The sequence below is a fragment of the Thalassophryne amazonica genome, chromosome 15 (assembly GCF_902500255.1).
Source record: "Thalassophryne amazonica chromosome 15, fThaAma1.1, whole genome shotgun sequence".
In the NCBI taxonomy this organism is placed as follows: Eukaryota; Metazoa; Chordata; class Actinopteri; order Batrachoidiformes; family Batrachoididae; genus Thalassophryne; species Thalassophryne amazonica.
In genome coordinates, this window is record NC_047117.1 from 36,481,510 (window position 1) to 36,625,688 (window position 144,179).

Below are 144,179 nucleotides of genomic sequence, written 5' to 3' on the forward strand. Positions count from 1 at the left end.
GGAACACCTCCGTTTTGGTCTCACAGGACGGCTTTGAGATGGCATTCAGACAGCTGTCAGTGGTTTTTCCATTGAGTGATTATCCGAGAAATTGTGGATGTGCCTGGACATGCCAGAACATGTCCCGTGAGGCTTCATCACGGCGTTGCTGTGCGGCATGCGGCACCGCCGCTACGCTTGAGCCTCCGCTCCTCTTTCCATGATAAAAACTCCTGTAACAGTGGAATGTGCCATTCATTTCCAAACTGGATACTGTGTTTTATCCGGGACATCGTCTGACTAGCACAGGAATTGTGAAAAGATGTGGACATCAGCACTTTTTCGGCACATTGAGACAGACGTGCGGAGAAATTCTGCGCGTCGCGGCGGTGCCGCATGGCGCAAAGCTACGCCGTGATGAAGCCTCACGGGACATGTTCTGGCATGTCCAGGCACATCCACAATTTCTCGGATAATCACTCAATGGAAAAACCACCGACAGCTGTCTGAACGCCATCTCAAAGCCGTCCTGTGAGACCAAAACAGAGGTGTTCCTTTGTCTCGCTCCATCAGCAAATCGGTCGTGACACGCGAAGCCTCCGCTCGGCTTTCCATGACAAAATCTCTTGTTAAAAGTGAAATCTGCCGGAAAATGGTTAATGTCCAGCTCTTGTGATAACCAGAGAAAGTGCACACGGCGGTCTCGGATCCACAGAGCCATCCGTTTAGAAATGATCCAGTGGTTTGTGGCTCTCGATGGCGGCATGGAGCGCGGCGCGCCGAGCGTCCTTAAAGCCGTTTTATTATTTCTTATTATTATTCTATTATTACTATTTTAAAATTCCCCTAATGCATTCAGACTCCAAGTTAGTTGTGGGCATGTTTTGAACATATCATGAAACAAACCAAACATACTGTCTTTTGTCACTCCCCTTAAAGACACAACTACATGCCAACAACTACATACATGCCATGCCAATGTAGTGAGTGCTATGAGACTGAGATTTTCACTTGGTGCAGCTAATGCTATATATGTAGAATCATTCTCAAGGGCCTGTCACAGTGGCGTATTCGTAGAGCTGCTCATTACAGCGTATTATCTATGCTGTAATGAGCAGCTCTCCGCCCACTTCACGAGGAGTTTTTTTCTCAATACACAGCAGTATGTTGAGGGCTACGCACGTAGGACGATAGAAATTAAACCTGTTTAATTTTCTTCGGCGTACAGCGCAGCATGGAGCCTTCACGCGAGTACATGCAGCGCCATGCTACTGTCCGCTATTGTGAGCCCGCCCACTCTTCAACACGGTACTGTGCGCCATTTCACATCTCCCTGTTGTTCTTCAGGAGCTATAAATACTGCAAGATCGTTGCTTCACTTTATCATACAGGACTAATTATATGAGGACTGTTTCACTGTCTCGCATCATTTCATAAAAGCGCTCTCTCACGCACGCTCTCTCTCTCTCTCTCTCTCTCTCTCTGAACGGTTTTATTTTGAGGAGTCTGAGTCTCCTTAAAATAAAACCGCTCTCTCTCCTCTATCAGACTCCTTAAAATAAAATTAAATAAAAGCACTCTCTCGCGTGCGCGCTCTCCCTCCCTCACTCTCTCTCTTTGTGTGTGTGTCTAATCAGAGCAGTGACTCTTTAAAACAAACGCGCACTCGCTGCATGTCGGTGCACTCATCAAACACCCTGATCGATCAGTCTGATCAAAGCTGAAAAGTGCAGTGACTCTAAAATAAACACACATTCACTGTATAAATAATAATAATAATAATAATAATAATAATAATAATAATAATAATAATGTTAAATGACTGTTTTTGAGCCGCACCACACCATGCAGTAGAGAACAGAGCGCACTTCCACAAAGGCAGAAAATAGCATTGAAACTGGTGCAGCATGGCACACGCGACTGTGTGCACACATTAAAACGCGAACACACGCAGCTGAAAGTATGAACGAACACTGTTAAAGTCTTAGTACATGCGTATTTCGGGCGTGTTTAAATGAAACAACGCTGCAATGAGAAGCTCTACGAATACGCCACTGTGACAGGCCCTTCAGTCCCATAAAACCTCTTTGCTGTACATAAGGCACATCTGGTTCAGCAGGCTTTTGAGTGGGATCTCACATTCAAATTCCTGAATGAACTGAAATGCAAGGTCCTCATGAGAGTCCACTCAGGTGTGTCAGCTGCAGCACATTTAAAGATAAGATAAAAACTGAGATGAAACTACTGTGCACTCTGCAGTGCACTCTTTTTTTTCTTTTTCTGATTAGTTTAAATCTGTGTTTCATATTATCAAGCGTAGGATGTTCTGCATGTTATGGGGCTATTTCACAGAGAGCGGTTCCTTCTCATTTAACCCCAAATACAACCCCAATTTCAGTGAAGTTGGGACGTTGTGCTTATTTCAGCAAGACAATGCCAAGCCACATTCTGCACGTGTTACTACAGCATGGCTTTGTCGTAAAAGAGTGTGGGTACTAGACTGGCCTGCCTGCAGTCCAGGCCTGTCGCTCATTGAAAATGTTATGAAGCGCAAAATACGACAACAGAGACCCCGGACTGTTGAACAACTGAAGTCATACATCAAGCAAGAATGGGAAAGAATTGCACCTACAAAGCTTAAACAATTAGTATACTCAGTTCCCAAATGCTTATTGAGTGTTGTTAGGAAAGGTGATGTAACACTGGTAAACATACCACTGTCCCAGCTTTTTTGAAACGTGTTGCAGGCATCCATTTCAAAATGAGCAAATATTTGCACAAAAACAATAAATTTTATGAGTTTGAATATTAAATATCTTGTCTTTGTGGTGTATTCAACTGAATATAGGTTGAAGAGGATTTGCAAATCGTATTCTGTTTTCATTTACATTTTACACAATATCCCAACTTCATTGGAATCGGGGTTGTACAAAGTATTGATCCTCGCCCCATCTATGCTTGTGAATGGCTGAGCCTTTTGGGGATGCACCTTTTATACCTAATCATGACACTCAGAATTAGTGTCCTCAGTTCCCAACATCCCAAATTCATTGGAAATGGGGTTGTAGCAGATTGGAGCATCATAGTAACTTCTTGATCCATCTTTGTCAATCTTGAACAAACTTTGTATGTGTAGTAGTGACAGCCATCATCAGCACCAGATTTGAAATCAGGATGCAGTTTTTTAACTGTTTAAAAATTTCATCCGAATTCTCAAAATTGTTGTTCGTATGCCATACCTTCCAGGTAGTTGTAGTCTTAACGACTTTAATCATGTTCAAACATCTTACTATCTTCCACAATCCAGAAAAAGTGCAAAAACGGAATGAAACAGCATACTCCGGCTTGCCTCCTGTCAGGCTGGCTTATAAAGCGAATACCTGACAACCCGCTCAAAAAACAAAAGTGAAGCTGCACCCAGCTGCATTCTCGGCCTGAATTGCAACAAATGCTGCTTTTGCTTCAAATTTTTTACCACGATAGAGCACGATCAAACAAGTTTCAAGTTATACTCACTAGGACTACCCCGGCTAGGCCCTCTTCATGTTTAACACGATTGAAGCTGACTAGCACATGAAGGAGGAATTGTATACCAGTCATGAAAAATCTGAGCCACCTCCAAGGCCTTGCACACCTGTCTCTACAACTATTCACACACACCAGTGGCTGAAAGACAGAGAGTGTCCTGTGAGAGCCCATTTGATCCCTCTCACGGCAGGTGTCGGCCAAATTCCAGGTGTCACACACAAACATCCAACACCGCTCGCCTGGCACTTAGAAAATGTGGTGCTGTTCGTGCTGTCAGCATGAAAATAGTCAGCAGACAATCACTTTCGAGCTGGAAGTGAAATTTGCATAAGTGCCCCCACAAGTGTCGTGTTGCAAAGCAACACACATGGCATTTGAGTGTGTCGCCCCCCAAACACACATGTGGTGTGCAGGGGGAGAGCACACTTGCATGACATGCTGATATGTATTTACAAACATGACCACATGGGAGCTGGACAGCCACGTCTGAGCGCACACAGTTGGGTTGCAGTGGCCACACACAACACACAACAGCAGGCTGCTTCATGTGAAACGGACCATCAGATCACACAGCAGGTGATCTGAATGTCATGTGTCTGGCCTGACGCATGTCCAGCAGAACACGCACACCGCAGGACAATGACAACATGACAAACCAACAGCGCCACAAATGCCACTTTCACTCACGTATCACCATAAATACGCCATAACAAGCACAGTTTTGCCAGTTATTATGGCACTTTTTTCTCTTTTTTTTTAAATACATTTATTTCCTGATTTTAGTCATTTTATGCTCCTGCTATAAGACAGTGATTGTAGCGCACTGGTAAAGTTTCCATGTGTCACTGAGAGTTTTTGTAAATTGCAGGTTTGAATGCCGTGAGTGGCATTTATTTTAAGATTTTTTTACTGGATAAGTGATTCTTGGTTTGAAAAAGTGTGAAAAACACTGCTGTAAAGGATCCCATGTAAGGACTTTATGTGCATAAATTCCAAGGGCGATAGGGAGTTGAACACCCCCCTGCCCCCCCAATAATCTAAGACTCCCTATATAACCCCTCAACCTCCACTGTGGCCACCACAACTCCCTGAGGTGAGAATGTGCAACAGAAAGAAGAAATAAAAACAACATTTAAATGTCATAACTGTTTGCTGTTTGGATTCATGATTGCTTTCAGTTCAATTTTATTATGTATGTTACACATAAAATGTTGCCTGTCCTTGAGTTTTTTTTGACTCCTCTCCCTTTTTTTCTTTGCTTGCAGTGGCCATAAGTCATATTAATATTATTATACCATTGCAGGTGACTGCAGTCTTTGTACACCAATAGACCACGCTGGCATTTAGACCCCCGTTGGCCATTGCAGCACTGGATCGCACCTAAATTTTAGACCGACACACCCACATGACCCCAGTACTGTCATTTTGACGATACGGTTGATGGCCACAAAATTTCCCCTTCTTAGAATGTAACCACTGTGAAACACTTAGAAAGCAACAAATTTTTTCTCTGAGTTCATAAAGCATGTGGCTCTGTGGGAGAAGTGTTGGACTACCGATATATAAAGTGGGATTCAATTCCAAGTATGTGCTTCCGGCTATCTGTCTGTGACCTTGGACAAGATACTTCATCTGCGATATCCCAGTCCACCCACCTCTAAATAGGTATTAGACGTCGCTGAAGAATCGTGTAAATGGACAGCATTTATAGAGCACTTTTATGGTTTACAGTGATGCCTCACATTCAACCATTCACTCACACACCGATGTCAGGGTGCTGCGATGCAAGGCAGGCACGCACACACATGCACACACCATGTTAAGGTTTGCAGTAATTGTAGAACCCAAAAATACAGACAGGGATGTTCTGAAGGTGTGACCAAAACCCGGTGATTTATTTACAGTGTCCAATGCATTCAGTTCAGCAAACAGTCTAATTAGCTCAGTTTACAGAAAGTATCCAGACAAAGGGAGAAGAAAGAAAATAACCATAACAATGGAAATACTCAGTGGTCACAAAAACACAAACTCACAGAGGCACGGAGCTGGCCAATAGAGCACAGGGCCAGGACACATGGCAAGAGAAGAACAATATGACAAACAATGAACCGCCAAAGAGCAACAGAACTGGTGACAGCCAAGGGTGAGTGGAAAATAAATACAAAACCCAAACAGAACCATCATAAGAGAAATAACCACACAAAATATCAATATTGACTAAGATGTGAGTGCAGCAGAAATAAACATGAATAAGAATTACTAAGAAACCAGTGACACAGTGATCAGACCTAAATGACAATCAGTACAACATAGTAACCAAAACCAAAATCCAGAAAGCAAGAAACCACAAGTGGAACTACCAATAATAACCATGCATACATAATGACACCGATACACTAACCAGACTAAAACTGAATACATAACCACATGCATGCGACTGAACAAACACAAGACATTGCGGGAGGCAGAACACATCCACAAGCCAAAGAGGAGCACCCACGCGCCGGACGGAGGGGGTCGATTTGGGACACACTCATACACACACATCCACACACTGGAGGAAGGACAAGATAGACATACACACATCCACAAGACAGAAAAAGAGGAAACCATACACGCAGATGCACACAACAGACAAGAGGAGACACACCAACATACAGGGAGCGAGGACCAAGGCACATCTGACAAACCCACACCACAGAACAGCCTGTTCTGTGGTGTGGGTATGGTTTCTAAAATAATGACAAATTATAAACCCCAAAATAAGACACAAACTCAAAAACACAGCCAAATGGGTGGGATGTCACACACCAGACACAAATTGGCAATTAAGGACCTTTCTGATGGGGATTTGAAAAGAGGATCCTCTGGTCACAAGCCCACAGCTTTACCCACTTGACATTCACTTCCACTTTGAAAGGTGGGGAGATCCAGGAACAAGGCACTCAGTTTAGAAATAACATGATGGACTGATGTCCCATCCAGGGATAGTTGTTGATGCACATCCTCTTCATGTTACTGAACTCCTTATATTTAGAATATAATCCATTGTCCAATTACTTTTCCCTTCTGGAAATGGAGAGAACACATATATGTTTATAATTTCTTCATGTTCAGATTAGTGTATTCTTGCTGTTACGTGCACTTCTGTGCCGTCACAAATGACAAATTTGCCTCTTATGCTACAAGCACACCTTGATTACTTAACTTTTAATACACCGAGGTGGTGTAGAGAAGCAACTGACCAAATACGTTCTTACAGATGACTGTAAATGGACTGCATTTATATAGCGCTTTTCAATCTGCATCAGACGCTCAAAGCGCTTTACAATTATGCCTCACATTCACCCTGATGTCAGGGTGCTGCCATACAAGGCGCTCACTACACTACAAGGGCCCTTAGTGATTTTCCAGTCAGGCGGGGATTTGAACCCATGATCTTCTAGACTCAAGCCCAACACCTTAACCACTAGACCATCACCTCCCCGTGTACTGTGCAATACTTGGTTGACTGTCCAATGCACTTAAAAACTATGTACATGTTTCTATTAAAAATGTAACCACGCAGTGCCAGCATGTGCTTTAGCAGCATGACAAGAAAATAACAAATTAAAGCAAATGAATGGGTAAAATATAAGAACACTTAGGGCTGTCTCACATTCAAATTACAGATGTACTGATTACACTGAGGCAACAAAAGCTCCATCTCCTTTGTACTTCTAACTGTAGCCTATTATTTTACCTTTATGTTATGATTACTTTGCCAGTGAGGTTAATGTGGTTGTAAGTTTGACAATAAAAAAACACCCAAAAAACAAATATGAAGCAAATAAATGTTCCCAAATAAATGTAGCTATTTATTAAGGTACCAGCAAAAAGACTACGAAAAACTTGTTCAGAAGTAAAATGCAAAGGTTATCTGCTATTTATACAGCAAAATATTTAGTCACACCTTACACAGGGTTTACAACCAGCAGGTGAGGTATGGACAGTGGTGGGCACAGATAACCAAAAAAATTAACTTCGATAACTGAAAAGTTGTCTTTGATAAAGATAAAACAATAAACCACCCAAAAACATATCAGAAGTTACAGATAACCAACAAATTCCAATATTGTTTCCGGTATAGTTGCAACTGCTAACAAGCTGATTTTGAGTTTTAACACTGCGATCGCTTTTGGAAGCATTAAAAGCAACAACAGACCCAAACAATGAGTCAGCACTTTTGTCTTTCAGCATCCTGCCCTCTGCTGGAAGCTCCAATTTACTACATGGCTTCCAGCACAGACGCAACTGCAAGGAACCACAAAGCTCAACTCTGCCTAATCACAGTGCTGCCATCAGGCCGAGGTCTTGGAAAATAAAGCCCTGCTGAGTTATGGTTTGGTGTATAAATAAAATGAATACTGATAGAATAACTCCATTAATGTCAATTCTGTCATTTGTGCAAAGTTAAGATATAACATATATCTTTTAATGGTGAATAATGCACTAATTCTGAAGTTTTGTAACAAACACAGACAGATTGTTATGTGTCGGACGCAGTCGGAGTACCGACCAGCGTTTGAAGTAGGACCCAGCATAAAGGAAACAGAGCACGGTTCAAAGGATAACAGAATTTAATAACATAACAGTGAGTGCTTAATTAATAACAAATAAGTGCGCGGTCTGGCGAGGTGGAAGAACAGTGCGCTCCCAGCAGCACAAACGGTCCGGAGCCAGAACAGTTCGGACCAAAGGACCCCGCCGACACCCCCCAGGTGGCCGCGACCAACCGAGTCTGTGAAAGAAGAAACCATCATGTGAGTCCACCACTCCACACACAGAGAGACCACTCAAAGGTGTACATAAACAGCAAACACTTCCTGGCTTAATCACCAATCAGCTTCCCACCCTGCAGGCATGGAACACTCGGTTCAATTCTCCACTGCAGTGGTAGCTGATTAAACGACTAACATAACAGCTCAATATAATAAAGTGTGAGGGACACCACATTTACTGACTGTACTCATGTTAGTCACAAAACCTAAAGTACCTCAGGAAGTGTGCTGACGAGCGTGAGACCTCACCCCCTCCTCTTTCACAGACCATGGCATCAAACCTGGTATGGTCTCTGCGTCCATGATGATGAGATGGTTCTCTAAACGTCGATCTCACCCGTCTGGTCACAAGGTCGAGTCTCTGGCAAATACACACTGTGTACTCCAGACTTAAATGCAACCATGTTCCAATCCATAAAGATGTACCACAGCTGTGAGTCCTGACGAGCTGCACATGACAAGCTTCAGGTGATCAGGGTGAGGTCCTGATAACTCAGCCACACAGCCACTCAGTCCTGAACGCATGCCACCTGGAAGGAAAAACAAAAGACAGAAAACACAAGACAGAAACAAAAGCCAGCCAGGCACCCCAGCCACAACACAGATGGCATTCTGGGTAAAAAGTGCCTCCACAACACTGATTGGTTGATTAATTCTATATAAACCAACACGTTAATGTGAGGTGTGTCGTGTGTTGGTGCTTAAGGATGAATGCACTTTTGTAAAATATGCCATTTTTTATTTGTAAAAAAAAAAGGCATTTTCAAAAAAAAAAAACAAAAAAAAAAAAAACAAGTTGTAATTAGATAACCGTCTGATATAACCGGTGTCAAAATAAATAGGATACTGCCAACTACTGGTGCCAGTGCGGGTTTTGGCCCTTTTTCAGTTGATTTTTCATTCATGTGAGAATTTTTTGGATTGCACTGAGTTTCACGTTAACCGCGCATCCTGCATTGTTTAGTATACATGGAGTAATGAGCTGCATTTAACATCTCATGACCACCTCCTGATCAGCAATCGTATGCTCAGGTGAAAATCAAACCTGTTTGATAGTCTTGTGCCTGTGCAAACACCGCAGACTTGTCTTGTAATTTTTTTTTTTTAAACTTTGGTGTCTCCCATCGAGAGTTTTTGTAAATTAGGTTTGAAAACGAAAGCTTCTGTTTACATTTTGCTTCTGGAGACACGAGTCCGACGTGTGGGTTTTGAACGTACATTGTGTGTGAGAACATAAATCGGGCGCTCTGAACTTTTACACCGTGCAGTTCTGTGGTACAGTGTCTGCCCAGCTTCAGTCTGAGCACTGCCATGAACACTACTGGCCAGTAGATGGCAGTAAAGACCTTGCCAAAACAAAATTCCAGATAATCTGTGTTGCTCCTTGCTACATTTAAAATGCGTGGAATTTAATAAAAGCAAACACAAAAACAATGTCTATAAACCCAGAGAATCACGAGAGTTTTAGGCACTAGAGTTTAATGCTGTTGTCCTGATCAGAGTGTATGCATTTTCCTGTCGTGAACATACTGAGATTACCGTACTGAGATTACCCTATCACCCATAATGCACCTGGACAAAGCATGCCCACATTAAAACCTTAAAAATTAGCGCATTACTTTAAAACTAAAACATATCTGATATTTTCACTTTATAAAACTTCAGAAGTGATGTTAATTTAAATACCTTGTCTGAAATAAGTTTGGTTAAAATTTGAACCATAAGTTAAAAATGTATGCCTCTGGATGACTTGGGTAATACTGGCTGCATATCAGTATGGGATTAAAAGAAATGTTTTTTTTTTGTGATCACTTTTTCTGGGCCTGCAGAGGATACAGCGGTTTATTCTAGAAGCAATTCACCTCTGTTTGCAAAGGGTAGAATTACACATCTGTTCACCTTTGTTTACCAAGTTAACGGTCTAAAAATTATCGGACAAAAATTTATCGGAAGATAAGTAGTCCAATAATGGTTTTCAAAGTTATCTAAAAAGATAATCCAATAATGAATCGGAAGTGTGCCCACGACTGGGTATGGAGTTGAGCGAGGGGTGGTGTTAAATGAAACAAAGTGAATAAACCAAAAAAAACTGTCAAAAGCGACAGTGAGATAAACACTTACATGGTGAAGGTGACAGGGGCAGATGAACAGAACGCATGATGAACAGCAGGGACAGAAAGTAATCGACCGGCAGTGAGGAAACAGACTGGTGTGACTTCAATACAACCCCAGTTCCAATGAAGTTGGGACATTGTGTAAAATGTAAATAAAGATGATGATTTGCAATGATTTGCAAATACTCTTCAAGCTATATTCAATTGAATACACCACAAAGACAAGATATTTAATGTTCAATCTGATAAACTTTATTGTTTTGTGCAAATATTTTCTCATTTTGAAATGGATGTCTGTAACATGTTTCAAAAAAGTTGGGACAAAAGACTAGGAAAGTTGATGAATGTGTGGTGAAGTGGAGTCTGGCTTGGGTTAGGGTTATTTATTTATCCTAATTATAAAGAAACTATAATTTAATTTCAATTTTGAAGAAAAGGACCAACAACACCACCCAGGGATGCGCCCTGGGACCAATCAAAGCCCAATTTGTAACAAAAGGCTGCGCAAAGTACAGGAAACAGAGAGCTGTGTTTATCACATGGTAGATTTATTCTGTCCAATTAATTGAAAAATATAAATAAAACATCACAAATTTCACATTTCATGGCACTGCTTTTCACATCCATCCATCCATCCATCCATTTTCTTCCGCTTTATCCGGAGTCAGATCGCGGGGGCAGCAGCTCAAGCAAAGCTGCCCAGACCTCCCGATCCACACACACCTCCCCCAGCTCCTCCGGGGGAACCCCAAGGCGTTCGTAAGCCAGCCGAGAGATGTAGTCCCTCCAGCATGTCCTGGGTCTTCCCTGGGTTCTCCTCCCAATGGGACATGCCCGGAACACCTCTCCAGCGAGGCGTCCAGGCGGCATCCCGAAAAGATGCCCGACCCACCTCAACTGACTCCTTCCGACATGGAGGAGCAGCGGCTCGACTCCGAGCTCCTCCCAAGTGACCGAGCTCCTCACCCTATCTCTAAGGGAGTGCCCAGCCACCCTGTGGAGGAAACTCATCTTGGCCGCTTGTACTCGCGATTACATTCTTTCGGTCATGAGCCAAATCTCATGACCATAGGTGAGGATTCGAACGTAGATCGATCGGTAAATCGAGAGCTTTGCCCCCCTACTCAGCTCTCTCTTCACCACGACGGTCCGATACAGCGACCGCATCACTGCAGATGCTGCACCGATCCGTCTATCGATCTCACGCTCCATCCGTCCCTCACTCGTGAACAAGACCCCGAGATCCTTAAACTCCTCCACTTGAGGCAAGGACACTCCACCACCAGCTTTTCACATTCAACTTATATTGCACAGAATTAAACTGTTCAGTTTTCAACCAGATCTTGTATTGCACTTAACAGAGTTAAATTATTTACCTTCAACCAGATTTTATATTGGGTGAGCAAGGGTCCAGCTCAGACAAAAAACAACATAAACCACAAACCAACAACAACAACAAAAAAAGCAACCAAAACATACAGAAAATTAAGCAAAACTCAGCTGAGGAGGAATAAATCCCTCACCCCACCATATCAATCACAGCAGGTGATCAATCCCGTGTAGTGCACCAACAGTACCAGCAGAGGGTACCCTCTGCAAATCAATGTACACAGCTGTTGACGGCCAGCGAAACGTGGACGAAGCAACGGCCCTTTAATAGGAGGTGGCGACTTGAGCGTGCGTTCCGCGCACCATGGTTCCTCGTGCCTAAATGGGAGACATGAGGATAATTAACTACATTAACTCAACCTGTGTGGTTGAGATCTTACCTGCCGGTAGAGGCGAGCGCACCCGCAGACAGCAGGAGGAGGGGGAGAGAGAGCCGTGACGGACTTAACCACAAGGTCCCGTAACCCAGAGTCTAAAGCAGAACTTAACATCAGCCATAACCAGCACCCAAAGCCAATGCCACAATGAATGGACTTAACACAATAGAGAGCCCTGGACCCACAGCGCATGTCCGACCTCACGCACTCAACCATGAAGGAATCCCCCACAGACCAGACCTCTGTTCTGGAATGTGCAGTGTTTAGCGTAGCACCTGCCCAAACAGAATCGCACACAAGCGTACCGCCACCTGGATCCCACTCCAGGTGTTGTGTGTATGACGCGCAATGTGCACTGGCTTTCAAGGCCATGTTAGTGCTGCCCACCATCTACCTTAAAGGTAGACCACACAACAACATACCACAAATGCTCAAAGAACGCCTCGTTTGGAACATTCCACAGGTGAACAGGTTAAGTGGAAACAGGAGTGTAGGATTGGGTATAAAAGGACAATCCACAAAAGGCTCAGCCATTCACAAGCAAAGGTGGGGTAAGGTTCACCACTTTGTGAATAACTAAGTGAAAAAAAAATAATCCAACAGTTTAAGAACAATGTTTCTCAATGTTTAATTACAAGGAATTTAGGGATTCCATCATCTACAGTCCATAATATAATCAGAAGATTCAGAGAATCTGGAAAACCTTCGACACATAAGCGGTAAGACCGAAAACCAACATTGAATCAATCAATCAATCAATCAATCAATTTTTTTTATATAGCGCCAAATCACAACAAACAGTTGCCCCAAGGCACATTGAATGCCCGTGACCTTCGATCCCTCAGGTGGCACTGCATTAAAACTGACATCATTGTGTAAAGGATCTTACCATGTGGGCTCAGGAACACTTCAGAAAACCATTGTCAGTTAACACAGTTCGTCGCTACATCTACAAGTGCAAGTTAAAACTCAACCATGCAAAACGAAAGTCATACATCAACAACATGCAGAAACGCTGCCGCCTTCTCTGGGCACAAGCTCATTTGAAATAGACAGACGCAAAGTGGTGTGCTGTGGTGTGATGAGTCCAAATTTCAAGTTGTTTTTGGAAATCATGGATGTCGTGTCCTCTGGACAAAAGAGGAAAAAGACCATCCAAATAGTGAGCAGCGCAAATTTCAAAAGCCAGCATCTGTGATGGTATGGGGGTGTGTTCATGTCCATGGCATGGGCAACTTACACGTCTGTGATGGCACCATCAATGCTGAAAGGTACATTCAGGTTTTGGAGCAACACATGCTGCCATCCAAGCAACATCTTTTTCACGGACGTCCTTTCTTATTTCAGCAAGACAGTGCCAAGAAGGCACATTCTGCACATGTTACAACAGCATGGCTTTGTAGTAAAAGAGTGCGGGTACTAAACTGGCCTGCCTGCAGCCCAGACTCGTAGCCCATTGAAATGTGTGGCACATTATGAAGCACAAAATACAACAACAGAGACCCCGGACTGTTGAACAACTGAAGTCGTACATCAAGCAAGAATGGGAAAGAATTCCACCTAACAAGTTTCAACAATTTGTGTCCTCAGTTCCTAAACGCTTATTGAGTGTTGTTAGAAGGAAAGGTGATGTAACACCGTGGTAAACATACCACTGTCCCAGCTTTTTTGAAACATGTTGCAGGCATCCATTTCAAAATGAGCAAATATTTGCACAAAAACAATAAAGTTTATGAACATTAGATATCTTGTCTTTGTGGTGTATTCAACTGAATATGGGTTGAAGAGGATTTGCAAATCATTGTATTCTGTTTTTATTTACATTTTACATAATGTCCCAACTTCATTGGAACTGGGGTTGTACAACTCATCTGATTACAAACAGGCGTGAGGATTGCATGAGTGTGGGGAGCATGAGGGAACTTAAAGTAACACAAGGAAACAACAAGTGAAACAACCATAATGATAACCATGGAAATCAAACCAGAACTATGACATGAACTGAACTTGGCACAGTGGTGAACAACGGGAAAGTGTCATGCCGGCCCTGATCCAGGCTTTGATCCCTACTTTGCCCCTTTCTTTGCCTCATCTTCTGTTCCCGCTTTGATTTATTCATTGTTTATTTTCATCATGTGTTTATTCTATGTTCTATTTTACTTTGCCACTTTGTTTCTTTCTTACTTTTATACTTTGGCCATAGTTCAGTTTTGTTCTGTCAGTTGTGTTTTCATTTATTGTTCATTAGTTTCTTACTTGTTTATTTTGCTCATCTCATTTGTGTTATCAGTTATGCACTAGTATCGGGTTTTGTTTTCTGTTTATTATTAGTCTTTGTTTGTTTTGTCATCTGGCTGTATTCTTCAATCCAGTTCCAGTTCAGTTTTGTCTTAGTGTTTATTTTCCGAGTCAGTTCTTATGTAATTTGTCTTCTATGTTTATTATCTGATGGTTCAGTTTTTATTCTCATATTCATGCTTAGTTCAGGTCTTGTTCATTGTAGTATTTTATTCTGTTCTTAGTTGCTGTTCATGCTCTGTTCATAGTCCCCTGTTTCTGTTTGACCTTTGTTCTCAGTTTGCCCTCATGCCCATCTGATTGTGTTCACTTCACATCACTGCACCTGCCTCGTATCTTTCATTCACACTCTTGGCACCAGCTCACGTGTCTTTGTCTATTACATCACTTCACTCTGTGTTTCCCTTCCTTCACTATCTTACACTGTTTAATCTTTGCCCACTAGCCATGCCCCCTTTCTAGATTGCTCCACACGTGCACCTCATTAACACCACCTGTTCCTCCTTTCACACCGATTAGTCCACCAGCATTTAAACCCTCACAGTCTCACAGTCCCTTGCCAGATCGTTGTCACATTTGCACACTTTCCAGCCTTTTGTATCCAGTCCTGTTTTTGCCAAATTGTGTACTGATTGTGGCCTTGTTGTCCTTGACCATGCCTCTTGCCTCACCTCTGAACTCTGTGTTTGCTCGTGCCTCCAACCCCTGCTCATCCTTGACTGCGCCTCTGCGTAATCCTGATTGTACCGCTGCTCCACTGCTTGATTACCTGCGTACCAAACCTAAGCCTAGAATAAAGACCATGTTTTTTCTCACACCTAAGCCAAGTCTGGGAGTCTGCATTTGCGGGTCCAGCCGCTACGGTTGCTGGGCAGCCGCCCGCCCTGACAGTAAGGAACAGAAATACCACAAACACAGGGCGGAAATAAAGAACATCGGAGAAACACAACAGATCACAAGGAGTGGGACCCTCGGGCAACAAGGAGCTGACGAATGCCATGCACAGCTGTCAGGTGTAACCATGACAACTGCACCCAGCCGAGGAACAGGAAGACAAAAGAGACACATACACACTCACTCACACCATGGAGGTGTCGACACCCAAGTGACAAAAGGGGGACAGACGTGTGCATCCACTTGTTACATGACAGACACGTGACACTAATGTAAGATACAGACAGAACCACACCTACACATAACTCGGGAGGGGCACAGAGAGGATAGCCATGATCCCACATACACACACTGAACATGGGGAGACAGGACAGGTGAAAGGGAGTCACATGAAGCACACAGGGACAACTCAAAAACTCGCCATCAGAGCAAACCCCAACAGAGCACCTCCTGATGGAGTGAGTGGTTACCAGCTGCATTTTGGACCAGAGGCAGTGTACTGGGGCTGTAGGTGGACCAGGTCATGGTCAGACTTCCCTAGAGGGGGAGGGGTTTGACTCTGTACGCATCCCTCACATTAACATACAGCAAATCAATTGTCCTGTTGTTTCTTGTTGGACAGTCCAAAACCTGGTGAAAAGCAGCCAAAGTTGCACGGATGAAATCCACAGAAATTATCATCACTGCCTCACGGTGCTGCGGATAGGGAAGGGTGGTTTAAGCTGCGTGTTATAATGGCACTGTGACCTGGACCCAGATAAGTGGCTGAAAATGAATGATTATTTTTAGTTTTTGTTTAATTACCCGGTGTCAAAATATGGCCATCGGGTGTTGCAAGACGTTGCATCCATCCTTCTGTCTGAACTCAGCATAGGTCCATTGCTATTACTGCCAGGGTCTTCAAATTCACAGGGAGCATTCTTGGGACACAGATCTTGGACAGCTTCAAAGATGGCTAATCTTGACCTATTTTTAGAGGTCAAAAGGTCACATTTAGAGTGCTGCATTGGGACTGGGTCCTGCAGGACCCAATACAAATCTTGCAAGCATTCAGAACCTCACTGCAGGCGGGAGCGGGTGGCTAAAAATAAACACTGTGGGAACAAAAGCAACAAGATGACTCAGTCAACAAAGGAGAATAGTGTGAAGTAAGTGTTTTCACATGCTACTTTCATCTTAAATAATTTAAGAGGAGCACAGGACATTACAGGAGCAAAGAGAGAGACACACAAATAGTGCAGCATCTCTGTCGCTCTCTCTCTGTGTCACAGTGCAGCGAGTTGCTGCGTGCCATTATAAGGGCTGTACTGAACCAGGCCAGGTATTCAAAGAAACAAACAATTCCATTAATTTCTTTAATAGCCTAAATGGCGTGTTTTCTCCCACAGGACAGGACAACGCACAGAATCAATGCATCTCTATTATTGTGCACTTAGCATTTTGTGGGCAGGACTGGACACACCCATTGCGGGAGCAGGTGGGACTGTAACACACACACTGCAGGTGCAGGTGGGAATGGTCAGAATTTCAGTGGGAGTAGAAAGAAGAATATAGACCTGTGCAGGGCTCTATTCACATTCTTTCTACACACATTCATTACATCCATTGTCGCTGTTGTCGCAACATTACATTTCCAGGGTGAAATTTCAGGATAATGACTTGCAGGACATTGAAGGTAGCTGACCTTGGCCTACTGCATCAAAAGGTCACATTTTCGGTTGGGGTTTGTCCACCAGGGCACTATATTGGCGCTACTGCATGAGATGGCCAACTGAAACTATATGTTGCCTTTCCTTTTTTTTTTGCTCATACGGCCAAGGGTACTTTAGCATTGCGTTGTTTTTTTTTTTCATTTTACTTTGAGGAGTGAAGATAAGGAAGTACCAATGTGGACCCCATCCATTTAAAAGCAGAATGCCCATCCATCATGAGCCTTTCTATGTGTGGCACATCTGAATATTGTGGTATATACAGAGCACAGAACCACTGCACTCACTTTTGCACCAGGATTTTGATGGTCTGTGTTCATCATCATCACTCGCCAAGTTATTATGGCCATAACATTCTTTGTCCAGGCTTCTATGTCTTTGACTGCTGTTCTGTTAACACCCCAGTTGCAACATTGTGCTTTATTTCTTTCTAAATCCTGTTACCAGTTTATTTTCATCTCCGTACTGCTCTCTTTGTGGTGTTGAACACAGTGACTGTATGGTGGTGAGATGACAGCCAGAGGGACAGAGAACATGCAATCTAGTTCCATCAGTGTCTTCTGTTGACTTATGTCCTATCCATAATCTGTATGTTTGGGCAGACCAGTACATTTATTAAATTAATGAAGTGGATAAAATCTCCCAAATAACAGTAGCTAACTATTTCAGTCAGTTTCTTTAGTCACAGTATTTATGAAACATGAGTGAATATTAAATCAGTCTCAAAGCAGTTAATGGGTAATACTGAGAAACACGTTCCGAAATCCTTCAAAAATATTTACAGGTGCAGCTCAGAAAATGAGAAAATTTCAATATTTTTTGTCAGGGATATCAGTAAGTGCAATTTTTATAACTTTTAGATCAATGCATATAAACTAAAATGTTTCAAGCATTTTTAAAATTTTGATAATTATGACCTACATCCCCCTGCAACAGACTGGCGTCCTATTCAGAGTGTACCCTGTTGCATGCCCTATGACTGCTGGGATAAGCTCCAGCCCCCATGACCTAATCTTGGATAAGCGGTTGAAAATGAGTGTGTGTGTGTGTGTGTGTGTGTGTGTGTGTGTGTGTGTGTGTGTGTGTGTGTGTGTGTGTGTGTGTGTGTGTGTGTGTGAGGTCCCACTCCCAAAAATCTCAAAATATTAGAATATTTAATTTCAAGTTTGAATAACTGACTATTTATGTTGTATGAATACCAGGAATATCCCAGTATGGTTCGTCTGCACAACCACAGTGATGGGAAGACTGCTGACTTGAAGACATTAATTGACACACACATTTTCTGTTGTTGAAGCTGTGGCCCATAATAATCAAAATGAAAATTAAAAAAAAGACTTGAAACATTTTAATTTGTCTAGAATATATACATTTTCACTTTCTGAACTATGTTACAAAAATATTGATGTTTTTCACATTATTCTATTTTTTTTTTTTTGACAGTCAATTAATCCAGTTGCAGTTCACAACTGGTAAATGCTGTGACTTATTTTATCTTAAAGTTACACTCTTTATAATATGTTGTATAATTGGTATGTCTGTCAAAATAACATTTATTTAGATTAATTAATAACAGCACCTATAATGTGTTGTTTTAAAAATCTTGATTAATTGCAGTGTCATCCTTTTTGTTTTGATACCACAGACTGTAAATAAATGTCTTCTTGAGAGCAATAACTGGTTTTGAATGTCTGTGCCTTTGGACTCTTTTTGTACGGTTTAAACAGCACCAGAACAGACGTATTTTTAAAATAGTAACAAGGAAAAACAACGCTATTAGCACATCTACAGGGCACGAATTTGCTTTATGTTGTTGTCCAACGTGAGGCATAAAAGAGCCTCCGTAATGTTTCCTGCTGTTCAGCAACACACCTACGACAAATACTTGTTAAATACTTTACATACCAAAACAACTTGCTTTAATATCGGATGCAGGGAAAGATTATTTTAGGGCACAGGTACGAGAGCTAATACCGGTCCACAACACAGACAGGGAGACACAAAGCAACTTTGTTCAGTATGATTAGCGCATTAAATGACAAAACCTGCATTGTGAATGTGGTAAATGTCGCTAAGATTCTTAATAATTATTGTACAGTGCTAAATGTTGTATCAAAGGAGCGGTTACAAAGACAGACTAGGATGAGGAGTATCTTGAGCATTGTGAGGGTGTGTCAGCTACGACATTTGTGGCCCGTTTCTCTGTGCGTGATCCAGCATGCAGCTGCCTGAATCTTGAGGCCCACTGTAGCTGGTGAAGGTCACGGGGAAGCCCACGTTTCACAGGTAGATGCTGATTTTTGAGATGTGAGAATGGGAACGGTTGTCTGCTTGGGTGGTTGCCATCCAAGACCCAAGGCGGTTCTGTGGTGTTGTGGATGCGGCAAAGCTCGGCTCCAGTGCACACTCCCAGACTTGATTAAATACAGCAGGAGGAAATGCATTTAAGTGATTGGCCCACAGCCACACCTTAATGATGGTAGGCTATCTCCTCATGTATAACAAACACATGGAGTATCCTGTGTATATGTAGATTCCTTGGCTGTATACGAGGTCTATTAGAAAAGTATCCGACCTTATTATTTTTTTCAAAAACCATATGGATTTGAATCACGTGTGATTGTGTCAGACAAGCTTGAACCCTCGTGCGCATGCGTGAGTTTTTCCACGCCTGTTGGTTGCGTCATTCGCCTGTGAGCAGGCTTTGAGTGAGGAGTGGTCCACCCCCTCGGCGGATTTTCATTGTCAGGAAATGGCAGAATGATTTGGGCTTTTTTTCCATCAAAATTTTTTCAGAAACTGTTAGAGACTGGCAGCTGGAAACCACTGGAAAAATTTATTTAGCTTTCGGTGAAAATTTTACGGGCTTCACAGAGAATAAGGAGTGTTACTACAGCTTTAAGGACAGCTTTAAGGATGCTCGGCGCGCCATGCCAGAACATGTCCCGTGAGGCTTCATCACGGCGTTGCTTTGCGCCATGCGGCATTGCCGCGACACGCGGAATTCCTCCGCATGTCTGTCTCAATGTGCCAAAAAAGTGCTGTCCACATCTTTTCACAATTCCTGTGCTAGTCAGACGGCGTCCCGGATAAAACACAGCGTCCAGTTTGGAAATGAATGGCACATTCCACTGTTGCAGGAGTTTTTGTCATGGAAAGAGGAGCGGAGGCTTCGCGCGTTGTGGCAGTGCCGCATGGCGCAAAGCAACGCCATGATGAAGCCTCATGGGACATGTTCTGGCATGTCCAGGCACATCCACAATTTCTTGGATAATCACTCGATGGAAAAACCACCGACAGCTGTCTGAACACCATCTCAAAGCCGTCCTGTGAGACCAAAACGGAGGTGTTCCTTTGTCTCGCTCCATCAGCAAATCGGTTGTGACGCGCGAAGCCTCCGCTTGGCTTTCCATGACAAAATCTCTTGTTAAAAGTGAAATCTGCCAGAAAATGTTTGATGTCCAGCTCTTGTGATAACCAGAGAAAGTGCACATGACGGTCTCGGCTCCACAGAGCCATCCGTTTAGAAATGATCCGGTGGTTTGTGGCTCTCGATGGCGGCACGGAGCGCGGCGCGCCGAGCATCCTTAAAGCCGTCCTTAAAGCTGTAGTAACACTCCTTATTCTCTGTGAAGCCCGTAAAATTTTCACCGAAAGCCAGATAAATTTTTCGAATGGTTTCCAGCTGCCAGTCTCTAACAGTTTCTGAAAAAATTCTGATGGAAAAAAAGTCCAAATCATTCCGCCATTTCCTGACAATGAAAATCCACCGAAGGAGTGGACCACTCCTCACTCAAAGCCTGCTCACAGGCGAATGACGCAACCGACAGGCATGGAAAAACTCACACATGCGCACAAGGGTTCAAGCTTGTCTGACGCAGTCACACGTGATTCAAATCCATATGGTTTTTGAAAAAAATAATAAGGTTGGATACTTTTCTAACAGACCACGTAATTAATTGTATTTTAATTCATTTACAACCTCCAATCACCTGCTGATAGGGTTGGGAAAGGCATTTGCGGGGAGATAGTTTTTTGTAAGTGTGCCACAGAGATTTTATTGACGCTTGTTTTAAGAGATTTTAATGCATTTTCTTTTGTTTGTAAAGTAGGGTGACTGTAGTGCACTGTACACTCTGTTTTCTTCCCTCTTCATTACCATTTAGTGAGGTTGGGCCACGTTAGTGGAAATTCTTTTTTTTTCTTTTGTTTCTTTTCATGTTTAGTTTAATCTTGACATGTGTAATATTAACAGGCACCAGTGTTAATATTGTAATGTATAGAACTGCAGTGTTTGCAGGCATGGATTTTTATGCAGTTTGATTCTTGCAGTGTGCAGAGCAATTTTGCCTAATGTCACTGAGTCTCTTCAATTTGTGTGCAGGGTTTCTGATTAACAGCTTAGCAGCTGAAATGGTTTTACTGTGTTCCAGTGCTATAAAATGAAATTGTACTTATCTTGACTTATTGCACTGTTTTATGGTGGCACTGTTAATGCCAGAGCAATTAAATGCTTTCTCTTATTTTGATTTGTTAATAAATGCTTTTTTATAGTTTGAGATGTCTGCATCTTATTTTGTTCACTTTGGACACTTACCTGCACTGGGTGTGAAGTGAGTCAGGTGTGAATTTAAAGATTGATTAAGATGACATCAATCAGCACTGATGTCTAACAGACCTCAGTGCTGCTTTTGATACTGTTGACCATAAAATTTTATTACAGAGATTAGAGCATGCCATAAGTATTAAAGGCACTACACTGCAGTGGTTTGAATCATATTTATCTAATAGATTACAATTTGTTCATGTAAATGGGGAATCTTCTTCACAGACTAAAGTTAATTATGGAGTTCCACAAGGTTCTGTGCTAGGACCAATTTTATTCACTTTATACATGCTTCCCTTAGGCAGTATTATTAGACAGCATTGCTTAAATTTTCATTGTTACGCAGATGATACCCAGCTTTATCTATCCATGAAGCCAGAGGACACACACCAATTAGCTAAACTGCAGGATTGTCTTACATGACAATGACCTCTAAATTAGATGACCTCTAATTTCCTGCTTTTAAACTCAGATAAAACTGAAGTTATTGTACTTGGCCCCACAAATCTTAGAAACATGGTGTCTAACCAGATCCTTACTCTGGATGGCATTACCCTGACCTCTAGTAATACTGTGAGAAATCTTGGAGTCATTTTTGATCAGGATATGTCATTCAAAGCGCATATTAAACAAATATGTAAGACTGCTTTTTTGCATTTACGCAATATCTCTAAAATTAGAAAGGTCTTGTCTCAGAGTGATGCTGAAAAACTAATTCATGCATTTATTTCCTCTAGGCTGGACTATTGTAATTCATTATTATCAGGTTGTCCTAAAAGTTCCCTGAAAATCCTTCAGTTAATTCAAAATGCTGCAGCTAGAGTACTAACGGGGACTAGAAGGAGAGAGCATATCTCACCCATATTGGCCTCTCTTCATTGGCTTCCTGTTAATTCTAGAATAGAATTTAAAATTCTTCTTCTTACTTATAAGGTTTTGAATAATCAGGTCCCATCTTATCTTAGGGACCTCATAGTACCATATCACCCCAATAGAGCGCTTCGCTCTCAGAATGCAGGCTTACTTGTAGTTCCTAGGGTTTGTAAGAGTAGAATGGGAGGCAGAGCCTTCAGCTTTCAGGCTCCTCTCCTGTGGAACCAGCTCCCAATTCAGATCAGGGAGACAGACACCCTCTCTACTTTTAAGATTAGGCTTAAAACTTTCCTTTTTGCTAAAGCTTATAGTTAGGGCTGGATCAGGTGACCCTGAACCATCCCTTAGTTATGCTGCTATAGACTTAGACTGCTGGGGGGTTCCCATGATGCACTGAGTGTTTCTTTCTCTTTTTGCTCTGTATGCACCACTCTGCATTTAATCATTAGTGATCGATCTCTGCTCCCCTCCACAGCATGTCTTTTTCCTGGTTCTCTCCCTCAGCCCCAACCAGTCCCAGCAGAAGACTGCCCCTCCCTGAGCCTGGTTCTGCTGGAGGTTTCTTCCTGTTAAAAGGGAGTTTTTCCTTCCCACTGTCACCAAGTGCTTGCTCACAGGGGGTAGTTTTGACCGTTGGGGTTTTTACGTAATTATTGTATGGCCTTGCCTTACAATATAAAGCGCCTTGGGGCAACTGTTTGTTGTGATTTGGCGCTATATAAATAAAACTGATTGAATTGATTGATTGATGAGTAGAGAGACAAACCTTCTTGCATGAAAACTTGTCGGCACAATGGAATTCATAATGTTCTCAAAAAACAAACTTAAGAGTTGCATATAATTTTATTGTGCACCTTCAGAGAATTTTATATACTTCATGACAAAAATGTGACAGTCTGTTTTATGCATTTTTTTCAGTCCAACAGTCCAACTAACTAACATATATGTATGATGAGGCATAAGTATTTGATCCACTGCCGATTTTGCAAGTTTTCCCACCTACAAAGAATGAAGAGGTCTGTAATTTTTATCATTGGTACACTTCAGCTGTGAGAGACAGAATCTACAAAAGAAACTCACATTGTATGATTTTTATATAATTAATTTTCATTGTATTGCATGAAATAAGGATTTGATACAATAGAAAAACAGACCTTAATATTTGGTACAGAAACCTTTATTTGCAATTACAGAGGTCAGATGTTTCCTCAAGTTCTTGACCAAGTTACACACTGCAGCAGGGATTTTGGTCCACTCATCCATACAGATCTTCTCCAGATCGTTCAGCTTTCGAGTTTCAGCTGCCACCAAAGATTTTCTATTGAGTTCAGGTCTGGAGATTGGCTGGGCCACTCCAGGACCTTTAAATTCTTCTTATGCAGCCACTCCTTAGTTGTCCTTGCTGTGTGTTTTGGGTCATTGTCATGCTGGAAGACCCAGCCATGACCCATCTTCAATGCTCTTACTTAATGCTCAATCTCACGATACATGACTCCATCCATCCTCCCTTCAATATGGCGTAGTCGTCCTGTCCCCTTTGCAGAAAAGGACCCCCCAAAATTGTGTTTCCACCCCCATCCTTAACGGTTGGGATGGTGTTCTTGGGGTTGTTCTAATCCTCCAAGCATGGCAAGTGGACTTGATACCAAAAAGCTCCATTTTGGTCTCATCTGACCATATGACCTTCTCCCATTCCTCTTCTGGATCATCCAGATGGTCACTGGTGAACTTCAAATGGGCCTTCACGTGTGCTGGCTTGGGCAGGGGGCTGGGTTTCTGGGCTTTCTCAGAATCATCCATGCCCCATGAGGTGAGATCTTGCATGGATCCCAAGACTGAGGAAGACTGACAGTCATCTTGTGGTTCTTCTATTTTCTAATAATTACACCAACAGTTGTTGCCTTTTCACCAAGCTGCTTGCCTATTGTCCTGTAGCCCATCCTAGCCTTGTGCAGGTTTCTAATTTTGTCCCTGGTGTCCATAGACAGCTCTTTGGTCTTGGCCCTGGTGGACAGGTTGGAGTGTGGTTGATTGAATGCAGAATAGTAGGGCTTCTTAAAGAAAAACTAACAGGTCTGAGAGACAGAATAATTAATTATTTAAAAATCATACTAAAGGATTATCAACAGAGTGTGAGGTCTGTAGGGGAAAATATCAGTCCGAGGTGTACGCACCGAGCGCCAACGAGGTCCGTGCAAAAATCACCAAAATCTGATATCCCTGTACAGACCAAGCAAACAAGGTCAATAATTTCTTTATTATATGGCTATTATATATATATATGAACACACAAACTTACAGTATCTCCTGAATATGCTGCTGACTGTGTTGCGCTTGTTCACTTTCTTCACCTATATGAAGAACTTGCGAACAAGTGGTCCAGTCGTTAGCTGGTACATTTTCAATCCGTGTGTTTTTTCCGATGCTGTTTAGATATCTATGGAGTACGTTCATGTCCGACTTGGGTCTTCTAATCGTGTTTTTAGCTTCCTGTTTTGTAATGAAAATATGTGTTGCTGACAGACTGCCATGGTAACCGGACTGGATATGGGAAAACATCCAATCGGTAATCAGCCAATCAGAGTGTGCGTAGCATCACAGCCAGATAATAAAATGTGATATTCTAGATTAATTTTTTTAGTTGCTGTCTCTCACGGTTGAAGTGTACCTATGATAAAAATTACAGACCTCTCTATTCTTTGTAGGTTGGAAAACTTGTGACAGTGGATCAAATATTTATTTGCCTCACTGTAATTAACAGACAAACAGATTTGTCTTTCAGAGTTATGGCATAAATTTGTTATGTGACAGTGACACTTGATATTTGTTGGGCCTTTCTCTCTATACTCTAGTAACAATACTGAAATGACAGATGTGCTTGTCTCAACCGGTTACACTTAATGGGAAAGCAGCACAGCCGCAGATTATTATCACAATAATAAGGATCATAAAACATTTTCTACCCCTTTGGTTTTCCTCTCATCTCATTCTCGAAGGGCTGGTAACGTTTCATGCTGGATCTTAAAATAGAATCATAATCTGGCACACATCTCCTTATCTCTTTTCCTTAATTTCTGCTTTTTAACTAATCTTTTATTAAACCGTTCTAAATTATCTCCATAATTTCTCTTCATTGTGCCAATGGAGTGCAGCTGTGCCAGTAATCCAACTGATTTTACTTAATTAAGGGGAATCAGTCTGCCGTTCCACTGAGAGTTACCACAATAGCTCTTTTGTACTTGCTCTGCACAGTTTTACCTGAAATGTCAGGACCTTTCTCCTGAAAACAACACTCTTTATGACTTCTGTTTTAAAAATTGTAGTAATGGGCAATGGTAACATACACAAATTATTCATATTAGGTTTTGATAGTAAATGCATTCATGCAAACTATGTGAATAAAAATATATGAACATTTTTGTGGCCTTTTACTTCAACAGTGTAAGCATGATCGTAATTAATATCAGTGAGTATGAATTTATATGGCTGTAATTTGAAATTTTCTTCATTTTTATAAGTTTCCCATGCTTTGGACTAATGAACAGGTTGTTTAAAAGAAAGTACTTGGAATCTGCTGCGTAGCCACAGTATTACCACTAGGTGGTAGACTGCAATCATGAACATGAATTGCACATTGAACATCATCTGACATGAGTGTTAACTGTAAAGATTTAATCATTTATTGCAATGTTCTAAAATACGTTTCTCAATCGGAGGCTGGTATATTTTGCATTACAAAGACTAATCTGTTTAACTTGCATTTATCACAGTGAATGTTATTTCAATCTATTTGTCTGGAGCTGATGACAACATTCTTTTAAAAATTCCAGTCTTTTGGTATGATGGGAAGGGGTGCATGTAACAATATTTCAGGACTGGTCTCCAACATAAAATGGAGTATTGATTATTTGAATGGAGTACAGGAAGTAGTATTATATAACTGAAGATTTTTAAGTATTCATTATTTAATTATATTCTGTATGGCATTTTATCCTCAACCTCAAGAAAAAAGTAAAATAATTGACAGACAACAATGGCAAAAATAACAAGACAAAGCAGGCTGTTGTGAGAAAGGAATACATGACATCACACAAGGGGGCAGAAGAGCCACACCAATGTCTAGTATGTCATTAAGGTTGATGTGTTTCAGGAAGATGGAGATGTGAGTGGGGAATAGAATTTGTGAGTAAATTGTGTTTTACACTGCAAAGGCATGACTTCAACTCCGTGTGTGAGCTGCATGTTTTGATAGCAAACATACAGTATATTCATGCAAAGTATGTGAATAAGTATGTAAACATTTTTTGTGGCTGTTTAGGTTGGAAATGGATTCAGAAATACAAAAGCTCGGTCATTTTAAACAATCAAGCTCTTCTGAGATTCCATTTCATTAATGAAGGAGATAGAAAATTGAGTGAAATTTGATGGGAATTTCAGGCAACCTCGTCTCTGGTTTCACACCTTGCATATCTCCCTCACTGCATTCTGGGATGGAATGAATATTTTCAAACCGGTGCCTCATACTTTTCTTTCTGCCGTATTTTTCCTTCCCCAACACGCATTTTGTGCCTAAGTTGGAAAGTTGAGCATGTTATACAATTTTTCACAGTGGTTACATTCTAAGGGGAAATTTTTTGCCCATCAACCGTATCATCAAAATGACAGCATTACTTGGGGTCATGTGGGTGTGTGCAATTTTCAAAAGCTCTGACTCCCAGCCTGAAACTTTACCGCTGAGCTACCATCACTGTCCTGTAAAAGGTGCGGGAAAATGCCTGATATCAAGAAGGACATGGGCATATTTTCACTGTTCCTGCACTTTGTGTGAAATCATAGTATATCGCATATCCAGCACAGTCTCATGGCAAGTCATGATTCAGCAGCACGAAATATACACTCATCTAATGGTTAGTGATATTGTGACGAAAAGCGCCTCATTTTCGTCACGGCAGCACAAATTCATTCTAATTCATTCCATGATGGCTGCACGAAATTAAAAGTGAAGCAGGGGAGTCGGGGGTGGTTATGGTTAAGGTGGGGGGAAGGAGTAAAATTAGGTTATGGTTAAGGTTAGGGTTGGGGTAGGAGTGGGGTTAGGAATAGTGAATAAAAAAAACCCTGTCAAGAAAATTTGACTCATTTCTTAACGGGAGCATGAAAAAAAAAAAAAAAAAACGGGAGACTGGGCTGCGTTATCATATTGATATGACAATATTGAGATACAATAATTTGGCCATATTGTACAGCCCTACTGTCAATTAGCTGAAAAGTTTGAATATTAATTTACATCTACATTTTTAAAAAATGCTTAAAGTGGCAGGGGGTTAAGAGGACTATAATTTGGGGGAGTATGTGGGGTGAAGCTAAAAGGTAAAAAAAGAAAAATGCTTATAAAGCTAAGGGGGGGGGGTTGGAGCACCCACAGAAGCTATAAGGCAAAAAAAAGAAAAATGTTTAAAAAGGCGGGGAAAAGGTTTTAGCCATGCTCATGCTCCCAAGAACCATTTTACTTAAAAAAAAAAAAAAAAAAAAAAAAGTCTGAAGGACCTACATGACATGGTTAGATGGTGAGGTGCTCCCAGGGATGTGAGAGGTAAATAAAGAAAAATGCTTAAAATGGTGGGAGGTCTGGGGGTCCCCCCTAGAAGCTGAAAGGTTTTAGTCATGCTAATGCTCCCTGAAGCATTTACTCAAAAAACAGCGTGAAGGACCTAAATGTCATGGTGAGATACTGAAGAGCTTTGCTCGTTCATATCCGTGACATATACATATTAATTATATCATAAAATTTTCTCTCTTCTGTTGAGCGGCAGGAGGTGGAATGGCCGGTGTGTTTGTGTCAGTGGATTTATCAAATGTCCTATAAACACTATGGGATATCTGTTAATCCTTGTTAGATGGCTGTTTTCAGATAAAAACTTCAGTGCCTGCCTCACTGAAAGGCAAGAACAGTGCTGTAGTTCCCTTTGTTGAATGACTCAGAACAAAACGCGTGCCAGGGAAAGAAAAATACATGACACCGGCTTTGGTGAATCAGCATTGCAACCTGACACACAGTGACAATATGCCAGTGTGCGAGGAGTGGCTAATCAGGAGGACTGGGACAATTCCCGGTGGGCTGGTCTGATGTTTGGGCTGCGAAGGCCAGTGTTCACTTATTTTATTTATATTTTCCTGCCCGTGTTCAGTCATAGCACTTGGTTGATCACATATGCTGCTACCGCAACCCTGGGCCGGCCACCTCTGTGTCTACTGGCAGCTTTTTTTTTTAGACACACCCTCATGTAACATGTCAGTGCACTCGGTCAGTACATTTGAAAGATAGAGAAGATAGAGAAAAGAGAAAGATAGCACGGAGAAGGCCAGGATTAAAAAGCGAAAGCTTTGGAAACAGATGCAGGCAAATGCACTAAAATTGGCACACTTTTCAATAAAACTTGCTCACAAACAAATGAGGATGAGGAAACTGGTGAGGCAAGATGCTGAACTTTGCCTGCAAACCACCGTTCAAGTTAATTAATTTTCAAGTTAATGAATCATGTGGTGCTGTGTCATGTAACATAACATTATTTCATGTAAATTATCAATTTAATGACTTGTGTGGCATGTAACGTAAAGTTTTATGTAAATTATCTAGAATGAATTGCGTGGTGTTGTGTCATGTAACATAACATTATTTCATGTAAATTATCAATTTAATGACTTGTGTGGCATGTAACGTAAAGTTTTATGTAAATTATCAAGTTAATGAATTGTGTGGTGTTGTGTCATGTAACATAACATTATTTCATGTAAATTATTAATTTAATGACTTGTGTGGCATGTAATGTAAAGTTTTATGTAAATTATCAAGTTAATGAATTGTGTGGTGTTGTGTCATGTAACATAATGTTATTTCATGTAAATTACCAATTTAATGAATTGTGTAGCATGCAATGTAAAGTTTTATGTAAATTATCAAGTTAATGAATCATGTGGTGTTGTGTCATGTAACATATCGTTATTTCATGTAAATTACGAATTTAATGAATTGTGTGGGATGTAACATAGTTTTATGTAAATTATCAAGTTATTGAATTGTGTGGTGTTGTGTCATGTAACATAATGCTATTTCATGTAAATTATCAATTTAATGAATTGTGTGGCATGTAACAAAGTTTTATGTAAATTATCAAGTTAATGAATTGTGTGGTGTTGTGTCATGTAACATAATGTTATTTCATGTAAATGATCAATTTAATGAATTGTGTGGCATGTAACATAAAGTTTTATGTAAATTATCAAGTTAATGAATCGTGTGGTGTTGTGTCATGTAACATATCGTTATTTCATGTAAATTTACCTTGTGTGTCCTTTTTATATGTGTTCATGTACTGGGCCGGCTTATGTGTGTTGTTTGTGTGTGTCGTCTGTCGTCATGAGGTCGGTCATGGTTTGCTCAGCCCTGCTGTTGACCTAAGGCAGGACATACATCTGGAGCTGGTCCCCGGGCGCCTAAAGGCGACATCTGCTCCTAAATGGCAATTAGGATGGGTTAAATGCAGTAAACACATTTCATTGTGCAGGGAACATGTTCCTTTGTGCATATGACAATAAAATTCTTTTGAATCCTTTGAAATTACCAATTTAATGAATTATGTGGTGTTGTGTCATGTAACATAATGTTATTTCATGTAAATTATCAATTTAATGAATTGTGTGGCATGTAACATAAAGTTTTATGTAAATTATCAAGTTAATGAATTGTGTGGTGTTGTGTCATGTAACATAATGTTATTTCATGTAAATGATCAATTTAATGAATTGTGTGGCATGTAACATAAAGTTTTATGTAAATTATCAAGTTAATGAATTGTATGGTGTTGTGTCATGTAACATAACATTATTTCATGTAAATGATCAATTTAATGACTTGTGTGGCATGTAACGTAAAGTTTTATGTAAATTATCAAGTTAATGAATTGTGTGGTGTTGTGTCATGTAACATAACATTATTTCATGTAAATTATCAATTTAATGATTTGTGTGGCATGTAACGTAACGTTTTATGTAAATTATCAAGTTAATGAATTGTGTGGTGTTGTGTCATGTAACACAACATTATTTCATGTAAATGATCAATTTAATGACTTTTGTGGCATGTAATGTAAAGTTTTAGGTAAATTATCAAGTTAATGAATTGTGTGGTGTTGTGTCATGTAACAACGTTAATTCATGTACATTACCAATTTAATGAATTGTGTGGCATGTAACATAAAGTTTTATGTAAATTATCAAGTTAATGAATCGTGTGGTGTTGTGTCATGTAACATAACATTATTTCATGTAAATTATCAATTTAATGACTTGTGTGGCATGTAACGTAACGTTTTATGTAAATTATCAAGTTAATGAATTGTGTGGTGTTGTGTCATGTAACATAATGTTATTTCATGTAAATGATCAATTTAATGAATTGTGTGGCATGTAACAAAAAGTTTTATGTAAATTATCAAGTTAATGAATTGTGTGGTGTTGTGTCATGTAACATAATGTTATTTCATGTAAATTATCAATTTAATGACTTGTGTGGCATGTAACGTAACGTTTTATGTAAATTATCAAGTTAATGAATTGTGTGGTGTTGTGTCATGTAACATAACATTATTTCATGTAAATTATCAATTTAATGAATTGTGTGGCATGTAACATAAAGTTTTATGTAAATTATCAAGTTAATGAATTGTGTGGTGTTGTGTCATGTAACATATCGTTATTTCATGTAAATTACCAATTTAATGAATTGTGTGGCATGTAACATAGTTTTATGTAAATTATCAAGGTAATGAATCATGTGGTGTTGTGTCATGTAACATATCGTTATTTCATGTAAATTACCAATTTAATGAATTGTGTGGTATGTAACAGTTTTATGTAAATTATCAAGATATTGAATTGTGTGGTGTTTTGTCATGTAACTTAATGCTATTTCATGAAAATTATCAATTTAATGAATTGTGTGGCATGTAACAAAGTTTTATGTACATTATCAAGTTAATGAATCGTGTGGTGTTGTGTCATGTAACATATTGTTATTTCATGTAAATTTACCTTGTGTGTCCTTTTTATATGTGTTCATGTACCGGGCCAGCTTATGTGTGTTGTTTGTGTGTGTCGTCTGTCGTCATGAGGCCGGTCATGGTTTGCTCAGCCCTGCTGTTGACCTAAGGCAGGACATACATCTGGAGCTGGTCCCCGGGCGCCTAAAGGTGACTTCTGCTCATAAATGGCAATTAGGATGGGTTAAATGCAGTAAACACATTTCATTGTGCAGGTACCGTGTTCCTTTGGGCATATGACAATAAAATTCTTTTGAATCCTTTGAATTTGAATCCTTTCAAATTACCAATTTAATGAATTGTGTGGTGTTGTGTCATGTAACATAATGTTATTTCATGTAAATTATCAATTTAATGAATTGTGTGGCATGTAAGAAAGTTTTATGTAAATTATCAAGTTAATGAATTGTGTGGTGTTGTGTCTTGTAACAACGTTATTTCATGTAAATTACCAATTTAATGAATTGTGTGGCATGTAACATAAAGTTTTATGTAAATTATCAAGTTAATGAATCCTGTGGTGTTGTGTCATGTAACATAATGTTATTTCATGTAAATGATCAATTTAATGAATTGTGTGGCATATAACAAAGTTTTATGTAAATTATCAAGTTAATGAATTGTGTGGTGTTGTGTCATGTAACATAACATTATTTCATGTAACTGATCAATTTAATGAATTGTGTGGCATGTAACAAAAAGTTTTATGTAAGTTATCAAGTTAATGAATTGTGTGGTGTTGTGTCATGTAACATAATGTTATTTCATGTAAATTATCAATTTAATGACTTGTGTGGCATGTAACGTAACGTTTTATGTAAATTATCAAGTTAATGAATTGTGTGGTGTTGTGTCATGTAACATAACATTATTTCATGTAAATGATCAATTTAATGAATTGTGTGACATGTAACATAATGTTTTATGTAAATTATCAAGTTAATGAATTGTGTGGTGTTGTGTCATGTAACATAACATTATTTCATGTAAATTATCAATTTAATGACTTGTGTGGCATGTAACGTAAAGTTTTATGTAAATTATCAAGTTAATGAATTGTGTGGTGTTGTGTCACATAACATAACATTATTTCATGTAAATTATTAATTTAATGACTTGTGTGGCATGTAACGTAAAGTTTTATGTAAATTATCAAGTTAATGAATTGTGTGGTGTTGTGTCATGTAACATATCGTTATTTCATGTAAATTACCAATTTAATGAATTGTGTGGCATGTAACATAGTTTTATGTAAATTATCAAGGTAATGAATCATGTGGTGTTGTGTCATGTAACATATCGTTATTTCATGTAAATTACCAATTTAATGAATTGTGTGGTATGTATCAGTTTTATGTAAATTATCAAGTTATTGAATTGTGTGGTGTTTGTCATGTAACTTAATGCTATTTCATGTAAATTATCAATTTAATGAATTGTGTGCCATGTAACAAAGTTTTATGTACATTATCAAGTTAATGAATCGTGTGGTGTTGTGTCATGTAACATATCATTATTTCATGTAAATTACCAATTTAATGAATTGTGTGGCATGTAACAGTTTTATGTAAATTATCAAGTTATTGAATTGTGTGGTGTTTTGTCATGTAACTTAACATTATTTCATGTAACTGATCAATTTAATGAATTGTGTGGCATGTAACAAAAAGTTTTATGTAAGTTATCAAGTTAATGAATTGTGTGGTGTTGTGTCATGTAACATAATGTTATTTCATGTAAATTATCAATTTAATGACTTGTGTGGCATGTAACGTAACGTTTTATGTAAATTATCAAGTTAATGAATTGTGTGGTGTTGTGTCATGTAACATAACATTATTTCATGTAAATGATCAATTTAATGAATTGTGTGGCATGTAACATAATGTTTTATGTAAATTATCAAGTTAATGAATTGTGTGGTGTTGTGTCATGTAACATAACATTATTTCATGTAAATTATCAATTTAATGACTTGTGTGGCATGTAATGTAAAGTTTTATGTAAATTATCAAGTTAATGAATTGTGTGGTGTTGTGTCACGTAACATAACATTATTTCATGTAAATTATTAATTTAATGACTTGTGTGGCATGTAACGTAAAGTTTTATGTAAATTATCAAGTTAATGAATTGTGTGGTGTTGTGTCATGTAACATATCGTTATTTCATGTAAATTACCAATTTAATGAATTGTGTGGCATGTAACATAGTTTTATGTAAATTATCAAGGTAATGAATCATGTGGTGTTGTGTCATGTAACATATCGTTATTTCATGTAAATTACCAATTTAATGAATTGTGTGGTATGTATCAGTTTTATGTAAATTATCAAGTTATTGAATTGTGTGGTGTTTGTCATGTAACTTAATGCTATTTCATGTAAATTATCAATTTAATGAATTGTGTGCCATGTAACAAAGTTTTATGTACATTATCAAGTTAATGAATCGTGTGGTGTTGTGTCATGTAACATATCGTTATTTCATGTAAATTACCAATTTAATGAATTGTGTGGCATGTAACAGTTTTATGTAAATTATCAAGTTATTGAATTGTGTGGTGTTTTGTCATGTAACTTAACGCTATTTCATGTAAATTATCAATTTAATGAATTGTGTGGCATGTAACAAAGTTTTATGTACATTATCAAGTTAATGAATCGTGTGGTGTTGTGTCATGTAACATATTGTTATTTCATGTAAATTTACCTTGTGTGTCCTTTTTATATGTGTTCATGTACCGGGCCGGCTTATGTGTGTTGTTTGTGTGTGTCGTCTGTCGTCATGAGGCCGGTCATGGTTTGTCCAGCCCTGCTGTTGACCTAAGGCAGGACATACATCTGGAGCTGGTCCCCGGGCGCCTAAAGGCGACTTCTGCTCCTAAATGGCAATTAGGATGGGTTAAATGCAGTAAACACATTTCATTGTGCAGGGAACGTGTTCCTTTGTGCATATGACAATAAAATTCTTTTGAATCCTTTGAATTTGAATCCTTTCAAATTACCAATTTAATGAATTGTGTGGTGTTGTGTCATGTAACATAATGTTATTTCATGTAAATTATCAATTTAATGAATTGTGTGGCATGTAAGAAAGTTTTATGTAAATTATCAAGTTAATGAATTGTGTGGTGTTGTGTCATGTAACACAACATTATTTCATGTAAATTATCAATTTAATGACTTTTGTGGCATGTAACGTAAAGTTTTATGTAAATTATCAAGTTAATGAATTGTGTGGTGTTGTGTCATGTAACAACGTTATTTCATGTAAATTACCAATTTAATGAATTGTGTGGCATGTAACATAAAGTTTTATGTAAATTATCAAGTTAATGAATCGTGTGGTGTTGTGTCATGTAACATAACATTATTTCATGTAAATTATCAATTTAATGAATTGTGTGGTGTTGTGTCATGTAACATAACATTATTTCATGTAAATGATCAATTTAATGACTTGTGTGGCATGTAACGTAACGTTTTATGTAAATTATCAATTTAATGAATTGTGTGGTGTTGTGTCATGTAACATAATGTTATTTCATGTAAATGATCAATTTAATGAATTGTGTGGCATATAACAAAGTTTTATGTAAATTATCAAGTTAATGAATTGTGTGGTGTTGTGTCATGTAACATAACATTATTTCATGTAACTGATCAATTTAATGAATTGTGTGGCATGTAACATAAAGTTTTATGTAAATTATCAAGTTAATGAATTGTGTGGTGTTGTGTCATGTAACATAACATTATTTCATGTAAATTATCAATTTAATGAATTGTGTGGCATGTAACATAAAGTTTTATGTAAATTATCAAGTTAATGAATCGTGTGGTGTTGTGTCATGTAACATATCGTTATTTCATGTAAATTTACCTTGTGTGTCCTTCTTATATGTGTTCATGTACCGGGCTGGCTTATGTGTGTTGTTTGTGTGTGTCGTCTGTCGTCATGAGGCCGGTCATGGTTTGCTCAGCCCTGCTGTTGACCTAAGGCAGGACATACATCTGGAGCTGGTCCCCGGGCGCCTAAAGGTGACTTCTGCTCCTAATGGCAATTAGGATGGGTTAAATGCAGTAAACACATTTCATTGTGCAGGGAAGATGTTCCTTTGTGCATATTACAATAAAATTCTTTTGAATCCTTTGAATTTGAATCCTTTGAAATTACCAGTTTAATGAATTGTGTGGTGTTGTGTCATGTAACATAGTGTTATTTCATGTAAATTATCAATTTAATGAATTGTGTGGCATGTAACAAAGTTTTATGTAAATTATCAAGTTAATGAATTGTGTGGTGTTGTGTCATGTAACATAACGTTATTTCATGTAAATTATCAATTTAATGAATTGTGTGGCATGTAACGTAAAGTTTTATGTAAATTATCAAGTTAATGAATTGTGTGGTGTTGTGTCATGTAACATAACATTATTTCATGTAAATTATCAATTTAATGACTTGTGTGGTATGTAATGTAATGTTTTATGTAAATTATCAAGTTATTGAATTGTGTGGTGTTGTGTCATGTAACAACATTATTTCATGTAAATTATCAATTTAATGACTTGTGTGGCATGTAACATAACATCATTTCATGTAAATTATCAATTTAATGACTTGTGTGGCATGTAACATAACGTTTTATGTAAATTATCAAGTTAATGAATTGTGTGGTGTTGTGTCATGTAACATAACATTATTTCATGTAAATTATCAATTTAATGAATTGTGTGGCATGTAACTTAAAGTTTTATGTAAATTATCAAGTTAATGAATTGTGTGGTGTTGTGTCATGTAACATAACATTATTTCATGTAAATGATCAATTTAATGACTTGTGTGGCATGTAACGTAAAATTTTATGTAAATTATCAAGTTAATGAATTGTGTGGTGTTGTGTCATGTAACAACGTTATTTCATGTAAATTACCAATTTAATGAATTGTGTGGCATGTAACATAAAGTTTTATGTAAATTATCAAGTTAATGAATCGTGTGGTGTTGTGTCATGTAACATAACATTATTTCAAGTAAATTATCAATTTAATGAATTGTGTGGCATATAACAAAGTTTTATGTAAATTATCAAGTTAATGAATTGTGTGGTGTTGTGTCATGTAACATAACATTATTTCATGTAACTGATCAATTTAATGAATTGTGTGGCATGTAACATAAAGTTTTATGTAAATTATCAAGTTAATGAATTGTGTGGTGTTGTGTCATGTAACATAACGTTATTTCATGTAAATTATCAATTTAATGAATTGTGTGGCATGTAACATAACGTTTTATGTAAATTATCAAGTTAATGAATCGTGTGGTGTTGTGTCATGTAACATATCGTTATTTCATGTAAATTTACCTTGTGTGTCCTTTTTATATGTGTTCATGTACCGGGCCGGCTTATGTGTGTTGTTTGTGTGTGTCGTCTGTCGTCATGAGGCCGGTCATGGTTTGCTCAGCCCTGCTGTTGACCTAAGGCAGGACATACATCTGGAGCTGGTCCCCGGGCGCCTAAAGGTGACTTCTGCTCCTAATGGCAATTAGGATGGGTTAAATGCAGTAAACACATTTCATTGTGCAGGGAACATGTTCCTTTGTGCATATGACAATAAAATTCTTTTGAATCCTTTGAATTTGAATCCTTTGAAATTACCAATTTAATGAATTGTGTGGTGTTGTGTCATGTAACATAGTGTTATTTCATGTAAATTATCAATTTAATGAATTGTGTGGCATGTAACAAAGTTTTATGTAAATTATCAAGTTAATGAATTGTGTGGTGTTGTGTCATGTAACATAACGTTATTTCATGTAAATTATCAATTTAATGAATTGTGTGGCATGTAATGTAAAGTTTTATGTAAATTATCAAGTTAATGAATTGTGTGGTTTTGTGTCATGTAACATAACAATATTTCATGTAAATTATCAATTTAATGACTTGTGTGGCATGTAACGTAATGTTTTATGTAAATTATCAAGTTAATGAATTGTGTGGTGTTGTGTCATGTAACATAACATTATTTCATGTAAATTATCAATTTAATGACTTGTGTGGCATGTAACGTAAAGGTTTATGTAAATTATCAAGTTAATGAATTGTGTGGTGTTGTGTCATGTAACATAACATTATTTCATGTAAATTATCAATTTAATGACTTGTGTGGCATGTAATGTAACGTTTTATGTAAATTATCAAGTTATTGAATTGTGTGGTGTTGTGTCATGTAACAACATTATTTCATGTAAATTATCAATTTAATGACTTGTGTGGCATGTAACATAACATTATTTCATGTAAATTATCAATTTAATGACTTGTGTGGCATGTAACGTAACGTTTTATGTAAATTATCAAGTTAATGAATTGTGTGGTGTTGTGTCATGTAACATAACATTATTTCATGTAAATTATCAATTTAATGAATTGTGTGGCATGTAACTTAAAGTTTTATGTAAATTATCAAGTTAATGAATTGTGTGGTGTTGTGTCATGTAACGTAACATTATTTCATGTAAATTATCAATTTAATGACTTTTGTGGCATGTATTGTAAAGTTTTATGTAAATTATCAAGTTAATGAATTGTGTGGTGTTGTGTCATGTAACATAACGTTATTTCATGTAAATTATCAATTTAATGAATTGTGTGGCATATAACAAAGTTTTATGTAAATTATCAAGTTAATGAATCGTGTTGTGTTGTGTCATGTAACATAGCGTTATTTCATGTAATTTTACCTTGTGTGTCCTTTTTATATGTATTCATGTAGCTGGCCGGCTTATGTGTGTTGTTTGTGTGTGTCGTCTGTCGTCATGAGGCTGGTCATGGTTTGCTCAGCCCTGCTGTTGACCTAAGGCAGGACATACATCTGGAGCTGGTCCCCGGGTGCCTAAAGGCGACTTCTGCTCCTAAATGGCAATTAGGATGGGTTAAATGCACATTTCATTGTGCAGGGAACATGTTCCTTTGTGCATATGACAATAAAATTCTTTTGAATCCTTTGAATTTGAATCCTTTGAATTTACCAATTTAATGAATTGTGTGGTGTTGTGTCATGTAACATAATGTTATTTCATGTAAATTATCAATTTAATGAATTGTATGGCATGTAAGAAAGTTTTATGTAAATTATCAAGTTAATGAATTGTGTGGTGTTGTGTCATGTAACATAACATTATTTCATGTAAATTATCAATTTAATGACTTGTGTGGCATGTAACGTAAAGTTTTATGTAAATTATCAAGTTAATGAATTGTGTGGTGTTGTGTCATGTAACATAACATTATTTCATGTAAATTATCAATTTAATGACGTGTGGCATGTAACGTAAAGTTTTATGTAAATTATCAAGTTAATGAATTGTGTGGTGTTGTGTCATGTAACATAACATTATTTCATGTAAATTATCAATTTAATGACTTGTGTGGCATGTAACAAAGTTTTATGTAAATTATCAAGTTAATGAATTGTGTGGTGTTGTGTCATGTAACATAACATTATTTCATGTAAATTATCAATTTAATGACTTGTGTGGCATGTAACGTAAAGTTTTATGTAAATTATCAAGTTAATGAATTGTGTGGTGTTGTGTCATGTAACATAACATTATTTCATGTAAATTATCAATTTAATGACGTTTGGCATGTAACGTAAAGTTTTATGTAAATTATCAAGTTAATGAATTGTGTGGTGTTGTGTCATGTAACATAACATTATTTCATGTAAATTATCAATTTATTGACTTGTGTGGCATGTAATGTAATGTTTTATGTAAATTATCAAGTTATTGAATTGTGTGGTGTTGTGTCATGTAACAACATTATTTCATGTAAATTATTAATTTAATGACTTGTGTGGCATGTAACATAACATCATTTCATGTAAATTATCAATTTAATGACTTGTGTGGCATGTAACGTAACGTTTTATGTAAATTATCAAGTTAATGAATTGTGTGGTGTTGTGTCATGTAACATAACATTATTTCATGTAAATTATCAATTTAATGAATTGTGTGGCATGTAACTTAAAGTTTTATGTAAATTATCAAGTTAATGAATTGTGTGGTGTTGTGTCATGTAACATAACATTATTTCATGTAAATGATCAATTTAATGACTTGTGTGGCATGTAACGTAAAATTTTATGTAAATTATCAAGTTAATGAATTGTGTGGTGTTGTGTCATGTAACAACGTTATTTCATGTAAATTACCAATTTAATGAATTGTGTGGCATGTAACATAGATTTATGTAAATTATCAAGTTAATGAATCGTGTGGTGTTGTGTCATGTAACATAACATTATTTCATGTAAATTATCAATTTAATGACTTGTGTGGCATGTAACGTAACGTTTTATGTAAATTATGAAGTTAATGAATTGTGTGGTGTTGTGTCATGTAACATAATGTTATTTCATGTAAATGATCAATTTAATGAATTGTGTGGCATATAACAAAGTTTTATGTAAATTATCAAGTTAATGAATTGTGTGGTGTTGTGTCATGTAACATAACATTATTTCATGTAACTGATCAATTTAATGAATTGTGTGGCATGTAACATAAAGTTTTATGTAAATTATCAAGTTAATGAATTGTGTGGTGTTGTGTCATGTAACATAACGTTATTTCATGTAAATTATCAATTTAATGAATTGTGTGGCATGTAACATAACGTTTTATGTAAATTATCAAGTTAATGAATCGTGTGGTGTTGTGTCATGTAACATATCGTTATTTCATGTAAATTTACCTTGTGTGTCCTTTTTATATGTGTTCATGTACCGGGCCGGCTTATGTGTGTTGTTTGTGTGTGTCGTCTGTCGTCATGAGGCCGGTCATGGTTTGCTCAGCCCTGCTGTTGACCTAAGGCAGGACATACATCTGGAGCTGGTCCCCGGGTGCCTAAAGGTGACTTCTGCTCCTAATGGCAATTAGGATGGGTTAAATGCAGTAAACACATTTCATTGTGCAGGGAACATGTTCCTTTGTGCATATGACAATAAAATTCTTTTGAATCCTTTGAATTTGAATCCTTTGAAATTACCAATTTAATGAATTGTGTGGTGTTGTGTCATGTAACATAGTGTTATTTCATGTAAATTATCAATTTAATGAATTGTGTGGCATGTAACAAAGTTTTATGTAAATTATCAAGTTAATGAATTGTGTGGTGTTGTGTCATGTAACATAACGTTATTTCATGTAAATTATCAATTTAATGAATTGTGTGGCATGTAATGTAAAGTTTTATGTAAATTATCAAGTTAATGAATTGTGTGGTTTTGTGTCATGTAACATAACGTTATTTCATGTAAATTATCAATTTAATGAATTGTGTGGCATGTAACATAACGTTTTATGTAAATTATCAAGTTAATGAATCGTGTGGTGTTGTGTCATGTAACATATCGTTATTTCATGTAAATTTACCTTGTGTGTCCTTTTTATATGTGTTCATGTACCGGGCCGGCTTATGTGTGTTGTTTGTGTGTGTCGTCTGTCGTCATGAGGCCGGTCATGGTTTGCTCAGCCCTGCTGTTGACCTAAGGCAGGACATACATCTGGAGCTGGTCCCCGGGCGCCTAAAGGTGACTTCTGCTCCTAATGGCAATTAGGATGGGTTAAATGCAGTAAACACATTTCATTGTGCAGGGAACATGCTCCTTTGTGCATATGACAATAAAATTCTTTTGAATCCTTTGAAATTACCAATTTAATGAATTGTGTGGTGTTGTGTCATGTAACATAGTGTTATTTCATGTAAATTATCAATTTAATGAATTGTGTGGCATGTAACAAAGTTTTATGTAAATTATCAAGTTAATGAATTGTGTGGTGTTGTGTCATGTAACATAACGATATTTCATGTAAATTATCAATTTAATGAATTGTGTGGCATGTAACAAAGTTTTATGTAAATTATCAAGTTAATGAATTGTGTGGTGTTGTGTCATGTAACATAACGTTATTTCATGTAAATTATCAATTTAATGAATTGTGTGGCATGTAACGTAAAGTTTTATGTAAATTATCAAGTTAATGAATTGTGTGGTTTTGTGTCATGTAACATAACAATATTTCATGTAAATTATCAATTTAATGACTTGTGTGGCATGTAACGTAATGTTTTATGTAAATTATCAAGTTAATGAATTGTGTGGTGTTGTGTCATGTAACATAACATTATTTCATGTAAATTATCAATTTAATGACTTGTGTGGCATGTAACGTAAAGTTTTATGTAAATTATCAAGTTAATGAATTGTGTGGTGTTGTGTCATGTAACATAACATTATTTCATGTAAATTATCAATTTAATGACTTGTGTGGTATGTAATGTAATGTTTTATGTAAATTATCAAGTTATTGAATTGTGTGGTGTTGTGTCATGTAACAACATTATTTCATGTAAATTATCAATTTAATGACTTGTGTGGCATGTAACATAACGTTTTATGTAAATTATCAAGTTAATGAATTGTGTGGTGTTGTGTCATGTAACATAACATTATTTCATGTAAATTATCAATTTAATGAATTGTGTGGCATGTAACTTAAAGTTTTATGTAAATTATCAAGTTAATGAATTGTGTGGTGTTGTGTCATGTAACATAACATTATTTCATGTAAATTATCAATTTAATGACTTGTGTGGCATGTAACGTAAAATTTTATGTAAATTATCAAGTTAATGAATTGTGTGGTGTTGTGTCATGTAACAACGTTATTTCATGTAAATTACCAATTTAATGAATTGTGTGGCATGTAACATAAAGTTTTATGTAAATTATCAAGTTAATGAATCGTGTGGTGTTGTGTCATGTAACATAACATTATTTCAAGTAAATTATCAATTTAATGAATTGTGTGGTGTTGTGTCATGTAACATAACATTATTTCATGTAAATTATCAATTTAATGACTTGTGTGGCATGTAACGTAACGTTTTATGTAAATTATCAAGTTAATGAATTGTGTGGTGTTGTGTCATGTAACATAATGTTATTTCATGTAAATGATCAATTTAATGAATTGTGTGGCATATAACAAAGTTTTATGTAAATTATCAAGTTAATGAATTGTGTGGTGTTGTGTCATGTAACATAACATTATTTCATGTAACTGATCAATTTAATGAATTGTGTGGCATGTAACATAAAGTTTTATGTAAATTATCAAGTTAATGAATTGTGTGGTGTTGTGTCATGTAACATAACGTTATTTCATGTAAATTATCAATTTAATGAATTGTGTGGCATGTAACATAACGTTTTATGTAAATTATCAAGTTAATGAATCGTGTGGTGTTGTGTCATGTAACATATCGTTATTTCATGTAAATTTACCTTGTGTGTCCTTTTTATATGTGTTCATGTACCGGGCCGGCTTATGTGTGTTGTTTGTGTGTGTCGTCTGTCGTCATGAGGCCGGTCATGGTTTGCTCAGCCCTGCTGTTGACCTAAGGCAGGACATACATCTGGAGCTGGTCCCCGGGCGCCTAAAGGTGACTTCTGCTCCTAATGGCAATTAGGATGGGTTAAATGCAGTAAACACATTTCATTGTGCAGGGAACATGTTCCTTTGTGCATATGACAATAAAATTCTTTTGAATCCTTTGAATTTGAATCCTTTGAAATTACCAATTTAATGAAATGTGTGGTGTTGTGTCATGTAACATAGTGTTATTTCATGTAAATTATCAATTTAATGAATTGTGTGGCATGTAACAAAGTTTTATGTAAATTATCAAGTTAATGAATTGTGTGGTGTTGTGTCATGTAACATAACGTTATTTCATGTAAATTATCAATTTAATGAATTGTGTGGCATGTAATGTAAAGTTTTATGTAAATTATCAAGTTAATGAATTGTGTGGTTTTGTGTCATGTAACATAACAATATTTCCTGTAAATTATCAATTTAATGACTTGTGTGGCATGTAACGTAATGTTTTATGTAAATTATCAAGTTAATGAATTGTGTGGTGTTGTGTCATGTAACATAACATTATTTCATGTAAATTATCAATTTAATGACTTGTGTGGCATGTAACGTAAAGTTTTATGTAAATTATCAAGTTAATGAATTGTGTGGTGTTGTGTCATGTAACATAACATTATTTCATGTAAATTATCAATTTAATGACTTGTGTGGCATGTAATGTAACGTTTTATGTAAATTATCAAGTTATTGAATTGTGTGGTGTTGTGTCATGTAACAACATTATTTCATGTAAATTATCAATTTAATGACTTGTGTGGCATGTAACATAACATTATTTCATGTAAATTATCAATTTAATGACTTGTGTGGCATGTAACGTAACGTTTTATGTAAATTATCAAGTTAATGAATTGTGTGGTGTTGTGTCATGTAACATAACGTTATTTCATGTAAATTATCAATTTAATGAATTGTGTGGCATATAACAAAGTTTTATGTAAATTATCAAGTTAATGAATCGTGTTGTGTTGTGTCATGTAACATAGCGTTATTTCATGTAATTTTACCTTGTGTGTCCTTTTTATATGTATTCATGTAGCGGGCCGGCTTATGTGTGTTGTTTGTGTGTGTCGTCTGTCGTCATGAGGCCGGTCATGGTTTGCTCAGCCCTGCTGTTGACCTAAGGCAGGACATACATCTGGAGCTGGTCCCCGGGTGCCTAAAGGCGACTTCTGCTCCTAATTGGCAATTAGGATGGGTTAAATGCACATTTCATTGTGCAGGGAACATGTTCCTTTGTGCATATGACAATAAAATTCTTTTGAATCCTTTGAATTTGAATCCTTTGAAATTACCAATTTAATGAATTGTGTGGTGTTGTGTCATGTAACATAATGTTATTTCATGTAAATTATCAATTTAATGAATTGTATGGCATGTAAGAAAGTTTTATGTAAATTATCAAGTTAATGAATTGTGTGGTGTTGTGTCATGTAACATAACATTATTTCATGTAAATTATCAATTTAATGACTTGTGTGGCATGTAACAAAGTTTTATGTAAATTATCAAGTTAATGAATTGTGTGGTGTTGTGTCATGTAACATAACATTATTTCATGTAAATTATCAATTTAATGACTTGTGTGGCATGTAACGTAAAGTTTTATGTAAATTATCAAGTTAATGAATTGTGTGGTGTTGTGTCATGTAACATAACATTATTTCATGTAAATTATCAATTTAATGACGTTTGGCATGTAACGTAAAGTTTTATGTAAATTATCAAGCTAATGAATTGTGTGGTGTTGTGTCATGTAACATAACATTATTTCATGTAAATTATCAATTTAATGACTTGTGTGGCATGTAATGTAATGTTTTATGTAAATTATCAAGTTATTGAATTGTGTGGTGTTGTGTCATGTAACAACATTATTTCATGTAAATTATCAATTTAATGACTTGTGTGGCATGTAACATAACATAATTTCATGTAAATTATCAATTTAATGACTTGTGTGGCATGTAACGTAACGTTTTATGTAAATTATCAAGTTAATGAATTGTGTGGTGTTGTGTCATGTAACATAATGTTATTTCATATAAATGATCAATTTAATGAATTGTGTGGCATATAACAAAGTTTTATGTAAATTATCAAGTTAATGAATTGTGTGGTGTTGTGTCATGTAACATAACATTATTTCATGTAACTGATCAATTTAATGAATTGTGTGGCATGTAACATAAAGTTTTATGTAAATTATCAAGTTAATGAATTGTGTGGTGTTGTGTCATGTAACATAACGTTATTTCATGTAAATTATCAATTTAATGAATTGTGTGGCATGTAACATAACGTTTTATGTAAATTATCAAGTTAATGAATCGTGTGGTGTTGTGTCATGTAACATATCGTTATTTCATGTAAATTTACCTTGTGTGTCCTTTTTATATGTGTTCATGTACCGGGCCGGCTTATGTGTGTTGTTTGTGGGTGTCGTCTGTCGTCATGAGGCCGGTCATGGTTTGCTCAGCCCTGCTGTTGACCTAAGGCAGGACATACATCTGGAGCTGGTCCCCGGGCGCCAAAAGGTGACTTCTGCTCCTAATGGCAATTAGGATGGGTTAAATGCAGTAAACACATTTCATTGTGCAGGGAACATGTTCCTTTGTGCATATGACAATAAAATTCTTTTGAATCCTTTGAATTTGAATCCTTTGAAATTACCAATTTAATGAATTGTGTGGTGTTGTGTCATGTAACATAGTGTTATTTCATGTAAATTATCAATTTAATGAATTGTGTGGCATGTAACAAAGTTTTATGTAAATTATCAAGTTAATGAATTGTGTGGTGTTGTGTCATGTAACATAACGTTATTTCATGTAAATGATCAATTTAATGAATTGTGTGGCATGTAATGTAAAGTTTTATGTAAATTATCAAGTTAATGAATTGTGTGGTTTTGTGTCATGTAACATAACGTTATTTCATGTAAATTATCAATTTAATGAATTGTGTGGCATGTAACATAACGTTTTATGTAAATTATCAAGTTAATGAATCGTGTGGTGTTGTGTCATGTAACATATCGTTATTTCATGTAAATTTACCTTGTGTGTCCTTTTTATATGTGTTCATGTACCGGGCCGGCTTATGTGTGTTGTTTGTGTGTGTCGTCTGTCGTCATGAGGCCGGTCATGGTTTGCTCAGCCCTGCTGTTGACCTAAGGCAGGACATACATCTGGAGCTGGTCCCCGGGCGCCTAAAGGTGACTTCTGCTCCTAATGGCAATTAGGATGGGTTAAATGCAGTAAACACATTTCATTGTGCAGGGAACATGCTCCTTTGTGCATATGACAATAAAATTCTTTTGAATCCTTTGAAATTATCAAGTTAATGAATTGTGTGGTGTTGTGTCATGTAACATAACGTTATTTCATGTAAATTATCAATTTAATGAATTGTGTGGCATGTAATGTAAAGTTTTATGTAAATTATCAAGTTAATGAATTGTGTGGTTTTGTGTCATGTAACATAACAATATTTCATGTAAATTATCAATTTAATGACTTGTGTGGCATGTAACGTAATGTTTTATGTAAATTATCAAGTTAATGAATTGTGTGGTGTTGTGTCATGTAACATAACATTATTTCATGTAAATTATCAATTTAATGACTTGTGTGGCATGTAACGTAAAGGTTTATGTAAATTATCAAGTTAATGAATTGTGTGGTGTTGTGTCATGTAACAACATTATTTCATGTAAATTATCAATTTAATGACTTGTGTGGCATGTAACATAACATTATTTCATGTAAATTATCAATTTAATGACTTGTGTGGCATGTAACGTAACGTTTTATGTAAATTATCAAGTTAATGAATTGTGTGGTGTTGTGTCATGTAACATAACATTATTTCATGTAAATTATCAATTTAATGAATTGTGTGGCATGTAACTTAAAGTTTTATGTAAATTATCAAGTTAATGAATTGTGTGGTGTTGTGTCATGTAACGTAACATTATTTCATGTAAATTATCAATTTAATGACTTTTGTGGCATGTATTGTAAAGTTTTATGTAAATTATCAAGTTAATGAATTGTGTGGTGTTGTGTCATGTAACATATCGTTATTTCATGTAAATTACCAATTTAATGAATTGTGTGGCTTGTAACATAGATTTATGTAAATTATCAAGTTATTGAATTGTGTGGTGTTGTGTCATGTAACATAACGTTATTTCATGTAAATTATCAATTTAATGAATTGTGTGGCATATAACAAAGTTTTATGTAAATTATCAAGTTAATGAATCGTGTTGTGTTGTGTCATGTAACATATCGTTATTTCATGTAATTTTACCTTGTGTGTCCTTTTTATATGTATTCATGTAGCGGGCCGGCTTATGTGTGTTGTTTGTGTGTGTCGTCTGTCGTCATGAGGCCGGTCATGGTTTGCTCAGCCCTGCTGTTGACCTAAGGCAGGACATACATCTGGAGCTGGTCCCCGGGTGCCTAAAGGCGACTTCTGCTCCTAAATGGCAATTAGGATGGGTTAAATGCACATTTCATTGTGCAGGGAACATGTTCCTTTGTGCATATGACAATAAAATTCTTTTGAATCCTTTGAATTTGAATCCTTTGAAATTACCAATTTAATGAATTGTGTGGTGTTGTGTCATGTAACATAATGTTATTTCATGTAAATTATCAATTTAATGAATTGTGTGGCATGTAAGAAAGTTTTATGTAAATTATCAAGTTAATGAATTGTGTGGTGTTGTGCCATGTAACATAACATTATTTCATGTAAATTATCAATTTAATGACTTGTGTGGCATGTAACGTAAAGTTTTATGTAAATTATCAAGTTAATGAATTGTGTGGTGTTGTGTCATCTAACATAACATTATTTCATGTAAATTATCAATTTAATGACGTGTGGCATGTAACGTAAAGTTTTATGTAAATTATCAAGTTAATGAATTGTGTGGTGTTGTGTCATGTAACATAACATTATTTCATGTAAATTATCAATTTAATGACTTGTGTGGCATGTAACAAAGTTTTATGTAAATTATCAAGTTAATGAATTGTGTGGTGTTGTGTCATGTAACATAACGTTATTTCAAGTAAATTATCAATTTAATGAATTGTGTGGCATGTAACGTAAAGTTTTATGTAAATTATCAAGTTAATGAATTGTGTGGTGTTGTGTCATGTAACATAACATTATTTCATGTAAATTATCAATTTAATGACTTGTGTGGCATGTAATGAACGTTTTATGTAAATTATCAAGTTATTGAATTGTGTGGTGTTGTGTCATGTAACATAACATTATTTCATGTAAATTATCAATTTAATGACTTTTGTGGCGTGTAATGTAAAGTTTTATGTAAATTATCAAGTTAATGAATTGTGTAGTGTTGTGTCATGTAACAACGTTATTTCATGTAAATTACCAATTTAATGAATTGTGTGGCATACAACGTAAAGTTTTATGGAAATTATCAAGTTAATGAATTGTGTGGTGTTGTGTCATGTAACATATCTTTATTTCATGTAAATTTACCTTGTGTGTGCGTTTTATATGTGTTCATGTACCGAGCCGGCTTATGTGTGTTGTTTGTGTGTGTCGTCTGTCGTCATGAGGCCGGTCATGGTTTGCTCAGCCCTGCTGTTGACCTGAGGCAGGACATACATCTGGAGCTGGTCCCCGGGCGCCTAAAGGTGGCTTCTGCTCCCAACTGGCAATTAGGATGGGTTAAATGCAGTAAACACATTTCATTGTGCAGGGAACATGTTCCTTTGTCCATATGACAATAAAATTCTTTTGAATCCTTTGAATTTGAATCCTTTGAAATTACCACTTTAATGAATTGTGTGGCATGTAACATAGTTTTATGTAAATTATCAAGTTAATGAATCGTGTGGTGTTGTGTCATGTAACATAACATTATCCATCCATCCATTTTCTTCCGCTTTATCCAGAATCGGGTCACCGGGGCAGCATCTCAAGCAAAGCCGCCCAGACCTCCCGATCCACACACACCTCCCCCAGCTCCTCCGGGGGAACCCCAAGGCATTCCCAAGCCAGCCGAGAGATATAGTCCCTCCAACGTGTCCTGGGTCTTCCCCGGGGCCTCCTCCCAATGGGACGTGCCCGGAACACCTCTCCAGCGAGGCATCCAGGGGGCATCCGTAAAAGATGCCCGAGCCACCTCAACTGACTCCTTTTGACGTGGAAGAGCACATCATAACATTATTTCATGTAAATTATCAATTTAATGAATTGTGTGCCATGTAACATAAAGTTTTATGTAAATTATCAAGTTAATGAATTGTGGCGACTTCCGGTTATGGCGGCTAGCTGAGAAGACGAGCGTAAACTGCTCTGCCACTTTTTTTAAATCAAATCCTCACATTAAGCAACTTTGCAAAAGCGTAACTCATTTTTTGAAGCAGCAGAATTATAAAGGGAGATTCCAATGTCCCTTAAGAAGACTACCCGAGGCCGAACGTAATCGGATTTGTCAACTTTTGCCACCGTAACGACCAAACCCAAAGCTAACGAAAGAGCAATGGAAACAGAGGCTGGCGAGGGTAACACTAGCATAGCTCAATCAGCTAGCACCGCTACTACGGAATTTGGGCAAGCTTGTGAAGAATCAGAGGCTACTTTAGGAGGAATATTGGCAGCTATCAAAGATATGAAGTCAGATTTATTGACAATGAAAACTGATTTTACTGCAAAACTTGAAGATCTTTTCACTGCAACAGAAAACATGAAGAAAGAGGTAGCCGACTGCACTACGCACGTCACACAGGCGGAATCAAGAATATCCGCTACAGAAGACGCAGCAAATGTACTTCAGAACAAAGTAACATGTCTTGGAGAGAAGAATAAATCCTTGGAGGAGAGAGTGTTGGACTTGCAGGCAAAAGCCAGATGCTCAAATTTGAGATTAGTGAACTTGCCAGAGCAAGCAGAGGGAAACGATGCCTGTGGATTCCTGGAAAGCTGGCTTCCAGAAGTGCTCAACCTTGCACCATTCCGGGGAAAGTTCACAGTGGAATGGGCACACAGGCTGGGTCCAAGAAGAGAGCGTGCAGCTGCTGACTCCACACCCCGTGCTCTTATAATGAAATTCCTGAATTACAAGGACAAAGAAACTGTGATGCGGGTGGCCAGGACGAAGAGACAAATCCTCTACAAGGAGCAACCAGTACGATTCTACCAGGACGTGCCACCTGAGACGTACAAGTTGATGAAGAGATTTGATGAGGCACGGAGACAACTCCGTCAACTGGGGCTCCGGTATGGTATCATTTACCCTGCTCGCCTCATCGTGACCTACAATGACCCCACACACATCTTCACCAGCGCAGAAGAGGCTGAAGTCTTCATACAGAGGATTAAGTCAAACAATCAGTAGAATTGATGGTGTGAGTAAAATGTAAAAGGTACTGACTAAAGAATGGGCTCTTTCTGATAAACACACAGTTTTTTTTTTTTTTAATAATTAAAATGAACCAGGCGTTAGTTACTATGTATTCAGTAAATATTCATCTGATGCAGGTTATAGACCTGTGAATTTTTGTTGCTTGGAAAAAGATACTAATGGCAGAGCAGCTACAATTTTTATTTTCATTCTAATACCTCAGTATAGTTATACTGATCCTGACATGGTGAGAAACAGTTTTTCACCCATCGGGGAGGTGGAGTTCCGGATCAACCCGGCAGCTAACGAGTCCCGAATATAGGTCTCCATTGATTCGCGTTCCGGACGTGAGAGGTTGTACAGCCTGCTGGACGGGTACTCAGAGCCCGGTATCAAATCAATGGCAAAATCGTACGGACGGTGCGGGGGCAGCGTGAGTGCCAGATCTTTGCTGAAGACGTCAGCAAGGTCATGGTACTCGGCTGGCACCGCCGCCAGATTGGGGGGAACTAAAACCTCCTCCTTAGCTGTCACACCGGGTGGAACCGAGGATCCTAAACACTCCCGGTGGCAGGTTTCGCTCCACTGAACCACAACCCCAGACGGCCAATCAATCCGGGGATTGTGTTTTAACACCCATGGAAAACCCAAAATCACTCGGGAGGTAGAAGGTGTTACATAAAACACAATCTCCTCCCTGTGATTTCCAGATGCAACCAATGTCACTGGCTGTGTCTGGTGTGTGATTAGTGGAAGAAGGGTGCCATCTAGTGCCTGCACCGACAATGGTGATGGTAATGAATGAGGTGGGCTTCGTAGATAATTGGCAAAGCTTCTGGGGAAAACCTGGTCTTGTTAGGAGAGACGGCATCCATCCCACTTTGGATGGAGCAGCTCTCATTTCTAGAAATCTGGCCAATTTTCTTAAATCCTCCAAACCGTGACTATCCAGGGTTGGGACCAGGAAGCAGAGTTGTAGTCTTACACACCTCTCTGCAGCTTCTCTCCCCCTGCCATTCCCTCATTACCCCATCCCCGTAGAGACGGTGCCTGCTCCCAGACTACCAATAACCAGCAAAAATCTATTTAAGCATAAAAATTCAAAAAGAAAAAATAATATAGCACCTTCAACTGCACCACAGACTAAAACAGTTAAATGTGGTCTATTAAACATTAGGTCTCTCTCTTCTAAGTCCCTGTTGGTAAATGATATAATAATTGATCAACATATTGATTTATTCTGCCTAACAGAAACCTGGTTACAGCAGGATGAATATGTTAGTTTAAATGAGTCAACACCCCCGAGTCACACTAACTGTCAGAATGCTCGTAGCACGGGCCGGGGCGGAGGATTAGCTGCAATCTTCCATTCCAGCTTATTAATTAATCAAAAACCCAGACAGAGCTTTAATTCATTTGAAAGCTTGTCTCTTAGTCTTGTCCATCCAAATTGGAAGTCCCAAAAACCAGTTTTATTTGTTATTATCTATCGTCCACCTGGTCGTTACTGTGAGTTTCTCTGTGAATTTTCAGACCTTTTGTCTGACTTAGTGCTTAGCTCAGATAAGATAATTATAGTGGGCGATTTTAACATCCACACAGATGCTGAGAATGACAGCCTCAACACTGCATTTAATCTATTATTAGACTCTATTGGCTTTGCTCAAAAAGTAAATGAGTCCACCCACCACTTTAATCATATCTTAGATCTTGTTCTGACTTATGGTATGGAAATAGAAGACTTAACAGTATTCCCTGAAAACTCCCTTCTGTCTGATCATTTCTTAATAACATTTACATTTACTCTGATGGACTACCCAGCAGTGGGGAATAAGTTTCATTACACTAGAAGTCTTTCAGAAAGCGCTGTAACTAGGTTTAAGGATATGATTCCTTCTTTATGTTCTCTAATGCCATATACCAACACAGTGCAGAGTAGCTACCTAAACTCTGTAAGGAAGATAGAGTATCTTGTCAATAGTTTTACATCCTCATTGAAGACAACTTTGGATGCTGTAGCTCCTCTGAAAAAGAGAGCTTTAAATCAGAAGTGTCTGACTCCGTGGTATAACTCACAAACTCGTAGCTTAAAGCAGATAACCCGTAAGTTGGAGAGGAAATGGCGTCTCACTAATTTAGAAGATCTTCACTTAGCCTGGAAAAAGAGTCTGTTGCTCTATAAAAAAGCCCTCCATAAAGCTAGGACATCTTTCTACTCATCACTAATTGAAGAAAATAAGAACAACCCCAGGTTTCTTTTCAGCACTGTAGCCAGGCTAACAAAGAGTCAGAGCTCTATTGAGCTGAGTATTCCATTAACTTTAACTAGTAATGACTTCATGACTTTCTTTGCTAACAAAATTTTAACTATTAGAGAAAAAATTACTCATAACCATCCCAAAGACGTATCGTTATCTTTGGCTGCTTTCAGTGATGCCGGTATTTGGTTAGACTCTTTCTCTCCGATTGTTCTGTCTGAGTTATTTTCATTAGTTACTTCATCCAAACCATCAACATGTTTATTAGACCCCATTCCTACCAGGCTGCTCAAGGAAGCCCTACCATTATTTAATGCTTCGATCTTAAATATGATCAATCTATCTTTGTTAGTTGGCTATGTACCACAGGCTTTTAAGGTGGCAGTAATTAAACCATTACTTAAAAAGCCATCACTTGACCCAGCTATCTTAGCTAATTATAGGCCAATCTCCAACCTTCCTTTTCTCTCAAAAATTCTTGAAAGGGTAGTTGTAAAACAGCTAACTGATCATCTGCAGAGGAATGGTCTATTTGAAGAGTTTCAGTCAGGTTTTAGAATTCATCATAGTACAGAAACAGCATTAGTGAAGGTTACAAATGATCTTCTTATGGCCTCGGACAGTGGACTCATCTCTGTGCTTGTTCTGTTAGACCTCAGTGCTGCTTTTGATACTGTTGACCATAAAATTTTATTACAGAGATTAGAGCATGCCATAGGTATTAAAGGCACTGCGCTGCGGTGGTTTGAATCATATTTGTCTAATAGATTACAATTTGTTCATGTAAATGGGGAATCTTCTTCACAGACTAAAGTTAATTATGGAGTTCCACAAGGTTCTGTGCTAGGACCAATTTTATTCACTTTATACATGCTTCCCTTAGGCAGTATTATTAGACGGTATTGCTTAAATTTTCATTGTTATGCAGATGATACCCAGCTTTATCTATCCATGAAGCCAGAGGACACACACCAATTAGCTAAACTGCAGGATTGTCTTACAGACATAAAGACATGGATGACCTCTAATTTCCTGCTTTTAAACTCAGATAAAACTGAAGTTATTGTACTTGGCCCCACAAATCTTAGAAACATGGTGTCTAACCAGATCCTTACTCTGGATGGCATTACCCTGACCTCTAGTAATACTGTGAGAAATCTTGGAGTCATTTTTGATCAGGATATGTCATTCAAAGCGCATATTAAACAAATATGTAGGACTGCTTTTTTGCATTTACGCAATATCTCTAAAATCAGAAAGGTCTTGTCTCAGAGTGATGCTGAAAAACTAATTCATGCATTTATTTCCTCTAGGCTGGACTATTGTAATTCATTATTATCAGGTTGTCCTAAAAGTTCCCTAAAAAGCCTTCAGTTAATTCAAAATGCTGCAGCTAGAGTACTGACGGGGACTAGAAGGAGAGAGCATATCTCACCCATATTGGCCTCTCTTCATTGGCTTCCTGTTAATTCTAGAATAGAATTTAAAATTCTTCTTCTTACTTATAAGGTTTTGAATAATCAGGTCAAATCTTATCTTAGGGACGTCGTAGTACCATATCACCCCAATAGAGCGCTTCGCTCTCAGACTGCAGGCTTACTTGTAGTTCCTAGGGTTTGTAAGAGTAGAATGGGAGGCAGAGCCTTCAGCTTTCAGGCTCCTCTCCTGTGGAACCAGCTCCCAATTCAGATCAGGGAGACAGACACCCTCTCTACTTTTAAGATTAGGCTTAAAACTTTCCTTTTTGCTAAAGCTTATAGTTAGGGCTGGATCAGGTGGCCCTGAACCATCCCTTAGTTATGCTGCTATAGACGTAGACTGCTGGGGGGTTCCCATGATGCACTGTTTCTTTCTCTTTTTGCTCTGTATGCACCACTCTGCATTTAATCATTAGTGATCGATCTCTGTTCCCCTCCACAGCATGTCTTTTTCCTGGTTCTCTCCCTCAGCCCCAACCAGTCCCAGCAGAAGACTGCCCCTCCCTGAGCCTGGTTCTGCTGGAGGTTTCTTCCTGTTAAAAGGGAGTTTTTCCTTCCCACTGTAGCCAAGTGCTTGCTCACAGGGGGTCGTTTTGACCGTTGGGGTTTTACATAATTATTGTATGGCCTTGCCTTATAATATAAAGCGCCTTGGGGCAACTGTTTGTTGTGATTTGGCGCTATATAAAAAAATTGATTGATTGATTGAAGGCCACTAGAGGGAGCCCAACCTCCTTTGCCCATCTGCTATCCAGCAGATTCCCCTCCAACCCTGTGTCCACCAGTGCTGGGGCGTGAAGGGTTAGATCCCCACTCAGGATCGTGACTGGGATACGTGCAGATTTTCGGGGTCTCCCCGCGTGGGTATTGTGACCCACCCTTAGCCCAGTCTCTAAGGACGAGTGCTGCTGTTTTGACCGTTTGGGGCATTCTCTCTGTGTGTGCTCGGTTGAGCTGCAAAGAAAACACTCCCCACAGATCAGCCTCCTTTGTCTCTGATCTGATCGCCTTTTGGCCCTGCTCGTTTCCATAGCAACGTCAGCAGGGGGAGCTGTCGTCACGTGGAGTGCCCTGGCTGTGGAGCGTGGGGAAGACGGCTCCCTTTCGGACCTGGGAGGAAGAGGGACGGCCCTTCGTCTCGCTCCCATCGGTGTTCTGTTAATCGGTTGTCTAACCGTATAACCAGGTCGATAAGCCCGTCTAAATCCCGTGGCTCGTCCTTCGCCACCAGGTGCTCCTTAAGGACCAGAGACAGTCCGTTTACAAAGGCGGCACGGAGCGCAACAGCATTCCAGCCGGCTCGCGCTGCCGCGATGCGGAAGTCGACTGCATACTTCGCTGCGCTCTGACACCCCTGTCTTATCGACAGCAGCACGCTTGAAGCGGTCTCGCCTCTATGAGGGTGGTCGAACACCTGTCGGAACTCCCTCACAAACTCAGTGTAAATCATTAGGAGCCGTGAATTCTGCTCCCAGAGCGCCGTAGCCCAGGCGCGTGCCTCTCCTCGAAGCAAATTTATAACGTAAGCCACCTGGCTAGCGTCTGACGCGTACATGACGGGACGCTGTGAAATGACGAGCGAGCACTGCATCAAGAAGTCCGCGCACATCTCCACACAGCCTCCGTACGGCTCCGGAGGGCTTATGTATGCTTCAGGGGAAGGTGGGGGGGTTCGTTGAACGACCAGTGGAATGTCTGTTTCTGGCATTCGGTCAGCAGGAGGAGGTGCTGCAGCAGCGCCCTGAGCATGCGCTTCCACCTGGGCGGTGAGAGCCTCCATCCTTCGATTGATAACAACGCTCTGCTCGGTAACTAAGTCCAACCGAGCAGTAAAAGTGGTTAAGATGTGCTGCAGCTCACCTAACACGCCTCCTGTTGGCGCCTGTGCACCTCGCTCTTCCATTGGCTGTTCAAGCGATGGTTGACGCCCCTCGGGATCCATGATGCTGGCCAAGAAATCCTGTTGTGAAAGTGTAGGAACACGGACCCACAACAGGGGGCGTAAAAGAACGGGCAATGGATAAGCCAAACAGTAACAATTTAATGTTGTAAATTGTGCACAACGGAATACAGACAACAACCAGTTTGGAACTACAGTCAATTACGTTGGGTGACGTGTGGGCAGGCTTGAGGATAGGAGACGCCCGTCCAGAACCGAGCCGGATCCCACACGGCCCTCACCGCCAACGGATCTGAAGAACACCGGAGCCGCCAAGTCCAGGGTCCCCAGGTGGTCACCGTCTCCAGCTGTCAGACCTGGCACTGCTGGCAGAGAACAGAAACAGTACAGGTGAGTGTGAGTACGCACACTCAGTAATCCCACAGTCTGTGTTCTTTTGGGAGGGAGAACCTCCACCTCCAGTCACACACTCGTGCAGCTCCTGTCTAACCACTTATCTGGTTGGGGTGTGAAGCGAAGCCGTCGCTGATCACACCAAACGCCAATCCCACAGATAAGGCAACACCACAGGAAAACGGCTGCAAAGAAGTTCAGACTATTAGTCAGCGTTAAATACAGCAGAGAATATTACCTCCAAGGTAGCTGATTTCTCGGCGAGGAGGTGGAGTTGCAGTCCGGCCTTTATGTTGATGGTGATGAGTTGAATGAGTGACAGCTGGTGCTGATGATGAGTGACAGCTGTCACTCCCAGTGGCTCCGGCGCCCTCTCGTGCTTGAAGCCCGCACTCCAAGCAGGGCGCCATCTGGTGGTGTGGGCCTCCTCTTCAGCGGCCCACACAACAACAGATAGACAAAATAATTAAGGACAAAGCTGGCAGATACATAATCATTCAAGGAACCATTCTCAATAAAAAAAATAATCCTGGTAAATTTGTATGCTCCTAACTCTGATGAGCCAGCATTTTTTCAAAACCTATTTTTAATGGTTTCGTCTTTGCCCGGGCTATGTATAATGGCTGGGGACTTTAATTGCACCTTGGGGCCTATTTTTGATAAGAGTTCAGGAGTAGATCAATCGCATGCAAAAAGTCGAGTGGTGATTAAACAATTTATGAAAGAAATTAATTTAATAGACATATGGAGGGAATATAACCCTAATACCAAAACATTTTCATGCTACTCCAGCACACATCAGTCTTATTCTCGTATAGACTTTTTTCTTGTGTCTGCATTACTGAAATGTAAGATAAAAAATATCTTTTATGACCTATTCTTATATCTGATCATGCTCCGGTTTCTTTGATTTATGAAGAATCAAAACTTATTACAGACACCCCTAAGTGGAGATTTAAAACAAAATGGTTGACAGATCCAGGGTTTGTTGACTTTCTAAATGATCAAATTAATTTTTATTTTGAAACCAATACGACACAAATGTCAAAGAGTACCAGATGGGAAGCGTTCAAAGCTTTTATCAGGGGGCAAATAATTAATATAACCAGCTCTAAGGCCAAGGAAACTTACAAGAAAATTAAATCATTAGAAACAAAAATTAAATACTTGGAAGAACAATACTTTCAGTCAGGTTGTCAAAAAACTCATCAGGAAATTTGTTGTGTGGGCCGCTGAAGAGGAGGCACTGCTGGCCCACCACCACCAGAGGGCGCCCTGCCTGGAGTGCGGGCTCCAGGCACCAGAGGGTGCCGCCGCCTCACGGGAGCAGCCTCGGTGACAGCTGTCACCCATCACCTGAGACAGCTGACGGCAATCATCAGTGGGGTATATCAGCAGGACGGCATCTCCACCTCATTGCCGAGATATCGTTCTACCTGGAAGGTAATATTCTCAGCTGACTGCTTGACAGTAACCTTTTGTGACTTTTGTGAGTGATAACAGACCTTTTTTCCAACGAGAGGTGGAGGTAGCTTTCCTGCCGTGTGGATTACTGGGTGCAAACGCGCCCACCTTTAATTGTGTTTTTGTTCCTCGCCAGCAGTACCAGGTCCGACACGCGGAGGCAGTGGCCACCTGGGAGTTCGGGACTTGGCGGCTCCAGTATACCCGGGGTCCTGTGGCGGAGGAAGCCGTGTGGTACCGGTCTTACCTTGGAGAGGCGTCTCCTATCTTCGAGCCTGCCCACACGACACTTTTGTAAATTGACTGTTATTGGTTGTATTCGTTGTGCACATTCACAACAGTAAAGCGTTGTTATTTGACTTACTCCATTGTCCGTTCATTTGCGCCCCCTGTTGTGGGTCCGTGTTCCTACACTTTCCCAACAGGATATCTCGGCCAGCGTCATGGATCCCGAGGGGCGTCAACCGGCTGTTGAACGGCCAATGGAAGAACAAGGCGCACAGGCGTCCGCAGGAGGGGTAATCGGTGAGTTGCACCGGATCCTCACCGCTTTCACGACTCGGTTAGAATCGATGGCCGAGCAGAACGCCCTCCTGAACCGCAGGGTGGAGGCTCTCGCCGCGCAGGTGGAAGCGCGCCCTCTGGGCGCCGCTGCGGCTCTCCCTCCTGTAGACCCTGTGCGTGACAGCGACGTTCCACTGGTTGTCCAACGACCCCCCCCACCATCCTCTGAAGCATACATAAGCCCCCCAGAGCCGTACGGAGGCTGTGTGGAGACGTGCGCGGATTTCCTTATGCAGTGTTCGCTCGTCTTCGCACAGCGTCCCGTCATGTACGCGACCGATGCTAGCAAGGTAGCTTATGTGATAAATCTGCTTCGTGGTGAGGCACGCGCTTGGGCTACAGCGCTCTGGGAGCAAAAGTCACGGCTCCTTCAGACATATGATGGGTTTGTGAGGGAGCTCAGAACAGTGTTCGATCACCCTAATAGAGGAGAGACCGCTTCAGCCGTGCTGCTGTCAATGAGACAGGGGCGCCGGAGCGCAGCTGCCTATGCAGTCGACTTCCGCATCGCGGCTGCGAGGTCCGGCTGGAATAACACTGCCCTCCGCGCCGCCTTCGTAAACGGACTGTCATTGGTCCTCAAGGAGCACCTGGTGGCTAAGGACGAACCGTGGGATTTGGATGGGCTTATCGATCTTGTCATACGATTAGACAATCGGTTAAATGAGCGCCGTCGGGAACGAGACGAAGGGCGTGGCCAGGCACGCGTCGTCCCTCTCCCTTCCGGTTCCGACCGCGTTCCGCCCTCCCCACGCTCCACGGCCCCTGCGCTCCGTGCGATCACAGCTCCCCCTGCTGACGAAGCTATGGACACGAGTAGGGCAACATTTAGGGCACCGGTCACACAAAGGAGGCTGGCCCGCGGAGCGTGTTTTGTTTGTGGCTCGATTGAGCATCAGGTACGAGACTGCCCCGAACGGTTAAACACCAACGCCCGCCCCTAGACACTGGGCTAGGGGGAGGCCGAGACGTTCACGTGGGACACACCCACATCGCCACACGACTCCCAGTTACAATCCTTTATGAGGATTTAACCCTGAAGGCCCCAGCACTGGTGGACACGGGCTCAGAAGGGAATTTGCTTGATAGCAAATGGGCCAGGGAGATAGGGTTCCCTCTGATGGCGCTTACCTCGCCTGTGCAGGTACGGGCACTAGATGGCTCCCTACTCCCTCCAATCACCCACAAGACACCACCAGTAACTCTGGTGGTGTCGGGGAATCACCTGGAGGAGATCGAGTTTTTTGTAACTCCGGCCACCTCCCGTGTGATTTTAGGTTTTCCCTGGATGTTGAAGCACAATCCCCGGATCGATTGGCCGTCCGGGGTAGTGGTCCAGTGGAGCGAGACCTGCCATCGGGTATGTTTAGGTTCCTCGGTTCCTCCCGGTTCCCAGGCCAGGGAGGAGGTCAGAGCCCCGCCCAATCTAGGGACGGTGCCGGTGCAGTACCATGACCTTGCGGAGGTGTTCAGCAAGGATCTGGCACTCACCCTTCACCCGCACCGCCCGTATGATTGTGCCATTGATTTGGTTCCAGGCGTTGAGTTCCCGTCCAGCAGGCTGTACAACCTCTCACGACCTGAACGCGAATCAATGGAGACCTACATCCGGGACTCTTTGGCTGCCGGGTTGATCCGGAATTCCACCTCCCCGATGGGTGCGGGTTTCTTTTTTGTGGGGAAAAAGGATGGCGGATTACGTCCATGCATTGATTACAGGGGGCTGAACGAAATCACGGTTCGTAACCGATACCCCTTACCCTTGTTGGATTCGGTGTTCACGCCCCTGCATGGAGCCAAGATATTCACCAAGCTTGATCTTAGGAATGCGTATCACCTGGTTCGGATCCGGAAGGGAGACGAGTGGAAGACGGCATTTAACACCCCGTTAGGTCATTTTGAGTACCTGGTCATGCCGTTCGGTCTTACAAATGCTCCCGCGACGTTCCAAGCATTGGTTAATGATGTCTTGCGGGACTTCCTGCACCGATTCGTCTTCGTATATTTAGACGACATACTCATCTTTTCTCCGGATCCTGAGACCCATGTCCGACATGTACGTCAGGTCCTGCAGCGGTTATTGGAGAACCGGCTGTTTGTTAAGGGCGAAAAGTGTGAGTTTCACCGCACCTCTTTGTCCTTCCTGGGGTTCATCATCTCCCCCGACTCCGTCGCTCCTGGTCCGGCCAAGGTTGCAGCGGTGAGAGACTGGCCCCAACCCACAAGCCGTAGGAAGCTGCAACAGTTCCTCGGCTTTGCGAATTTCTACAGGAGGTTCATTAAGGGCTACAGCCAGGTTGCTAGCCCCCTGACAGCCCTGACCTCACCAAAAGTCCCCTTCACCTGGTCGGATCGTTGCGATGCCGCGTTCAAGGAGTTGAAACGGCGCTTCTCGTCTGCACCCGTTCTGGTGCAGCCCGATCCTAGCCGCCAGTTAGTGGTTGAAGTGGACGCCTCGGACTCAGGGATAGGAGCTGTGCTGTCCCAGAGTGTGAAGACCGATAAGGTCCTTCATCCGTGTGCCTATTTTTCCCGCAGGTTGACCCCGGCTGAACGGAACTATGACGTCGGCAACCGAGAACTCCTAGCGGTGAAAGAGGCTCTTGAAGAGTGGAGACACCTGTTGGAGGGAACGTCCGTGCCGTTCACGGTTTTCACTGACCACCGGAACCTGGAATATATCAGGACCGCCAAGCGGCTGAATCCCAGGCAAGCCCGCTGGTCACTGTTCTTCGGCCGTTTTGACTTCCGCATCACCTATCGGCCTGGGACCAAGAACCAGAAGTCGGATGCCTTGTCCCGGGTACACGAAGACGAAGTCAAAACGGAGTTGTCGGATCCACCGGAACCCATCATCCCGGAGTCCACTATCGTGGCCACCCTCACCTGGGACGTAGAGAGAACCGTCCGGGAGGCCCTGGCACGGAGCCCGGACCCCGGGACTGGACCAAAGAACAGACTGTACGTCCCACCAGAGGCTAGGGCTGCAGTACTGGACTTCTGTCACGGCTCCAAGCTCTCCTGTCATCCAGGGGTGCGAAGAACCGTGGCAGTTGTCCGGCAGCGCTTCTGGTGGGCGTCCCTGGAGGCCGACGTCCGGGACTACATCCAGGCCTGTACCACCTGTGCCAGGGGCAAGGCCGACCATCGCAAGGCTCCGGGACTGCTACAGCCGCTGCCCGTGCCTCATCGCCCCTGGTCCCACATCGGCCTGGATTTTGTCACGGGCCTCCCGCCGTCCCAGGGCAACACCGTGATCCTCACGATAGTGGACCGATTCTCCAAGGCGGCCCACTTCGTGGCCCTCCCGAAGCTCCCAACGGCCCAGGAGACAGTGGACCTCCTGGTCCACCACGTCGTCCGCCTGCATGGGATACCATCAGACATCGTCTCCGATCGCGGTCCCCAGTTCTCCTCGCATGTCTGGAGGAGCTTTTGCCGGGAGCTGGGGGCCACGGTCAGTCTCTCGTCCGGGTATCACCCCCAGACCAACGGGCAAGCAGAGCGGGCCAATCAAGAAATGGAGCAAACACTGCGTTGTGTGACAGCCGCGCACCCGGCGGCCTGGAGTACTCATCTGGCCTGGATCGAGTACGCCCACAACAGTCAAGTGTCATCAGCCACCGGCCTCTCCCCCTTTGAGGTGTGTTTGGGGTATCAGCCCCCGTTGTTCCCGGTGGTTGAACACCTGGGAGTTCGGGACTTGGCGGCTCCAGTATACCCGGGGTCCTGTGGCGGAGGAAGCCGTGTGGTACCGGTCTTACCTTGGAGAGGCGTCTCCTATCTTCGAGCCTGCCCACACGACACTTTTGTAAATTGACTGTTATTGGTTGTATTCGTTGTGCACATTCACAACAGTAAAGCGTTGTTATTTGACTTACTCCATTGTCCGTTCATTTGCGCCCCCTGTTGTGGGTCCGTGTTCCTACACTTTCCCAACAGAAATTATTCTAATGAGAGCACAATACAATGAACTATCAGCCTCAAAAGCAACATTGAGTTTGTTACAACTGAAACAGACCTTTTATGATCAGGGGGAAAAACCTGGCAAGGTATTAGCTTGGCATATTAAAAAATTACAAAATGAAAGACTCATCACAACATTACTTAACAGTAATAATGAAAATATAGTTGACCCAGTTGAAATAAATGAAGCATTCAAAACATATGAAAATCTTTATAGCTCAAATTCTCAGTCGGTTACAAACTTATTAGAATTTAATGACTTTATTCATGATCTACAAATTCCAAAAATTACAGAAGAAACCAAAAATGAATTGGACAAAGATATAACCCTTAATGAAATATCTGTAACCATTGATAACATTAAAGGAGGGAAGACCCCAGGCCCTGATGGGATACCCGTGGAAATTTATAAAGTATTTAAAATGACATTGATACACCCACTATTAGAAATCTATCGATAATCATTTCATAATGGGTCCCTGCCTGCCACCCTTAGAGGAGCTCTTATAACATTACTGCCAAAGCCAGGTAAACCCAATAATAAATGTGAAAATCTAAGGCCGATCAGTCTCTTAAATGTAGACCTAAAAATTTTAAGTAAAATTTTTGCAAAGAGATTAGAGAAAATACTTCCAAGTATTATACATAGTGACCAAAATGGTTTTGTACAAAATAGACAAGGATTCCATAATGTTAGAAGACTCTTAAATATACTTCATTTTGAAAAAGGAGCATTAGACACAACAATACTGTCACTAGACGCAGAAAAGGCGTTCGACAGGATCAAATGGTCTCATCTGTTTCAAATGCTTACACTTTTTGGCTTTGGTGATAATTTCAACAAATGGATTCAATTACTCTACACACAGCCTTATGCCGAAATAATGACTAATCGTAACATCGCAAAGGAAATTCCCATACAGAGAGGCTGTAGACAGGGAGATCCTTTGTCACCATTGCTGTTTCTTATAGCGATAGAACCATTGGCAATACCTGTAAGAACAAACCTAAACATCTCAGGGATTACTATTGGACAACGAGAACACCGACTAGCTCTTTTTGCCGACGATGTGATCATATTCCTTAAAAATATAGAAAAATCTATTCCTGAATTGTTACAGTTGATAAATACATTTGGAATATTCTCTGGATACAAATTGAATAAATCAAAATCATCTATAATGTTCTTAAATGAGGCCGACCATGCAAAACCTCCTTCAATTGCATCCCAATTTAAAATAGCTGACCATTTTACTTATCTGGGTATTCTTGTCGTACCTCAACTTAAAAATGTAATAACCAATAATTATGAACCACTATTAAGAGAAATTACAGAATCACTAGACAGGTGGAAAACAATACCCATGTCTCTAATAGGGAAAATAAATGTACTTAAGATGAATATAATGCCTAAACTCTTGTATGTTTTTCAAAACCTTCCACTCCCTCCTCCAAGTAACCTATTCACACAATTAAAAACACTGTTTATTCACTTTCTATGGAATAATAGATGTCCCAGGATATGTTTGTCTTTACTGTACTGAGCCATTTGATGGGGGGGGGGGGGGCCTTAAATGCCCTAATCCAACTTTTTACTACTGGGCTGCACAACTGCGAACACTGTTATTTTATTTTATGGAGAATGATCCCCCAGTTTGGAAAGAAATGGAAGAAATGGAACTGAACTTGCCATTCCCTTTGTATATGTACTCTGCAAAACCATCGCTTTTGAAAAAGAAAACAAAAAACCCTGTGGTTAAAAATATGATTGCAATATGGTATCGGGTTAAGACATTTTTTGCTGACCGGTCCTCTCTCTCGGTCTTCAGTCCAATATGGGGCAATGATGCCTTTTCTCCTGGAAAAACAGATGGGGGATTTAAATCTTGGGCCCAAAAAGGGCTGGAAAACATTGGTTATCTTTATAACGAACAAAAAGTATTGATGCAGTTTCAAGAATTGGTTAATAAATTTAATATTCCCCATAACCATTTTTTCAAATATTTACAACTACGAAATTTTATTAGAACACAACAGAATCAAACACTATCTATTCCTACATTGTCTATCATGGAAAAAATGATGGAAATGGATTGTTGGGCAAAGGGAATAATATCAAAATTTTATAAACACCTGACTGATGAATGCACCGAAACATCTGTAAAAAACCTGGAGGCTTGGAGGGAGGACTTTGGTACTGACATTTCATTAGAGATGTGGCAGGAAACATGTAAAAAAGCACAAACACAAACTATTAATACACGCCTGAACCTGCTGCAGTACAACTGGCTGATGAGAACATACATAACTCCAGAAAAGCTAAATCAATATAATTGTGCTATTCCTGACACATGCACCATGTGCAACGTGGAAAAAGGTACATTCTTCCATTGTGTTTTGGCAATGTACCAATTCCAATCAGCAATTCCAGATTCCATTTACTCCAGTTTTTTTTATTTTTGGCATTTGTCCAGAGGCAATAAAATTCAAGAAAAGTCAGAAAATGTTTCTAGATTTGTGTATATTATTAGCAAAAAGATTGGTAGCAATTTGTTGGAAAGATATTAAGCGTCCAAGTATAGGGAGATGGATTTCTGAATTGGCTATTACACTCCCTTTAGAAAAGATCTCTTATACAATCAGACATAAACAAAACCAATTCTACAAAATTTGGGACCCATTCATTAAATATATTACAACAAAAGATTTAACAAACATAATGGAAGAAGCAGAATAGACCTTTATTATTATCTCCTTTTTTAAATTTTTTTTATTTACTCTGTGGACCTCAAAAATGAAACTCTTTTATGTTTAATGTACTCTACTTTAAAGAAATAGTATTTAGATCCCCAAGTGTAAATATTTGAATGCAAGCCATGTTTCGTATGTGTTAAATATTTGCAAATGTTCTTTTTGCCTTAAATGAAAAATTCAATAAAAATAGTGTTGGCAAAAAAAAAGTTAATGAATTGTGTGGTGTTGTGTCATGTAACACAACGTTATTTCATGTAAATTATCAATTTAATGAATTGTGTGGCATGTAACATAAAGTTTTATGCAAATTATCAAGTTAATGAATCGTATGGTTGTGTCATGTAACATAACATTATTTCATGTAAATTATCAATTTAATGAATTGTGTGGCATGTAACATAGGTTTACGTAAATTATCAAGTTAATGAATCGTGTGGTGTTGTGTCATGTAACATAACATTATCCATCCATCCATTTTCTTCCGCTTTATCAGGAATTGGGTCGCGCGGGCAGCGGCTCAAGCAAAGCCGCCCAGACCTCCCGATCCACACACACCTCCCCCAGCTCCTCCAGGGGAACCCCAAGGTGTTCCCAAGCCAGCCGAGATATATAGTCCCTCCAACGTGTCTTCCCCGGGGCCTTCTCCCAATGGGACGTGCCCGGAACACCTCTCCAGCGAGGCGTCCAGGGGGCATCCGGAAAAGATGTCCGAGCCACCTCAACAGACTCCTTTCGACGTGGAGGAGCACATCATAACAATATTTCATGTAAATTATCAATTTAATGAATTGTGTGGTATGTAACATAAAGTTTTATGTAAATTATCAAGTCAATGAATTGCGTGATGTTGTGTCATGTAACATAAAGTTTTATGTAAATTATCAAGTTAATGAATTGTGTGGTGTTGTGTCATGTAACATAACATTATTTCATGTAAATTATCAATTTAATGAATTGTGTGTCATGTAACAAAGGTTTATGTAAGTTATCAAGTTAATGAATCGTGTGGTGTTGTGTCATGTAACATCATGTTATTTAATGTAAATTACCAATTTAATGAATTGTGTGGTATGCAACATAATGTGGTAACACTTTATTTGAAGGTGTCATAATCGAGACATGACACTGTCATAACTGTTACATGACACAATCATGAATGTGTCATAAACATTATGTCAATGTCATAAATGTTTATGACTGCTGTCATAAAGTGTATTCGTTTTTTTTTTTACATGACCAGTTGACATTTTTTGGGTTGTCTTGATTATAACAACGTGACATTAATCAAAGTGACACTACCAGAAGTTGTCTTTGTCATGACAACTTGACATTAAATTTGTTTGGGATGTCCTTATTATGACAACTTAACATGAATCAAAGTGACATTACCAGATAATGTCTTTGATATGACAACTTGACATTAAAATTGTTTGGGATGTCCTTATTATGACAACTTGACATGAATCAAAGTGACATTACCAGATAATGTCTTTGATATGACAACTTGACATTAAAATTGTTTGGGATGTCCTTATTCAATCAATCAATCAATTTTTTTATATAGCGCCAAATCACAACAAACAGTTGCCCCAAGGCGCTTTATATTGTAAGGCAAGGCCATACAATAATTATGTAAAACCCCAACAGTCAAAACGACCCCCTGTGAGCAAGCACTTGGCTACAGTGGGAAGGAAAAACTCCCTTTTAACAGGAAGAAACCTCCAGCAGAACCAGGCTCAGGGAGGGGCAGTCTTCTGCTGGGACTGGTTGGGGCTGAGGGAGAGAACCGGGAAAAAGACATGCTGTGGAGGGGAGCACAGATCGATCACTAATGATTAAATGCAGAGTGGTGCATACAGAGCAAAAAGAGAAAGAAACAGTGCATCATGGGAACCCCCCAGCAGTCTACGTCTATAGCAGCATAACTAAGGGATGGTTCAGGGTCACCTGATCCAGCCCTAACTATAAGCTTTAGCAAAAAGGAAAGTTTTAAGCCTAATCTTAAAAGTAGAGAGGGTGTCTGTCTCCCTGATCTGAATTGGGAGCTGGTTCCACAGGAGAGGAGCCTGAAAGCTGAAGGCTCTGCCTCCCATTCTACTCTTACAAACCCTAGGAACTACAAGTAAGCCTGCAGTCTGTGAGCGAAGCGCTCTATTGGGGTGATATGGTACTACAAAGTCCCTAAGATAAGATGGGACCTGATTATTCAAAACCTTATAAGTAAGAAGAAGAATTTTAAATTCTATTCTAGAATTAACAGGAAGCCAATGAAGAGAGGCCAATATGGGTGAGATATGCTCTCTCCTTCTAGTCCCCGTCAGTACTCTAGCTGCAGCATTTTGAATTAACTGAAGACTTTTTAGGGAACTTTTAGGACAACCTGATAATAATGAATTACAATAGTCCAGCCTAGAGGAAATAAATGCATGAATTAGTTTTTCAGCATCACTCTGAGACAAGACCTTTCTGATTTTAGAGATATTGCGTAAATGCAAAAAAGCAGTCCTACATATTTGTTTAATATGCGCTTTGAATGACATATCCTGATCAAAAATGACTCCAAGATTTCTCACAGTATTACTAGAGGTCAGGGTAATGCCATCCACAGTAAGGATCTGGTTAGACACCATGTTTCTAAGATTTGTGGGGCCAAGTACAATAACTTCAGTTTTATCTGAGTTTAAAAGCAGGAAATTAGAGGTCATCCATGTCTTTATGTCTGTAAGACAATCCTGCAGTTTAGCTAATTGGTGTGTGTCCTCTGGCTTCATGGATAGATAAAGCTGGGTATCATCTGCGTAACAATGAAAATTTAAGCAATACCGTCTAATAATACTGCCTAAGGGAAGCATGTATAAAGTGAATAAAATTGGTCCTAGCACAGAACCTTGTGGAACTCCATAATTAACTTTAGTCTGTGAAGAAGATTCCCCATTTACATGAACAAATTGTAATCTATTAGACAAATATGATTCAAACCACCGCAGCGCAGTGCCTTTAATACCTAGGGCAGGCTCTAATCTCTTTAATAAAATTTTATGGTCAACAGTATCAAAAGCAGCACTGAGGTCTAACATAACAAGCACAGAGATGAGTCCACTGTCCGAGGCCATAAGAAGATCATTTGTAACCTTCACTAATGCTGTTTCTGTACTATGATGAATTCTAAAACCTGACTGAAACTCTTCAAATAGACCATTCCTCTGCAGATGATCAGTTAGCTGTTTTACAACTACCCTTTCAAGAATTTTTGAGAGAAAAGGAAGGTTGGAGATTGGCCTATAATTAGCTAAGATAGCTGGGTCAAGTGATGGCTTTTTAAGTAATGGTTTAATTACTGCCACCTTAAAAGCCTGTGGTACATAGCCAACTAACAAAGATAGATTGATCATATTTAAGATCGAAGCATTAAATAATGGTAGGGCTTCCTTGAGCAGCCTGGTAGGAATGGGGTCTAATAAATGGTTTGGATGAAGTAACTAATGAAAATAACTCAGACAGAACAATCGGAGAGAAAGAGTCTAACCAAATACCGGCATCACTGAAAGCAGCCAAAGATAACGATACGTCTTTGGGATGGTTATGAGTAATTTTTTCTCTAATAGTTAAAATTTTGTTAGCAAAGAAAGTCATGAAGTCATTACTAGTTAAAGTTAATGGAATACTCAGCTCAATAGAGCTCTGACTCTTTGTCAGCCTGGCTACAGTGCTGAAAAGAAACCTGGGGTTGTTCTTATTTTCTTCAATTAGTGATGAGTAGAAAGATGTCCTAGCTTTACGGAGGGCTTTTTTATAGAGCAACAGACTCTTTTTCCAGGCTAAGTGAAGATCTTCTAAATTAGTGAGACGCCATTTCCTCTCCAACTTACGGGTTATCTGCTTTAAGCTACGAGTTTGTGAGCTATACCACGGAGTCAGGCACCTCTGATTTAAAGCTCTCCTTTTTAGAGGAGCCACAGCATCCAAAGTTGTCCTCAATGAGGATGTAAAACCATTGACGAGATACTCTATCTCACTTACAGAGTTTAGGTAGCTACTCTGCACTGTGTTGGTATATGGCATTAGAGAACATAAAGAAGGAATCATATCCTTAAACCTAGTTACAGCGCTTTCTGAAAGACTTCTAGTGTAATGAAACTTATTCCCCACTGCTGGGTAGTCCATCAGAGTAAATGTAAATGTTATTAAGAAATGATCAGACAGAAGGGAGTTTTCAGGGAATACTGTTAAGTCTTCTATTTCCATACCATAAGTCAGAACAAGATCTAAGATATGATTAAAGTGGTGGGTGGACTCATTTACTTTTTGAGCAAAGCCAATAGAGTCTAATAATAGATTAAATGCAGTGTTGAGGCTGTCATTCTCAGCATCTGTGTGGATGTTAAAATCGCCCACTATAATTATCTTATCTGAGCTAAGCACTAAGTCAGACAAAAGGTCTGAAAATTCACAGAGAAACTCACAGTAACGACCAGGTGGACGATAGATAATAACAAATAAAACTGGTTTTTGGGACTTCCAGTTTGGATGGACAAGACTAAGAGTCAAGCTTTCAAATGAATTAAAGCTCTGTCTGGGTTTTTGATTAATTAATAAGCTGGAATGGAAGATTGCTGCTAATCCTCCGCCCCGGCCCGTGCTACGAGCATTCTGACAGTTAGTGTGACTCGGGGGTGTTGACTCATTTAAACTAACATATTCATCCTGCTGTAACCAGGTTTCTGTAAGGCAGAATAAATCAATATGTTGATCAATTATTATATCATTTACTAACAGGGACTTAGAAGAGAGAGACCTAATGTTTAATAGACCACATTTAACTGTTTTAGTCTGTGGTGCAGTTGAAGGTGCTATATTATTTTTTCTTTTTGAATTTTTATGCTTAAATAGATTTTTGCTGGTTATTGGTAGTCTGGGAGCAGGCACCGTCTCTACGGGGATGGGGTAATGAGGGGATGGCAGGGGGAGAGAAGCTGCAGAGAGGTGTGTAAGACTACAACTCTGCTTCCTGGTCCCAACCCTGGATAGTCACGGTTTGGAGGATTTAAGAAAATTGGCCAGATTTCTAGAAATGAGAGCTGCTCCATCCAAAGTGGGATGGATGCCGTCTCTCCTAACAAGACCAGGTTTTCCCCAGAAGCTTTGCCAATTATCTATGAAGCCCACCTCATTTTTTGGACACCACTCAGACAGCCAGCAATTCAAGGAGAACATGCGGCTAAACATGTCACTCCCGGTCTGATTGGGGAGGGGCCCAGAGAAAATTACAGAGTCCGACATTGTTTTTGCAAAGTTACACACCGATTTAATGTTAATTTTAGTGACCTCCGATTGGCGTAACTGGGTGTCATTACTGCCAACGTGAATTACAATCTTACCAAATTTACGCTTAGCCTTAGCCAGCAGTTTCAAATTTCCTTCAGTGTCGCCTGCTCTGGCCCCCGGAAGACAATTGACTATGGTTGCTGGTGTCGCTAACTTCACATTTCGCAAAACAGAGTCGCCAATAACCAGAGTTTGATCCTCGAGTGGGGAAAAACGGTTAGAGATGTGAACGGGTTGGCGGTGTACACGGGGCTTCTGTTTAGGGCTACGCTTCCTCTTCACAGTCACCCAGTCAGCCTGCTTTCCCGGCTGCTCGGGCTCTGCCAGGGGGTAACTAACGGCGGCTAAGCTACCTTGGTCCGCACCGACTACAGGGGCCTGGCTAGCTGTAGAATTTTCCACGGTGCGGAGCCGAGTCTCCAATTCGTCCAGCCTGGCCTCCAAAGCTACGAATAAGATACACTTATTACAAGTACCGTTACTGCTAAAGGAGGCCGAGGAATAACTAAACATTTCACACCCAGAGCAGAAAAGTGCGGGAGAGACAGGAGAAGCCGCCATGCTAAATCGGCTAAGAGCTAGTAGCTACGCTAAGCTAGCGGATTCCTAAAAACACGCAAAGTGAATAATGTGTAAATAATTTAGAGGTGATTCAGCAGAAGGAGTGCTTTAGTTAAGGCACGTAAAGATTACACTGGGAAACAAATCGTAATCTAGATAACTAGATCAATCTAACTGCGCAGATTAAACAGCTAACAGATACAGAAAAACACGGCTGTGCTCCGGAACAGGAAGTGATACAATACCGCGATTATTATGACAACTTGACATGAATCAAAGTGACATTACCAGATAATGTCTTTGATATGACAACTTGACATTAAATTTGTTTGGGATGTCCTTATTATGACAACTTGACATTAACAAAATATACATGTATTTGTGTCTTTATGGCAAGTTGACATAACAACTATTAGGTAGCACTTTATAATAACTACACCTTATTTAGCCTTAATTAAGCATGAACAAATACATAATGAATTAGTAACAAATAATTAATTAAGAATGACTCATACTTAATAAGTAATTAACTAATACATTTAATTCATGCTTTACTTCTAATAAATAGTCTCCTGCATTATGTTTTTACTAAATTGTTTCTATACTTATTAAACCATGAACAAACTATTTGCAAGTGCACGTATGTATGTATTATTACCCCCTGAGTTAGACATGTATTAATGATTAGGAAGTGTCTGAATAAAAGTATCGGAGCTTTTTTTTTTTCAAAAACCTGATGGATTTGAATCACATGTGCTTGCATGAGCAAGCCTTTAACCTTCGTGCACATGCGTGAATTTTTTCATGCCTGTTGATTGCATCATTTGCTGGCAAGCAGCATTTGTGTGAGGAGGTGTGTTGTGGTTTCGGTGGATTTTCATTGCAAGGAAAAAGATGGAATGACTGGAGCAGCGCGACTGCATCAAATTTTGCCAGAAACTGGGCGACAGCCAGGTGGAAACCATTCGGAAGATTCAGACGGCTTTCCGTGACGATCCTATGGGCATCACACAGATTAAGGAGTGGTACAACCGGTTTAAAGACGTCCGCACAAAGGTGGAGAGCGAGCCACACTCCGGTCGGCCATCAACATGCAGAAATGACCAGGTCATTCCAAAGTGAATGCTGTGGTGATGCAGGACCGTCGAGTGACTATCCGAGAAATTGCGGAAGAGGTGGACATCAGCACTTTTTCGGCACATTCCATTGTGACAGAAGATTTGGCCATAAAAAGAGTGGCAGTGAAATTCGTGCCGAAGCTGCTGACGGTGGAGCAAAAGCACCTTCATGTTGAAGTCTCACAGGACATACTGGACTCCAAAAAATGATGCCCACCTCTTCCACAATTTCTCGGATAGTCACACAACTGAAAAGCCATCAAAAGCCGTCTGAATCTTCCGAATGGTTTCCACCTGGCTGTCGCCCAGTTTCTGGCAAAATTTGATGCAGTAGCGCTGCTCCAGTCATTCCGTCTTTTTCCTTGCAATGAAAATCCACCGAGAGCGCTACACACGACCTCACCCAAAGGCTGCTTGCCAGCAAATGGCACAATTGACAGGCGTGGAAAAATTCACGCATGCGCACGAAGGTTCAAGGTTTGCTCATGCAAGCACACGTGATTCAAATCCATCAGGTTTTTGAAAAAAAAGGTCCGATACTTTTCTAACAGACCTCGTATAATTCACACAGTTGCTAATACCGAGCAGTGCGAGGCGGCAGAGCCACCGAGCTTAGCGAGGATGATGACAAATGAGCGTGAGTGTGTTCTTACAGTCCATGCAGCTCAGTTTCTGCCATGACCGCAAGCCGTACACATTTGTCACCACAAACAGGAAGTTCATACAGGAAGTACACAAGAAGAATGATGGGAGAGACCGAGATGCATGATGGGAGAACTTTTTCCCAGAAATGTGTAGAAATGGTGTTACGTCATCCCACTGGACATGAGCGAAAGGCTGGCGTAGGAATACACTGAGTGATCCACATTACCACTGTAACTCTATAGCTTCGGTCAACAAAGTAGTTCAGAAAAATGAATAAGCCAGTTTTGAGTTTCTCAGTGCACATGCGTGGTGAGATAGCTAACACTTCTGGTTCACGGGTCAATGCATACAAACTCGCTGCCAACGTCGTTCATGCTGGTAAGAAGACAGTGTTTTTTGAAGCAACACATCTTATAGAGCTGAAAGGAATTACACTGTGGACATAATACGGTATGAAAACATTTCTAAAGTCAGTAGTTGTACCATGTAGGCCCCATTCTATGACGAGCCACTTCCAATATTTGAAAACAAAGTCGCAAAATTCAAGCTATTAATTAGCCTTCTGTGTACTAATTAAAAGGCAGCGGAATAATAATGAAAATACCCTCTGGACCTACATGCAGGTTAGTAATTTTTTTAAAAATCAGAAAGTCAAATATAAAGCCCTGATAGTGAGATTTCAGGTGGATTCCTGGGATATTTCAACACTGAGAAGATGTATGTGACACATAAATAGATTACTATCTAATGGATCAGCGTCTTAAAAAGTGTTCAGTGATAATTAGTAATTTATAAACAAATTTGTGAATTAGACATAAATAATATATTATTGTGACATTAATTACAGATCTGGAAGAAAGAATCAAATTTCCATGATATATATAGAAATAGTATGAACTGTTAGTAATTTGTTGCTTATTCATAATGGCAGGTACTATAATGAACATTTTACATTTAAAATCACTGTAAACTGTTACTAATTTGTTGCTTATTTATAATTAGAGGTCTTGTAATGAATATTTCTACATTGTACATGGCATAAGTATCTAGTTTCACTGAATTAAAATGTTTTATGATATTGTCATTAAATATCTCTCAGGTCTTCTTTTTAACAAAACCCTCCTCTGTATCACTTCATCATGAAGCTGTATAACTACTGATACAAAATGCAAAACATGCACTGTGCACAGGTTCTTCAATCACAGCCACTGAAGCCTGTAACTTCTTCTGGGTTGTCTGGGTATCTTGGTGGCTTTCCTCACTCTTCTTATAAAAACATACTGATCCGATGTTCCACAGTGCTGTGACCCAGGTCTGGGCCCTTCTAGACAGTGAACCAATAATAAAAGTCATTTTAGTGCAATCAGTGGAGTAGGAGACAGGCTATTCCACAAAAGACAGAGAGTACTGAATTGTAAACAGGCAACATTCACCCAGCTCACTTGAGTAACATTCTGGGGCCACAGCTCCATCACTTTGCGAGATTAACTGCCATCACTGCCAAATGCAGGGAGGCTGAGGCACAAGATTAGGACAGGTCTGATGCACAAAAGTGAGTTTGTCTTCTGTTTGATGGGTTCACTCATGTGAGAAAGTAATGAAGAAAAAAAAAAAAAGCTGTTCCAGACGTTTTTAGAGGATCTGTGCATTATTTAATTTTTTTGAATTTTGTCAAATTTCTCTCTTATTGCATTTTCTCAATAACGTGAACTTTTACTGTGATACAATTTCCTTTAGCATTTTTGTTTACATGTTACAAAATAAGCAGAGCAGGTAGCTCAGCAGATTAGGAGCTACCCTACTTATATATGTAGATTTGTCTGTGTCCTTGGACAAGGCACTGAATCTGGATTGTCGCAGTAAATCCAGATGCAAATGTGTACTGGCATTGGCTGGGCAAGTAACCTGAGTCAGACTGGAACCTCATTTAGACTCTCATTTACCTCACAGTACAGAATCTAGATATAAGTACTGGCATGAATGAACCTCAGGGCTTACATAGGACTTACATCTTCTCAAAAAAATTGTTTGATTTTATGTTGTAAGAGAAAAAAGGTACAGTGCTCAATAAAGGAGTCCATACCTGGGTGGTCAGTCACAGGGAGACGTAGGGATGCCGTTTAGCATGTTTGCCGTCATGAATATGCAATTTTGGGTATGTCCATTCAAGTTAAGGTGCTGAACATGCAGATAGATGAGGTTTGCTTACATAACGTGATTTATCATGGCTGAAAGCAATTTCAGGGGCAAAAATTGTATCTGTAATTTAACATGTTTGAAAACGTGCCAACTTATCTAGTGCTGCATAATCAGTGCAAACCCACATGAATCTGATTCACACCCATTCCCCATGAGCTGTTTGGATATGCATTTCTGTATTTTAATTTAAGAACAGCAGGTGATTTCACTGATGAACTCATCCCACCTGTTCAAAGTGATGTTAATCAGTGAAATCACCTGCTGAAGTCAGTAGCTGCAAAGAAAACCGAAGCCCTCTCGGCCCTTTCTGGAATAGTTTGGACACCACTGCATTAGATTGTTAGAACAATGTGCAGCTTTCAAATGATCTAATCATAAACAATAATAAATTATCAAAAACAAACAGTTTCTGAATGTTCACATCAGCCTGGGAATTCCTGACATGCTCCTTTCAGACTTGAACAAGATTTGGATTAATAAAGTGTTGAAACCATGTATATCATCATTTAAATTTTTTTTCTGTATCATTAAAGACATTTTGTTTCTCGATATTGTAATGTCATTTAAGATAAGATAAGATAAGATAAACTTTATTGATCTCACAGAGGAGAAATTCACGTTACGTCAGCTCTTAAAAAACACACAAGATGGGTGCAAGTAGAGGAAAATGTTCATCAAACAGCGTGTGCAAGGATAAGCAATAATAATAATACTTGTAACAGTACAAGACATAAGAAAATGAGTACAAGACATAAGAAAATGAGGTAGAAATAGAATATGTATGTATTATAAGCAGGGGTGGTGGCTAAGTGTTTAATGCACTTCGTTTCAGTGCAGAAGGTTCCGGGTTCAAATCCCACCCCTGTCACATTTCTCCATGTAATGCGGAGTTGCGTCAGGAAGGGCATCCGGCGTAAAACCTGTGCCAGTTCAACATGCAGATCCATCTTGTATTTGTTGTGGCGACCCCAAGTGCAAACAAGGGAGCAGCCGAAGGGACTTATTTACATATATATATATATATATACTCATTTGGATTATTACTGGTAATAAAGAATGTCATAATTATTTTTAACATATAAAACTTGTTACTGAAGGATATATGATAGTTTATTCTCAAAAATAGCACACGCCTGTCTACATTCCATCCTTAGGATGTGGCACCACTGAAGGTTGTCACCACTGTCGGTGTGTTCTTCCCACTGGCACCCACTTTCAGATTGAAATCAGCAAACATGCTATTCTATCAACCACAGGGAGAAACATATTGCTCACTATATAACGCCTGAGTGGATCCTTGTCATTTGATTGGTGGCTTGTATGTCACATGACATGAATTATTTGTACCATTTGCCATTGTGTTTCATTTACTGTGCAATAGTTCTTTTTAGCGTGTAATTTTGGTGCTATATGAAATGTGCTATTCAAATCAAATCAAATCAATTTCATTTATATAGCGCCAAATCACAACAAACAGTTGCCCCAAGGCGCTTCATATTGTAAGGCAAAGCCATACAATAATTACAGAAAAACCCGAACTGTCAAAACCACCCCCTGTGAGCAAGCACTTGGCAACAGCAGGAAGGAAAAACTGCCTTTTAACAGGAAGAAACCTCCAGCAGAACCAGGCTCAGGGAGGGGCAGTCTTCTGCTGGGACTGGTTGGGGCTGAGGGAGAGAACCAGGAAAAAGACATGCTGTGGAGGGGAGCAGAGATCAATCAGTAATGATTAAACGCAGAGTGGTGCATACAGAGCAAAAAGAGAAAGAAACACTCAGTGCATCATGGGAACCCCCCAGCAGTCTAAGTCTATAGCAGCATAACTAAGGGATGTTTCAGGGTCACCTGATCCAGCCCTAACTATAAGCTTTAGTAAAAAGGAAAGTTTTAAGCCTAATCTTAAAAGTAGAGAGGGTGTCTGTCTCCCTGATCAGAATTTGGAGCTGGTTCCACAGGAGAGGAGCCTGAAAGCTGAAGGCTCTGCCTCCCATTCTACTCTTACAAACCCTAGGAACTACAAGTAAGCCTGCAGTCTGAGAGCGAAGCGCTCTATTGGGGTGATATGGTACTATGAGGTCCCTAAGATAAGATGGGACCTGATTATTCAAAACCTTATAAGTAAGAAGAAGAATTTTAAATTCTATTCTAGAATTAACAGGAAGCCAATGAAGAGAGGCCAATATGGGTGAGATATGCTCTCTCCTTCTAGTCCCTGTCAGTACTCTAGCTGCAGCATTTTGAATTAACTGAAGGCTTTTCAGGGAACTTTTAGGACAACCTGATAATAATGAATTACAGTAGTCCAGCCTAGAGGAAATAAATGCATGAATTAGTTTTTCAGCATCACTCTGAGACAAGACCTTTCTAATTTTAGAGATATTGCACAAATGCAAAAAAGCAGTCCTACATATTTGTTTAATATGCGCATTGAATGACATATCCTGATCAAAAATGACTCCAAGATTTCTCACAGTATTACTAGAGGTCAGGGTAATGCCATCCAGAGTAAGGATCTGGTTAGACACCATGTTTCTAAGATTTGTGGGGCCAAGTACAATAACTTCAGTTTTATCTGCGTTTAAAAGTAGGAAATTAGAGGTCATCCATGTCTTTATGTCTGTAAGACAATCCTGCAGTTTAGCTAATTGGTGTGTGTCCTCTGGCTTCATGGATAGATAAAGCTGAGTATCATCTGTGTAACAATGAAAATTTAAGCAATGCTGTCTAATAATACTGCCTAAGGGAAGCATGTATAAAGTGAATAAAATTGGTCCTAGCAGAGAACCTTGTGGAACTCCATAATTAACCTTAGTCTGTGAAGAAGATTCCCCATTTACATGAACAAATTGTAATCTATTAGATAAATATGATTCAAACCACCGCAGCGCAGTGCCTTTAATACCTATGGCATGCTCTAATCTCTGTAATAAAATTTTATGGTCAACAGTATCAAAAGCAGCACTGAGGTCTAACAGAACAAGCACAGAGATGAGTCCACTGTCTGAGGCCATAAGAAGATCATTTGTAACCTTCACTAATGCTGTGAAGATCTTCTAAATTAGTGAGACGCCATTTCCTCTCCAACTTACGGGTTATCTGCTTTAAGCTGCGAGTTTGTGAGTTATACCACGGAGTCAGGCACTTCTGATTTAAGGCTCTCTTTTTCAGAGGAGCTACAGCATCCAAAGTTGTCCTCAATGAGGATATAAAACTACTGACGAGATAATCTATCTCACTCACAGAGTTTAGGTAGCTACTCTGCCCTGTGTTGGTATATGGCATTGGAGAACATAAAGAAGGAATCATATCCTTAAACCTAGTAACAGCGCTTTCTGAAAGACTTCTACTGTAATGAAACTTATTCCCCACTGCTGGGTAGTCCATCAGAGTAAATGTAAATGTTATTAAGAAATGATCAGACAGAAGGGGGTTTTCAGGGAATACTGTTAAGTCTTCAATTTCCATACCATAAATCAGAACAAGATCTAAGGTATGATTAAAGTGGTGGGTGGACTCATTTACATTTTGAGCAAAGCCAATCAAGTCTAACAATAGATTAAATGCAGTGTTGAGGCTGTCATTCTCAGCATCTGTGTGGATGTTAAATCGCCCACTATAATTATCTTATATGAGCTAAGCACTAAGTCTGACAAAAGGTCCGAAAAGTCACAGAGAAACTCACAGTAACGACCAGGTGGACGATAGATAATAACAAATAAAACTGGTTTTTGGGACTTCCAATTTGAATGAACAAGACTAAGAGACAAGCTTTCAAATTAATTAAAGCTCTGTCTGGGTTTTTGATTAATTAACAAGCTGGAGTGGAATATTGCTGCTAATCCTCCCCCTCGGCCCGTGCTACGAGCGTTCTGGCAGTTAGTGCGACTCAGGGGTGTTGACTCATTTAAACTAACATTTAACTGTTTTAGTCTGTGGTGCAGTTGAAGGTGCTATATTATTTTTTCTTTTTGAATTTTTATGCTTAAATAGATTTTTGCTGGTTATTGGTGGTCTGGGAGCAGGCACCGTCTCTACGGGGATGGGGTAATGAGGGGATGGCAGGGGGAGAGAAGCTGCAGAGAGGTGTGTAAGACTACAACTCTGCTTCCTGGTCCCAACCCTGGATAGTCACGGTTTGGAGGATTTAAGAAAATTGGCCAGATTTCTAGAAATGAGAGCTGCTCCATCCAAAGTGGGATGGATGCCGTCTCTCCTAACAAGACCAGGCTTTCCCCAGAAGCTTTGCCAATTATCTATGAAGCCCACCTCATTTTTTGGACACCACTCAGACAGCCAGCAATTCAAGGAGAACATGCGGCTAAACATGTCACTCCCGGTCCGATTGGGGAGGGGCCCAGAGAAAACTACAGAGTCCGACATTGTTTTTGCAAAGTTACACACCGATTCAATGTTAATTTTAGTGACCTCCGATTGGCGTAACCGGGTGTCATTACTGCCGACGTGAATTACAATCTTACCAAATTTACGCTTAGCCTTAGCCAGCAGTTTCAAATTTCCTTCAATGTCGCCTGCTCTGGCCCCCGGAAGACAATTGACTATGGTTGCTGGTGTTGCTAACTTCACATTTCTCAAAACAGAGTCGCCAATAACCAGAGTTTGATCCTCGGCGGGTGTGTCGCCAAGTGGGGAAAAACGGTTAGAAATGTGAACGGGTTGGCGGTGTACACAGGGCTTCTGTTTAGAACTACGCTTCCTCCTCACAGTCACCCAGTCAGCCTGCTTTCCCGGCTGCTCGGAATCTGCCAGAGGGCAACTAACGGCGGCTAAGCTACCTTGGTCCACACCGACTACAGGGGCCTGGCTAGCTGTAGGATTTTCCAAGGTGCGGAGCCGAGTCTCCAATTCACCCAGCCTGGCCTCCAAAGCTACGAATAAGCTACACTTATTACAAGTACCATTACTGCTAAAGGAGGCCGAGGAATAACTAAACATTTCACACCCAGAGCAGAAAAGTGCGGGAGAGACAGGAGAAGCCTCCATGCTAAACCGGCTAAGAGCTAGTAGCTGCGCTAAGCTAGCGGATTCCTAAAAACACACAAAGTGAATAATGTGTAAATAATTTAGAGGTGATTCAGCAGAGGGAGTGCTTTAGTTAAGGCACGTGAAGATTACACTGTGAAACAAATCGTTATCTAGTTAACTAGATCAATCTAACTGCGCAGATTAAACAGCTAACAGATACAGAAAAACACCGCTGTGCTCCGGAACAGGAAGTGATACAATACCGCAGTGAGAGCCAACCACCAGTAGAGGCAGAATAAGCCGAAGAAAAGACTTCGCGTCTGCCCAACCACCGCACACACTTACACTATCGCGGGTGGTGTTTAACTAAACATGGTGGAGTTTGTTTTGCTGATGGACAATGATTTGAAGGAGCTAATTGATGCTGCTAATTCTTCTAACACACACACACACACACACACACACACACACACACACACACACACACACAAACAAAAACAAATCCATTTCGCTGTAAGCCATCTGGAGGCATGAAGAGGTTGAAGTTAGGATTAGGACAGGATTGTTGGGGTTTGGTTCTTTTGGGGTTTGGTCAGGGTTTGGGTCTTTTAGTTGTCCCTGTGTTCTTTGGCTGTAAGTCCTGTCCTTTTTGTGGTCTGGGGATGTGTGTGAGAGTTTGTATGAGTGTGCCATGCATATGGGTGTGTCTGCTTCTTAGGACCTGTGGGTGAGAGAGTATGTGTGTGGATGTGGGTGTGTGAATTTGGTCCATATGTGTCCTCATTGTGCTCCTGCCCTGTCCTGTCTCCCAGTGTGTGTGTGTCTGTGTGAATGTCTGTCATCCTGCAGTGTGTCCACACACTGCCTTCTGTCTCCAAGTGTCTACAGAGGATGTCTTTCTCCCCACAGTCTGTCCAACCACTGTGTTCTGTCTCTGGCAACCAGAGAGGTCATCTCTGTCCCCCTGCAGTCTGTCCATTCATCACAGTCTCTTTGTCCCATATTGTCCTCTGTCTGATACAGCCACTCTGCCTACCCTAACCCGAAAAAGCAGCTGAAAATGAATAAAACCAATGAAAAATAATGCAGACAAAATAACAACCAACACTACATATTCATTAACTTGTAAATCAAAAATCATGCAGCGCTCTGAACTAAAATCTGGTTTCTAGCAGCGTGTTAGGAACCATTTGGGTATCTGTTTATCTGATCATCCAGAAACGTAATGGAATTGCTGAGAAAAAAAAGAAAAAAAAAAGTCAGCATGTACCCTCAAACACTGAATCAATGCACCTACCAAGACAAAATCAATTCTCAAGATAAACTCAGGAAAAGTTTTTTTTTTTTTTTTTTTTTCTGTTATCCATCAATGCTACTATCAGCTTTCCTTTCTGCCAAAAGCATGCAATAATAGCTGCAAATGGAGTTTGCTGCTCAGACTTCTGTGGTGCCTACATTTTGAATTCAGACACTATCAATATGCTTTGTGAGTTTTATCCCAGACAGACAGCACAGCTGTTCACTAAAACTCATCTCAACTTGATTCTACATGGAGAGATTACACATTAAAGTGTAGTTCCATTACGTTTAAACGCACACATGATAGCAGTCTGTGTACATGTACATGTACACACACACACACACACGTTAACAAAGGATGTATTTAAGTTTATCAACAGACTTCAGTGGTTATGGACGTGGCTGAAACGTACATTGAGGACTTGTGCTCCTGGATGCTTAGTGACACCTATAAAACTGTGCAATACAAATTGTGTGATTGTATTTGCATATGAACATGTTTACAACCCCTGGCAATAATTATGGAATCACCGGCCTCGGAGGATGTTCATTCAGTTGTTTAATTTTGTAGAAAAAAAGCAGATCACAGACATGACACAAAACTAAAGTCATTTCAAATGGCAACTTTCTGGCTTTAAGAAACACTATAAGAAATCAGGAAAAATAATTGTGGCAGTCAGTAACGGTTACTTTTGTAGACCAAGCAGAGTGAAAAAAATTTGGACTCACTCAATTCTGAGGAATAAATTATGGAATCACCCTGTAAATTTTCATCCCCAAAACTAACACCTGCATCAAATCAGATTTGCTCGTTAGTCTGCATCGAAAAAGGAGTGATCACACCTTGGAGAGCTGTTGCACCAAGTGGACTGACATGAATCATGGCTCCAACACGACAGATGTCAATTGAAACAAATGAGAGGATTATCAAACTCTTAAAAGAGGGTAAATCATCACGCAATGTTGCAAAAGATGTTGGTTGTTCACAGTCAGCTGTGTCTAAACACTGGACCAAATACAAACAACATGGGAAGGTTGTTAAAGGCAAACATACTGGTAGACCAAGGAAGACATCAAAGCGTCAAGACAGAAAACTTAAAGCAGTGTGTCTCAAAAATCAAAAAATGCACAACAAAACAAATGAGGAATGAATGGGAGGAAACTGGAGTCAATGTCAAGTGTGACCGAACTGTAAGAAACCGCCTAAAGGAAATGGGATTTACATACAGAAAAGCTAAACGAAAGCCATCATTAACACCTAAACAGAAAAAAAAACAAGGTTACAATGGGCTAAGGAAAAGCAACCGTGGACTGTGGATGACTGGATGAAAGTCATATTCAGTGATGAATCTCGAATCTGCATTGGGCAAGGTGATGATGCTGGAACTTTTGTTTGGTGCCGTTTCAATGACATTTATAAAGATGACTGCCTGAAGAGAACATGTAAATTTCCACAGTCATTATGGGGCTGCATGTCAGGTAAAGGCACTGGGGAGATGGCTGTCATTACATCATCAAATCGTTGATATTTTGGACACTTTTCTTATCCCATCAATTGAAAGGATGTTTGGGGATGATGAAATCATTTTTCAAGATGATAATGCATCTTGCCATAGAGCAAAAACTGTGAAAACATTCCTTGCAAAAAGACACATAGGGTCAATGTCATGACCTTAATCCAATTGAAAATCTTTGGTGGAAGTTGAAGAAAATGGTCCATGACGAGGCTCCAACCTGCAAAGCTGATCTGGCAACAGCAATCAGAGAAAGTTGGAGCCAGATTGATGAAGATTACTGTTTGTCACTCATTAAGTCCATGCCTCAGAGACTGCAAGCTGTTATAAAAGCCAGAGGTGGTGCAACAAAATACTAGTGATGTGTTGGAGCATTCTTTTGTTTTTCATGATTCCATAAGTTTTTCCTCAGAATTGAGTGATTCCATATTTTTTTTCCCTCTGCTTGGTCTAAAAAAGTAACCGTTACTGACTGCCACAATTTTTTTTCCTGATTTCTTATAGTGTTTCTTAAAGCCAGAAAGTTGCCATTTGAAATGACTAGTTTTGTGTCATGTCTGTGATCTGCTTTTTTTCTACAAAATTAAACACCTGAATGAACATCCTATGAGGCTGGTGATTCCATAATTTTTGCCAGGGGTTGTAGAAGTTTCAACCAAAATCATATCCAAAAAGTACCTGAAAAGATGAAAATATAATCCTAAAATACCCTCGGCCATATAATCATAAAATAGGAACCAGAATGTGACCTTTTGAACTCTTAAAATACGTAGGTCAAGATTAGCCATGTTTGAGCTTGTTCACAGTCTGTATCCCATGAATGTCCCCTGTGAATTTGAAGACCATGGCAGTAATAGGAATGGACGTATGCTGAGCACAGACGGATGGATGGAGAGATGGGCGCAAGGCCTTCACAATACCTGATGGCCACATTTTGGTCTCTGGGAAAAATCAAGATGTTGGTTTGACACTTTTGTTTGATTATCTTCACCAGTCTGGTTTGAGATGACCCTAATTGAAACAGTGTGAAGTAAAGCACAGACTGTAATGTCCCTGCATGCAATGGTCTTGACAAACTGTTGTCCTGGGTGTGTTCTGGTGTCCTTTCAACCTTTCAGAATCTTCTGCTCTCAAATGTTTTTCCTCATTCATTGTGTTTCACTGAGATTCATTGTGTGCCTACAGTGTAAAATTTACCTTTGTCACAGTACTGTAGATCAGCTGATAGCCAGAGTAGCAACTGAATTGAAACTGTATTTAAAAAAAATACTGGTGAAATACAGAAGTGGAATTACTCGGGGTGGGGGATTATTACGGTGGTGACGCAACATCCTAACCATCACAGTCCAAATCTTACAGATATATGAACCGAAAGAATAAATGAAACAAGAAATGTTGGTTGATATGAATGGAGTTAAAAAAAAAAAAAAAAACACTTACTCTGCATGTTATTTGCAGCCGATCTGCTGTGTGTCAGCTTGATCCCCTCAGATCTCAGAAGCTAAGCAGAGTAGGATCTGGTTAGTACTTGGATGGGAGACCTCTTTGGAACACCAGCGGCTGTGTGTGTTTCTCCGGGTAAAACTGGAGTTGTGTCAGGAAGGGCATCCGGCGTAAAACTTGTGCCAATTAGCGATGCAGATCTGGCTGTATCTGCTGTGGCAACCCCGAACAAAACCGGGAGCAGCCGAATGAACAACAACAACAACTCTGCATGTTATTTGTTCAGCTTTGACCAAAGTGCAACAATTGCACCTTGATTTCATGTTTTCTGTTTCTTCCACTTTGGAAAACTTTGTAAAACCCTTGTAACTGTTAGAATGGCCTAAGCAGTGGGTCACCCCTCTGTGTCTGGTCTGCTTGAGGTTTCTACCTCAGTATCATCTGAGGGAGGTTTTCCGTCAGACGACAGCAGACACACCCCTAGAGCAACCCCTAGAGCAAGACAGTGTGCTTGCTGTAGGAGTCGGTAAGGGTTATTCGTGTTAAGCGCCTTGAAGCAGCTTTGTTGTGATTTGACGCTATATAAAATGAAATAATTTGAAATTGATTGAGTGAATCTGAACTGTGCAAAACTTTTCTTTTACTGTCTGAAATGCCTCAAAACAAAAACCTGCCTTCAGAAATATTCAAGGCAGAACAAAAATGGTCCTAATAACTCTGAAACTTGAACAATGTAGTAAATTTGATATATACATAGTTTTCAAGCCAAACTCGCAAAAATTTCATGACAGCCACCAATTGGTTTCCTCTTCAGGGCTGTGCATTTCTGCAAGTTGCATGCAATTCATAACAGAAATAGATAGCGCAGTCATGTTGAGACTTGACCCACCACTAATTGCAAAAAAAAAAAAAAGTTTTTTGTGGGATTCTCCTCTGATATACCCCAGGAATAACACATTAAAAATAAAGAATATAAGGCATGGAAGGGCCCAAAATATGTTCATTTGCAATTAATTTGGTGCCAACATCAGAGGAACCAGTCAAACAACTGGAAATCTTGTATCTGTCATCAAAAGGACTGAAATGCTACCCAAATTCAGCTGTAGTGTTGTTAGAAATACTACAAACTGAAATTGGGTGCCCTTTTGAATAAGTAGCTAATGATGCAATCATAATAGAGCTAATTATCACCATTATTGAAAAGAACTCCTATTTTACCATAACGCTCAGAACTTTGTATGAGATAGGTGTCAAACAGGACGTGTTCAAATAACATGTAAGAATCCTAAAGAGGTTGTAATTATGCAAATAGGGCTTAAAGAAAAAATATGCTTCATACCAGATAAGACAAAACCCAGAGCAAGATGATTCCAATGTCAGTGAAACACTTTGTGAAGCTCTGATTACACATTCATCAACTTCAGTCATAATTTCTGGATCCATTGCATTAGAGCAGCGAGAACCTTTGCGGTCTTCACAAGCAAATGTACACTCAAAGCCATGCATATTTCAAACCAGTTTTACAGTTACTGTGACTAATTTCAGTAGGTGGTCAGAAGCTGGACGCAGGTCTGTTGGTACCGAAATTACCTTGCCATTCTTTTCCTTTCACCCATATTCAGTGACATTTAGGCTTTCATCCTTCCATTTCCATATTTGATGGAAGACACATCAATCAATCAATCAATCAATCAATTTTTTTATATAGCGCCAAATCACAACAAACAGTTGCCCCAAGGCGCTTTATATTGTAAGGCAAGGCCATACAATAATTATGTAAAACCCCAACGGTCTGTGAGCAAGCACTTGGCTACAGTGGGAAGGAAAAACTCCCTTTTAACAGGAAGAAACCTCCAGCAGAAACAGGCTCAGGGAGGGGCAGTCTTCTGCTGGGACTGGTTGGGGCTGAGGGAGAGAACCAGGAAAAAGACATGCTGTGGAGGGGAGCAGAGATCGATCACTAATGATTAAATGCAGAGTGGTGCATACAGAGCAAAAAGAGAAAGAAACAGTGCATCATGGGAACCCCCCAGCAGTCTACGTCCATAGCAGCATAACTAAGGGATGGTTCAGGGTCACCTGATCCAGCCCTAACTATAAGCTTTAGCAAAAAGGAAAGTTTTAAGCCTAATCTTAAAAGTAGAGAGGGTGTCTGTCTCCCTGATCTGAATTGGGAGCTGGTTCCACAGGAGAGGAGCCTGAAAGCTGAAAGCTCTGCCTCCCATTCTACTCTTACAAACCCTAGGAACTACAAGTAAGCCTGCAGTCTGAGAGCGAAGCGCTCTATTGGGGTAATATGGTACTACGAGATCCCTAAGATAAGATGGGACCTGATTATTCAAAACCTTATAAGTAAGAAGAAGAATTTTAAATTCTATTCTAGAATTAACAGGAAGCCAATGAAGAGAGGCCAATATGGGTGAGATATGCTCTCTCCTTCTAGTCCCCGTCAGTACTCTAGCTGCAGCATTTTGAATTAACTGAAGGCTTTTTAGGGAACTTTTAGGACAACCTGATAATAATGAATTACAATAGCCCAGCCTAGAGGAAATAAATGCATGAATTAGTTTTTCAGCATCACTCTGAGACAAGACCTTTCTGATTTTAGAGATATTGCGTAAATGCAAAAAAGCAGTCCTACATATTTGTTTAATATGCGCTTTGAATGACATATCCTGATCAAAAATGACTCCAAGATTTCTCACAGTATTACTAGAGGTCAGGGTAATGCCATCCAGAGTAAGGATCTGGTTAGACACCATGTTTCTAAGATTTGTGGGGCCAAGTACAATAACTTCAGTTTTATCTGAGTTTAAAAGCAGGAAATTAGAGGTCATCCATGTCTTTATGTCTGTAAGACAATCCTGCAGTTTAGCTAATTGGTGTGTGTCCTCTGGCTTCATGGATAGATAAAGCTGGGTATCATCTGCGTAACAATGAAAATTTAAGCAATACCGTCTAATAATACTGCCTAAGGGAAGCATGTATAAAGTGAATAAAATTGGTCCTAGCACAGAACCTTGTGGAACTCCATAATTAACTTTAGTCTGTGAAGAAGATTCCCCATTTACATGAACAAATTGTAATCTATTAGACAAATATGATTCAAACCACCGCAGCGCAGTGCCTTTAATACCTATGGCATGCTCTAATCTCTGTAATAAAATTTTATGGTCAACAGTATCAAAAGCAGCACTGAGGTCTAACAGAACAAGCACAGAGATGAGTCCACTGTCCGAGGCCATAAGAAGATCATTTGTAACCTTCACTAATGCTGTTTCTGTACTATGATGAATTCTAAAACCTGACTGAAACTCTTCAAATAGACCATTCCTCTGCAGATGATCAGTTAGCTGTTTTACAACTACCCTTTCAAGAATTTTTTAGAGAAAAGGAAGGTTGGAGATTGGCCTATAATTAGCTAAGATAGCTGGGTCAAGTGATGGCTTTTTAAGTAATGGTTTAATTACTGCCACCTTAAAAGCCTGTGGTACATAGCCAACTAACAAAGATAGATTGATCATATTTAAGATCGAAGCATTAAATAATGGTAGGGCTTCCTTGAGCAGCCTGGTAGGAATGGGGTCTAATAAACATGTTGATGGTTTGGATGAAGTAACTAATGAAAATAACTCAGACAGAACAATCGGAGAGAAAGAGTCTAACCAAATACCGGCATCACTGAAAGCAGCCAAAGATAACGATACGTCTTTGGGATGGTTATGAGTAATTTTTTCTCTAATAGTTAAAATTTTGTTAGCAAAGAAAGTCATGAAGTCATTACTAGTTAAAGTTAATGGAATACTCAGCTCAATAGAGCTCTGACTCTTTGTCAGCCTGGCTACAGTGCTGAAAAGAAACCTGGGGTTGTTCTTATTTTCTTCAATTAGTGATGAGTAGAAAGATGTCCTAGCTTTACGGAGGGCTTTTTTATAGAGCAACAGACTCTTTAAGTACTCTTTAATAGACTCTTTAATAGACTCTGCACCTGAAGTTGGTGCTGAAAGTGATGCAAATTATTGGTTGAAATAAAAGGATTAATAAATGGAATAGTTTTGACTGTGTTGAATGCTTGGGCTCCAAAGTAAAGGTCAAACAAGGTCAACGTCCATTGGATTCTATGACGTTATACCGTAACATGATAACTAAGCATGGCAGATAGTGCAAACTATTACTTTTTAAAATGCTATTAACGCAACCAATAATTTGCTTTTTTTTTTTTTTTTACCAAAATTGGAGCAACTTTAACTTTTGATCCCTGTACAAACTGAAACTGATCTTTCTCACCATTTTTTTTTTCAGTTTTTACCCCCATAACTCCAAAACATTTTGTCATAGATAGTCCAAACTACACTCATAGAAATATTTAACCCTAACTTTTAAAATTTATGTAATTGTATTACATGACAAATTCCCATTTACTTTTTTTTAGATAATTTTAATACAAACCTACCAAATAAACCTTACATGATGCATATTCATTACTGTAATAAATCCTATTAATTTGAAATGCATAATCCTTAGCTCTATGTATTTAGTATTAATAAAATATAATTACTCTAAATCAATAATAATGACAGTATTTATTTAAAATACATAAAATATATTGTTTGAATTGCACAGTAATTATGTTACATCTGCCATTTATCTTGTATAGGTAACATATTATTTGGTCAATAACAAAAGTTCAACTCAATACTTTGTAGCATAATCTTTGTTGGCAATGACAGAGGTCAAACGTTTCCTGTCAGTCTTCACCAGGTTTGCACACACTATAGCTGGTATTTTGGCCCATTCCTCTATGCAGATCTCCTCTAGAGCAGTGATGTTTTGGCGCTGTCACTGGGCAACATGGACTTTCAACTCCCTCCACAAATTTTTTTATGGGGTTGAGGTCTGGAGACTGCCTTGGCCACTCCAGGACCTTGAAATGCTTTTTTACGGAGCCACTCCTTCGTTGCCCGAACGGTGTGTTTGGGATCATTGTCATGCTGGAAGACCCACCCACATTGCATCTTCAATGCTGTCACTGATGGAAGGAGGTTTTGGCTTAAAATCTCATGATACATGGCCACGTTCATTCTTCCCTTAACACGGATCATTTGTCCTGTCGCCTTTGCAGAAAAACAGCCCCAAAACATGATGTTTCCACCCCCATGCTTCACAGTATGTATAGGGTTTTTGGAATGCAACTCAGCATTGTTCTTCTTCCAAACACCACAAGTTGAGTTTTTACCAAAATGTTCTATTCTGGTTTCATCTGACCACATGATATTTTCCCAATCCTCTTCTGGATCATCCATATGCTCTCTGGCAAACTTCAGACGGGCCTAGACATGTACTGGCTTAAGCAGGGGGACACGCCTGGCACTGCAGGATTTGAGTCCTTCTCTGCGTAGTGTGTAGCCGTTGTTAATTTGGTTCCAGCTCTCTGCAGGTCATTCATCAGGTCCCTTTGTGTAGTTCTGGAATTTTTGTTCACTGTTCTCATGATTATCTTGACCCCACGGGATGCCATGTTGTGTGGAGCCCCAGATTGAGGGAGATTATCAATGGTCTTGTATGTCTTCCATTTTCTTACAATTGCTCCCAAAGTTGATTTATTCACACCAACCTGCTTGACTATTGTAGATCCACTCTTCTCAGCCTGGTGCACATCTACAATTTTCTTCCTGGTGTCCTTCGACAGCTCTATGGTCTTGGCCATGGTTGAGTTTGGAGTCTGACTGTTTGAGGCTGTGGATAGGTGTCTTTTATACAGATAATGAGTTCCAACAGATGCCATTAATACAGGTAACAGGTGGAGGACAGAAGAACTTCTTAAAGAAGAAGTTACAGGTCTGTGAGAGCCAGAAATCTTGCTTGTTTGAGGGTGACCAAATACTTATTTTCCACCATAATTTACAAATAAATTCTTTAAAAATCCTACAATGTGATTTTCTGGATTTTTTTCTCATTTTGTCTCTCATAAGTGAAGTGTACCTATGTTGAAAATTACAGACCTCACCTCTGTCATCTTTCTAAGTAGGAGAACTTGCACAATCAGGGACTGACTAAATAGTTTTTACCCCACTGTAATAATAACAATAATAAAACATATTATGTTTGAGATTCACTGTTTTTCCCCCAATATTTGTGCAATTAAAATTATGTAACTCAAACTAATACAAACATCTAAAACATTTGGCTCAAATAAATGACTTTGAATTCTGCCATAATTCTCTATTACCATTTCATTGCTGGAAGCATTTTCTGAGCTCTTTATGACACACGGCACTAGAGATACTATTTTAGGTTTTATTCTACACTAGATTGCTATGATATTAAAAATAAATTATTTATGTATGGGAGATGGAACCAAATAAATGCCAGGCCTGAATGAAAGGAAGGGATTGTAGACTGCATGCACAGCAGGATCAAATGCTGAATCTTAAAAGTGCGACAATTCAACAGTTTATTTTATTATGAGTGTATCATAAAATGTCACATTTTTCTCATTACAAAAGAATGCATCTGTTTGGGAAAACTTTTAAATAGGTTTTCCCCAATTATCTGTTGATTTTAATTGGTACACAATTTTAGATGTCGCTGCATAAACATCTTTATTCAAACAAGATGTGCAATCACAGACTGTGGTCACCTGCAGGCCAGTACTGCACCTACTCTGCTAATAATCAGCAACAAGTGCAATCTGAGATTTTGATGTCTGCCAAGGGTTGATGAGGACTCAAAATAAGATATGTGATTCACATCGAGACCCGGACTTTACCTGGATCTGGATTCCACAACACAATTGCATATTGATCCAGAATGGTCCAACTGATTAAGATGTTGTAATCTGATATTTAATTCACAAGCTGAAACTAAATAGTGTCTTCCTGACCTTGGTTTTACATTGTGATATCGTATCTGTGAAGTAGTTTGACGTAACCCTTCAGGGCCCCTTCACACATCGTATGAATGTGGTCAAATTGTGCACGAATTGTGCATGAAGCAGGAATTGTATGCAATATGTGTAAAATCATAGCTGCCTCCAATGCCTCATACACCTGTTACTACAACTATTTGTGCACACCAATGGCTAAAAGACAGAGTGTGCCCTTTGAGAGCCCATTCGATCCCTCTTGCAGCAGGTGTTGGCCAAATTCCAGGTGACAGACACGAACATCTAAAGCTCCTTTCACACCAGGGCTGCTTCGAGTTGCATCATGTGGCGCCATGTTAATGCAAGAATGTCTGTGTCAGGTGTGCGCAGCAGGGGGGAGACAGGAGGTGAGGACGCAGCCTGCAGGCCCTCTGCACAGAGAAATTAGAGTGCACAGTTTGGCTTCAGCCAGACTGTGCACTCTAATTTCTCTCCTAGTTTATATTTCTTCTTGTGCTGAGCTGCAGGTCTGTGCTCTGAGTTCTGTTATAGCTTATCTTTCCTCCTTTGACTGCCAGATGTGTGCACGTGAACAAACCTTCTGTGTGTAAATGTGTAGATGTCTGGAGTTGTACTTGATATGGACATGTCCTGTCTCTGGCAATCAGTCTGTGAGCAGGACTTATGTCCATTTTTGTCCTTTATTTAACAGAATGATGAGAGAGTTTGAGGGGAGAGTGAGGAACTGCAGCAGCCAGACAGTTTTTTTTCTTTCTTTTAATTGTTCATATGTGCGTGCGCGAATGAATTGTCCGTGAGTGGAATGGAGATGTCTGGACTTTTTACTGGATGTGGACATGAGCAGGACTTTTATGGACTTAATTTAAACACATTTGTGAGAGAAGACCGAGGAGCTGCAGCAGTTGCAATCAGCATTTTTTTTCTGTGCTCTTTGAGCATGTAGTTTTTACTGCATTGTGTTCACGATATAAAAACAATCCATGATTTATACTGCAGGAACAATGGAACACAGCAGGAAACATAAATTGGTGACGGGTAATGTTGTATTGTGAGGGTGTGGCTTCCAGTCACGTTGAGTACTGCCGTGTTGCCCTGACTTGCGTTGAAACCACTTAATTTGTGTGTTGAGCATAGGACACAAAAAAATTAAACTTGTTTTATTTTTGGCATCCGATTTGATTCGTCTTTTGTGCCCCTCGCGCTGTTGTGGTGGTGAACTACATCGTCTCGCACTTGGTTGCTTCCACGTGGCGTTGTCATGACACCGCACGATGCAACTCGAAGTGGGCCCGGTGTGAAAGGGGCTTAACACCGCTCATTTAACACTTAGAAAATGTGTGGCCATTTGCACTATTAGCTTGAAAACAGTCAGCAGACGATCACTTTCGAGGTGGTGGTGAAATTTGTCAAGATGCAGTGACACGAGTTTGTCTTTGATTCACGCACTAGCACACACGTCGTCGTGATGATCCCACCCGCTGTGTTCCCAGGTGGATGCTGTTCTTTGTTCTACCACTGCCATGTGCTCTGCGCTGGATGCTGTGTATGTAAAATAATTATTCTGTGGTGGATTAATCATTTTTTCTGCAAACTGGCCAGTGAAAATAGCTGTGAAGAATTCAGATGCAAAACCCAGTAAGTGCTTTTTTTTTTTTAATGGAGAAAAATGCAGTTGAAACAGACTTCCACCAATAAAATGAAAACAGTTTGTTCAAATTCTTTCATATTTTGCACACTGATGGTCCCCTTGACAGCCAAGTACATGTTGGCCTCAACTAAAAATTTCTGGTTTTGGAGTTCCTGGGTTTTGCATCTGAACTCTTCAATTGCTTCCTGAATCACAGAGGAGGCTTCAGCTGGTGCTATTCTCACATGCATGTGTGCTCCTAACGAGCTGGATAAAGCATTTTCAGCTGTCTAAAAAGGTAATCATTTGTCATGGTTACATTGTCATGGCTTGGTAAAGCAGTTGTGTGATCTTTCCTTCTTGTGTGCAGCTGTTAAAGTATGTTTATAACAGATTTAACATCTTGTTATAATCGTTGAGACAAGCTGCGCTCTGATGCGTTCCAATGACGTCACCACTTTCTCTGTTCACTTCTTTACTCCACTTGACGAGCTGCACATCGTGTTGGAGATTAGATCGCGCCATGTAGCACGACATTTATGTATGAAACATTTCAAAATTCTCTGTGTGCAATAGCATGCACCGGCACCCCTCTCACGTTCAGTCTGCACCAGTTAAAGATGTGTTTACTCTCCAGTGCGACACATGCTAGTGCATGAATCAGACATGCTCGTGTCACTTGCACCTTAAGTGTCCCCATGACTGAAGTTGCCGAGTACACATGTGGTATGCCAGAGTGTTGGATCCCCCCCCCACCCACAACACGTGTGTGTGTGTGTGTTAAGCGTGCTCCCCCCAGCACATGGTGTGCGTGTCGTTCATGGGCTCCCCTGCAGGCAAGGTACCTCTTATCTGATCACAGAGTGACACCTTGGTCTGTGTGCTGAACAGACAGCTGTTGAGACATCTCTGGTCCTGGACGTCACAGCTGTACCATGTTTTGATGGACAGGCATGTGTGTGCGTTTGCTGTCCTCATGTGGAAATAAAAACATATATCACTTTTGTGACGGGCTGGAGAGCACGTACATTGACAACTGTCCCAGCTGAAATAGACCATCAGTTCATATGGACATGCAGCAGGCAATCTGAATGTCATGTCTGTCCGACAGGACATGCATGTCCTGTGAGTGGCGCACTGCAGGACTATATGATATATATATATATATATATATGTGATAACCCAACAGTGGAACAAATATGCCACTTTCAGTCACGTATCTGCAGAAATATGCCATAACAAACACTGTTTGGTCAGTTATCATGGTGCTTCTTTCTCGTTTTTTAAAAATACGAGGTCTGTTAGAAAAGTATCTAACCTTATTATTTTTTTCAAAAACCATATGGATTTGAATCACGTGTGATTGCGTCAGCCAAGCTTGAACCCTCGTGCGCATGCGTGAGTTTTTTCATGCCTGTCAGTTGCGTCATTCGCCTGTGAGCAGGCTTTGAGTGAGGTGTGGTCCACCCCTCTCGTCTATTTTTTATTGCGAATAAATGTCTGAACGATTTGGAGCTTTGCTGCATCAATTTTTTTTCCAGAAACTGTAAGAGACCTCCAGGTGGACACCGTTCGAAAAATTAATATGGCTTTCAGGGACCATTTTATGGGGATTAAACAGATTATGGGGTGTTACTGCCCCTTTAAGGACGGCCCACAACTGTGTGCTCCCAGCGCCGATGGACAGGCTGACACCCCGCACAAACAACCAGATCATTTCCAACGTGAAAGCTTTGTTGATCCGGGACCTCGTCTGACTTTCACAAAAAGGCAGAAGATGTGGACATCAGCACTTTTTCCGGCACATTCCACCGTTACAGTTTTTTTTTTTCATGGAAAAAGAAGCCGAGGGACGCGCCACGGAGCCGTTCATTACGCGGGACAAAACCACCTCAGTGTTGGTCTCACAGGACGGCTTAAAGATGGATTTCAGACGGATTCCGGTTGCTTTCCAGTCGTGTGAATATCCGATTGTGATTGTGCATGAGCTGAACATGCCAGAACATGTCCTGTGAGGCTTCATCACGGCGTTTCTTTTCGCCATGCAGCTCCGCTGCGACGCGCGGAATTCCTCTGCCTTTGTTCCTCTTTCCATGACAAAAACGAAGGACTGACATATAGCAACCTTTCAGCACACAAAAGGATCAAGGTCAAGGTCAAAGAAGGGTCAAACACTAAGGTCATCTAAATTCGGTCAAACTTCAAATTACATGTCATGTAATACATCAAATTAAAGGGCCCGATGAGAGGATCCAGAATATAGCAAAGGCTTTAAGTTATGATGTCATTTGATGATGTAATCACAAAAATTTGCAAATTTAGATTTTTTTTAAGGGTGTGACTAAGCCTGTAATTCATCATTGCAGACTCTTGTAAAATCACATGTAGTAGTCTCAGGGAGATACCCTTCAGCACACAAAAGGTTCAATGCTGAGGTCAAAGGTCAAGGTCACACAAAGGTCAAACACTAAAATCACAAAAAAACTTTGCTGGTCGCAGTTTGTGCTTTCTTGCCTCCAAATTTGGCATGACTATAGTATATTCCCTTGCCCATCAGTCCCTCTTCATGTTGGTCATTGCTCGAGGTAGTCTCTTTTGTTCACCTTTTGGCAAGATACCAGTCACTTTCAGGGTGACAGTTTTCATTTTTATCATGTCACGAGCCCCCCCCCCCCCCCCCCCCCCCCACATCACTTTTTCATGCACCCCTCACGGAATGTATGAGACTAAATTTGTGCTTCCATTACGAAAATTTGGTACTTTTCGTGACAATATCATGAACAATTTAATTAATGTATGTTTTGTGATGCTGAATCACAACATGTCATGAGATATGGTAGTGTATTTTTGTTAGTCTTTTGAATCCTGGGTCACTCACCGTTTCTCCAACATAACTATGATTTTGAGTTTTGTCACTTTGGCAGTAATAAATTTACCTGGGTTTTTGACACTTATCTCTGTTAGTCTGACTGCCTGCATTTAGGGTTCTAAATCCTCTTTTCCCTGGTCACTAATCATAACAGTAATCCTACTAACAGACAAAAAGACTGACAAATAAATAAATAAATAAATGCCGATGATTTTATTACGTCCTTGGCGGACGTATTATAATCTCTGTCAAATCACAGAGGGCAATCAAAATTCTGATGTGTTCATCATCAGCTCTTTAGAACATCATCATATGAAAGGAAGTGACTTGAGTGAAAGTAACCAAAAGCACAAAAATCCAAAAATGTAGAAAAAATGTAAGCACTATTGAATCCTAATTTAAATATAGTCCATATCTTCCAAACTCCCAGACCAACAAAATTTCAAAAACCCTTACTATAATTTTTGAGACATGCTGCCTTCAAACAAATAGACAGACAGATTGATCGTACACACTGTTAAAACAAATGGTGCTAAATAGCACTGAACACAGTTCTTTGGCTAAAATTATAGGGGAACCACTGTGGTGCCATATAGTACATTTAGGTAGGACTAGATGACAGCAACTTAAGGGAAAGTCTGATAAAAAGAGGGTTTTTTTTTCCAAACACTGTTGCCTATGTGTTTGCTCAGGGGAGATGGTAAGGTAAGATCTTCCCCTTGTGAAATGCCTTCGTCCCAGAGAAAGAAAGAGAGAGAGAGATGCTGTAGGAAGAATAATGAAGGAAAGAAGTGAATAAGGATGATTTAATTATTTTACATGACAAAATGAGATGAACATGAAGTAGAAAGCAACCTTATGGTATCTGCAGTGAAAACCTCCAAGAAATAAGAAGGAAGATAGGATGGTGGGTAACTGGACAGTGTCCATGGTAACAGGACAAATATGGAGAGGTCAAAATGGTTGTCTGAGATGTGGAAACATATTAAAACTGATTGTCTAAAGGACAGCTATGGTGCAGGAACACGGATGACCTCAAAAAAAAAAAAAAAAAAAAAAAGGAAGGCTGCCCTGGCTACCGAAATTTTGCCAGGTCAGCAGTACCAGTCAGTGGAGAGTAGAGATGGGTATTCTGCAAATTTTTAACAATATCAGCCAGGTAACAAAATTGAAAAAAATATTGTTTGGCAAAGTTGTGCATACTTATTATATTTACTTCTATATTTAAATTTATTTTCATGTATATAGTGCCAAATCACAACAAAGTTCCCTCAAGGTGCTTCACACAAGTAAGGTCCAACCTAACCAACCCTTAGAGCAAGCACACAGGTGACAGTGGTAAGGAAAAACTCCCTCTGATGATTTGAGGAAGAAACCTCTGCTTGGGCCATGCTATCGACACAATTGACAATACAGGAAATTATGCAAGAAATTTTGGGAGTCCATGGTAGTGGCACAAGACAGGAGGCCTGCAGAAGAAAAAATCCACTCCCATCTCTGGATGGAGCCGCATCTCAGAGAAAAACATGCACCTCAGAGAAAAAAACAGAATCAGGCAACAGAAAGTTGAGGCCGCGGCCCACTCTCTTCACTAATAAAATAAATTTAAAAGGGTAGAAGGCATAGTACCATACTATGCCAGGATGCTAGCCATACAAAAGGGTCTGGACTGAAAGTCTCTACAGAATCTGACTGTTTTATTGCCATAGGGAGATCATTCCACAAAACAGGTGCATGATGAGAGAACGCTCTGTGACCTGCAGACTTTTTATTCACCCTAGGGACACAAAGTAGTCCTGCACCATGAGAACGCAGAGCCCGAGCCAGTACGTAGGGTTTAAGTAGGTCAGCTAAGTAGGGAGCCACTAGTCCATTAATAATTTTATAGGTTAGTAACAGAACCTTAAAATCTGATCTCACAGGGACAGGAAGCCAGTGAAGAGATGCTAAAATGGTAATGTGGTCAAACTTTCTGCTTCCTGTCAAAAGTCTGGCTGCAGCATTTTGAACCAATTAGAGATGCCTAAGACTGCTAGACTGTGGTAAACCAGAAAATAGAACATTGCAGTAGTCCAATCTAGAAGAAAATGCATGAATCAGGATCTCAGCATCAGCCATAGACAGGATGAGATGAATCTTCACTATAGTTTGCAGGTAGAAGAAAGCAGTCCTCATAATATTTCTAATGTGGAGGTCAAAGCTTGGGACTCAGCTTTGGACTCTGACGAGGGCAGTCACATCTCCTCCACGCTCCCTTATCTCTGTTCTCTGCTTTAACCTTCAAGTCCCTAATTCACCAGACTGTGAATTCCTCAAATTATATTGGATTCTAGATCTATTGGACTACTATTGGATTAACCATGGAATTGATCAGCTGGTCTCTGAATGCTATTGACATTATTTTTCTACAAGGTCAGGACCGGGGGATCCTACCTGCCCAGATGGAATGTATCCTGCGGGCTATGTTCTCGACTCCTGGAGTTCCTGGCATGTGGCATGCTTGGCGCCTTTCTCCATTGATGACGTCAAGGATTTATTCATTTTTGGTCTTATGGTAGCAGGGCTGGTACTTTTTGGCTAATGTGCTGCCCTGATCTACCGGAAAATTGGCAAGACGGCGGCATCAAGAACCACAGCCCCTTGCTTGTCCGTCATGATTAATGAGGTTGGCAAGGCAGTGCATTCTCAGACTGTGATGACTCTTGAACTCAGACGCAAATTGGATGACATCTTGGAGCAGATGCGTGCCTTCCTGTCAAAGTTGAAGATTTCAGAGGCCGATGAATATTCTTAATTCATAATTGGGAATATTCTTAATTCATAATTGGGATTTGGTTGTTCAAGTGGAACTGTTAAAAAGTGTTTTTCAAACACTGCTCAAACCATAACACTACAGGCTTATCAAGCCTGAAGTTCAAATTGCCCGACTGTTTTCCTCCAGAGGAATTTCTTTGGCCTGGGGATCATTTGGCTGTTTCTTATCTCAGCTCACAAAGACAATAAACTGCTTTTCACAGGACTGAAGCATGCTCCATTCCCTCCCCCCACATCAACACTCCCCACTCCGGCATCTGCTCACGTCACTCCTTTCCCCTTCTGCGGGGGCGGTGCAGTTTTAGCTGCAGCTGGCCCCCGTTCTTCCCCCTCAGGCTGACGGGGTACATCTCAGGGTTGCTGCGTGGCCTTCACCCACTTACCTCAATTCGGATAACGGACCTCTTCAAACTTAGTGCACATAAACAATGTCAAATGTGTATGTGCTGTCTTTAATTCTGATGTCTGCCATTATTACAGTAAACAAGTAATAATTGTGGACTAATTGCTATCTGAGGTAACTGGAGTGTAAACATAATTTTTCCACTGTGAGATCAATAAAGTATATCTCAAAGGACAATGTAGGATCAAAAATTACACCAAAGTTCCTCACTTTGTCAGTGTGATATATGACACACAAACTGAGGCTAAGCATTAGCTGGTCAGTATATCTCAAAGGACAATGTAGGATCAAAAATTACACCAAAGTTCCTCACTTTGTCAGTGTGATATATGACACACAAACTGAGGCTAAACATTAGCTGGCCAAATTGATGCGTGAGTTTTTTCATGCCTGTCAGTTGCGTCATTCGCCTGTGAGCAGGCTTTGAGTGAGGTGTGGTCCACCCCTCTCGTCTATTTTTTATTGCGAATAAATGTCTGAACGATTTGGAGCTTTGCTGCATCAATTTTTTTCCAGAAACTGTAAGAGACCTCCAGGTGGACACCGTTCGAAAAATTAATATGGCTTTCAGGGACCATTTTATGGGGATTAAACAGATTATGGGGTGTTACTGCCCCTTTAAGGACGGCCCACAACTGTGTGCTCCCAGCGCCGATGGACAGGCTGACACCCCGCACAAACAACCAGATCATTTCCAACGTGAAAGCTTTGTTGATCCGGGACCTCGTCTGACTTTCACAAAAAGGCAGAAGATGTGGACATCAGCACTTTTTCCGGCACATTCCACCGTTACAGTTTTTTTTTTTCATGGAAAAAGAAGCCGAGGGACGCGCCACGGAGCCGTTCATTACGCGGGACAAAACCACCTCAGTGTTGGTCTCACAGGACGGCTTAAAGATGGATTTCAGACGGATTCCGGTTGCTTTCCAGTCGTGTGAATATCCGATTGTGATTGTGCATGAGCTGAACATGCCAGAACATGTCCTGTGAGGCTTCATCACGGCGTTTCTTTTCGCCATGCAGCTCCGCTGCGACGCGCGGAATTCCTCTGCCTTTGTTCCTCTTTCCATGACAAAAACGAAGGACTGACATATAGCAACCTTTCAGCACACAAAAGGATCAAGGTCAAGGTCAAAGAAGGGTCAAACACTAAGGTCATCTAAATTCGGTCAAACTTCAAATTACATGTCATGTAATACATCAAATTAAAGGGCCTGATGAGAGGATCCAGAATATAGCAAAGGCTTTAAGTTATGATGTCATTTGATGATGTAATCACAAAAATTTGCAAATTTAGATTTTTTTTAAGGGTGTGACTAAGCCTGTAATTCATCATTGCAGACTCTTGTAAAATCACATGTAGTAGTCTCAGGGAGATACCCTTCAGCACACAAAAGGTTCAATGCTGAGGTCAAAGGTCAAGGTCACACAAAGGTCAAACACTAAAATCACAAAAAAACTTTGCTGGTCGCAGTTTGTGCTTTCTTGCCTCCAAATTTGGCATGACTATAGTATATTCCCTTGCCCATCAGTCCCTCTTCATGTTGGTCATTGCTCGAGGTAGTCTCTTTTGTTCACCTTTTGGCAAGATACCAGTCACTTTCAGGGTGACAGTTTTCATTTTTATCATGTCACGAGCCCCCCCCCCCCCCCCCCCCCCCCCCCCCCCCCCCCCCCCCCCCCCACATCACTTTTTCATGCACCCCTCACGGAATGTATGAGACTAAATTTGTGCTTCCATTACGAAAATTTGGTACTTTTCGTGACAATATCATGAACAATTTAATTAATGTATGTTTTGTGATGCTGAATCACAACATGTCATGAGATATGGTAGTGTATTTTGTTAGTCTTTTGAATCCTGGGTCACTCACCGTTTCTCCAACATAACTATGATTTTGAGTTTTGTCACTTTGGCAGTAATAAATTTACCTGGGTTTTTGACACTTATCTCTGTTAGTCTGACTGCCTGCATTTAGGGTTCTAAATCCTCTTTTCCCTGGTCACTAATCATAACAGTAATCCTACTAACAGACAAAAAGACTGACAAATAAATAAATAAATAAATGCCGATGATTTTATTACGTCCTTGGCGGACGTATTATAATCTCTGTCAAATCACAGAGGGCAATCAAAATTCTGATGTGTTCATCATCAGCTCTTTAGAACATCATCATATGAAAGGAAGTGACTTGAGTGAAAGTAACCAAAAGCACAAAAATCCAAAAATGTAGAAAAAATGTAAGCACTATTGAATCCTAATTTAAATATAGTCCATATCTTCCAAACTCCCAGACCAACAAAATTTCAAAAACCCTTACTATAATTTTTGAGACATGCTGCCTTCAAACAAATAGACAGACAGATTGATCGTACACACTGTTAAAACAAATGGTGCTAAATAGCACTGAACACAGTTCTTTGGCTAAAATTATAGGGGAACCACTGTGGTGCCATATAGTACATTTAGGTAGGACTAGATGACAGCAACTTAAGGGAAAGTCTGATAAAAAGAGGGTTTTTTTTCCAAACACTGTTGCCTATGTGTTTGCTCAGGGGAGATGGTAAGGTAAGATCTTCCCCTTGTGAAATGCCTTCGTCCCAGAGAAAGAAAGAGAGAGAGAGATGCTGTAGGAAGAATAATGAAGGAAAGAAGTGAATAAGGATGATTTAATTATTTTACATGACAAAATGAGATGAACATGAAGTAGAAAGCAACCTTATGGTATCTGCAGTGAAAACCTCCAAGAAATAAGAAGGAAGATTGGATGGTGGGTAACTGGACAGTGTCCATGGTAACAGGACAAATATGGAGAGGTCAAAATGGTTGTCTGAGATGTGGAAACATATTAAAACTGATTGTCTAAAGGACAGCTATGGTGCAGGAACACGGATGACCTCAAAAAAAAAAAAAAAAAAAAGGAAGGCTGCCCTGGCTACCGAAATTTTGCCAGGTCAGCAGTACCAGTCAGTGGAGAGTAGAGATGGGTATTCTGCAAATTTTTAACAATATCAGCCAGGTAACAAAATTGAAAAAAATATTGTTTGGCAAAGTTGTGCATACTTATTATATTTACTTCTATATTTAAATTTATTTTCATGTATATAGTGCCAAATCACAACAAAGTTCCCTCAAGGTGCTTCACACAAGTAAGGTCCAACCTAACCAACCCTTAGAGCAAGCACACAGGTGACAGTGGTAAGGAAAAACTCCCTCTGATGATTTGAGGAAGAAACCTCTGCTTGGGCCATGCTATCGACACAATTGACAATACAGGAAATTATGCAAGAAATTTTGGGAGTCCATGGTAGTGGCACAAGACAGGAGGCCTGCAGAAGAAAAAATCCACTCCCATCTCTGGATGGAGCCGCATCTCAGAGAAAAACATGCACCTCAGAGAAAAAAACAGAATCAGGCAACAGAAAGTTGAGGCCGCGGCCCACTCTCTTCACTAATAAAATAAATTTAAAAGGGTAGAAGGCATAGTACCATACTATGCCAGGATGCTAGCCATACAAAAGGGTCTGGACTGAAAGTCTCTACAGAATCTGACTGTTTTATTGCCATAGGGAGATCATTCCACAAAACAGGTGCATGATGAGAGAACGCTCTGTGACCTGCAGACTTTTTATTCACCCTAGGGACACAAAGTAGTCCTGCACCATGAGAACGCAGAGCCCGAGCCAGTACGTAGGGTTTAAGTAGGTCAGCTAAGTAGGGAGCCACTAGTCCATTAATAATTTTATAGGTTAGTAACAGAACCTTAAAATCTGATCTCACAGGGACAGGAAGCCAGTGAAGAGATGCTAAAATGGTAATGTGGTCAAACTTTCTGCTTCCTGTCAAAAGTCTGGCTGCAGCATTTTGAACCAATTAGAGATGCCTAAGACTGCTAGACTGTGGTAAACCAGAAAATAGAACATTGCAGTAGTCCAATCTAGAAGAAAATGCATGAATCAGGATCTCAGCATCAGCCATAGACAGGATGAGATGAATCTTCACTATAGTTTGCAGGTAGAAGAAAGCAGTCCTCATAATATTTCTAATGTGGAGGTCAAAGCTTGGGACTCAGCTTTGGACTCTGACGAGGGCAGTCACATCTCCTCCACGCTCCCTTATCTCTGTTCTCTGCTTTAACCTTCAAGTCCCTAATTCACCAGACTGTGAATTCCTCAAATTATATTGGATTCTAGATCTATTGGACTACTATTGGATTAACCATGGAATTGATCAGCTGGTCTCTGAATGCTATTGACATTATTTTTCTACAAGGTCAGGACCGGGGGATCCTACCTGCCCAGATGGAATGTATCCTGCGGGCTATGTTCTCGACTCCTGGAGTTCCTGGCATGTGGCATGCTTGGCGCCTTTCTCCATTGATGACGTCAAGGATTTATTCATTTTTGGTCTTATGGTAGCAGGGCTGGTACTTTTTGGCTAATGTGCTGCCCTGATCTACCGGAAAATTGGCAAGACGGCGGCATCAAGAACCACAGCCCCTTGCTTGTCCGTCATGATTAATGAGGTTGGCAAGGCAGTGCATTCTCAGACTGTGATGACTCTTGAACTCAGACGCAAATTGGATGACATCTTGGAGCAGATGCGTGCCTTCCTGTCAAAGTTGAAGATTTCAGAGGCCGATGAATATTCTTAATTCATAATTGGGAATATTCTTAATTCATAATTGGGATTTGGTTGTTCAAGTGGAACTGTTAAAAAGTGTTTTTCAAACACTGCTCAAACCATAACACTACAGGCTTATCAAGCCTGAAGTTCAAATTGCCCGACTGTTTTCCTCCAGAGGAATTTCTTTGGCCTGGGGATCATTTGGCTGTTTCTTATCTCAGCTCACAAAGACAATAAACTGCTTTTCACAGGACTGAAGCATGCTCCATTCCCTCCCCCCACATCAACACTCCCCACTCCGGCATCTGCTCACGTCACTCCTTTCCCCTTCTGCGGGGGCGGTGCAGTTTTAGCTGCAGCTGGCCCCCGTTCTTCCCCCTCAGGCTGACGGGGTACATCTCAGGGTTGCTGCGTGGCCTTCACCCACTTACCTCAATTCGGATAACGGACCTCTTCAAACTTAGTGCACATAAACAATGTCAAATGTGTATGTGCTGTCTTTAATTCTGATGTCTGCCATTATTACAGTAAACAAGTAATAATTGTGGACTAATTGCTATCTGAGGTAACTGGAGTGTAAACATAATTTTTCCACTGTGAGATCAATAAAGTATATCTCAAAGGACAATGTAGGATCAAAAATTACACCAAAGTTCCTCACTTTGTCAGTGTGATATATGACACACAAACTGAGGCTAAGCATTAGCTGGTCAGTATATCTCAAAGGACAATGTAGGATCAAAAATTACACCAAAGTTCCTCACTTTGTCAGTGTGATATATGACACACAAACTGAGGCTAAACATTAGCTGGCCAAATTGATACCGATGTCTCACTGGACCAAAACCCATCATTTCAGTCTTGTCAGGGTTTAAAAGCAGGAAATTGCTAGATGTCCAGGTTTTTACTGATGCAAAGCATTCCTCTAAGGGTTTTAGGTGGATGAGATTTATGTGGTTGAGATTACCAGCAGTTATCAGCATGAAAAACTGAGTGTCATCAGCATAGCAATTAAAGGTAATCCTGCAAACACCACAGACAGACCCCTGTGGAACCCCACATTTCATGTCACTAAGGTTAGAGGTAGTGCTATCTACCAAACATAATGAGAATGACTGGCCAGGTATGATGCCAACCATGCAAGGGCATTCACAGTAACTGTAAAATGATTCTCCAGCCTATCGAGTAGAACATGGTGATCCACGGTATCAAACACAAAACTAAGATCAAATGGCACCAGAACCTTAGTGGTCTCTGAATTACAATAGGCTGGACTATTGTAATTCATTATTATCAGGTTGTCCTAAAAGTTCCCTGAAAAGCCTTCAGTTAATTCAAAATGCTGCAGCTAGAGTACTGACGGGGACTGGAAGGAGAGAGCATATCTCACCCATATTGGCCTCTCTTCATTGGCTTCCTGTTAATTCTAGAATAGAATTTAAAATTCTTCTTCTTACTTACTGAGCCTGGTTCTGCTGGAGGTTTCTTCCTGTTAAAAGGGAGTTTTTCCTTCCCACTGTAGCCAAGTGCTTGCTCACAGGGGGTCGTTTTGACCGTTGGGGTTTTACATAATTATTGTATGGCCTTGCCTTACAATATAAAGTGCCTTGGGGCAACTGTTTGTTGTGATTTGGCGCTATATAAAAAAAAAATTGATTGATTGATTGATTGATTACTTATAAGGTTTTGAATAATCAGGTCCCATCTTATCTTAGGGACCTCATAGTACCATATCACCCCAATAGAGCACTTCGCTCTCAGACTGCAGGCTTACTTGTAGTTCCTAGGGTTTGTAAGAGTAGAATGGGAGGCAGAGCCTTCAGCTTTCAGGCTCCTCTCCTGTGGAACCAGCTCCCAATTCGGATTAGGGAGACAGACACCCTCTCTACTTTTAAGATTAGGCTTAAAACTTTCTTTTTTGCTAAAGCTTATAGTTAGGGCTGGATCAGGTGACCCTGAACCATCCCTTAGTTATGCTGCTATAGACTTAGACTGCTGGGGGGTTCCCATGATGCACTGAGTGTTTCTTTCTCTTTTTGCTCTGTATGCACCACTCTGCATTTAATCATTAGTGACTGATCTCTGCTCCCCTCCACAGCATGTCTTTTTCCTGGTTCTCTCCCTCAGCCCCAACCAGTCCCAGCAGAAGACTGCCCCTCCCTGAGCCTGGTTCTGCTGGAGGTTTCTTCCTGTTAAAAGGGAGTTTTTCCTTCCCACTGTCGCCAAGTGCTTGCTCACAGGGGGTTGTTTTGACCGTTGGGGTTTTTACGTAATTATTGTATGGCCTTTCCTTACAATATAAAGCGCCTTGGGGCAACTGTTTGTTGTGATTTGGCGCTATATAAATAAAATTGATTTGATTTGATTTGATTTGAATCCATTGCAAGCAGAACATCATTCATTACTTTTGTGAGAGCTGTCTCTGTGGAATGATATTTTCTAAAAGTAGACTGCAGTGGCTCAAAAAGATTATTCTCAGTAAGGTGGTCCACAAGCTGCTGTGAAACCACCTTTTCCAGAATTTGAGAGCAGAATGATACATTTTATATTGGCCTATAGTTTTTCACCGCTTATGTTGAATAAATAAAAACCAGTCGGTACCTGTGGGATCACATCGTGCCACTTATGTGGAACAATTAAAAAAAAAAAAAACACACAGCACCCGGGATGCAAACTGTTCTTCAAGCCCGGCGCCAGAAAAAAATATTAAGGGGGCGATGAGTTTATCACAGGGGGCGGGGTCACCCTCCCCCCCCCCCAAAAAAGTGCGTACCAGAGGGGACGTGCCTCTGAGCGTGCGTAATGAATTGGGTGCACTCCTGGAAAGCTCATGTATTTAGGCTACACCGTTGTAAGAGACTTACTGAGTAAGAGTAAAGAGTGATGACAGTATTTTTTAAAATTATTATTTGAACGTATAGACCCTTGGTCAAGTGATCTCCTGCATACCACAAAACAAAACCAACAACTGATCTGAGAAACGACACGAGACAGTAGATTAACCCCACATACAGCCCTCCATCACAAGCGCAAACACAGCGCAATTGGGCATGTGTGCCACTCCATGGCACAGAGCCCAACTACACATGCAGTCACAAAGTTCTTCTGAAAAACTTGAGCGATCTGGATTCGGTTGGATGAATATGGGTGTGTGTGTGGAGACAATTCACCTCGTTCACAACGTGACAGAACTTAACGATGCACTGTTATGCGCAATAGCACGCAACAACACGGAACACTATTCTTGACCGTGCGTAATGGTTCCTGATAATTCTCCAGCAACACGTGCCATTAATCGTAATGTGTGGTAACAGGTTGCAGAAGTTCCTGAGGACACCTGACGCCTCTGCCCGAATCATCACATTCGTGATCAGCGGCCAAGAATGTGTACTTCGTGACATTCGTGACTTGTCGTCGTTATGTGTAAACACAGTATTAACACCCTCCCCAAGTGAGTCGTGCTGCATGATCTGCCTTTTGCTTGGTGGACTTGATGAATCCCAGGAACTCCAGCTCTGACACTGCTTGAATAAATCGAGCATGCTTTAGTTCTTCCACCTTGCCATAATCGCTGGACTCAGGATCCTTGCCCTCTGCCGCACTGACAAGCACCACCCTCAACCTATCAAATCACTTGAACACAGACACACGCCATATCCGTTTGTTTTAAAATTAATTACTTTAGTTAATTAATTTATTTGTTAAATACATGATATTATTGACTAACTAATATTTTGCTATATTTTCCAGTATTTCTTTTTCTTTCTTTTTTCTTTTTATTTTTTGATAACTCTCACATCCGAGGGGGCGGGGTTGATGATGTGAGGGGGCGTTGCCCCCAAACGCCCCCTCGTGGCACTGGGTCTGCTGTTCTTTGAAAACTGCAGGAAGCTGCATCATATCAGGAAGGACATGGAAGTATTACAAAAAAAAAAAGGAAATCCCACACCATATAAAAACACTGCATTTATCAAGCGAGCAATACAAATATGATCCGTCTGTTCCTCTGGTGATGATCCATGGTCACAGACATACAGTCATGAAATGACATGAATGAGAAGCAGTGTGCTCTGATGTCCACATCTACTGGTCAAGTGTGTCCAGTCGGCAAGCGCGCGTGTTCTGCCCGACACACATGTCTTGTGGATGGCGTGTCACAGCACAGACACCGCGTATTGTGGAACAGAGCTCCTGTGGGTGATGTGATGGTCAGATTGCCTGCTGCGTGTTCTGATCTGATGATCCGTTTCAACCTGGGGGGCTGTCAGTGTCTGCTCTGCGTGCACGCTCACTTGCTGCAGCTTCTCACCACCACGATGATATATGTTTTTATTTGTCCATGAAAACACAGCAATACAGCAATCAGACACACGCGCCTCACAGTGGACAGTTGTTAGTCCATGACTGTCCAAACACAGTGGGTGTTGGCAAAGTCACACTCGTGGGGAACTTAGACAAATTTCACAGCAGTACGAAAGTGGTCGTCTCCCTCCTGTTGTCGTGTGACTGGCCACACATTTTGCCACACAAGTGCCATGCAAACGGTGTTAGATATTTGTGCGTGTCACCTGGAATTTGGCCAGCAGCTGCCACGAGAGGGTGCAATGGGTTCGCACAGCACACACTTTGTCTTTCAGGCGCTTGTGTGTGCAAATAGTTGTAGCAACAAGTGTATGAGGTGTTGGAGGCAGGCTTGCACAGTATTCTTGCATCATGCACACTATGTGTGCACTTTGTGAAACAGGCCTTAGGAACAGATACAGAGGCTAATGAGAGATTTATAATTTCTAGCACAGTCGGCTCAAGAGTGGGCCACAGGTCTTTAAAAAGCTTTGCTGGTATCAGATCAAATAAGCAGGTTGTGCCTTTTGATGTTATGGGTTTTGTCAGCACGCCTAGTGAGATACTATCAAATTTACCTGTAAATGTAGGTGAAACCTCAGTGATGGCACCCAACTCAATAGCGGGGTGTAGGGACAAAGTGACTAGTCGCTTGCAAAGCTTCCTTTGTCTATTTGACATCAGCATGCTGAGGACCATCATAGACTGCACAGTACACAAAGCCTGCAAAACAAACCCTGACTGGAGTCAATCAATCAATCAATCAATCAATTTTATTTATATAGCGCCAAATCACAACAAACAGTTGCCCCAAGGCGCTTTATATTGTAAGGCAAGGCCATACAATAATTACGTAAAAACCCCAACGGTCAAAACGACCCCCTGTGAGCAAGCACTTGGCGACAGTGGGAAGGAAAAACTCCCTTTTAACAGGAAGAAACCTCCAGCAGAACCAGGCTCAGGGAGGGGCAGTCTTCTGCTGGGACTGGTTGGGGCTGAGGGAGAGAACCAGGAAAAAGACATGCTGTGGAGGGGAACAGAGATCAATCACTAATGATTAAATGCAGAGTGGTGCATACAGAGCAAAAAGAGAAAGAAACACTCAGTGCATCACGGGAACCCCCCAGCAGTCTAAGTCTATAGCAGCATAACTAAGGGATGGTTCAGGGTCACCTGATCCAGTGACCCAATATGGGTGAGATATGCTCTCTCCTTCTAGTCCCCGTTAGTACTCGAGCTGCAGCATTTTGAATTAACTGAAGGCTTTTCAGGGAACTTTTAGGACAACCTGATAATAATGAATTACAATAATCCAGCCTAGAGGAAATAAATGCATGAATTAGTTTTTCAGCATCACTCTGAGACAAGACCTTTCTAATTTTAGAGATATTGCATACATGCAAAAAAGCAGTCCTACATATTTGTTTAATATGAGCTTTGAATGACAGATCCTGATCAAAAATTACTCCAAGATTTCTCACAGTATTACTAGAGGTCAGGGTAATGCCATCCAGAGTAAGGATCTGGTTAGACACCATGTTTCTAAGATTTGTGGGGCCAAGTACAATAACTTCAGTTTTATCTGAGTTTAAAAGCAGTATCAAAAGCAGCACTGAGGTCTAACAGAACAAGCACAGAGATGAGTCCACTGTCTGAGGCCATAAGAAGATCATATGTAACCTTCACTAATGCTGTTTCTGTACTATGATGGATTCTAAAACCTGACTGAAACTCTTCAAATAGACCATTCCTCTGCAGATGATCAGTTAGCTGTTTTACAACTACCCTTTCAAGAATTTTTGAGAGAAAATGAAGGTTGGAGATTGGCCTATAATTAGCTAAGATAGCTGGGTCAAGTGATGGCTTTTTAAGTAATGGTTTAATTACTGCCACCTTAAAAGCCTGTGGTACATAGCCAACTAATAAAGATAGATTGATCATATTTAAGATCGAAGCATTAAATAATGGTAGGGCTTCCTTGAGCAGCCTGGTAGGAATGGGGTCTAATAGACATGTTGATGGGTTTGGATGAAGTAACTAATGAAAATAACTCAGACAGAACAATCTGAGAGAAAGAGTCTAACCAAACACCGGCATCACTGAAAGCAGCCAAAGATAACGATACGTCTTTGGGATGGTTATGAGTATTTTTTTCTCTAATAGTTAAAATTTTATTAGCAAAGAAAGTCATGAAGTCATTACTAGTTAAAGATAAAGGAATACTCGGCTCAATAGAGCTCTGACTCTTTGTCAGCCTGGCTACAGTGCTGAAAAGAAACTTGGGGTTGTTCTTATTTTCTTCAATTAGTGATGAGTAGTAAGATGTCCTAGCTTAAAGGAGGGCTTTTTTATAGAGCAACAGACTCTTTTTCCAGGCTAAGTGAAGATCTTCTAAATTAGTGAGACGCCATTTCCTCTCCAACTTACGGGTTATCTGCTTTAAGCTGCGAGTTTGTGAGTTATACCACGGAGTCAGGCACTTCTGATTTAAAGCTCTCTTTTTCAGAGGAGCTACAGCATCCAAAGTTGTCTTCAATGAGGATGTAAAACTATTGACAAGATACTCTATCTCACTTACAGAGTGCACTGCACTGTGTTGGTATATGGCATTAGAGAACATAAAGAAGGAATCATATCCTTAAACCTAGTTACAGCGCTTTCTGAAAGACTTCTAGTGTAATGAAACTTATTCCCCACTGCTGGGTAGTCCATCAGAGTAAATGTAAATGTTATTAAGAAATGATCAGACAGAAGGGAGTTTTCAGGGAATACTGTTAAGTCTTCAATTTCCATACCATAAGTCAGAACAAGATCTAAGATATGATTAAAGTGGTTTCTCAGCATCTGTTTGGATGTTAAAATCGCCCACTATAATTATCTTATCTGAGCTAAGCACTAAGTCAGACAAAAGGTCTGAAAATTCACAGAGAAACTCACAGTAACGACCAGGTGGACGATAGATAATAACAAATAAAACTGTTTTTTGGGACTTCCAATTTGGATGGACAAGACTAAGAGTCAAGCTTTCAAATGAATTAAAGCTCTGTCTGGGTTTTTGATTAATTAATAAGCTGGAATGGAAGATTGCTGCTAATCCTCCGCCTCGGCCCGTGCTACGAGCATTCTGGCAGTTAGTGTGACTCGGGGGTGTTGACTCATTTAAACTAACATATTCATCCTGCTGTAACCAGGTTTCTGTAAGGCAGAATAAATCAATATGTTGATCAATTATTATATAATTTACTAACAGGGACTTAGAAGAGAGAGACCTAATGTTTAATAGACCACATTTAACTGTTTTAGTCTGTGGTGCAGTTGAAGGTGCTATATTATTTTTTCTTTTTGAATTTTTATGCTTAAATAGATTTTTGCTGGTTATTGGTGGTCTGGGAGCAGGCACCGTCTCTACGGGGATGGGGTAATGAGGGGATGGCAGGGGGAGAGAAGCTGCAGAGAGGTGTGTAAGACTACAACTCTGCTTCCTGGTCCCAACCCTGGATAGTCACGGTTTGGAGGATTTAAGAAAATTGGCCAGATTTCTAGAAATGAGAGCTGCTCCATCCAAGTGGGATGGATGCCGTCTCTCCTAACAAGACCAGGTTTTCCCCAGAAGCTTTGCCAATTATCTATGAAGCCCACCTCATTTTTTGGACACCACTCAGACAGCCAGCAATTCAAGGAGAACATGCGGCTAAACATGTCACTCCTGGACCGATTGGGGAGGGGCCCAGAGAAAACTACAGAGTCCGACATTGTTTTTGCAAAGTTACACACCGATTCATGTTAATTTTAGTGACCTCCGATTGGCGTAACCGGGTGTCATTACTGCCGACGTGAATTACAATCTTACCAAATTTACGCTTAGCCTTAGCCAGCAGTTTCAAATTTCCTTCATGTCGCCTGCTCTGGCCCACGGAAGACAATTGACTATGGTTGCTGGTGTCGCTAACTTCACATTTCTCAAAACAGAGTCGCCAATAACCAGAGTTTGATCCTCGGTGGGTGTGTCGCCAAGTGGGGAAAAATGGTTAGAAATGTGAACGGGTTGGCGGTGTACACAGGGCTTCTGTTTAGAACTACGCTTCCTCCTCACAGTCACCCAGTCGGCCTGCTTTCCCGGCTGCTCGGAATCTGCCAGAGGGCAACTAACGGCGGCTAAGCTACCTTGGTCCACACCGACTACAGGGGCCTGGCTAGCTGTAGGATTTTCCAAGGTGCGGAGCCGAGTCTCCAATTCACCCAGCCTGGCCTCCAAAGCTACGAATAAGCTACACTTATTACAAGTACCATTACTGCTAAAGGAGGCCGAGGAATAACTAAACATTTCGCACCCAGAGCAGAAAAGTGCGGGAGAGACAGGAGAAGCGCTATGCTAAACCGGCTAAGAGCTAGTAGCTGCGCTAAGCTAGCGGATTCCTAAAAACACACAAAGTGAATAATGTGTAAATAATTTAGAGGTGATTCAGCAGAGGGAGTGCTTTAGTTAAGGCACGTGAAGATTACACTGTGAAACAAATCGTTATCTAGTTAACTAGATCAATCTAACTGCGCAGATTAAACAGCTAACAGATACAGAAAAACACCGCTGTGCTCCGGAACAGGAAGTGATACAATACCGCAGTGAGAGCCAACCACCAGTAGGGGCAAGCCAGTACAAGTACAAGTGTCTATGAGCTGATGGCATTCATCGCTGTTTTATTCTTCAGAGGAGCGATTGGCAGAACCGGTGCCATGCGTGATTGCTGGTCAAAATGCTTTGGCATTCCGGAAATCATGTCCACAATGCCCCGAGACCGATATGAAGAGTTAATGCGCTATTTATGCTTCGATATCAAGGACATCCATTTGGAACGCATGCAGATGGACAAATTTGCTGCCATTTCAGACATTTGGGGCCGCTTTGTTCAGAACTGTGTGCTGTCATACAACCCCAGGCAACACATGACAGTTGATGAACAGGTAATTCCAACAAAGGTTCGATGTCTTTTTCTGCAATACATTGCATCTAAACCGGATACGTTTGGAATAAAGTTTTGGATTGCAGGAGACTTGGACACTAAGTACATGTGCAATGCCATTCCTTACTTAGGAAAAGACCCCAGCTGTGCCATAGGAGAGCGACTTGCAGACAATGTTGTGACAAGGCTTATGGAACCCTTTTTGGACAGAGGCAGAACTGTCACTATGGACAATTTTTTCACATTGTTGTCTCTGGTGAACAGGCTTCTATAACGCAACACAACTCTGCTTGGCACAATAAACAAAATTCGACGGGAAGTTCCAGAGCAGGTCAAAAACACCAGAGAACATGAGGAGTTTTCAACACAGGTGTTCACTTCTGGCAGTGCCCTGCTAACAGTTAATGCAGCTAAAAAGAAGAAAAATGTGTGTCTTCTCAGCAAGCTGCATAAGAAAGTGGAGCTTGAAGAAGATTTGAGGCAAAAACCAAATGTAATCATAGACTACAACCATTTGAAATGTGGTGTTGATGTGCTGAATCAAAAACTGCATGCTTACACAGTGCACACAGGAACACTGAGATGGCCTATAGCTGTCTTCTACAACATCCTGGACATTACTGCCGCTAATGCACTTGTACTGTACAAGGCATGTACAGGATCAAAGGAGTGGAGGCGAAAGTTCCAGCATAAGCTTGCAACTGAACTGAGAAATAGACACATGCAGGAATGTGCACTGGAAAGAGAAAGAGAGGAGGCACTACGTGAAATGAGAAGAGTTTGTGAAGGGAAAACAACAACATGCCAAGTGCATCAGAGTTGCAACAGAAATTGCAGTACAGAGAAATGTGCCATTTGCCACAAGTACACCTGTCAGAAATGTAGGAAAGGATCTCCATTCGTGTGTAAAACTTGCTAAAAAACTAAACAAACAAACAAACAAAAAAACCAAAACAAAACACTGTACATAGGAACTCACAATTTGTTGAGTGTGCTCACAAATTGTTTATCAATGTGATTTCTCTTGAATATTTTTATGTGCAAAATAAATGTCTTTTCACGGAAGTCCTTTATTTGGTCTATCCTTCAATAGCGGCCCGCGAAGATGACGTCATGGTTACCTGGGATAACCCCCGCAACACCGCGAAAGTCCCGTATGTCAGGCAAACAAAGCAGCAAACAATGGCTACTTCTAATAGTTCTTCAGCTTTTGTCAACATTATTTTAATGGAAAATGACATCCCAGGCGCTAAAATTGACCTGGATTCTATTCAGTCATGTAGTAATACACAGATTAAATGCTGGTTGCAGTGCAGATGATTGAAACTTACCGGCAATTGAGCCGAACTTATTGAGAGGTAAGCTGAGATACCTAGCATGTTCTGTACGTGTATAACAGCTTCGGGGCTAGGCTGGTGGCGAAACCTCCTGAGGGCAAAACCACCTACATTCATGTATTAGCCTATAATATGTTTAGGTTAAATAAATTTGAATTTTATAATATACATAAATACATTATCTGTACATGCTGTATTTCCTATTTAAGCCTCTATCAAGTTAAAAATATAATTTTCTTCCCCAATGCCACAACTCGCCGCCCCAAAATATTTATTTGGGAACAAAAACATTATTTTTTTTGTATAAATCAGACAAAGTTATCTTTTTAGAGTAGTGTGAAGAGATTAAGACAAAAATACCAAAATACAAGGTAAAAAATTAAATTAAAATGTTCTTGAACTAATTTTATTTTAAATTTTTCTCATCGTGTGGATTTTCATTTTTAGCATGCCTAGTGTTGAGTCTGTTTTACTTCAATAAAACAAAATTGTTTAGTTTATTGAAATTATGAAGAGAATACATTTGGCTGACTTGCATATAAAAATGTTATCTTTTGTTAAATTTTAATTAATTTTTTTTGCAGGTGCAGAACATGTTTCACCACTGGGGACTACAAGAAGCTTGTCATAACAGTGGATGATGGCAAGTGGTATGCTCTGAAGGTTTCACAGATTAACAGCCAAGGACCACTTTCTAATCCGAATGTGCCGTTGCTGCCAATAAATAACTGGAATGATTTCCCATCACACGCAGTTCCTGGTTTATTCAACTATGGTCATACTTGTATATATCACTTTTTGTTGGAGTCAATCCGGTTTTTCACTGATACTGCAGAGGAAGACGCAAGTAGTAATGAACTAAACAGTGACTTATCCCATATGACTGGTAAGCCCTTGCAAAAAGGGCAGCAGTATGTTGACTCTGGTCATGTTTTGAATGTGCAGGACAGTGTTACCACTGGACATTACTTTGTTAAGGCAGATTTTCAAAAGTCAATGGGTTCTGGTAATCCGTACAACGTTACAGCCACTATTTCTACTAGCTGTGAGTGTAAAGTGTCAACTTTAGGCCGCTGCAGTCATGTTGCAGCACTTCTTTTAACTGTTTTGAATAAACATGGACATGATGCAACAAAAAGCTGTACTGAAAAACCATGTACCTGGAATAGTGGAAAAAAGAAAGACAAATTCCCCAGAGAGATACATAAGGCTATCTATGATAAGTTGGGATCAGGAGGGAGATTCAATACCATCTATTGTGACCCAAGGCCAGTTTCTCAGCGGAAAGTTACAGCTGAACAGATCAATACGTATGTTTATCACAGACTGTCAGTTTACATCAAGCCAGTCAAACACTCAAGGTCCTTCAATGTGGGAGACAGTTCTTAGAAGAACATATGAGGATTATACTCTGGAAAATTAGCGCAAGGAGGAATTAACCTTGCTGATTGATCAGTTACACAAGAACCTTTGTCTGGCAGGACCACATATTATCAGCATGGTTCCAGAAACCGAATTACAGAGTCATTCATTTGCATCTTTTGCCAAGGAAGCAGCTTCTCTCGGTAAAATAGTAAAAAGTGACTATGTTCGAAAAAATGTTCCGGTGACTTTTACAAATTTCCTTAAGCAGCATTTATGGAATATGACTTATTCTACAACAAAATGGATGCAGATTGGTTTAGATTCTGAATCAAAGGCTAGAGCTGACTATGCATCTCAAATGAGTGCCAAGATACCAGGATTTTCAGTACATGAGACTGATTTGTGGGTGAACAACAGAATGCCAGAGCTAACCAGATGGATTGGTTACTGATCCATCAGAGACACAGAGTAAAGGCACTCTTGAAATTAAAACTCTGAAAATTTTTCAAACCCTGGCCCCAGCAGATCTTTAGGAAGCTGTTGAGACTGGGGTCTGCTCGAAGAAGACTCTTGCTAATGCCTGCTTTACACTTCAGGAGGATGGTTCCAGGGGTGTCCAAACTACGGCCCGCGGGCCAACTGCGGCCCGCGGTTCAGTTTTTATTGGCCCGCAGCAAATTCTGAAAATATAATTAAATATGGCCTGCACAAGAAGCTTGAGGTCAACTTTGTTGCACTTCTCAGTTTCAACACTAGCCAGCCACAGAAACGAAATTAAGCGAAGAAAACTTTTACAGCACCGAAGAAGAAGAAATGGCAGCACCGAAGAAACGCAAAATATTAAGTGAATGTAGAAGATTTCAAACACGGTGGGAAAACGAGTATTTTTTCAAAGAAATCAACGGAAAGTGTGTCTGTTTGATTTGTAACAAAGATGTTGCTGTGATGAAAGAGTATAATGTCCGTCGGCACTATGAGACCAAACATCAGAGCTACACATCGTACACCGGTGCCGAACGAACACAGAAAGTCAAGCAAATGGCAGCTAGCCTGCAAGCTCAACAGCAGTTTTTTTTTCGTGCTAACAAAATACAGGAAAACGCCACAACAGCAAGTTATGAAGTCGCTAAACTTATTGCCCCAGCACGGCAAACCGTTTTCAGACGGTGATTTCATAAAGCAGTGCCTCATCAAAGTCACAGAAATATGTGCCCAGAAAAAAGTGCCGGATTTCAACAATGTGAGCTTATCCAGAAATACAGTGGTGCGGAGAATCGAGGACTTGTCCGCTAACTTGAAACTTCAGCTGAGAGATAAAGCTTGTGCTTTTGATTTTACTCGATAGCATGCGATGAGAGCACAGATGCCACAGACACCGCGCAACTGTTAATTTTTTTGCGGGGAGTAGATGATCATTTTTGCTGTACGGAGGAGCTGCTTGATATGATGAGCCTAAAAGGCACAACGACAGGAAAAGATATTTTTGAAGCTGTGTCAGAGGCAGTTGAAAAGATGGGGGCTTAAATGGGACAAGCTCTGTGGAGTAACAACTGATGGAGCTCCGGCCATGGCGGGTGAGCGCAAAGGAATGGCATCGTTAGTGTGCGCCAAGGTAAAAGAGAGCGGAGGTGAGGCTGTTAGGATGCACTGTATAATCCACCAAGAAGCACTGTGTGCCAAGACTGTCAGCTGGGTGATGTGATGAACACTGTTGTAAAAACTGTCAACATAATTCGAGCTAGAGGACTGTACCACAGAGAATTTCAGGCTTTCCTATCTGATGTGGATGCTGAATACGGGGATGTACTCTACCACTCTGATGTGCGCTGGCTCAGCCGCGGCTCTGTGCTGCACCGGTTTTATTCGCTGAGATCAGAAATCGACCAGTTTTTAAAAGAGAAGGGCCAACCTCTTCATGAACTAAGTGACCCTCTGTGGCTGGCAGACCTGGCATTTTTAGTTGATCTTACACATCATCTGAATTCACTGAACAAGAACCTACAAGGCAGAGAACAGCTGGTGCCACACCTGTATGCGCACATGAAAGCCTTCTGCGTAAAGCTCCGCCTGTTTGCGACACAACTACGAGGCTTTAATGCTGCACACTTCCCTGCGCTGTCTGAAATCAAGTCTGCTTTTCCAAAGGCCGACCTTTCTGCTAAAAAGGAGAAATATGTGTCTGTGATTGCATCTCTCATGACAGAATTCAACCAGCGTTTCCAAGATTTTTCTGTCATTGAAAAACAAATCAAGCTGTTCTCGACCCCCTTCCTGGTGGAAGCAGAAGAAGTGGAAGAGAGTCTGCAGTTAGAACTGATTGAAATGCAATGTGATGATTCTCTGAAGAGTCAACATCAGCTTCTCTCCCTCCCTGAATTCTATCAGAGTTTGGATAATGCCAAGTTTCCTCTGATGAGACGCCACGCAAAAAGAATGATGAGCCTGTTCGGCTCAACATACATATCTGAACAAAACTTTTCTCTGTTAAATCAGAACAAAAGCAGACTGAGAACCAGAATGACTGTAGCCATCTCTGTGAAGTCCTTCGTGTCTCAACCACCAAACTTTCTCCTGACATGTCAGCCATCCTTCAATCCAAAGGACAGCATCACTGCTCCCACTGAGTGCAATGTTCTTCACGTTATAGGTGAGTTAGAAATACACACAGTATTCATGTGTCAATATGTCACCTAGTGTGTGGCCCGGCCCTTTGTTTATTTTTCTGTATTTGGCCCTCACTAAAAAAAGTTTGGACACCCCAGGCGTGGTTTTTCCTTAGTTTAAGTCTTAAACTAAGGAAAAACCACGCCTATTATTATCAGGTCCAGTTCCAGATGTTCATTTTAGAGTTAGAATGGTGCGATTTTGTATTATACTCCCCAAAGGGTAAAGCAAGCATTGAGCACATCAGAAGGGACGATTCATTTATGAAGACAATGATCTGTCCCATTAAAGATCTGTGGCACAGGTTGATGGCTCCAGAAATTTTTGAAATGCGTGTTCCAAGGGAGCTCCCTCCATTCTTATTATAACATAATCCCAGAGTAGACACAGCACATTTTCTCAGTTGTGCGAGTACATGTGGCAGTAGATAAGGAAACTTACCATTTTACACAGCAATGAATGTCTGTAAAATTTCAATTCACATTTCTTATAGCTATGCTGACCTGCACTGTATCAAAAATAATTTTTGACTGTATGCAATAAGTTCACAAATGCCAGCATAATGACTTTTATTTGTACATGTTGTGTATGCATTTTTAAACACTTTTAACAAATAATCACATTTTGTCCTCAAAAAGTCTTTTATTACAAATTACAGTTAGATGTATATCTCATGTATCTTGTCTGAAAGATGTCAAAAAAATTGATTTACTAGCACTGAAATGTTAACAACCTTATCTTTAATAATATTTGACATGCTCTCTGTCTTCACTGAAGTGTATACAGTATATGGAAATCTGGAAATTGTAATACACAGTATAACTACCATATTTAGAACCCTTTCTGTCAGGTTATTAACACACTTAAATGATGTGAAGCCTCTTGGACTATTACTGAACAAGTTGATCCTGGAAATTAACTAAACAGCATGCAACGAATACTGCTTGATTAGCAGTGGGTGCTATGCTAAGTGGAATGGTACCAGAAATCAATTTGAATTTTTTTTTACTCTCTCATTGTATCTTTCAACATGAATACGAACTTTTGCAATCCGCCTAGTTAGCAGCTCTTCCTGAGGAGTGAGTTTCTCCCTTCCCATTAGGAATGGTGGTATATTGAGCTCCACCTGCTTCTTTTGCAAAAATTCCTTGATAGTGAACCTTGATCAGCCAAAGCAAGATCAACTGGTTCTAAATGATCAATTATGCCACATTTTTCAAACAAGTCTTTGTCACTTATTGCCCCCTCATAAAGATCAGAAACAAATATGCCTGTTCCATTTGGGGCAACTGCTATTAATGCCTTAACGCTACAGTGGTGTTTATAACTTGAAAATAAATTACCCTGTATAGAAAAATTCCTTGATAGTGAAACCTCGATCAGCCAAAACAAGATCAACTGGTTCTAAATGATAAATTATGCCACATTTTTCAAACAAGTCTTTGTCACTTATTGCCCCCTCATAAAGATCAGAAACAAATATGCCTGTTCCATTTGGGGCAACTGCTATTAATGCCTTAACGCTACAGTGGTGTTTATAACTTGAAAATAAATTACCCTGTATAGAAAAATTCCTTGATAGTGAAACCTCGATCAGCCAAAACAAGATCAACTGGTTCTAAATGATAAATTATGCCACATTTTTCAAACAAGTCTTTGTCACTTATTGCCCCCTCATAAAGATCAGAAACAAATATGCCTGTTCCATTTGGGGCAACTGCTATTAATGCCTTAAAGCTACAGTGGTGTTTATAACTTGAAAATAAATTACCTGTATAGAAAAATCCTTGGCATTTGCACAAAAAACTTGGTACAGTCCACTACACATCTAATATTTCTAATGAGAAAAAAGACTTAGGCATGAACTTTTCATGTGCTGCCTTGAGGGAAACATGACGGTACGCAGGTCATTGAATGACAGTACAGTATTGCAACCAGGTCGTAAATATCATTCGATATTGTGTTTCAGAAATTTTGCAAAAATGACTTAAGGCATAAAAAGACGGTCGAAGCAATGTAAGAAAGAGTTTCCTCAATTTTGATGTTGCTTTGCTAGGGCCCAGGCTTGGCCTTCTCTTCAGTATTTTCAGCAGACTCTTCCTTGTCACTTTTATTTCCCACTTTTAATGTATTTCAGGGTTGTTCACCGCATCTCCAAGGAAATGGAAAAGTGTTTGTGAATTTTGAAGTACTTTAGAATCTTCAGGACTTGTTTCATTTTTCATAATCATTGTATCAATTTTAGCACCAAGAGTGTACTTATCATACACTGTCTGGGTTCCCTTGTTCTCTAGTCTCTGGCGGTTTTCCACATGTATGACATAAAGAACCACAAAAAAACACAGCATTTTGGTTAACAACTGGGGTGCACTTTTGCACATCTGTCATGTCAGTTTGAGTACATGTAGGTTCTGATAACTCCAAACTTGGAATGACCTCCAGATGCACATACCCACTTAATATGGAATATGGAGCCTCATGCGCCAGATCAAGCAAGGAATGTGCAGCATCCATCTTCTCCTTCTTTGAAACAGGTTCGGCACAAGGAGTTGGTGCTTTACGTTTCCTCTGAAGACGCTGAACCTGAAACAGATATTAAAAAATATTTAAATTTTTTTCAAGTTTGAGAAGTCAGTGTCTGAAGTTGAATTTACTCCTACGGACTAGCAGCCCAATATTTCCAGGGTACTTCTGTGATATTTGCAGCAAAGCAAAGTGGATACATGGCATGCACAGTGAAACGTGCCTTTAACCATGCCTTTTAGTTTTTCTAAAGGATCCAACTGACACTGAAACAGAAATAGTTATGACACAGATGCCACAAGATGTCCTTATTGTGATTGGCCCAATGGGTCATTGTGGCTGATGCTGAGTGCATCAACAAACCAAATTATTATTTTTTTAAATGTTCGTGTTGTTAGTTTAATTATGTACTTATAAACCACACCTTTAAATTGAAATAAAATTCTAAAAAGAGCCTGAAAGTGAAAGTTGCTACATTAGTGTGTGTAAAGTTTTTCGTATGAAGCCATGGATTATTTCTTAACAAACCGTGCAAGACAAAAAAGTAGGAATAGCATGGGTAAAATATACAGATACCTGCTCGGGGACTGCGGTGGCCAGTATAGGATCAGGGTGGTCCTCTGTAGCCCTTTCCTCCAATGAAGTGCTTGGAACAGATGTATGTATTTCGATTTACACGGTGCGGATCAAATCAAACTCTACCACCCAATTGAGCCCAATGATCACACTTTCCCCTGAGTTTCAGCTTCGGAAACGTCAGCAACCATACTCCTTGCATGTGAGGCTTGTCTGCATATCGACTGTCACTGTTACACGTCCCGTAGCAACAATGTTTTTTAGAAACCATAATTATCTCGTGCAAATCGAACAAAAACACAGACTAAGTTGTTTGTGTTCACCATATATCCGGCATGTACTGCTAGTTCTGCTTACCTGAGATCCGGGTACCCGGTGACGTCATGCTTAATCCACAAAGCTATTTTTAGGATCTTCGCGGAGCGCTATTTAGGCCAGGGATGCCCAACCCTGGTCCTCAAGACCTGCTTTCCTGCATGTCTCCCTCTTTCAGCACAGTCTGAGTGGGGCAAGGGAGCAGGTACTGATCTAATTTGCAACTCAAAGGAACCAGTCAATAGGGTGATCACACAACACTAATTGAGAGGGGGAGGAGGACCTTGCAGCAGTGGCAGAAAGTTCCAGGTGTTCTAGTGTTAAGGCATGCTGAGATATGTTAACCTAATGTCATCTATTTTCTTCTCGAAGTATTCCCAAAAATCTGTGCTGTAAAAGGAGAGTGACTTATAGGTGTTGTCCATGAATAAGTGCTGCCACTGTGTCAAACAAAAACTTTGAGTTATGCTTGTTTTTGTTGATCAACTCAGAGTAATGGGCCCGTTTTGTAGCCAGTAGTTCATGCTTATAGTCTAGATAGCATTGTGCCACACGAGGTGGTTACTTCTAAATTTGAACAATGCCATTTCGTTCTAGACCTCTAGCCTTATGCTTGAGGTCACGCAAGTAATCACTGAACCAAGGTGAATGTTGTGATTTGTGCCTGGTCCTGCCTGGTCTGCTGGCTTGTCTTTTGTCTCTGTGTTTTCAGGTGAAGCTGAGGTGGAGCTGCTGGGTGAATTTGTGGTGGCTTGGTGCTGTCGCTGTGTGTGACATCTGGGCTCTGCTCCTGGCTGTCAAGCTCCACTTGGGCTACCCTCCCACTGTCAAGTCAGCACCTGGAATGACAGAGCGAATCTCATGGCTGAGTGGGTGCTCACAGCTGACGTTCATCCCATCTCATCACCATTGCAGATTTAACCCAGACCTGTCATGGGTACGGGGCCAGAATCTACTGCTTACCACAGCTTACATCTGCTGTTCCTCTCCTGAGAAACCTCCACATTACTCTGGGTTGAAACCGGGTTGCCTCGGGTTCCCAGCTGTGCCTTTCCATCGCCCCTAGTAGGTACCCTGGTCTTATGTTTTGTCTTAGTGTTCTTTGTTTGGTGTCCCGTCGCCACGGATGAAGCTAATGACTTTTCCCAGTTTTTCCGCTGTGAGCCTCCGAGCTCATTAACTTTTCCTGCTGTGTTTTCCTGCTGAAGTCTCGGCACTCCTGTAGTAACTTTTCCGCTGTGGGCTCCCATGTCCATAAAAAGTATCTGTCTGTGTTTTTTCACTGTCGCTTCCAGGCGGTAACCAGGCTTCCAGGTAACCCACCATGTTTTTCCTCTCGGGATTTTCCAGGCTTTAGTGAATTATCTGTCGAGTGGAGCTTTCATGCCTTGAACTTACTTAACGGTGATTTTTCCTGTTAACCTCTCTGGCTTAATTTACAGTCTTTATTTCTTGTGTGAGTATTCCTGGTTCAGACATAACTGCCGTGTGTTTCTGTGTAAGCTTTTGGGCTGCAATGATAGTCATCTATGACGTTTTGCTCTGTAATTTCCGACTCTAAATATTATTCTGTATCATTCCTGCATACTCCACAGTCACGTCCACCTGCCTTCTGCTTAAACTTTGACATCATCTGTTGGCTGCCTGGCGTGTCTTTTCATCGGTAGCGTCTCACATTAATCAGCTATTATCAGAGTCCGTTCAGCTTTGTGATGTTAGATATATTTCTGTGTTTAATTATGGTTGTCTTTGTTTGTTTTCTGTATTTCTTTTGGTATTAAGGTAGTTATTATATTTAGGGTTATTTTTAGTTTCATTATTCTCACTTTCCTTTGTTCTTTCTTGGTATGTGCATGTAGAACTGGATTTAACCTGTTTGTACCATTTAGAATAAAGATAGTTAGGTTACAATTATAAATCATATGTCTCCAGTTATTGCCCCACGGGGGCCAATAAGAGAAGGATTTTGCGAAATAAGGTCCGCCTCTGTTACGCATATGTAATCCTGCATAAAAACTACCATTGTCCGGGGTTCTGTAAGAGCGGATCTTGTCTGTAAGAGAAGTTCTTGCAGGGCCCAGGCCTGATTATTTTTGCTGTGACTTTTGCTGATATTAAGTGCAGCAACCAAGAGAATTCTAACTCTGCTATCCTGAATGCACTAAGACTTTGATCTCGAACCTGGAACTGAACTTTGATTTTGGAACCTGATCTTTGATCCAGAACTGCAACTCCAGAAATAACTGAACTTTAATCCTGAACTTTAACTCTGTGGGAATTATTTATGTTTAATTTTTGATTTTCTGTTCACAGGTGTTGCCCCAAAGGCACCTACACAGACTACGTTTACATGCCGTTAATATTTGGGTTAAGGTCAATATTCGGTTTCTGAATCATTAGAATAACCCTTTTACATGCTGAAGCAGACAGAGTTACTCCTGTATACATGGTCATTGGTATCATTTGGAATATCACATCTAAACAGCGACGCACGTCTTCCACCGGTGCTTGATTGGTCTGGCGTTCGTGCAAATCCGCCTTCGTGTAAACCCGTCACTACACACTTTATACACATTCTCAAACAGGCATTAACATTTCTCAATTTTCTCTCCTGTGTAAACACTCTCTTTTTTTCTTCTGGGCGAGAAGATTATAAACAGTCACACGCAGAACACAATGCGCGTGCTCTCCCTTCGCTCACTGCCGGGGGTATGGATGTGGGACCCGCAAAGATTCCACATCAATCAATCATCAATCAATTTTTTTTATATAGCGCCAAATCACAACAAACCGTTGCCCCAAGGCGCTTTACATTGTAAGGCAAGGCCATACACTAATTATGTAAACCCCAACGGTCAAAACGACCCCCCTCTGAGCAAGCCCTTGGCTACAGTGGGAAGGAAAAAACTCCCTTTAACAGGAAGAAACCTCCAGCAGAACCAGGTCAGGGTAGGGGCAGTCTTCTGCTGGGACTGGTGGGGGTGAGGGAGAGAACCAGGAAAAGACATGCTGTGGAGGGGAGCAGAGATCGATCACTAATGATTAAATGCAGAGTGGTGCATACAGAGCAAAAAGAGAAAGAAACAGTGCATCATGGGAACCCCCCAGCAGTCTACGTCTATAGCAGCATAACTAAGGGATGGTTCAGGGTCACCTGATCCAGCCCTAACTATAAGCTTTAGCAAAATCATGGCCACAGAGCTCTGCAGCTTCGGTATACCAAGACCCTGCGGCGCTGTGGATTTTTTCCACAAGAAATCTATCCTTGCATACTGCCTCCACATCAAAACAGCGAGCGTAGTCTCTGGACCTGTTGCCAGAGTTGCGGCAGCGCTGCACAGTAGAGAGGGGGGGCAGTGTGAGTGGCCCACTGCGGCATTTACCGAGCCCACAGACTCAGTAAGCGCATCAGAGGCAGAGCAATCGCGGTGATGCAGACCGGTGCCGTGACCGGCCCGCCTGATAAGGACGCAGAACACAATGCGCTGTTTACATCTGCTTCTGTGGTGTCCGGTGGGTTGCACGCACCGCATACAAGTAGTTGCCGTACTCAAAAGACCAAGATTCCTTGCAGATAGGACATGCGCAGAACACAAAATAATGTTCCTTTCTATGGGGATATCCCGATGCGCATTTATATGACCTGATATTTATGAAAAATTCATAACAGAAAATAAAAGGGTTGAGGTGTTTCTCTAAAAATTTTTGTGGTCTAAGGACATTCTGGACTCACACGCCATTCCAACTCATTATAGAAATTTTGCATAATTTGTTGTATTACCACCCTTGAAAAGAGAAACACTACCCAGTTTCGTGCCCATAGATCTCCACGGGCAATATGCTAGTGTGTATATATATATATATATATTACTATATATATATATAATATATATACTATATATATATATATATAATATATAATATATATATATATATATATATCTGTTTCTCACTCAGATTGCAACAGCCAATCACAGCTTAGCTTTTCTGTCCATCATTTACCTGTATTTTGGCATGCTTGGAGCCAGAAAGTTATGTTGGATCCAAAAGGATCCAAAAAGCCTAGGACCAAAGTTATATTGGATTCGGTTCCCACTGACCAATAGCGTAACAACTTACTGCCAACAATACCTCACAGACGCTGGTTGAAAAAATGGCAACAAACATGTCAACAACAGCAGAAAATCGTTACTGCCAGCGAGGTTTGCTGAGTTCACAGAGGAGGAACTGGTGGAAATATTGAACTCAAGGATGCCAAAAACACTAAGAGGTAGACAAGCACACTACTGACATTTTGGAAGCATTAATCGCATCAGAATCAATCATATGCTGTTTCACAACAAAATAAATTGATATAATTTACTTGACTCTTTGTTTGTTTGCCTTAATTTGGGAGGGGGTTGGAGAACATAACAATTGATGGATGGCGAGTCGTCCAACATAGAGAAATATTGGATGAAGAAAGTTGTATTGGACGAGGCGTACCATCCATTATTTGTATAATACATATATGCAAAAAAATATATATGACAGAAATGTAGACTGTGAAGTAAGCTGTGGGTGAGTTGTCCAGTGTGAGCTCACTGTAACTACAACTGGAAGTGAATATGTTTACAGACACAAAAGCTTACCTGTAGCTATGTGCCAACTTTACTGCTGATCTGCTGCCATGTCACAGTTTAGCTGCCATTGGCTGTTAAAAATAAAGAATATTTCTCTTGAACATACTCAGACTACGTAAAACAATCTGCCAAATTAACTTTAACCTGTTTGACTCATGACCAAGCAACTAGGACTGATCTGATCTTACATTTATAGGTCACCATGGAGTAATCAGACTCTGCTTGGCATCAAATCTCTCCTGAATCTGCAGTAAAAGTTGATAGTGCATTCATTTAATTAAGTCACCTTTAGAGACTAAATTTTTTTATGTAGGAAAGGCACTGAAAGTCACTTTTCAGCCTCTGTCATTTTCTTCCTGTTTTACAGGGCTGTTTTTCTAAACCTATTTGTCTATAGCTAATACTTATTTACTGTGACATGGCTGTAGTGTCACTGAAGTGGTTTTCAATATCTGAAGTGAAAGTCATTTAACTTTGATGCACAATAAGATGCTGGACTGTTACCCACCCATGATGAGATGGATTTTCCAGTCTGACTGCAGTCAGCGCTCCAAGAGGTAGAAATCAATTGTTTTTGGCTCCTGCAAAAACAGGTTTTTAAATAGTCCATTATCATCCTCCAACAGTACGTGCTTCACATTGCCAGGCATGACATGTTGATCAGCATCATTCTCATGAATATCATTCTAATGCTGCAGGAATACAAGTGCCATTAACCCATGAACAACTCTTTATCAAGAGTCTCAAACTTTTTATCCCTCAATTCATAAGGAAATTTGTACAAACTTAAAATACGTAAAATAAATGGAAGATGATGTGACACTGTCTGAATAATGATTTGACAAGTCATGAAATACATTTCTGCCTTTCTTTTGTCATTCGAGTGATCACATTTTGAAATTAATTCAGTTATTCATTGCATCCCACACAGTGGAACACCCACACCCATCATATTTGACACAGTCATGCAAATTCATTCTTTCTGATCTGGCGATAACATAATAACTATATGGTTCTGTGGGCCGTGACATTTCTATTCTGTCAATTGTTTCTAAAAATGTAGCATTTTATCCTTGACACACAACACATCCACCATATTTAACTCATATTTGTTAAAACATTTTGACCATGAGTTTGACTTTTCAAGGCCATCCAAGGTCAAAGCTCATAAGACTAATAGAAAGGTGACACCTGACTCCACATGAGCTTTTCAAAGTTTTCACGACATAAAAAGAAATAAGTCCCATTGGTGCCAGTACGTTTCCCCAGATTCAATAGCATGAAGCAAATGAAAGATATGAAAGATGCCAGTACAAAGCAGGCTACATCTCCAGGACAGGACAGCTCAATTTACAGCTGGGTGGATTGGGACAGTGCAGACGACCAAGGACATAGAAAGGTAGCCTCAAGCAGACACACCAAGAACTGAACCCAGGGCTTTAAAATGGTAGTTCCACACATTTCCACTCTTTCACACATTCGCCTGCTCTGTGCTTACTTACAGTAGTGTTCAGAATAATAGTAGTGCTATGTGACTAAAAAGATTAATCCAGGTTTTGAGTATATTTCTTATTGTTACATGGGAAACAAGGTACCAGTAGATTCCGTAGATTCTCACAAATCCAACAAGACCAAGCATTCATGATATGCACACTCTTAAGGCTATGAAATTGGGCTATTAGTAAAAAAAAAAAGTAGAAAAGGGGGTGTTCACAATAATAGTAGTGTGGCATTCAGTCAGTGAGTTTGTCAATTTTGTGGAACAAACAGGTGTGAATCAGGTGTCCCCTATTTAAGGATGAAGCCAGCACCTGTTGAACATGCTTTTCTCTTTGAAAGCCTGAGGAAAATGGGACATTCAAGACATTGTTCAGAAGAACAGCGTAGTTTGATTAAAAAGTTGATTGGAGAAGGGAAAAGTTATATGCAGGTGCAAAACATTATACGCTGTTCATCTACAATGATCTCCAATGCTTTAAAATGGAAAAAAAAAAAAAAACCCAAAACAAAACAGAGACACATGGAAGAAAATGGCAAACAACCATCAAAATGGATCGAGGAATAACCAGAATGGCAAAGGCTCACTCATTGATCAGCTCCAGGATGATCAAAGACAGTCTGGAGTTACCTGTAAGTGCTGTGACAGTTAGAAGCCGCCTGTGTGAAGCTAATTTATTTGCAAGAATCACCGCAAAGTCCCTCTGTTAAATAAAAGACGCACAGAAGAGGTTACAATTTGCCAAAGAACACATCAACTGGCCTAAAGAGAAATGGAGGAATATTTTGTGGACTGATGAGAGTAAAATTGTTCTTTTTGGGTCCAAGGGCCGCAGACAGTTTGTGAGACGACCCCCAAACTCTGAATTCAAGCCACAGTTCACAGTGAAGACAGTGAAGCATGGTGGTGCAAGCATCATGATATGGGCATGTTTCTCCTACTATGGTGTTGGGCCTATATCGCATACCAGGTATCATGGATCAGTTTGGATATGTCAAAATACTTGAAGAGGTCATGTTGCCTTATGCTGAAGAGGACATGCCCTTGAAATGGGTGTTTCAACAAGACAATGACCCCAAGCACACTAGTAAACGAGCAAAATCTTGGTTCCAAACCAACAAAATTAATGCCTCGCAGATGTGACGAAATCACGAAAAACTGTGGTTATACATAAATACTAGTTTAGTGATTCACAGGATTGCTAAAAAAGCACTTTGAACATAATAGTTTTGAGGTTGTAGCATCAACAGCAAATGCTACTATTATTGTGAACACCCCCTTTTCTACTTTTTTTTACTAATAGCCCAATTTTATTGCCTTAAGAGTGTGCATATCATGAATGCTTGGTCTTGTTGGATTTGTGAGAATCTACTGAATCTACTGGTACCTTGTTCCCCATGTAACAATAAGAAATATACTCAAAACCTAGATTAATCTTCTTAGTCACATAGCACTACTATTGTTCTGAACACTACTGTAAGTACTACAATGTATTACTTTGTGGTTTTCAAGAAGAGTATGAAATGACTTCAGTCCAGATCATGGCTCCTGAACCCTCATTTATCAAACTGCATGTAGAAATGGTTCTACCTGCTGCAGTACAAACAAAGGTTAGTATGTGTTTAAGTGCAAAAATAAATCTGTATTTGTAAAACAGGTGCATGACGGTCATGCACACATCACTAATGATCACCTGTTGAAAAATCTCATGTTCTAAAGTACATGCTTGTGCACGTTAATAGTCTTTGCTTTGAATAGTGTCGTGTGATGATCGCAAGAGCACTCAGACAAAATAAAGCAAAAGTAGCTGGTAGTTGAACATGGAAGCCCAATGTCCTGGTGGTCGCTGGCACATCAATAATTTGAAGGCAGGTAAGTGAAATTCCTGCACTGGGCATGAGTGATTTGTCCATTGTCCAATAAAATTTGTTCAAAAATATGAAAAGCGATGCCAATTAGTATGGCACACACAAAGCTGTGGGACTGAGGGAAAGTTTAATGATAAAAACTCATTCAGTTGACATTCATGTGACCACCAATCCAACCAGGAAGTGGGCTTTATTGTCACTAAGCGAAATGAAATACAATGAATACAATGAAGTGTTGGAATGCATTTAAATGAATAGTGATGCTGACAGGTATTTACATACTGTGACTCTGACCAAACCCTACTTAATTATTATTTATTAATTATGTTGAGTACACACACACACACACACACACACACACACACACACACACACACACACACACACACACACATATATATATATATATATATATATATATATATATATATATATGTTCTCCACTCAGATTGCAATAGCCAATCACAGATTAGCCTTTCTGCTGTCCATCATTTACCTGTATTTTGGCATGCTTGGCACCAGAAAGTTATGTTGGATCCAAAGGGATCCAAAAAGGCTGGGACCAAAAGTTATATTGGATCGGTTCCCAGCTTACTGCCAACAGCTAACCAATCAGAGTGCGGCATACAATTATTCATGAGATGACATCACAAATGACGTAGTGGAAGTCAGGAACTTGCTGACACACGCTGGTTGAAAAATGGCAACAAACATGTCAACAACAGCAGAAAATCGTCTGCCAGCAAGGTTTGCTGAGTTCACAGAGGAGGAACTGGTGGAAATATTGAACTCCAAGGATGCCAAAAACACTAAGAAGGTAGACAAGCATGCTACTGGCGTTTTAGAAGCATTCATATGTTGTTCACAACAAAATAAATTGATCTAATTTACTTGACTCTTTGTTGTTTGCTTAATTTGGGAGGGGGGAGGAGAACATAACAATTGATGGATGGCAAGTCGTCCAACATAGAGAAATACTGGATGGATAACTTTCGCTCCGATTGTTCTGAATTATTTTCATTAGTTACTTCCTCCAAACCATCAACATGTCTATTAGACCCCATTCCTACCAGGCTGCTCAAGGAAGCCCTACCATTAATTAATGCTTCGATTTTAAATATGATCAATCTGTCTTTATTAGTTGGCTGTGTACCACAGGCTTTTAAGGTGGCAGTAATTAAACCATTACTTAAAAATCCATCACTTGACCCATCTATCTTAGCTAATTATAGGCCAATCTCCAACCTTCCTTTTCTCTCAAAAATTCTTGAAAGGGTAGTTGTAAAACAGCTAACTGATCATCTGCAGAGGAATGGTCTATTTGAAGAGTTTCAGTCAGGGTTTAGAATTCATCAAAGTACAGAAACAGCATTAGTGAAGGTTACAAATGATCTTCTTATGGCCTCAGACAGTGGACTCATCTCTGTGCTTGTTCTGTTAGACCTCAGTGCTTGTTGACCATAAAATTTTATTGCAGAGATTAGAGCATGCCATAGGTATTAAAGGCACTGCGCTGCGGTGGTTTGAATCATATTTATCTAATAGATTAAAATTTGTTCATGTAAATGGGGAATCTTCTTCACAGACTAAGGTTAATTATGGAGTTCCACAAGGTTCTGTGCTAGGACCAATTTTATTCACTTTATACATGCTTCCCTTAGGCAGTATTATTAGATAGCATTGCTTAAATTTTCATTGTTACATAGATGATACTCAGCTTTATCTATCCATGAAGCCAGAGGACACACACCAATTAGCTAAACTGCAGGATTGTCTTACAGACATAAAGACATGGATGACCTCTAATTTCCTGCTTTTAAACTCAGATAAAACTGAAGTTATTGTACTTGGCCCCACAAATCTTAGAAACATGGTGTCTAACCAGATCCTTACTCTGGATGGCATTACCCTGACCTCTAGTAATACTGTGAGAAATCTTGGAGTCATTTTTGATCAGGATATGTCATTCAATGCACATATTAAACAAATATGTAGGACTGCTTTTTTGCATTTGCGCAATATCTCTAAAATTAGAAAGGTCTTGTCTCAGAGTGATGCTGAAAAACTAATTCATGCATTTATTTCCTCTAGGCTGGACTATTGTAATTCATTATTGTCCTAAAAGTTCCCTGAAAAGCCTTCAGTTAATTCAAAATGCTGCATCTAGAGTACTGACGGGGACTAGAAGGAGAGAGCATATCTCACCCATATTGGCTTCTCTTCATTGGCTTCCTGTTAATTCTAGAATAGAATTTAAAATTCTTCTTCTTACTTATAAGGTTTTGAATAATCAGGTCCCATCTTATCTTAGGGACCCATAGTACCATATCACCCCAATAGAGCGCTTCGCTCTCAGACTGCAGGCTTACTTGTAGTTCCTAGGGTTTGTAAGAGTAGAATGGGAGGCAGAGCCTTCAGCTTTCAGGCTCCTCTCCTGTGGAACCAGCTCCCAATTCGGATCAGGGAGACAGACACCCTCTCTACTTTTAAGATTAGGCTTAAAACTTTCCTTTTTGCTAAAGCTTATAGTTAGGGCTGGATCAGGTGACCCTGAACCATCCCTTAGTTATGCTGCTATAGACTTAGACTGCTGGGGGTTCCCATGATGCACTCAGTGTTTCTTTCTCTTTTGCTCTGTATGCATCACTCTGCATTTAATCATTAGTGACTGATCTCTGCTCCCCTCCACAGCATGTCTTTTTCCTGGTTCTCTCCCTCAGCCCCAACCAGTCCCAGCAGAAGACTGCCCCTCCCTGAGCTGGTTCTGCTGGAGGTTTCTTCCTGTTAAAAGGGAGTTTTTCCTTCCCACTGTCACCAAGTGCTTGCTCACAGGGGGTCGTTTTGACAGTTGGGGTTTTTCTGTAATTATTGTATGGCTTTGCCTTACAATATGAAGCGCCTTGGGGCAACTGTTTGTTGTGATTTGGCGCTATGTAAATGAAATTGATTTGTTTTGATTTTGATCCAATATTTCTCTATGTTGGACTCCTTACCATCCATTATTTGTATAATATATATATACTCCCACTCATATATATGGTCCCACTCTGGCCAGAGTGGGACCATATGTTCACTGTCAGTGTCAACACCATCAGTGTTAGCTTTACACTGGTGATTTTACTGTGTATATGGTCTCACAGTTGACAGTGCATGTCAGAGCACAAACCAAGCATGAAGTCAACGGAATTGTCTGTAGACCTCTGAGATAGGATTGTCTCAATGCACAAATCTGTGGAGGGGTACAGAAACATTTCTGCTACTTTGAAGGTCTCAACAAGCACAATGGCCTCCATCATCTGTAAATAGATGTTTGGATCTGCCAGGAGTCTTCCTAGAGCTGGCCGCCCATCTAAACTGAGCAAACAGGGGAGAAGAGGCTTAGTCAGGGAGTTGACCAAGAACCCAATGGTCACTCTGTCAGAGCTCAAGCATTCCTCTGTGGAGAGAGGAGAAGCTTCCAGAAGGACAACCATCTCTGCAACAATCCACCAATCACACCTGTATGGTAGTGTGGCCAGACAGAAGCTACTCCTTAGGAAAAGGGACATGGCAGCCCACCTGCAGTTTGCCAAAAAGCACCTGGAAGACTCTCAGACCATGAGAAACAAAATTCTCTGGTCTGATGATACAAAGATTGAGCTCTTTGGTGTGAATGCCAGGTGTCATGTTTGAAGGAAACCAGGCACCATCTGTACAGTGAAGCATGCTGGTGGTATCATCATGCTGTGGGGATGTTTTTCAACAGCAGGAACTGGGAGACTAGTCAGGTTTGAGGGAAGATGAATGCAGCAATGTACAGAGACATCCTGGATGAAAACCTGCTCCAGAGTGCTCTTGACCTCAGACTGGGGCAACGGTTCATCTTTCAGCAGGATGATGGCCCTAAGCACGCAGCCAGGACATAAAAGGAGAGGCATCAGGACAACTCTTTGAATGCAAATGAGTGGCCCAGACCTGAATCTGATTGAACATTTCTGGAGAGATCTGAAAATGAAAATGTGCACTCATGCTCCCATTCAACCTGTATGTATGTACGTACGTATGTATTTCCTGTTCTTTTCAACCCAATGTTCAATGTTCAACCCAACCTAAGGAAAGGAAAACCCTGATGTTAAACCCCCAGCCTGGGTTACTGCCCCTGTGCCTCTGAGGAAGGTTCTTTAGCCAGAGGCTAGGAGAAGGTCACTCTGATGTAAAACCTACAGCCTGGTGGTTGCCACAGCCGTCTCAGCTTGTCTGTGCCACTGTGGAGTGCCACCTTGCCTAAAGAGTGGAATTGGTGTGCGCGAGCTGATCCCCACTTTAAGCAACGAGCGCAGGCAGGAAGGAAAGCCCTGCAGCGATGGGAAGAGGCGAAAACAGCAGGCCAGATGGGACAAGTGAAGTACAACGGGACTCTGTCCGGCAGCTTCCCCATCTCAAATGGCGTCAAACAAGGTTGCATCCTCGCGCCCACTCTGTTCTCCATCTTCTTCAGCATGATGCTTGTGAGGCCAAAGAAGACTTGACAGATGGCATCTATATCCGCTTCAGAACCGACGGAAGTCTGTTTAATTTACACCGCCTTCTGTCCTACACTAAGATCACAGAACAGCTAATCATGAGAGCTCTTCGCAGATGACTGCGCCCTCGTCCCCATACTGAGCAAGCCTTGCAGCACATTGTCAACTGTTTTGCTGAAGCAGCAAGAGCCTTCGGCCTCACCATCAGCCTGAAAAGACAGAAGTGCTATATCAACCGGTCCCCATACAGCATATACCCCACCCCAAATCAACATCAAGGGTACCAGCCTGAATGCAGTAGAGCACTTCACGTATCTCGGTAGTGTTATCTCAAACAACGCATCTGTTGCCAAGGACCTAGACGGTCGCCTTGCCAAGGCCAGCAGTTCTTTTGGTCGACTCTCAAAGAAAGTCTGGCAGAATCATGCAATGCGCCTTTCCACAAAAGTGCAGGTCTACAGAGCCATTGTGGTCCCTACCCTCCTGTATGGAGCTGAAACCTGGGTTCTGTATCGCCAGCAGATCAGATTACTGGAACACTTTCATCAGTGTTGTCTCTGAAACATCTTCAGGATCAAGTGGCAGGACTACGTCTCAAATGAGGACATCCTTACCAGAGCCAAATTGCCCAGCATGGAGTCTATTATACTCAAACAACAGCTTCGTTGGGCAGGCCACGTAGCCAGGATGGATGATACACGCATGCCGAAATTAATTCTCTTTGGCGAGCTCAAGGAAGGGAGACGAAACCAAGGGGCCCCCAAAAAGCACTATAAGGACCAGCTGAAGAAACAGCTCTCCCTTGCAGGCATTCAGCATCAGTCATGGCAGCATCTAGCTACAGATAGTCTCAGCTGGCGTTCCAGCATCAAATCCGCCAGCCTGAAGTTTGAGGCAGAAAGAAGTGAGGCCTCACGCCAGAAGCGTCAAAGACAGAAAGAGCGGGCAGCAGCACAAGCCCAGCCTACTCAAGTGTTCATTTGCCCCAAGTGTAACAGGTCTTGTGCATCCCGCATCAGACTTTTCAGCCACCAGAGGGCTTGTAGAAAATAAACTAAAAAAAAAAAAAAAAGGCCTTCCCACTATCCTCGCAAGCGAGGAAACTGCCAACAACCCAATGTGGGTAAATGTAAATGTGAAAGAAATATTTATTTTGTAAAGCTCAAAATAAATAATCAATCAATCAATCAATCAAACCTGATGGAACTTGAGAGGTACTGCAAAGAGGAATGGGCAAAGATAGGTACACCAAGCTTGTGGCAACATATTTAAGAAGACTTGCAGCTGTAATGGCTGCCAAAGGTGCATCAACAAAGTATTGAGCAAAGGGTGAATACTTAATTTTTTAATTCTTAGGTTTTTTTTATATATAAATTGCAAAAATATGAAAAAAAAAATACTTTTTTCATGTTGTCACAATGGGGTGTTATGAATAGAAGTTTGAGGGAACAAATAATATACGCCATACTGAAATACAGTAGTGTTCAGAATAATATTAGTGCTATGGACTAAGAAGATTAATCCAAGTTTTGAGTATATTTCTTATTGTTACATGGGGAACAAGGTACCAGTAGATTCTCACAATCCAACAAGACCAAACATTCATGATATGCACACTCTTAAAGCTATGAAATTGGGCTATTAGTAAAAAAAAGTAGAAAAGGGGGTGTCACAATAATAGTAGCATCTGCTGTTGACGCTACAACCTCAAAACTATTATGTTCAAAGTGCTTTTTAGCAATCCTGTGAATCACTAAACTAGTATTTAGTTGTATAACCACAGTTTTTCATGATTTCTTCACATATGCGAGGCATTAATTTTGTTGGTTTGGAACCAAGATTTTGCTCATTTAGTAGTGTGCTTGGGGTCATTGTGTTTTGAAACACCCATTTCAAGGGCATTTCCTCTTCAGCATAAGGCAACATGACCTCTTCAAGTATTTGACATATCCAACTGATACATGATACCTGGTATGCAATATATATGCCCAACCCATAGTAGGAGAAACATGCCCATGTCATGATGCTTGCATCACCATGCTCACTGTGAACTGTGGCTTGAATTCAGAGTTTGGGGGTCATCTCACAAACTGTCTGTGGCCCTTGGACCCAAAATGAACAATTTTACTCTCATCAGTCCTCAAAATATTCCTCCATTTCTCTTTAGGCCAGTGATGTTCTTTGGCAAATTGTAACCTCTTCTGACATGTCTTTTATTTAACAGAGGGACTTTGGGGGGGATTCTTGCAAAATAAATTAGCTTCACACAGGTGTCTTCTAACTGTCACGCTTACAGGTAACTCCACACTGTCTTTGATCATCCTGGAGCTGATCAGTGGGTGAGCCTTTGCCATTCTGGTTATTTTCTATTCATTTTGATGGTGTTTTCCATTTTCTTCCACGCGTCTCTGTTTTTTTTTTTTTTTTTTTTGTCCATTTTAAAGCATTGGAGATCGTTGTAGATGAACAGCCTATATGTTTGCACCTGTGTATAAACTTTTCCTTTCTCCAATCAACTTTTTAATCAAACTACACTGTTCTTCTGAACAATGTCTTGAATGTCCCATTTTCTCAGGCTTTCAAAGAGGAAAAGCATGTTCAACAGGTGCTGGCTCATCCTTAATAGGGACACCTGATTCACACCTGTTTGTTCCACAAAATTGACAAACTCACTGACTGAATGCCACACTACTTTTTTACTTTTTTTTTTACTTTTTCACCGTGCTCCAACGCCTAAAGAAGACCTCTAACGGTCGAAGCATCGCGACGGAGCTCTTTTATCAGCTAACCTTCATCAGCGTGGCAAGCTAACTAGCTTGCTAACGCTTCGTTTTTATTTTTATTTTATTTTTAGCACTGTTGTCGTGCTGCTCCACAGCCTGCCTAGTGGATTTTTATTTTATTTTAGCACTGTTGTCGTGCGTTACCTGTGCTGCTCCACAGCCTGTCCAGTGGATTTTTATTTATTTTTAGCACTGTTGTCGGCGTTACCTGTGCTGCTCCACAGCCTGTCAGTGGATTTTTATTGTATTTTTGCGCTGTTGTCGTGCGTTGCCTGTGCTGCTCCACAGCCTGTCCAGTGGATTTTATTTTATTTTTTAGCACTGTTGTTGTGGTTACCTGTGCTGCTCCACAGCCTGTCCAGTGATTTTTTTATTTTTTTTTGCACTGTTGTCGTGCGTTACCTGGCTGCTCCACAGCCTGTCCAGTGGATTTTTATTTTATTTTTACCACTGTTGTCGTGCGTTACCTGTGCTCCACAGCCTGTCCAGTGGATTTTGATTTATTTTATTTTTTTGGGCGCTGTTGTCGTGCGTTACCTGTGCTGCTCCACAGCCTGTATGGATTTTTATTTTGTTTAGCACTGTTGTCGTGCGTTGCCTGTGCTGCTCCACAGCCTGTCCAGTGGATTTTTATTTTTATTTTATTTTATTTTTTGGCGCTGTTGTTGTGCGTTACCTGTGCTGCTCCACAGCCTGTCCAGTGGATTTTTATTTTGTTTTAGCACTGTTGTTGTGCGTTACCTGTGCTGCTCCACAGCCTGTCTAGTGGATTTTTGTTTTGTTTTAGCACTGTTGTCGTGCGTTACCTGTGCTGCTCCACAGCCTGTCTAGTGGATTTTTATTTTGTTTAGCACTGTTGTTGTGCGTACCTGTGCTGCTCCACAGCCTTGTCTAGTGGATTCTATTTTGTTTTTAGCAAGTGTTGTCGTGCGTTACCTGTGCTGCTCCACAAGCCTGTCTAGTGGATTTTTTTTTTTTTGTTTTAGCACTGTTGTCGTGCGGTGCCTGTGCTGCTTCCACAGCAGTCCAGAGAATTTTTATTTTTATTTTATTTTTTAGCACTGTTTTTGTGCGTTACCTGGGCTGCTCCACAGCCTGTCTAGTGATTTTTATTTATTTTAGCACTGTTGTCGTGCGTTACCTGTGCTGCTCCACAGCCTGTCTAGTGGATTTTATTTTGTTTAGCACTGTTGTCGTGCGTTGCCTGTGCCTGCTCCACAGCCTGTCCAGTGGATTTTGATTTTTATTTTTATTTTTTTTTGGCACTGTTGTCGTGTGTTACCTGTGCTGCTCCACAGCCTGTCTAGTGGATTTTTATTTATTTTTACCACTGCTGTCGTGTGTTACCTGTGCTGCTCCGCAGCCTGTCCAGTGGATTTTTATTTTATTATTTTATTTTATTATTTATTTTTATTTTTTTTAGCGCTGTTGTCGTGCGTTACCCTGTGCTGCTCCACAGCCTGTCCAGTGGATTTTTATTTTATTTTTTACCACTGTTGTCATGCGTTACCTGTGCTGCTCCACAGCCTGTCCAGTGGATTTTGATTTTGATTTTATTTTTTGGGCGCTGTTGTCGTGCGTTACCTGTGCTGCCTCCACAGCCTGTCCAGTGGATTTTTTTTTAGCGCTGTTGTCGTGCGTTACCTGTGCTGCTCCACAGCCTGTCTAGTGTCGGATTCCCTGTTTGGGAATCCGCTAGCTTAGCGTAGCTACTAGCTCTTAGCCGTTTTTAGCATGGCGGCTTCTCCTGTCTCTCCTGTACTTTCTGCTCTGGGTGTGAACTGTTTAGTTATTCCTCGGCCTCTTTTAGCAGTAACGGTACATGTAATAAGTGCAGCTTATTCGTAGCTTTGGAGGCCAGGCTGGGCGAATTGGAGGCTCGGCTCCGCACCGTGGAAAATTCTACAGCTAGCCAGGCCCCTGTAGTCGGTGCGGACCAAGGTAGCTTAGCCGCCGTTAGTTTCCCCCCTGGCAGACCCCGTGCAGTCGGGAAGGCAGGCTGACTGGGTGACTGTGAGGAGGAACGTAGCCCTAAACAGAAGCCCCGTGTACACCGTCAACCCGTCCACATCTCTAACCGTTTTTCCCCACTCGACGATACACTCGCCGAGGATCAAACTCTGGTTATTGGCGACTCTGTTTTGAGGAAATGTGAAGTTAGCGACACCAGCAACCATTGTCAATTGTCTTCCGGGGGCCAGAGCAGGCGACATCGAAGGACATTTGAAATTGCTGGCTAAGGCTAAGCGTAAATTTGGTAAGATGTAATTCACGTCGGCAGTAATGACACTCGGTTACGCCAATCGTGAGGTCACTAAAATTAACATTGAATCGGTGTGTAACTTTGCAAAAACAATGTCGGGCTCTGTTGTTTTCTCTGGGCCCCTCCCCAATCAGACCGGAGTGACATGTTTAGCCGCATGTTCTCCTTGAATTGCTGGCTGTCTGAGTGGTGTCCAAAAATGAGGTGGGCTTTCATTGATAATTGGCAAAGCTTCTGGGGAAAACCTGGTCTTGTTAGGAGAGACGGCATCCATCCCACTTTAGAGGGAGCAGCTCTCATTTCTAGAAATCTGGCCAATTTTTTGGGATCCTCCAAACTGTGACTGTCTAGCGTTGGGACCAGGAGCTTATTAATTAATCAAAAACCTAGACAGAGCTTTAATTCATTTGAAAGCTTGTCTCTTAGTCTTGTCCATCCAAATTGGAAGTCCCAAAAACCAGTTTTATTGTTATTATCTATCGTCCACCTGGTCGTTACTGTGAGTTTCTCTGTGAATTTTCAGACCTTTTGTCTGACTTAGTGCTTAGCTCAGATAAGATAATTATAGTAGGCGATTTTAACATCCACACAGATGCTGAGAATGACAGCCTCAAACTGCATTTAATCTATTATTAGACTCTATCGGCTTTGCTCAAAAAGTAAATGAGTCCACCCACCACTTTAATCATATTTTAGATCTTGTTCTGACTTTATGGTATGGAAATAGAAGACTTAACAGTATTCCCTGAAAACTCCCTTTTGTCTGATCATTTTTTAATAACATTTACATTTACCCTGATGGACTACCCTGCAGTGGGGAATAAGTTTCATTACACTAGAAGTCTTTCAGAAAGCGCTGTAACTAGGTTTAAGGATATGATTCCTTCTTTATGTTCTCTAATGTCATATACCAACACAGAGCAGAGTAGCTACCTAAACTCTGTAAGGGAGTTAGAGTATCTGTCAATAGTTTTACATCCTCATTGAAGACAACTTTGGATGCTGTAGCTCCTCTGAAAAAGAGAGCTTTAAATCAGAAGTGTCTGACTCCGTGGTATAACTCACAAACTCGTAGCTTAAAGCAGATAACCCGTAAGTTGGAGAGGAAATGGCGTCTCACTAATTTTAGAAGATCTTCACTTAGCCTGGAAAAAGAGTTTGTTGCTCTATAAGAAAGCCCTTCGTGAAGCTAGGACATCTTTCTACTCATCACTAATTGAAGAAAATAAGAACAAGCCCAGGTTTCTTTTCAGCACTGTAGCCAGGCTGACAAAGAGTCAGAGCTCTATTGAGCTGAGTATTCCATTAACTTTAACTAGTAATGACTTCATGACTTTCTTTGCTAACAAAATTTTGACTATTAGAGAAAAAATTACTCATAACCATCCCAAAGATGTATCGTTATCTTTGGCTGCTTATCAGTGATGCCGGTATTTGGTTAGACTCTTTCTCTCCGATTGTTCTGTCTGAGTTATTTTCATTAGTTACTTCATCCAAACCATCAACATGCTTATTAGACCCCATTCCTGCCAGGCTGCTCAAGGAAGTCCTACCATTATTTAATGCTTCAATCTTAAATATGATCAATCTATCTTTGTTAGTTGGTTATGTACCACAGGCCTTTAAGGTGGCAGTAATTAAACCATTACTTAAAAAGCCATCACTTGACCCAGCTATCTTAGCTAATTATAGGCCAATCTCCAACCTTCCTTTTCTCTCAAAGATTCTTGAGAGGGTAGTTGTAAAACAGCTAACTGATCACCTGCAGAGGAATGGTCTATTTGAAGAGTTTCAGTCAGGTTTTAGAATTCATCATATACAGAAACAGCATTAGTGAAGGTTACAAATGATCTTCTTATGGCTTCGGACAGGGACTTATCTCTGTGCTTGTTCTGTTGGACCTCAGTGCTGCTTTTGATACTGTTGACCATAAAATTTTATTACAGAGATTAGAGCATGTCATAGGTATTAAAGGCATTGCTCTGCGGTGGTTTGAATCATATTTGTCTAATAGATTACAGTTTGTTCATGTAAATGGGGAATCTTCTTCACAGACTAAAGTTAATTATGGAGTTCCACAAGGTTCTGTGCTAGGACCAATTTTATTCACTTTATACATGCTTCCCTTGGGCAGTATTATTAGACGGTATTGCTTAAATTTTCATTGTTACGCAGATGATACCCAGCTTTATCTATCCATGAAGCCAGAGGATACGCACCAATTAGCTAAACTGCAGGATTGTCTTACAGACATAAAGACATGGATGACCTCTAATTTCCTGCTTTTAAACTCAGATAAAACTGAAGTTATTGTACTTGGCCCCACAAATCTTAGAAGCATGGTGTCTAACCAGATCGTTACTCTGGATGGCATTTCCCTGATCTCTAGTAATACTGTGAGAAATCTTGGAGTTATTTTTGATCAGGATATGTCATTCAAAGCGCATATTAAACAAATATGTAGGACTGCCTTTTTGCATTTACGCAATATCTCTAAAATCAGAAAGGTCTTGTCTCAGAGTGATGCTGAAAAACTAATTCATGCATTGTTTCCTCTAGGCTGGACTATTGTAATTCATTATTATCAGGTTGTCCTAAAAGTTCCCTAAAAAGCCTTCAGTTGGTTCAGAATGCTGCAGCTAGAGTACTGACGGGGACTAGCAGGAGAGAGCATATCTCACCCGTGTTGGCCTCCCTTCATTGGCTTCCTGTTAATGCTAGAATAGAATTTAAAATTCTTCTTCTTACTTATAAGGTTTTGAATAATCAGGTCCCATCTTATCTTAGGGACCTCGTAGTACCATATTACCCCATTAGAGCGCTTCGCTCTCAGACTGCGGGCTTACTTGTAGTTCCTAGGGTTTGTAGAGTAGAATGGAGGCAGAGCCTTCAGCTTTCAGGCTCCTCTCCTGTGGAACCAGCTCCCAATTCAGATCAGGGAGACAGATACCCTCTTACTTTTAAGATTAGGCTTAAAACTTTCCTTTTCGCTAAGGCTTATAGTTAGGGCTGGATCGGGTGACCCTGGACCATCCCTTGGTTATGTTGCTTTAGACGTAGACTGTGTTTTCATAATTATTGTATGGCCTTGCCTTGCAATGTGGAGCGCCTTGGGGCAACTGTTTGTTGTGATTTGGCGCTATACAAGAAAAAAGTTGATTGATTGTGAGTTAAGAGTGTGCATATCATGAATGCTTGGTCTTGTTGGATTTGTGAGAATCTACTGAATCTACTGGTACCTGGTTTCCCATGTAACACTAAGAAATATACTCAAAACCTGGATTAATCTTTTTAGTCACATAACACTACTATTATTCTGAACACTACTGTATGGTTGTAGCAGGGGTGGTGGCCAAGTGGTTAATGTGCTTGGTTTCAGTGCAGAAGGTTCCGGGTTCAAATCCCACCCCTGCCACATTTCTCCATGTAATGTGGAGTTGCGTCAGGAAGGGCATCCGGCGTAAAACCTGTGCTAATTCAACATGCAGATCCATCTTGGATTTGCTGTGGCGACCCCGAGTGCAAACAAGTGAGCAGCCGAAGGGACTTACCTTTTTACTGAAATATGGTTGTAATATAACAAAATGTGGAAAAAGTGTAGCACTGTGAATACTTTCCAAATGCATCGTAACTTGCATTTTGCTTCCAGGATGCAGATTTACTCTGTGTTAAGGTTAAGAAGAAGTTGGCAGGAAGCAGAGCCTTGGAAAAATCTGCTGGTGGAAGTGAGAAAGTCGAGCACATACAGAAATTTATGGCCCAAGCAGAGGGTCACCCCTTTGAGTCTGGTCTGCTTGAGGCTTCTTCCTCAGAGAGAGTTTTTCCTTACCACTGCTGCTCTGGGGTTAGTAAGGTTAGACCTTACTTGTGTGAAGAGCCTTGAGGCAACTCTGTTGTGATAGCCTTTAAACACATATTACTTGTTGTTTCCACACCTGTTTTTATGCAATTCATTTTTCAGTGCATGTTTTTAGCGTGTGGTGTTTATGCAATTTTTGTAATGTAAAGCATTTCAAATTGTACTAGCGTGTTGCTTGTGGGGATCCATGGCCTCTATATTGGTTATTGTTTATAAAATAAGCTGCTGACATTTTGTGGAAAGGGTGGTAGTAGGGCAATGCAGTCTCGTTTGAACCCTGCTTGATATTGCGGGATTTGACCAGTTATAGGGACCTGCACTCCATTGTGCAATATGTACACAGCATAAATTCACCTGAAAAAATGGTGTACTTTTTTTTCTAGCTGCAATCACCAAAGCAGTCATGAAAAGGTTTTTTTTTTTTCAGTTCTCAGTGGAGAGAGATAGCAAGGCAGATGGGAGATGTCGTTTCAGTAAGTGTTAGCCTACACAGCTAACCAGAGTAGCTCCGTTCTCTCTTTTTATCAGAACTCAACCCTTTTATTTGCTGATAATTATATAATAATTATTTTGTCTTAATGTATTTAGAAATTGTTTAGGTTCTTGTTATCATTTACACACTATTATTATTATTTTATTATTATTACTTCTATTTTTTCATTTGATTTTTAAATGGACCTGTTTACACTTTCTTGTGTCATCCATGCATTTTTAACATATTTACAATTATATTAGTACTTATATTAAACTTAAAATCACTCACCACACTCATGCTTTTAATATAAGTGTAGCGGGATGAAAGTCCCGGGTCCCAATTGAAGACGTTCCCGCTAGCTTGGCTAACGGGGAGTTCCCCTTTGGCTGACCTGGTAGAGGAATGGTCTTTTGGTGCAAGCCGCGTGGGTTCGATTCCCCACCGTCATCCCGGCCATGAAGGTCCTGCTGCTTCAATCTGGCGTCACGAACAGGATGTGGGTCACAGAGTATGCTAACATGCACCTG